At 45.9% G+C, this 144179-nt stretch overlaps 1 protein-coding gene across 3 annotated transcripts; it reads left to right on the top strand.

Moving 5' to 3' along the window:
• Positions 1-85215: 85215 nt before the first annotated feature.
• LOC147717663 (E3 ubiquitin-protein ligase TRIM39-like) lies at positions 85216-143636 on the top strand. Of its 3 annotated transcripts, none has more exons than XM_086924452.1 (10): positions 85216-85342; positions 85789-85856; positions 88694-89115; positions 112204-112299; positions 113481-113711; positions 121563-121585; positions 122339-122445; positions 130629-130649; positions 130736-130762; positions 140754-143636. In XM_086924452.1, exons 2-10 carry the CDS (start codon positions 85796-85798, stop codon positions 141284-141286), a joined length of 1521 nt encoding a protein of 506 aa, XP_086780578.1. In that variant the 5' UTR covers positions 85216-85342; positions 85789-85795; the 3' UTR covers positions 141287-143636. The 3 variants fall into 3 exon arrangements, with proteins under 3 accessions (XP_086780578.1, XP_086780576.1, XP_086780577.1); XM_086924450.1 differs by having other exon boundaries at positions 85254-85342; positions 85733-85856; XM_086924451.1 differs by lacking the exon at positions 85216-85342 and adding an exon at positions 85357-85480 and having other exon boundaries at positions 85733-85856.
• The last annotated feature ends 543 nt before the right edge of the window (positions 143637-144179 follow it).

The raw sequence follows: 144179 nt of genomic DNA, 5'->3' as shown, positions 1-144179 counted from the left end.
AGGCACTCAATTTCGGGGCCAGCACTTATTTTTAGCTTCAGACATTTACCAAGAGCAAAAGAGAGAAAATCCACAAAGCTGAAAGATGGAGGAAGAGAAAGATGGAAAAACTGTCTCATGCTGTGTAAGTATGTAAATATATATATTTATATGCTCAACCCAATTTGCTTCTCCCTTTCTTAAAATGTAATCTTGAGTGAATTTGCAACTTGTATATATGTAACTCTAACCACCAATATCTGTAGTAGACTTATGTACTTACTACCATTCTTATGTGAGTTTAGAGTTTATCCGCTTGTATCTTTTATGTAATTCATGTACTCTGAAGTCCTTATGTAATGTAACTGGTTCTACTGTAAAGTGCACTGACACCTTTGGGTAAAGTTTGCGCTATATAAAAATGCATAAAGAAAGAAAGAAAGAAATAGGTAAAGGTAGAAAGCAGAACTTGCAAGAGTGAGAGAAAGGGGCGGGGAGTTTCTGGTAGTGGATAGAAGAGGCATGGGGTGGATTTAAGACTGCACAGCCTTGGAATACAGCTCCCTGTCATTTACCTACACAGGCCATGGACTTCTTAGCAAAGCTTGGAGCACAGGCACATGTTCGTGAACAAATTCTGCACTGTCATAAGTTGTAAGGTGGAATATATGGAGGACTTTAGACAGTGGGTAGGTGAAACCAGGTTCTTGATCAAGGAAGGGGGAAGCAAGTTCTCTCTACCACTTCAAGTCAAGGATGTGCATATAACTCAGTCAGATTGAGCGATGGCAAGGTGTGGCCCTTCAGCTGGTTCTCAAAGAGTGCAGGGGGCAGGATGGTCTAGTGTGCCTAGAAGGTCTGATGTGAACTCTTGGTGGGAGCGGTGTGGTGAGGTGGAACTCCACAGTGACTCTGACTTGATTTCACTCCCACGTCCAGAGGCCTGGTGTGGACTGCAAGATCCACGTGGTATTTTAGGGGGGTTGGGAGGAGGCGGGATCAGCTTGACGAAATGATTGACATGCAGCAACTTGTAATGCTGCCTAGGGCAGTGGTGCAGGTGACAATATCCAAATGATCAGGCCAGGATGCCTGGTGGCACTATGGCGATGGTGTTGTTGTGTGTTAGTTCTCCTCTGGTGGGTACCCATCCAGTTAGGTGTGTATGTCTAAGGAGGGAGGTGTTATGTGCCTATTTGTTTATCTTTGTGAAACAAACTATTACATGAGGAGTGTTCTGTATTCTTCATTCGTGCTGAAAAATGTTAGTGTTTGAATTTCCCCGAGGTCCTTTCCAGGTGCTGAGGGTGAAGACAGCAGCTGCACCACCTTGTGCCTGTGTTGAATGTCTGTGTTCGGAAATAAACAGAGTAATGACCGACAAGAAACCTCAACACATCTTCATTCACTACAATCACACACTCTTGTACCTGAGATTTCTTCAAAATTGTAGCCTCAGATAGAAAATGATGAAGGCCCCTCTGACATCAGTCCATCCTGCCCTCCACCTCCCGGGGTCCCTTGGTCTTGGCCTGCTGCCTCTCCTGGTTCTCCAGTCTGTTCTTAGGGTTCCGCGGTCTCCTAGCGCGGAATGTTTTCTTTTGGAATTTGCCCACATTCAACTGCTGCCTACTGTGGGATTTCAGCCTGGTTGCCAGGACAGCTTTCCACTGCCCCGGTCTCTCTGGAGACCTGGCGTCTTTGTAAGCTGTGGATGGCAATGGCAAGTCCAAGTGGATCTTTGGTTTTCATTTGTTGAGGTACCATCTGGCTATTATTGCCCTGTGCTCTGTTGTAGTGCCTAGGCTGAGAGTCATTATTCTACCAAGGCACTACACTACCCAGAGTAGCTACTACAATCTATTCCTGCTCCTTAGTAAGAATGTATATGTCTGCCTGACTCAGCTGACATGCTAGCCATGGATGCTGGCCCTGTGCACCATCATACCATGTGCTTGCAGAGGCAGTGGCACCACGCATCGCCTCTAGCCTCCTCACCCCTACTCTGAGCCAGCATTGAACAGCCCAGTGCACAGCACATACCCGTGGGGACCTCATGTTCATGGTACTTAGAGTGTGACGATAGCGTACATGTATGAAGGAAGGGCCTCTGCATGCGGACTGGTCTGATCTCTTTGGCATCTCGGTTGAGATCCCCCTGGGATCTTCACAGAATAAATCTCCAGGGATCTCAGCATCTATTTGACCAGCATGCTTCTCACTATGGCTCTACAAAGTCTCAATTAAGTAATACCACACATGTACTCCCACTCTGGGCAGACTCCACTGCCTTTGGGCTTGGACGGTGCTATACAAATCCCAAATACATGCATATATACATACATGCATACATACATACCTACATATAGCGTTGACAAGGTGGAAGTGCTGTGCAATTACTAAAGTTCCACATAACCATGCCAGCCTTACTTCAATCACAAGGTTTGGAAGGGAATCAACTTTGAACCTTTAAAAATCACAAGTGCTAGATTTATTTATAAAAGTTGTACAATGTTTGACCTAAAAGAAAATCACAGACCGTTGACACTTAGAGCTAGTTTTCCACAATCATTTGTAAGTTAAGTTCCACTTACACCTTGATACGGCCTGATTTCTAAGTATAAGGCATTCACAATAAGGTACACCATTTACTCATGCAGTATTACCCCACAATGGTGTAGTATTGCACCTGAGTAAGTGTTCCAGGACACGGATACCTTGGAAAGTTTGGGAACAAGTATGAACTTGAGAGTTTGTGGAATTCACTGACTTCTTTCTGATCTATTCCCATACTGGAAATGGTCAGAGACTTAAACCTGCCATATAGGACTGCTTGAGTTCAAACTTGAATTATAGGCCTGAGTTAAGGGAATGTGGGAGTGGAAATTGGTTCCCCTCACCGGCACCTTTCATGATTAATATGTATAGGCTGCCCTCTGTCTGATGTGTGACTTCTAAACATTTATGTCTTTACTATATTCCTGATCCAGGCCACAGGAGGCCCCTGATTAAGGTCCTAGTGTAGAACAATTCTCTTTTTATTATGCAGCAGGTCAAGGCCATTTTGGCCGCTCTCGAGGTACCAGTGTTGCAGGTTTATCTCTTGAGTGTAATCCTGATCCAGGGCATACTAAGTCACTCCCTGAGGTTCCAAAGCTGCAGGTTTATCTCTTAAGTGTAATCCTGACCAAGGCCATGCCAGGTCACTCTCTGAGGTTCCACGGCTGCAGGTTTATCTCTTAAGTGTAATCCTGACCTCGGCCATGCTAGGTCACTCTCTGAGGTTCCAAAGCTGCAGGTTTATCTCTTAAGTGTAATCCTGACCAAGGCCATGCCAGGTCACTCTCTGAGGCTCCACGGCTGCATATTTATCTCTTAAGTGTAATCCCTACCAAGGCCATGCTAGGTCACTCTCTGAGGTTCCACGGCTGCAGATTTATCTCTTAAGTGTAATCCTGATCTCGGCCATGCTAGGTCACTCTCTGAGGTTCCACGGCTGCAGGTTTATCTCTTATGTATAATCTAACCCTGACAATGATAGGTCACTCTTTGAGGCTCCACGGCTGCATATTTATCTCTTAAGTGTAATCCCTACCAAGGCCATGCTAGGTCACTCTCTGCGGTTCCAAAGCTGCAGGTTTATCTCTTAAATGTAATCCTGACCAAGGCCATGCTAGGTCACTCTCTGAGGTTCCACTGCTGCAGATTTATCTCCTAAGTGTAATCCTGACCAAGGCCATGCTAGGTCACTCTCTGAGGTTCCACGGCTGCAGGTTTATCTCATATGTATAATCTAACCCTGACAATGCTAGGTCACTCTCTGAGGTTCCACGGCTGCAGGTTTATCTCTTAAGTGTAATCCTGACCTCGGCCATGCTAGGTCACTCTCTGAGGTTGCACGGCTGCAGGTTTATCTCTTAAGTGTAATCCTGACCTCGGCCATGCTAGGTCACTCTCTGAGGTTCCACGGCTGCAGGTTTATCTCTTAAGTGTAATCCTGACCTCGGCCATGCTAGGTCACTCTCTGAGGTTCCACGGCTGCAGGTTTATCTCTTAAGTGTAATCCTGACCTCGGCCATGCTAGGTCACTCTCTGAGGTTCCACGGCTGCAGGTTTATCTCTTAAGTGTAATCCTGACCTCGGCCATGCTAGGTCACTCTCTGAGGTTCCACGGCTGCAGGTTTATCTCTTAAGTGTAATCCTGACCTCGGCCATGCTAGGTCTCTCTCTGAGGTTCCACGGCTGCAGGTTTATCTCTTAAGTGTAATCCTGACCTCGGCCATGCTAGGTCACTCTCTGAGGTTCCACGGCTGCAGGTTTATCTCTTAAGTGTAATCCTGACCTCGGCCATGCTAGGTCACTCTCTGAGGTTCCACGGCTGCAGGTTTATCTCTTAAGTGTAATCCTGACCTCGGCCATGCTAGGTCACTCTCTGAGGTTCCACGGCGGCAGGTTTATCTCTTAAGTGTAATCCCTACCAAGGCCATGCTAGGTCACTCTCTGCGGTTCCAAAGCTGCAGGTTTATCTCTTAAATGTAATCCTGACCAAGGCCATGCTAGGTCACTCTCTGAGGTTCCACGGCTGCAGGTTTATCTCTTAAGTGTAATCCTGACCAAGGCCATGCTAGGTCACTCTCTGAGGTTCCACGGCTGCAGGTTTATCTCTTAAGTGTAATCCTGACCTCGGCCATGCTAGGTCACTCTCTGAGGTTCCACGGCTGCAGGTTTATCTCTTAAGTGTAATCCTGACCTCGGCCATGCTAGGTCACTCTCTGAGGTTCCACGGCTGCAGGTTTATCTCTTAAGTGTAATCCTGACCTCGGCCATGCTAGGTCACTCTCTGAGGTTCCACGGCTGCAGGTTTATCTCTTAAGTGTAATCCTGACCTCGGCCATGCTAGGTCACTCTCTGAGGTTCCACGGCTGCAGGTTTATCTCTTAAGTGTAATCCTGACCTCGGCCATGCTAGGTCACTCTCTGAGGTTCCACGGCTGCAGGTTTATCTCTTAAGTGTAATCCTGACCTCGGCCATGCTAGGTCACTCTCTGAGGTTCCACGGCTGCAGGTTTATCTCTTAAGTGTAATCCTGACCTCGGCCATGCTAGGTCTCTCTCTGAGGTTCCACGGCTGCAGGTTTATCTCTTAAGTGTAATCCTGACCTCGGCCATGCTAGGTCACTCTCTGAGGTTCCACGGCTGCAGGTTTATCTCTTAAGTGTAATCCTGACCTCGGCCATGCTAGGTCACTCTCTGAGGTTCCACGGCTGCAGGTTTATCTCTTAAGTGTAATACTAACCCAGGCCATGCTAGGTCACTCCCTGAGGCCCCACAGCTGCAGGTTTATATCGTGAGTGTGATCCTGACCCAGGCCCTCCTCTTTATCTGATGCCTTCCATGGATCTCCCCAACTAGTTCATCTGTCCTCCATTATCTCTTCCACTTCTTCTTGATGAGCCAAGTGAGTCAACAGATGTTCAGTGCAGCGCCAGCTGTTAACTGTGTTGCTTCTGTTGGATAAGTCGTCAAGTCTTCTGTTTCCTCATTTTGTGTAGGTGTAAAGCACGCCGACACCCCTCTGGTACCCCGGCGCTGTGGAAAAACATGAACTTACCTTTGTTATGGAGACAGGTGCCCAAGAGAGAGCAGCGCTTTGCACCGCAATCCGGAGTGGTCTGCAGTTTACTCCTGTCCTTGGAAGGGCCTCGGTGTCCTGCTGCCTGGCACTCTGAGGACGGTGGGCCCCTTGTATCTGCTTACATCTGCTGCCTCTCCTGAAGGTCTGAGCCTCGTCTGGCAGGCACCAGGAGGCTTCACTCCCGCCAAGGTGCATCTTCCGGCCGCAGGCCCCCCCTGCTGAGCTCCTGGGACGCGCCCCACCGCCACGCCCCTGCATTATCGCTTCTGTTGACTGTTGGTGTGCCCAGGCCAGACAGTGACCTCGGAGAGAAGAGGTGATGACAACGTTAGCAGTACCGTGGAAAAAAACATGCAGAAAAGCCACGTCGCCATGTTGAACTTGGCCCTCTCTGCCAAGAAACTAACCACTGAATGGGCATGTGGTATGAGCAGCCCTCTCCACCCGAGGTAGCTGAGGCATATGTTCAACAGGGAAATCAAACAGAGGTAAATTAAAATCCCATCACTCCACACGACCTTCACGTGAACTTTTGTTTTTAATGTTTGATCTCTCTGAAGAGAATACTTAACTCAGAATTCAGCAGAAACAGAGGCCACTCAGCCACGTTGTACCATGGCGATTAAAAAGAAACTGCTACATGTCCAATTCATGAAGCACGACCTCAAATTAAGACAATCCAATGCAACAGCAAAATAACCTTTGGCAAAACCAGTAGATAAGGCTTATTTTAGATTTACGTATTCTGTATTATAATGAGATTATTCTACTGTGCAATGTGTTTGTATGCATGGTTAAACCACGTACATGTACCCACCCACATACAAATATAAATACAGACATACATGCAGTCACCGATCACAGGCTCAAATAGATGGGTATTGAGTAGATGGATGGTTGGGTGAATTAATGGCTATGTGATTGTATACAAGGATGATTAGATGAGAGGATGGACGGATGTGGTGACATATGTGGGTGGATACAGGTGTGGATCTAGCGTTGCAAATTGATTGATGAAGGTAGGTAAATGGATGTGTGCTTGGATGAGAGTGAACTGTGGCTCTTTAGGGAGGAGTTGTTATTCACATTATCATGTGAACCCTGCTAAGGTTTTAATAATATATGAAGCAAAATTAAAATCTATTGAAACATATGTAAGTGAGGTTTTTGTAGAGCACACATACTAAACTGAGGTTCATTAATGTACACTCAAATGAGATGACACGGGAAAAAGGGGCATAATGAAGTAAGGCAGTTGTCCAGAATCACACGATTTTGTCAAGCCAGTAAACCGTTTGATCCCCGGTATCCCGGTTTCACGTTGCACAATTTAGCTACCAGATGAAGAAACCAGGAGTTTGGTGATTGACGAAAGGGGGTGGGCGGCTACACTGGCACAAGTTCATCACCCGCTGAACCCACAGGGCATTCCGCTCACCCATTACTCACAAGGACACACCAGTCACCCCGCTGTCCCATGGGCAGCCCCCTGACCGTGCACTCATTCAGGCACACCTTCCACTCAGCACTCACAACACTAACCATGCATTCACACCACTCACTGTCAACCAGCACTTACATGGGCACCCCCTTCACACAGCACACATTACATTATCCCACACTTGTAACCATGCACATATGTCCACAAATGCAGAAGATCTGCTCTGCCCCTAGTATTAGATGCTATTCAGTTCCAAAGGCAACCACAGGGCGGCGCAGGAGGGAAGAGTGTTCTGAGGCTGCGGGGTGGAATGGGAAGGGAGATTGGGCTGGGGCTGAGGGGGCTGGTATGGGGGTGAGATCAGTCATCGGTTGCGGGGGTAAGCCGGGAGGGAGTGGTGATGTGGTACATTAGGGGAAAGCAGGCGAAAACTACTGGAGGCGAAGCAAGCACCGCAGGCAAAGGGTGAAGCGCAGCATCTGAGGCTGTGGCTGGTGTGAGAGTCGAGTGGGGACTGCAGGCTCAGGTGTGATGAGGGGGGCACAGGCTGTAGATGCATGAGCTGGTAGGAACGCGAGCCTTGTTGGCCCGCATAGCCTGCCATGAAGGAAGGAGGTGGGGGTACCGGTGGCCAGACCTGTCTTTGCAGCTTCTGAAGCCACAGTGTGGACCAGCATCTGAGCCCACTGGCCTGCACAGTGGTAGGACACTGCAGGGGCTGCTGCTGGAGAGAAGAGCGAGCTGAGGCTGTTGGGGCTAGTGTGGGGCAGGGGGTCTGGTTATGGAGGAGTAGGTGTAGCTGGGTATCGTGAACTGAGGCTGTGGGTTTGCGGGGGAGGATTAAGTATTGGTAGGGGGCGTTTTAATGCAGCCACCCGCAGGCAATGACTCCAGCAAACAACACGACCACTGGAGTGCCTGAAAGGGTGGGTGTGCTTCCTGCACGTCATAAGTGCAGATGGGGAAGAAAAACATAAAGAAGCTCAGTCTTTATAGAGCAGCCACTTGAATGAGGGACAAACCCTTATTGACAAGCTCTATTCACCAATACTTCTACCAGTCATACTGCTGCCGGCTCACGGAGCAATACTCTTAGCCAATACTATCGCATCATGATTTAGGGGTCTTCCTCTTGCACGCTGCCAAGTCATTACATTTTAATGGGGCAGACATATCAGGCAAGGTAACAACCCTAAGCAGCTAAATGGTGTGCAACAAACACTTTGGGCCTGATTTACAAAGTTAAACTTAGACCTGAAGTCTAAGTTTAGACCTGAAGCCCAAGGGCCCAATTCACAAAGGTAAACTTAGAATTGGACTTCAGGTCTTTCACTTTAGCAGCGAGACACCCGCAACTGTTCTTTTGCACTGCAGCAGGGTTATTGTACAATACGCAATTCCCATTTGGCACCTCACTTCTGGAGAGGCTGTGCCCATACTATCGGGCTCACCAATTGGTGTTTGCAGTCTCCATTCTCCTGGGTAGACGCACAGCACCAGAGTCTGGCTGGTACTCCATCACCTCCTGCAGGGTTGCCAGGGTCTTTCCCTCTGTCAGTAGGCAGGCTGGCTTCCAGGCACCTAGGGTCAGAGATACAGTGCTTGCAGCCAGGCAGGACACCAGGGTCTGGGAAGTTGGCTGTCAGACAGACCCCAGCTCTGGGTACACAGCAGTCATCACAGTATGCTGCAGAGTACAGTGATGCTCCATATAGTAAAGAAGTCGCATCCTAGAGTAACCACAACAGAGGTACAAAGAGGCGAGAGTTTAGCAACAGTCACACTATACAGTGAACAGGGCCCACCTAGAAGAGGTTTTCCACTCTGAAAAGAGACTTAAGTCTCTTACTTCCCCCCACAATCTTCCAAATAGCAGTGCTACTGGAAGACTAATCAGCAGCTCCTCCCAGCAAAAGGTCTTCAGTGAATGTCTGAAGGTGTCTTGTCTTCTGCGTCAACACTTCACAGTCTGGGTCTCCTCCCTCCAGCTTTAGGAATATCAGGAAAATACTTCCACTGTTTGCGTAAACTAATTAAAAAGTAATTAATCTCACCTCCATATTGTGCACAAGAGCAGGTTAGGGGCTTCCAGAATGGAAGTTAGAGGCCTCCATTACATAGGTGTACATATTGCATGTACCAGAGAAGCAAAACACACCCAACAGATATTTGTAATGTTAGCACAAGGATTAGGATTAGCGCACTGAAGCAGAACTTCCCATGGGTGGGGCCTCCACTCCAGTGATACAGATACAAAGGTCTGGTCACGACTATGAATTCATGAAACATAATATAGCGCACCATTGATCTACATGATAAACCTGTGGCAGGCTGGTAGAAACATGAGGGCATGCTTGACATGTGCCTCCCGGTCACAGGACAGGTCCAGGCCCCAGTCACGTCAAGGGTCAGCATAGGACTCTATACACTAGATTAGCAAAAGGGTACCAGATACTCAGAGTCTAGTATTCAGGATGGGGCAATATGACTGTATACCTCGCAAATCATGTTCAGGCTATATTATGTTTTCCTAAATTAAAATAGCTTCTATTATGATTTTTTCACTCTGTACATGTTTAGTTGAATCCTGTAAATCTGATGTTTTGTGGGCAGTAAACAAGTGCATTTGTGTATAGGCATTGCTTTAAATATACATTATTTCCATGCACACCTACGGTAATAGCCATTCTGCAGCTTGTAAATGGTGAACAATGTGGATGTTTTATTTACTTTTCTTCTGGAGATGGTAGCAAACAAAGCTGGCTGAAGCGATACCTGATGTCTGCCTTGCTTCTGGGAGACCTGCCCTACATCCTGGAGGGTTGATCTGCAGCTTGGTGAGCTGGCAGCAGCCAAGAGCCTATAACACAGGAAAGGACATCTGAACAGGGAGTGCTGCCGAGGGGCCTAAAGGGCACAAGCAACAGCCCCTCTGAAGAGTTCAGAGTACAAAGGGTCAGTCAACTGCAATATCTAAAGTGGTAGTACCTAAGGAGATCTTGGTTCCTTGGCAACACAGTAAAAAGGCCTTCACACTACTAACCCTTGCTGTCTGCAAGACAAACCTGAAATACTTCCACCCACCGGTGTCAGTCTTCCTCCTTGCCTTCTCACTGCTCAGCCGCAATTCTGGCAGCACAGCTCAGTCCACCAGATAACAAAACATGAATGCAACTACAGTTAATCACCTTTAACCTTCCTGAACACAGAAGAATTAAAATTTATCAATGCTGAAAACTCTTGTAGCCAGCAGAATCACCAGCAGACCAATGTCATCTGGAATAGCCCTGTAGCCAACACAGACAAAACTGTAAACAACTCCCTGAAAACAGTAGTGCTTCCAAAGGAACTCTTAATGTCTTACATAAACCCAACATAAAACACAAATGCCTTGAAACAATAGATCCGTCTTACTTATATCCAATAACAGACTGTTTTAGTAAATAAGATAGAAAGTTTGAAAGATTCGCTTTAAGACAAATATCTGCATTGGAGTACCAGCCTGCTTATTACTTGAACTCTTCCTTGCCTTTGATACTGTTCTTCACGCCAAGCTTCTGTGGAGACTTGTCAACTTCAAAGTGCAGGGAATGAAGTGAAGCAGATTGCATCTTTTCTATCAGACAGATCATCTCACTTTATCCCTTCAGGTTGCTCCATTCAATTCACAACTAAAGTGCCTAGCAGTTCTACCTCACCTATGACACTTGCATTGGCTCTCCACCAGACCTAATCTTTCTCCTTCGACCTCAACTGCTACTGTTATTCAGATAATGCACAAATGAGATTAAAGTGTGAAAACCCATCTGACTTTCACTCATACTTAAAAGGGCATTGCCTCAAGAGGTCACATAAAGGATGATCTCAAGCGACAGCAAAATAAACATGTCACAAATCGAAATATTCATATGAGGTAAAAGGATCAAATACCACCCATGAACACCCATGAGCACCCAGGCCCCCACAAACAACTCAATCCTAGTGAGGAATCTAAGTGTAACCATGGACTCCAATATTTCAATCAAAATCCAATTAGGTGTGTCCAATGTGTTTAAACTGCAAAGTTTGCCACTTCTTTCCCTCATATTGGATATAAAGATACCTCTGCCCGCTTTGCTTAAAATACTTGACCTGCATCACTTGTTGGAAGTGTTAGCCCATCTGCCCCCCTCTGTGCCTGGACCACGCCCAGTGCCAGGACCCCTGGCCTCCTCGCCATCCGTGGCTACACAACCCAAGCCTTCATCTTCAACCACTGCTGCTTCTCCTGCTACACAGGACCACCTGCCCACACTGGACCCCACGTTGCTTCTGCTCAGAAGACCAAAAACAACCTGGAACCACTCCAATGCATCCTACTCAATGCCCACTCCCTCAGTGCAAACACACCACGGAAATCTAGGACACCCTCACCACCCTCTCCCCTAACGTGGCCTTCTTCACTCAACGGTGACTTAACCCCTCCTCGAACACCGACTTCGCCACGCCTAACGGCTACAAAATGATACACAGAAACCGATCCAACAGACACGCAGGGGGCATCGCCTTCATCTTCAAAGAAACCATACATGGAGCATCACTAACAACGACTCAATGCCTCTAATGGAACACCTCAAATTCCGACTATAAACCGTTGCTCAGACAATTGTAAGAGGCACGCTCGCTTATAAACCCAGAGTTCTGCAATATCATCCCCAACCTCATTGCCCCCTCAGCCATAAACTCCCACCACTATGTCCTACTCAGTGATCTCAATTTCCACATTGATGACCCTAACAACTCCCACTCTATTACCCTCCTGGAGAACCTGAACGACATTGGTCTAACCCAACTGGTCACTGAACCCTCACACAAAGTCAGGCGCACACTCAATGCCATTTTTATCTCCAGCGACAGAATCTAATTCACCCATGTCACAGAACTCATTTGGACTGACCACACCATCATTCACTTCAAAATCGCCAACGCACAGTACACCATCACCAATCACCACAGCACCACCCACCACAATTGGAACAAGGTAACCGAGACTCAGTGGACACAGGCCCTCAGCACCACACAACCTGAAACTTCAGCAGACCTTGACCAGGCCATTCAGAACTTCCCTATCTGGAACACTAAATACACCAGCAAAAGTCAACAAAACCTCAAAGCAAGCCAGCTGGTTCACCCCAAAGCTCAGAACCACCAAACGCAACTGCTACTGACTCAAGACGCAATGGCACATCACTAAGAGGCAGGGACTGGGCAAGTGGGGGGTGGGGGGGAGATCAAGGCCCAGTATGAAGTCACATTGCTAAAGTTACTGAATGTTCAATGAGGGTGTTCATTAAGTTCTGTATTTTGTCTTTGCATTCTGGTACTTGCAGTTTTGTTCCCCTCTTTATAAATGCAGGATAAACTGCTGAGTGAGCGACATGATATCTTTTCTCTTATACATGATACAGCAGAAGAAGCAACAGTGCGTGCATTTCTCATGCACATACAGAACAAACTGCAAAGTGAGCAATATGATAGCTTCTCTCACATACATGATACAGCACATTTAGCAGCAGTTTAGGCTTGCCTCAGACACGAACCAGGTACAGCTATGACAACAGATGTACAAGTTTCTCTCATACACAGAACAGATATGACTCACAATGCGCCACAGCGCAACCTTTGCTCTGTCTCAGACTGCAATTGAACCCTACACGTGGCTATAGGCCTAACGCACAAGTGGAGTCTAATATAGTGAGTGTGTCCCTTCTCTTTATGTGAATGTGCCCCACTCTGCAGGTTACAGGATCCAATCCTAGTAAATAAAGGATTTAATATGCCTCCTTCAGAGACCTGTGTGCAGCCCTAAGGCCACACTTTTATGGTTGAATCCCAGTGAGATAGCTTACTGCTTTTGTTCCCAAACCTTTTAAAACCACAACCCACTTTTTATGATGACCAACTTTTGTGACCCACATAGCTTTAATCATCATGAGTAGGGGTGTTTTTTAATGTAACTAAACCATTGTGTGGCAGTGGTAGTCAGGGCCGGACTGGGAACCAGAACCGGCCCTGGCAAAGTGCTCGGCCGCCCCCACCCCCTCCGAGAGGAGGAGGAGGTGTGACCGCGCTCTGTGCCAGGGCCGGTTTTCGGCCGTTTTTGTTACAGGGCCGTTTTTGCAGCATAACGGCCCTGTAACAAAAACGGCCCCCAGGGGGCCAAAACCGGCCCCCAACCATGCGGCCCACCGGGGGATTGCCCAGTGCCCGCAACGGCCAGTCCGGGCCTGGTGGTAGTGCACTGTCATTTACAGACAGCACATTTTCCATTGCAACTGAATTCACATAGGCATCCAGTTGTATTGATAAAACAATACTGCACACAAATGATAATGTGTGGAAATCGGTTTTCAGTGAATATTTATCATCTGTGCACCACCAAGTAAATGTCTTGATTTGTTTTGATCCAGTTAAAATCTTTTTTTCCATCATACTTCAGAATTACATAATAAGTGCTTCATGTTTTGCTTTACTAATTGCTGAATACGTACAGTTCAATTTGAGGTATTTGCATTTTTCTGTGTCTTACAAAAATGACATCCTATTTCCTTTCACACATCTATACACCAGCAAGATTGTCACAGAATTCACTTTACTTTTCTTTTTCTGACTGCAAAGCGAGAGGAGTTTGTAAACACCAATCCCCATGTTAAAAAGCAGCAATTTGGCAGAGGGCACAGCCTGACATTTAACCTATATCTTGAAGCACAGTAGATGTGACAAGAAAAACACAGAATTGATTGGATTTTTGCTACCAACAGTTAGGGAACTACTGGCTGAAATGAAATAAGTTGACTTAGAGGTTGATCTGTTTATAACCCTTTTTTCTTTAAACAAATTTTATTGAAGTTTCCAAAAATACAAATACCTTCCTTCTAAGTCAGTAAATATGATATCAAACATGGCGGCATGTGTTACCTAACAGTCAGCATGTATACATAGTGTTGTTACTGAAGGATATCCGTTAAGGTTCAACAACTAACCCTCTCTCAGTCATCGGGGAACAAATGGGGGTGAATGATGACGGCGTCTGCTAGGTGATCCCATGCCTTGCCCGCATCCATCAAACCGTAACCCCTGTGTACCTCCCAATATAGAATGCAAAAAAGAACTATTGATGACAGGATGCAGAACAATGTCATACATTCACCCCAGTACAGATATCTGGGCCTAAATCCATCATTTTTCTGCTCACCATGCCATTCCAGTTTGGACCCAGCCACATGCAAGTCATTCTTGACCCTGCGCCCAATGGGAACAGTCCAGTCAAACTACCAGGCCAGGTCCTCCCTGGACTGGAAACAAGCATCCAAAGAACGGTTTCGGGCTTTCAGGCCTCATCAGACAGGATAGCTTGACTCCAGTGGCATGGAGAGCACGGAACCCACGTCTGGGCATACCAGTCCCACTCAGGATGACAAATGCAAAAAGAACAATTGCTGGACAGAATGCAGAACAATGTCATACATTCACCCCAGTACAGAGATCTGGGCCTAAATCCATCGTTTCTTTGATCACCATGCCGTTCCAGTTTGGACTCAGCCATATGCAAATCAGTCTTGCCCCTGCACCCAATGGGAACAGTCCATCCCGAACTGCCAGGTCAGGTACTCCCTGGACTGGAAACAAGCATCCTAGGACCAGTTTATGACTTTCAGCCCTCAACAGCCAGGATAGATTGACTCCAGTGGCATGGAGAGCACGGTACCCACGTCTGGGCATACCAATCCCACTCGGGGTGACAAATGCAAAAAGAACAGGAAACAGCTTAAGACCTGGTTATTTCAGTAGTAGTATAGGTGAGCACAGCACTTTTAGTCTGCTAGCGCCAAGACACCTGAGGGTATTCGTGCACTGTACAAATTCCATTAGCATTAACAATTGATGGACAGAATGCAGAACAATGTCATTCATTCACCCCAGAAAAAAGAGATCTGGGCCTAAATCTATCTAAGGGGGATGGGTATGCCCAGACATGGGTCTCTTGCTCACTGTCCAAAAAATATAATGTATTACCGTTGTCTGAGCCCATCTAGCTGGACAGTTTTCTGTCTGCTTTTTTATGAATAATCTAAGCATAGTCTCCAGTTTTACCCCAGGAAACTGAGTGATTTTGTTCTCATAATTTTCCTAGTGATGTGATTTTCTGCTACAGAACAGTTGTGGCATTGCAATCTGTAACACACATCTCACTATGACCACCTGCAGAATAACTCTCTTAGGGCCATATGTAGGTAATTTGGAAATAACGATTCCTAAATACCGAATTTTACCAATTCGGTATTAAGAAATCGGTATTTCCGATGTATGTAAGAAATCGGTAATTTTTACAGATTCAGTAAAAATCGGAGAAATTTTACAGAATCCACAATACCGATGGGTATATCCCAATCAATAAATACTGAATCGGTAAATATTACTGAATCGGTAAATACCGAATTGGCAAATAACGATTCGTAAATTTTAAAAAACAGCAATTGAGGAATCAGCCAATCCTGTGCAACCGCCACCCCTCCCAACCAGGAAGTGGCCACACCCATGCAGGTGCACTCAATCAGAACCTTCTGGAGAGGCTGGGAATGCAGAGGAGAGCAACTGAGCCACTGGTTGAACTTTTCCTGCAAAACATACACAATGGCTAGCCAGGACACAGAAGGAAGAGAAAACTGAAATTCAGCAAAAAAGAACTGCAGGTCCTTGTGGAGGAGGTTGTAAAGCAGCATACCACGTTGTTTGGGAATCAGTCCCTGCAAGTGGCTGAATCGGAAAAAATAAAAATCTGGCTGGGAATACAGGCACAGGTTAATGCCATAGGAGTGACCACCCCCAGGACATTGAAGTGCTCAAGAAACGGTGGTATGACATCAGGAGCATCACCAAAAAGAAGATGGCGGATATAAAAAAAAACAAGCCAGCCAGACAGGAGGAGGAAGAACAGGGCACCTGCCCTGGCTGAACTTGAGCAGCTTGTGAAGTCCACAATAGAGCCAGAAAGTGGAATTGGGGATGCACACAGCTCAGCCAGAGCTGCTACCAAACAAGGTAAGAAGCACACACAGCATTGTGCACCCCCCTTCCCTATCCCAAATCCCAAATTAGGCTGTGTGAATCCCACTCCAGTACAGGTTTGTTCTAAGACCAGCAATGCATTATGGGAGATGTAGTCAGTGAAACCCCTATCATTACAGAAATCACACCGAACAACAAGGCATGTGACATACATCAGCGATAAGCAAGCAGAGGACATTGAGATAGTGTGGCAGAAATTAATATTCAATATTGCAATGCAGGGCAACAGGACCACTGAGCTAATGTACAATTTCTGTCCACAGGCAAGACATTGCGCAGGACTGCTCAGGACAAGGAAGAAAGGGCAGCCCGGAAGGACAGAACAGAGAAGGCCAGTACAAGTGCAGGGCACACCACCACCACCGGCATCACCACCACTGCCAGCCTCGCGACCACTGCCAGCCTCACCACCACAACCAGTGTCACCACAACTGCTAGCGTCACCACATCTGCTAGCCTCACCACCACTACCAGCTTCACCACAACTGCTAGCCTCACCAGCAGCAACACCACCTGCAGTGGTAAGACCCAGGAGGCATGCTGTTGCCACACTCCAGGAGATGGAGTCATCCTCAGTAGACACAAGGGGGGAGGGGGGAACATCAACTGTGCCACTAGATGTCAGTAATGCTGGTTTGCAGTACACCTCTGAGAGAGCACACACAGGTGCCAGACGCTGCAGGGCTCGGGAAAGCAGTCCAAGTCTACAGGGTGGGGGTCATGGTGTCTTCGCAGGGCTGGAGGCAAACATGGTGAACATGGTGAAGGTGCAGTGCCTGCAAGGCAAGGCAATTCAGTCGGTACATCGTCAAATGAAGCACCTCAATAACAACAAGGTGAACATTGAGAAGGGCATTAGCTCAATGGCTGAGGGCATGAAGGAGATGGCTGAGGGCATGCATGTCTCACTCAGTGATGCTGCTGTGCAGCAAAATGGATGAGGACAGGGTAACACGGCGCAAGGAGAGGCAGAAAATGGAACACCATACAAGGGCAGTGAACCGCCTAGCAACTGCCGCTTCTCTGCAGGCGCTCCGTGGCCATGCAGGAGGGGCTGGCACACTGCAGCAGTGATGTCTCTACGGGGCTGGTAAAGGTAACCACTGCCCTTGAAGTGCTGCTGACAAGTCAGTCTGCCACTACTGGTCCTGTGGATGTTGGGGACAACGAAGAGACGACCAGTTGGCGCAGCATTACCCCCCTGTAACAGACACAGAGGAGCAGCAGACGGCATGAGACTGGCACTTGATCCACAGCCAGTAAAGACAGTCAGCTGATGGCATCCAGCAGTGTTGTGCGTGGCCGCAGACGCTGATGCAGCCCACACTTTCTGAACTGAATTGGGTGAAGTAACCCATGACTTCCTCTTGTGGATGTCACAAATTGGACTGGCAAGTTTGGCCGTTTGTGTTGAGGCGTAGTGTCCCGATATTAAAACTATGTCATTTACATACGACAACTGGCTGTGTCTCTTTACTTACTTAAAAATAGTTGCGTGTGACCTCTGCCCGTCTTTGTCTCCCATCTGTTGCTGGCGCCACTCCTGCTGCGTTCGGCTCTGGCTGTGCAATTTTATCATCATTGTCCTCAAAATCAGTTAATTCAACTTCTGTACCTTTCTTTGTGGCAAGGTTGTGCAGAATAGCACAAGTTGCAATGATTTTGCATCAGATGATGGGTGTATACTGATGTGTGCCTCCACTTTTGTGGAGGCAACGGAACCTGCTTTTCAACAGTCCAAAGGTGCGCTCCACAACGTTGCGTGTTGATTTGTGTGCCACATTGTGTCGTCTCTCAGTCTGGGTTGATGGGTTTAGGTAAGGAGTGAGGATAAATGACCGCACAGCATATGTGCTATCGCCCAGGTGAGAAAGAGAGTGCCATGGACAACATCAAAAAACCTTACACAAGACCCACACCCAGATAGTGACACATCCGACAGTGATACCAAATAACTAATATCAACCACACATATTTATCCAGAAAGTCGCAAGTCTCGCTCCCCACTGGTAACACAACCGTAGGGAAAATCCAACATTGCACACCAACCTACACACTCAACTGGGTTAGGGCTGACTTCTGGAAACCATCAGTCTAATACCTCTTTGTGCTATCGACCTCAAATATTTCTCTGTCAGAAGTACCTTGTTCTCAACTCACTTAGTTGTTGTATAATTAGCTATATAGACAGGGGAACACTCATAGTTTGGGATTTGTAATGCGCAGTGCTTGAAATTGAAAAATAGAAGTGCATTACTCTTTACCAGAGTACCTGCTTGTTTCTGAGCAGTGCTGGTACTCTCCAATTAAAGTATAAAGTCACTCTTGAGAAGTAGCGGTACTCTCCTTCTCAAAATAAACAAGCATTGGCATAGCCAATAGGTCTCGTCTTTGGGACCTTATAAGTGTTCATCCATGCAACAGCTGATTTTGTTGCACCAAGGATATTGTGCTGTGTAACTAAATACTTATAAGGTCCCAAAAGCGAGACCTATTGGCTGTGCCAATGCTTGTTACTCATTTCATCAATGCACAGAATGTAGAATACTTCTGTAGACTCCCTAGGTTTTATAGGGAACTACATGTCTGCACCACAAAAATGTGTTATATTTGTTTTTTTATTTGACTGATTGTAGACATGCACTTTTGAACCATACTTAACACAGAATACCTCCTCAAATGTTTTTCTTAAGTGGCCGTCCCCAACAGCACTGGGGAAATGAAACTGGTACTGCGTCATACATTTTATCTTTCTGCTAATGAGAAAACGAATTACTTGATTCATTTCAATGGGGGACAAGAGCTTTGTCCCCATTTCTGACTCGTATGACCATAATTTAAGCATAACCAGAGATGTGATTCCTGCAGAATAACTCATAACAGTGGTTCCTACCAACTACAATTTACAAAGAAAATGTCTCCAGTTGTTAGGATACTTTGCACATTTTGTTACCTTGAAGCAATTGTCAGAAATGGCCGATCCGCAAAAACAAAGGATTCAAAACGAGAATGGCACAGAATTTATAAATTTCCATCTAGAATAATATATTGCTTATAAGATGAACAACGTTTTCAGTTGCAAAGGAGTGTGTGTGTGTGTGTGTGTGGTACAAGTTGATCTGCCTCACATCAGGTACAACAATTCAAGGTTACCAACTAAATGGGAGTCAGCTAGGATTCTGGAACGGGCTGAGCAACCCCCACCCAGATAGTGACACATCCGACTAATATCAACCACACATGTTTATCCAGAAAGTCGCAAGTCTCGCGAACGGTGATGGATTAAACCCAGATCTTTTGACTGGGTGTGAGTGTTTGATTGGTTCAGATGCTCCATCCATTACCACCCCCTTTTGTACTGCTTTTGGCCGCCATAAGTGTGGCAGGGTATGCTCAGAAGTGAGTCCCTTGCTCACTTTACCCCTGGATTCAAGCAAGCTGGGCTGAAGACGGCTGGAATGCCAGAAACCGGTCCTCGGAAGCTTGTTTCCGGTCCAGGGAAGGCATGGCTTGGCAGTTCGGGCTGGACTGTTCTCATGAGGCACAGGGTCAGACTGATTTGCATATAGCCATGTCTGAACTGAGGTGGCAGAGTGGGCTAAGAAACGACAATGGATTAAACCCAGATCTTTTGACTGGGTGTGAGTGTTTGATTGGTTCAGATGCTCTGTCCATTACCACCCCCTTTTGTACCGCTTTTGGCCGCCATAAGTGTGGCAGGGTATGCTCAGACGTGAGTGCCTTGCTCACTTTGCCACTGGATTCAAGCAAGCCGGGCTGAAGACGGCTGGAATGCCAGAAACCGGTCCTCGGAAGCTTGTTTCCGGTCCAGGGAAGGCATGGCTTGGCAGTTCGGGCTGGACTGTTCCCATGAGGCACAGGTTCAGACTGATTTGCATATAGCCATGTCTGAACTGGGGTAGCAGAGTGGGCTATAGAACGGTGATGGATTAAACTCAGATCTTTTGACTGGGTGTGAGTGTTTGATTGGTTCAGATGCTCTGTCCATTACCACCCCCTTTTGTACCGCTTTTGGCCGCCATAAGTGTGGCAGGGTATGCTCAGATATGAGTCCCTTACTCACTTTGCCACTGGATTCAAGCAAGCCGGGGTGAAGACGGCTGGAATGCCAGAACCCGATCCTCAGAAGCTTGTTTCCAGTCCAGGGAAGGCATGGCTTGGCAGTTCGGGCTGGACTGTTCCCATGAGGCACAGGGTCAGACTGATTTGCATATAGCCATGTCTAAACTGGGGTGGCAGAGTGGGCTAAAGAACGGCGATGGTTGAATCCCAGAACTTTTGACTGGGTGTGACTGTTTGATTGGTTCAGATGCTCCGTCCATTACCATCCCCTTTTGTACCGCTTTTGGCCGACATAAGTGTGGCAGGGTATGCTCAGACGTGAGTCCCTTGCTCACTTTGCCACTGGATTCAAGCAAGCCGGGCTGAAGACGGCTGGAATGCCAGAAACCGGTCCTCGGAAGCTTGTTTCTGGTCCAGGGAAGGCATGGCTTGGCAGTTCGGGCTGGACTGTTTCCATGAGGCACAGGGTCAGACTGATTTGCATATAGCCATGTCTGAACTGGCGTGGCAGAGTGGGCTAAAGAACGGTGATGGATTAAACCCAGATCTTTTGATTGGGTGTGAGCGTTTGATTGGTTCAGATGCTCCGTCCATTACCACCCCCTTTTGTACCGCTTTTGGCCGCCATAAGTGTGGCAGGGTATGCTCTGACGTGAGTCCCTTGCTCACTTTGCCACTGGATTCAAGCAAGCCGGGATGAAAACGGCTGGAATGCCGGAAACCGGTCCTCGGAAGCTTGTTTCCGGTCCAGGGAAGGCATGGCTTGGCAGTTCGGGCTGGACTGTTCCCAAGAGGCACAGGGTCAGACTGATTTGCATATATCCATGTCTGAACTGGGGTGGCAGAGTGGGCTAAAGAACGCTGATGGATTAAACCCAGATCTTTTGACTGGGTGTGAGTGTTTGAATTGTTCAGATGCTCCGTCCATTACCACCCCCTTTTGTACCGCTTTTGGCTGCCATAAGTGTGGCAGGGTATGCTCAGACGTGTTTCCATTGCTCACTTTGCCACTGGATTCAAGCAAGTCGGGCTGAAGACGGCTGGAATGCCAGAAACCGGTCCTTGAAAGCTTGTTTCCGGTCCAGGGAAGGCATGGCTTGGCAGTTCGGGCTGGACTGTTCCCATGAGGCACAGGGTCAGACTGATTTGCATATAGCCATGTCTGAAATGGGGTGGCAGAGGGGGCTAAAGAACGGTGATGGATTAAACCCAGATCTTTTGACTGGGTGTGAGAGTTTGATTGGTTCAGATGCTCCGTCCATTACCACCTCCTTTTGTACCGCTTTTGGTCGCCATAAGTGTGGCAGGGTATGCTCAGACGTGAGTCCCTTGCTCACTTTGCCACTGGATTCAAGCAATTTGGGCTGAAGACGGCTGGAATGCCAGAAACCGGTCCTCGGAAGCTTGTTTCCGGTCCAGGGAAGGCATGGCTTGGCAGTTCGGGCTGGACTGTTCCCATGAGGCACAGGGTCAGACTGATTTGCATATAGCCATGTCTGAACTGGGGTGGCAGAGTGGGCTAAAGAACGGTGATGGATTAAACACAGATCTTTTGACTGTGTGTGAGTGTTTGATTGGTTCAGATGCTCCGTCCATTACCACCCCCTTTTTTGTACCGCTTTTGGCCGCCATAAGTGTGGCAGGGAATGCTCAGACGTGAGTCCCTTGCTCACTTTGCCACTGGATTCAAGCAAGTCGGGCTGAAGACGGCTGGAATGCCAGAAACCGGTCCTCGGAAGCTTGTTTCCGGTCCAGGGAAGGCATGGCTTGGTAGTTCGGGCTGGACTGTTCCCATGAGGCACAGGGTCAGACTGATTTGCATATAGCCATGTCTGAACTGGGGTGGCAGAGGGGGCTAAAGAACGGTGATGGATTAAACCCAGATCTTTTGACTGGGTGTGAGTGTTTGATTGGTTCAGATGCTCCGTCCATTACCACCCCCTTTTGTACCGCGTGTGGCCGCTATAAGTGTGGCAGGGTATGCTCAGACGCGAGTCCCTTGCTCACTTTGCCACTGGATTCCAGCAAGTCGGTCTGAAGACGGCTTGAATGTCAGAAACCGGTCGTCGGAAGCTTGTTTCCGGTCCAGGGAAGGCATGGCTTGGCAGTTCGGGCTGGACTGTTCCCATGAGGCACAGGGTCAGACTGATTTGCATATAGCCATGTCTGAACTGGGGTGGCAGAGGGGGCTAAAGAACGGTGATGGATTAAACCCAGATCTTTTGACTGGGTGTGAGTGTTTGATTGGTTCAGATGCTCCGTCCATTACCACCCCCTTTTGTACCGCTTTTGGCCGCCATAAGTGTGGCAGGGTATGCTCAGACGTGAGTCCCTTGCTCACTTTGCCACTGGATTCAAGCAAGTCAGGCTGAAGACGGCTGGAATGCCAGAAACCGGTCCTCGGAAGCTTGTTTCCGGTCCAGGGAAGGCATGGCTTGGCAGTTCGGGCTGGACTATTCCCATGAGGCACAGGGTCAGGCTGATTTGCATATAGCCATGTCTGAACTGGGGTGGCAGAGTGGGCTAAAGAACGGTGATGGATTAAACCCAGATCTTTTGACTGGGTGTGAGTGTTTGATTGGTTCAGATGCTCCGTCCATTACCACCCCCTTTTGTACCGCTTTTGGCCGCCATAAGTGTGGCAGGGTATGCTCAGACGTGAGTCCCTTGCTCACTTTGCCACTGGATTCAAGCAAGTCGGGCTGAAGGCGGCTGGAATGCCAGAAACCGGTCCTCGGAAGCTTGTTTCCGGTCCAGGGAAGGCATGGCTTGGCAGTTCGGGCTGGATTGTTCCCATGAGGCACAGGGTCAGACTGATTATATATATAGCCATGTCTGAACTGGGGTGGCAGAGTGGGCTAAAGAACGATAATGGATTAAACCCATATCTTTTGACTGGGTGTGAGTGTTTGATTGGTTCAGATGCTCCGTCCATTACCACCCCCTTTTGTACCGCTTTTGGCCGCCATAAGTGTGGCAGGGTATGCTCAGACGTGAGTCCCTTGCTCACTTTGCCACTGGATTCAAGCAAGTCGGGCTGAAGACGGCTGGAATGCCAGAAACCGGTCCTCGGAAGCTTGTTTCTGGTCCAGGGAAGGCATGGCTTGGCAGTTCGGGCTGCACTGTTCCCATAAGGCACAGGGTCAGACTGATTTGCATATAGCCATGTCTGAACTGGGGTGGCAGAGTGGGCTAAAGAACGGTGATGGATTAAACCCAGATCTTTTGACTGGGTGTGAGTGTTTGATTGGTTCAGATGCTCCGTCCATTACCACCCCCTTTTGTTGAGCTAGACTATTGCCATGTGACAAGCACCTGTAAGAATGTCATTAAAAGGACAAGGCAATCCTTCAAGAAAATGTCACGTCAATGCTCTGGAGTAAAGAAGCGGCACACAATTTAAGGGATAAGCATTTTAGAGGACCCTGCACCATTTATCGCCAAGAAGCTACGTAAGACAGCTGAAATGCCTCAAATCCCTTCCAACCATCTCAAATGCCCCTCCACCCCACACTTAAAATTACACGGGTGACTTGTAGTAATAGGGCAGACTGTACATTGTTTTATTTCACTCGTAATTGTAGCATCGCTTGAAAACACTGTTTGCGTTTTTCCGCATTTAAAAGCAGATTTTCAACTTTCCCACATTAAAAACGAACGCTTTGTCAAATAATGGCCGCGGGGCAGACGCTCTCCTAATCTGCACAATGATTAACACTCTTCCCAATCATGGGACCGGCCCCCAGTCTGGCACGAGGTCTGCAGGATTTGCAATCGAAGCTCAGTCAGCACGGAGGGGCATAGGTCACGCAAACAGCTGAGTAACGTTCAAAGCACCTCCAGAACGTAATGCCTGTAACCGCGTCAAGACTGGAAAGGAGCTCTGCCTTCTGCCATTCCGAGGCTCAGATCGTGTTTAGTTCATGGTTCAGCACTGCCCACGACCACTCAGGCACAAACAAACCCGGCTCGCAAAGGACGGGCGCATCTGGATCGTGAGAGGTCCCGGGAACAGGCTACATTATTTAAAATACATTTGAAAAAGTTGGTTTATTCTGTAGTGGTTTTTATTTAGCCCAGATTTTCTTTCATATCTATCATCTATGTCACTCGGGGTGCATGTAACAAGAGACTCGGTGCCGATGAGCAGTCATGAAGTTCCCCCGGGGCACAAGCAGGCATCCACTTCTGTCAGGGCAGCTGATCGCGGGAAAAAGACACTAGTGGATGCTTGCTTGTGCCCCGGGGGAACTGACAGCCCAACCGCAGTGGAGAACAAACGCACACCTCAGCAGTAGGGGAGGGGACATGCGCAATGTCCTTGCGGGAGCATGCGACCATATGGTGTCACCAGATGGCGCTGCGCGCTCCTGCAAGGAAATCTCCAGACATGCACACGTTTGCATTGCAAGCAATGCAACGCGTGCACTTCTTTGCTGAAAAATCGGTGCCAATGGCATTAGGTCTCTCCTAAGCAGCGCTTGCGCTCTGCGTAGGCGAGACCTAAAAAGTGCAGGTACTCAGTACCAGACAGTACCGGCTCATTTAAAGCACTGGTAATGTAACCATAAAGTGTAGTATCCATGTCTGCGCAGGTAGGTGGAGTATTTTCCTGAAAAGGGTGGAGCAAAATTTGGTTTCACCCAAGGGCATTTGGTGGCCCTGCTGAAAGATAATAATTGTGGAGGGCAGACTTCTGTAAAATTATCATTCAATACTTGCCTAGGTGGTCGGCAGGATTCGAAACACAGTCACCTTACACATCCATAGAATGTGTGCGTCTGTGTGTTAATGACTGAATGAGAGGGAAAGTACTTATGAGTAACAAATGTTAACCCCTTCGAGGCTATTGACGAGCTGGGCTCGTCATCGCGCTTACCTGTCCTGCGCGGATGACAAGGCCAGCTCGTCACGTAACGCGGTAATTTCGAATCTGCCGCGCACAGCGGGAAAAGCCGCCGCAGCGATGCGGTTAAAAAGGAGGGACATAAAAAGAAGTGGCAGCGTATTAGGAAGAAGAGGGCGTAGGACAAGGATTTAGGAAGAAAATTGGAATTTTAGAGAAAGACCAGGTGTATATGAGACCAGGTGTATATGTGTGTGTGAGGGAATCATGTTAGTGATAGGTAGGTGTGGGAGAAACCAGCCTGCGGTGCATGGAAAGGAGCCTTGCCCTAACACTGTCTTCTGTGAGATAGGAAAATCCATTTTGCTGCTCTTATACTGTACCTATTCTGTGAGGAAGTGAAGCTTGAAATATTGTTGTTCTGTGAGGGATGGAGCCTTGTACAGCTGCTGCGAGCTACATGTGTTCTTTAAAAAAGCTTACACTACTACTGCCATGGTGTGACCCTGTGCTTGTCCTGAAATAAGGGACTTATGATTTGGATAGTAAAGTAAATTCCACCACAACCCTTGGGGCTTAATTTGCATCATCATCTTCTTCAGCCTTTGCTCCATAACAAGAGAGAAGAAAACAAAAAGAGAAACGGAAGAAGAAGACGGAAAAACAGGGACGAAAAGAACATTAAATGTGACAGATGGGCAGGAAATGCCTGAGGTGAAATGAAGTGGCCGGACTGGGAGTACCAGGCGTTTTCCCGGGAGGCTGTAAGAGTGGAGGCCGGTTTTGTTACTGGGGTATAGTTTTGTTACTCTGAGCCGTTTTTGTAGCAGTGTTCCATAATCAGCCCCCATAACAATAACAGCAGGTCACCATTCACTCCCAGCCTCTCATGAGTATTTTCACCTTGGGAAACCTGCGTTGTCAGTGCTGGCTTTACAGCGGCCATCAGAGTCCGAGTCAGACGTCAGAGCGAACTAGGCGCCGTTGTCCCTCTTTCCTTTCTACATCATCTGTAGCCATGGAAATAAAAGACAAACAGTGATGCTCATGTGCACTCACGAGGTCGGGGATAACCAGGGCTCACGTCAGAAACAAGCAATTGCAATGCAATAGGTCTCGCATTAGGAAAGTTTGAGCTATTGGTATTGTAAATTACACATTTTTTATTTATGTGTTGGTTTTGAAAATAGCGAAATTATTTACAATGCCAATAGTTTTAACTTTTGCAAATGGGACACCTATAGCATTTGTAATGCAATATGTATTGTATTTACGTGACTTAGATGTATTAATATTACAAATAACAATGGCTTTTCATTTTTTTAAATAATTAATACTTAAAAGTTATTGTAATTTATTATGGCAATAGCTTAAACTTTTGTAAAGATTACGTTCAGTGTATTTTATTGTGACGGAAATCCAAGAACAGAAGTGAAATATTAACATCTTTTTGTGACATTTGTAATAATGCTTGAAACATTGAGAGGACATATTTGAACCAGTTGTTGTTGAATGGTTGCACAGATTGGTGCTGTAGTGGCACTGAGTGATGTTGGGGTGGCGACGAGTGATGCTGTGGCGTTCAGTGATGCTGTGGTAGCGCATAGTGATGTTGTGGTGCCCCTGAGTGGTGATGCTGTGGTGGGGCTGAGTGATGCTGTGGTGATGCGATAGATTGACAGAGTGAGTGCGATAGAGTGCGATAGATAGTTAGAGGGAGGGCGATAGATAGATAAAATGAGTGCGATAGATAGATAAAGTGAGGACGATAGAGTGAGGGTGATAGATAGATAGAGTGAGGGCGATAGATAGATAGACGGATAGATAGATAGATAGAGTGAGGGCGATAGATAGAAAGATAGATAGATAGAGTGAGGGTGATCGATAGATAGATAGCTAGAGTGAGTGCGATAGATAGATAGAGTAAGGGCGATAGATAGACAGATAGATAGAGAGAGGGCGGTAGATAGATAGAGTGAGGGTGATAGATAGATAGAGGGCGATAGATAGATTGAGTATGGGCGATATACAGATAGAAAGATAGAGTGAGGGAGATAGAGTGAGGGCGATAGATAGATAGAGTGAGGGCGATAGATAGATAGAGTGAGGGCGATATAGTGAGGGCGAAAGATAGATAGAGTGAGGGCGATAGATAGAGTGAAGGCGATAGATAGAGTGAGGGTGATAGATAGAGTGAAAGAGTGAGGGCGATAGATAGGTAGATAGATAGATAGATAGATAGATAGATAGATAGATAGATAGATAGATAGATAGATAGATAGATAGATAGATAGATAGATAGATAGATAGATAGATAGATAGATAGATAGTGACAGTAAACATCCCGTATTCGAGGAATTTACTGTGTGCAATTTTAATTTTGATTCAACGTTTCAATGCATCTCCTCGAGCACCTGTGTTATGCTACTAATATAAATGAATTTGCAGATGTTAATCACTGTAACTAAACAAAAGGAGGCGGACATGTGGCCTCTGGCTTCAAAGGCACAAAACCTGAGTTCAAATCTTAGTTCCTGCACATAGGCAAAGCGTCTTATCTGACAGTTTTGTGCTTTCTGAGCGGGCGGGCACAGTGAGTGCTGAGAAGCCGGACTACCAGTGTGCTCATTGTTTTGACTGCCTCCTTACAGTTTTTTTTCTATCCAGCAATGAAGTGAAGGCACCTCAGCAAGTTAACTACACCACATATTTCTGCTTGCAACAAGAAGTATCTGGGGTCTGATTCCAGTCGGGGCGAGTTAGACGTTTATCCTTTTTTGACCAACAAAGTCAGTTTGAAATGGACAGTAAAATAAATAAAACACACTGCACGCCTTCTGCTGTGGGCTCAGAGACGAGAATGGACAGGGGAGGAAGGCCCGGCAGAAGAGCTGTTATGTCGGATGCTTGTGGATGTCTGACGCTTGTGGATGTCTGATGCCACATGTTTGTGGATGTCTGACGCTTGTGGATGTCTGATGCTTGTGGATGGCTGACGCTTGTGGATGGCTGATGCTTGTGGATGACTGACGCTTGTGGATGCCTGAAGCTTGTGAATGCCTGATGCTTGTGCATGCCAGACCCTTTTTGGATGCCTGACGCTTGTGGATGTCTGATGCCTGATGTTTGTGGATGTCTGATGCTTGTGGATGTCTGACGCTTGTGGATGCCTGACGCTTGTGGATGCCTGACCCTTGTGGATGTCTGATGCCTGATGCTTGTGGATGTCTGATGTTTGTGGATGTCTGATGTTTGTGGATGTCTGATGCTTGTGGATGTCTGATTTTTGTGGATGTCTGATGCTTGTGGATGTCTGTCGCTTGTGGATGTCTGATGCTTGTTGATGTCTGATGTTTGTGGATGTCTACTGTTTGTGGATGTCTGATGCTTGTGGATGTCTGATGCTTGTGGATGTCTGATGTTTGTGGATGTCTGATGCTTGTGGATGTCTGTTGCTTGTGGATGTCTGTTACTTGTTGTCTGTTGCTTGTGGATGTGTGACACTTGTGGATGTCTGACGCTTGTGGATGTCTGATGTTTGTGAATGCTTGACGCTTGTGCATGCCTGACGCTTGTGGATGCCAGACGTTTGTGGATGTCTGACGATTGTGGATGTCTGACGCTTGTGGATGCCTGATGCTTGTGGATGTCTGATGCCTGATGCTTGTGGATGTCTGATGTTTGTGGATGTCTGATGCTTGTGGATGTCTGTTGCTTGTGGATGTCTGTTGCTTGTGGATTTCTGTTGCTTGTTGATGCCTGATGCTTGTGGATGCTTGTGTATGTCTGATGCTTGTGGATGTCTGACGCTTGTGGATGTCTGATGTTTGTGAATGCCTGAAGCTTGTGCATGCCTGATGCTTGTGCATGCCTTACGCTTGTGCATACCTGACGCTTGTGGATGCCTGACGCTTGTGGATTCCTAATGCTTGTGAATGCCTGACGCTGTGGATGCCTGATGCCTTTGGATGTCTGATGCTTGTGGATGGCTGACGCTTGTGGATGTCTGATGCCTGATGTTTGTGATGCCTGATGTTTGTGGATGTCTGACGCTTGTGGATGCCTGACGCTTGTGGATGCCTGATGCTTGTGGATGCCTGACGCTTGTGGATGGCTGACGCTTGTGGATGGCTGACGCTTGTGGATGCCTGAAGCTTGTGAATGCCTGATGCTTGTGCATGCCAGACCCTTTTTGGATGCCTGACGCTTGTAGATGTCTGATGGGTGATGCTTGTGGATGCCTAGTCCTTGGACACTACTATGCTGTGTTCCAGTAGCCCATGTTTAGTGAACTCTGTCATTATGCCACCTTTTACACTTCCTTTAGCTGAAAATAATGCAAAATCTTTGAAAGCTCGAAATTCATCAAGTTGTAAAGGTTTCCTGCAAACAAATTAAATTGCAAAAGCTAAGAAGTGAGACATCCACCACCTTTGTCTCTGCTTCCCAGCAATGTTCCACAAGAGCAATTTCTACCACAGTAGTTTTAGGTCTGTAAACCGCAGTACAAGTACAAGTGCTGATCCTGAAACCTTACTCTTAGGGTAGTCTTTTCATTGTTCAGTTTGTCAATAAAATACAGTGCAGATAATGTTTCTGCCAAATATGGCGCAATTGGTTTTACAGTCATCTTAGGCTACTGCCGAGCACAGGCTAGGGGGTACAGGAGAGTAAAATGAATTGCCAAAACTTGGGACGTCAGTTAATTTAATGATCCAGAAAAATACAATGAACTTGTTAAAGCTGCAGAATATCTTAAGTGTTCAGCAAAAAATGCCTCATCCCAGGCCCAATCAGAAAGGCAGACACTGCTAACAAGAACTGGCAAAGACAATAGGTCTGCCGGTTTTAATTTACGCATATGTTTCAGTTATGTGATACGTCTAGATACAACAGATAGCTCAAAGGAGCATTCAAATACAGCGCAAGTGGCACGTTTGATGCACAAGATTTTAGTTAACAGGTTTAAAGCTATGCTCCAAATTACATAGCAGCAGCCTGTGGTGTGAGAGACAAATGTTGGGGTGAGAAGGAGGGAGGGGGGAGAGAGTGCACTGCAGAGGAAGAGGCTGAAGGTGGGAGGGCGGGGGAGATAGCGAAAGGGTGAGATCATCAGGATGTGGAGACTGAAAGTACCCCGAGGTCAAAGTAACACCCCACCTCCTGCAGTCAGCTTCAACCCCTCCATGATTCAAATCCTCACTCTCATACATGTAATGAGAAAAGTGAAGATTGAAGTCCCGTCAATATAATTTCGGCCTTCTTATTCATTTGAGGATTTCTTTGGAGAAATCCACTTCTCAGTTTTTATCGAAAGCCTAAGATCAGGCAACCCACGGATCATATATATTTTTTGGTTTGTTTTTATTTAGGTTTTGCTGTCAACAAATAACAGCAAACCAACAGTAATGACTGTACAAAATGCGGTCAGATTTTAGGAAGGCGGGGAGGAGTTGAACAAGCCACTCGGTGAGATTTGAACCATAGACATGATTCGTGCCGCACTTACGACACCTCTCTATGCAACAGATGTTGGGGAATTGGCACAGTAATAATCGACCTAGGAGACAGGGCTCCGTGTCAGGGAGGGTGGCCGCAGATCACATGCAATCAGGTCAGGGGACCAGGCGGCAGTAGTTGGGGCTAGCCGGCAAGCTTCTGTGTGCTCAAGACTGTCATCATGGAAGACCATATAGTCTTGGGCCTGGAACAGACAGGCATTAGTTCCCAATATGCATTCAGCTGCTCCTGACAGTATGCTGCAGCATCCTATAAGCCACCCATCCCTTCCCCCAGTGAATCAACACTAGGCTTACAATGCCCATAGGGCTGAAAGGGATCCAGCCCCCCACCCCCTGTCGTGTGTCTCAGTGCAGGCTGCTGCGCTGGAGCTGCTGTGAGCTCGGCTGGGCAGCGTCTGGAGTCTTATGTCCGTAACACCCGAGTTTTTCACTGGTCTTTAAAGACCATTTGCATATTAACATACCTTTGTAAACTAGTTAGTAAGCTGTTTGTTTCTGGTTACAGTACCGCCTGTAGAGGCCACATGGCCGATACAATACATTGTGTACCTGCATCACCCCTCGTGACTGGGCTTGGTCCGAGGGTATAAATAAACGGGCCCCAGGTCGCACGTGACCTTCGATCGAGAAGTACACCAGGGCCTGTGTGTGTGTACCTGCCGCGCACTGGCTGGGCCTTGCAACATACCTGATACCAGCGCGCCACACTGCTGGTGAAGGGTGAACGGTGTTGTGTTCCAGCTTATGCACGCCTGTGATGTAACAGGCGTGCAGCGTAAGTCCCAGGTGACCGTTCTGAATAAAGAGGGGCTCCGCACGTACGTACGCCAGTTGGCGACAGTGAGCAGAGCCAGAACCATCATTGAGTGTCCGAGTTGGTTATTTCAAGGTGGCCACGTGTTAGGCCTAGGCCCTCCCAGGTGCCCCATGAGAGTAGGCCCCCATCTCATGCCCCTTGTGTCACCTGCCCCTCGAGAACACAACAACTGGCGACAAGGGTGGTCATGCCCTCACCGTGTGTGTTTGGTGTGCGGACAGTGGATCGGGCGGCTGCGAGCCTTCAGCCCTGGCTCGTGGTGCTCGTGCCCCGAAGCCCCACACTCGGTGCACAGCAGAGCAAAGAATCCGGCCTCCCGCCGGTGCACAAGGTGAGCCGCTGTGAGCCCCTGCGCCCCGCTCGTGCACCTGTCGGCCTACGGCCCTCCCCCTCTTTTTTTTTTTTTTGTAAAATGCCTTCCCCCTCTTACCGCGTGTGCCGCTGCAGCTGCCCAGGGACGGCCTCCAGCCCTGCCGGTGACCCTGCCGTCCACCCGACCATCCCAGCGCCTCGATCTGTGGTCCCGTGCAGCGCCGCACACGAGCAGGCTGCCGGTGCGTGAAGCGCGCTGCCGGGGAGAAGCAGCGCCTCTGTGCGACAAGGCCCCAACCACGCCCCTCGCTAATGCGCAGCCCGGGCAAGGCCTGCCAAACCTCACGCATTGCGCGTGCGTTGCACCACGCGCTGGAAGACAAACCCAGAATCAGCAAGGGAGGTGCAGGCACGTATAAGCGCTCAAGCCAAGGCGAAAAGGGGAACCACAGGCCTGTGAGTACGTGTGGATAGAAGAAGGAAAGGCCTGCCTCAAGGACTGCACACATAAGCAGTGACAGCTGACACTGACCAGCACCAAACAAGCATTGGCCACAGCCTCACTCGTCACACCGGAAGTAGCGATCAGGGGAGCCTGCAAAGCATCACCTGCCCCAACACCAGAGTCATGGCGACGATACCCCCCATTGAGCCCTTCGTGGTGGAAGGCTCGCCGTCGTTGCTAGCCCCTAAATGGAAGGACTGGGTAGACTGATTGTTGATCTTCTTCGTGGCTCCCAAAGTTCATAAAGAACAAAAGAGAGCCATGGTGCTCCACTTAGGAGGCAAGGACGTCCACAATATTGCCAAAACTCTAGTTGAGGCCACGCCAAAGACTCATCACTCACTCATAAACGCCCTGAATGCCTACTTTGAGCCAATGGCTAATCAGGACTACGAGAGGTTTATATTCAGGCAAGCCAGGCAACTGCCTGAGAAGTCGCTGGACACGTATCACGCCAGGCTGAAACACTTAGCATCGACGTGTGGGTTTGCGACGCTACCGAGGAGATACGGGGAGAAATAATCGAGGGCTGTGCCTCCGCCAAGTTAAGGGAACGAATCCTGGAGGAGTCTGGAAAGCCCTTAGCCGATATCCTGACTCTGGGTCGCACTGAAGAACTGTCCAAGGCCCGAGCAGCCCACATGGAGGCAGCCCTCCAGGCGCCGGTAAAAGCCGAACCGGTCAACAAGATTCAGGTAAAATCACAGACGAAGTGGAACAAGAAGGCCCCTGGGAACACCGCGGGAGCAACAGGGAAGTCCTGTGGATACTGTGGAGGCCCACCACATCAAGCATCGGAATGCCCAGCCCGAGGAAAGCGGTGCTCGGGGTGTGGTCGATTCAATCATTTTGAAAAAGTCTGTCGATCGAAAAAATTCCGCAAGCCACGGCAGGTGGTGAACGCCTTACCAGAGGGTGACCCAAGCCAGAGCGACATGGATGACGATGAAGAAGAGGAGAGGACGGTGCACAAAGTGCACATGATCGGCACGGCTACTCGATGCACTAGGAAGCTGCCTCAGTGTAGCATCAGAGTAGCGGAGCAGGAGCTCATGGCGGTAGTCGACACAGGTGCGACCATCAACCTTATGAGTGCCGCCCTCCATCAGACAATGGATCCGCCGCCAACCCTGAGTCCGTCTCCCATCACCGTCTTCGCATACGGCCAGGACACTCCTCTCAAGATCAGAGGAAAGTTCAAGACAGTGATCACCCATGGAGACAGGACTGTCACCGCCAACGTCTTTGTGTCGGAGGATGGGCAGGGTATGCTACTTGGATGCAGGGCCGCGGAAGATCTTGGAGTCGTCACGTTTGCATTCGGAGTTCACCAAGAATCGGTACGGCCGCTCATAGCCGACTTTTCAGACATCTTCAAGGGCATTGGGAGATTCACAGGCCGCAAAATACACCTCCACATCGACCATGCTGTCCAGCCGGTAGCTCTGAGGCATCGCCGCATCGCCTTCCACCTCAGACCCCTCGTGGAAGAAGAGCTCAAAAAGCTAGAGGCGACAGGCATAATAGAAAAGGTGACGGGCCCCACGCCGTGGGTGTCGCCCATAGTAGTCACACGGAAGCCGAAACAACCGGGAGCGGTCCGGATTTGTGTAGACATGCGTCTCCCTAACGCCGCCATCAAAAGGGAGCGCCACATCACGCCCACAATTGATGATCTGATAGGAGAGATGGCAGGAGGGTGCTGGTTTTCAAAGCTAGACCTGCGGTCCGGATACCACCAACTGGTGCTCGATGATGAGTCACGGAATATAACAACATTCTCGACCCACGTGGGACTCCGGAGGTACACCCGACTCAGTTTCGGCGTGTCCAGCGCAGCTGAGGTCTTCCAGAATGTGATCCAAGAACTGATTACTGACATTCTCACAAAAACAGGAGCCTAGGGGGAAACAGAGACAGGCCGCCCCCCACTCAAATATCTCTCATACAACAATGGCCTGCTCCTGAACAGCTCGACGGCTAAACAAAGGGGAAGAATTTGCTCTTGTGGTAGAGAGAATATCTAACTTCTATCCACAATATTACACATCGTTGTAATTTTCAATCTGGCAATGTTGCCAAGATGTGTGTATGTATATCAGTGTCACCACCACGCTACATATATATCCTCCCTTCCATACGTGAAAAAAGGGGGGGGGAGGTTGACAGTGCCTCACGGAAGCAACACCAAGGAGAGGATTGTATCAGACTGGTACTCGCCTGATTCCTCACTTCTCATCATCGGCTACTGTCAACCTTAAAGAAAATGGGAGAAAACAAACATAATGAAAGTGCATATAGGTCAAACAACCGTGAGGTGTTGTGAGTGCTGAAGACCCAGTGTGATATTTCCGTGCCCAATTAAGTGAAAAAACAAAATACCACTATAAAAAGAGTAAGTCTAACTGGCAACTCATGACTTTATTCTGTGCTGTTAGCTCACTCTGATTAAAAGTCAACCGACATGTTTCATCAGTGATTTCTTCAGGGTTTGTTGGTGGGTCAGCGTTTAGCATGCACCTTTCAAAGTCTTCCCTTATTGTACCTGTAGTGGGTGGTGGGACACAACAGACAGACACACACAAATGTTAAAAAATCTCAGCAAGTAGCACCGAGCCCGGTGCTCACTGGCACATGACAAATTTCTGCTATATAGATTTACCAGGTGGCCTTCTGTGATGAGCCTACCCGGCCCCCGTGGAAGACTGCGTCACGAGTATAGTTCCCTGTCTATGTACTGGGACGCTTTGAACCGCCAAACGGTCGGTATCTGTGGCAAAAGATGAAGGCGAGAAGATTTAGTTGTAGTGCACCTCGCTTAACTTATGCCTATTTGATCACGGGCGGACGTGATTCAATCCGGTCCCTCTTTCAATATAATTACAGCCCCTACTCCCTTTATCCTTTGTCAGCCTGGTTAAAAAACTCCTTACCACGTAGGTGTGCTGGTGTGGTCTCGGCTCACCCCTCGTGTGCTGTGGCGGTGCCGGCCGGCTGTTTACAAAGCCCATTTCCGGATCACGTGGACCAGCGTGACGTGCTACGTCACGTTCAACAGCGGGCGCCATCTTTGAACGGGCAAGTGTCGCGACGAGTGCTCTATTACCGCTACTGTCGTGTACACTTTGCTGGTTATGCCTAATTGGATAATTTAACGGAAACCAGCCCTAGGGACTCGTGTAACGCAATAATTTTTCATTGTTTAAAGGAACAGTAGTAAAAACGTAGTGATGTTGTTCACCTTGCAGCGTGGCACACCGCCACATTAATACAGTGGTTGCCATCTTAGAGTGGGACTCGCATATCCAAACGGTCCCTATCATTATAAAAAAATGTAGTGGGATATGACACAGAGCTGTTATGGGGATCCCACATCAAGGGATTTTATGATTACTTGACATGCAGGTGCATGCTCCTATTATCACCATGCCACAGTATTTATTATGCAGTGAGGGTTGGTTTGACAGCAGGTGGTGTGAAAACTCCTACATAGGGTCCCCTATGGGTGATACACCTTACACTATTTATACTAGATGGGGGGCCACTAGTCTCAGTGTTATGCTGTGTGTTCATATAGGGTCGCACTCTAGGTCATTGAGACATTGTTCCACTCAATAATATCATTGATGCCTTGGTCAGCTGTTAGCTCTTCATAGATCCATCGTGCCTCTTTCTTTACTAGTCTACTGTTCATGTTGTGTGTGTCACCTTGCACTCTCACTAACACAGTCCAGCGGAGGTCTCTCGGTTTGTGTTTCAAGCTGTTAAAATGTTGTACCAGTTTGGTTGAGAGTTTTGCTGTCTTTAGGGTACTGAGATGTTCTTGAATTCTCACCTTGATTTTTCTGGTGGTAAGCCCTATGTAGTGCAATCCACATGGACAGGTTAGTCTGTATATCACATTACACGTGTTACAGTTACTGAAGCTGTTTAAATGCCATGTGCTTCCGTTCGTCCTGGTGATGGAGTTTGTTTTCACAGTCAGAGGGCAGATGGTACATTCTCCGCACGGATAGTGGCCAGATGGAAGATTAGAGTGGGGCAGCCTAACTTGTGGTCTTGTGTGGACCAGCCGGTCCTTTAAACTGGAAGATCGCTTGAAGGCGAACCTGGGTGGTGGCATTCGCATAGAGTTGGTGCTAAGGATATGCCAATGTTTTCTCATTATTTGGCGGATTTTGGTGGAGTGGGGTCCAAAAGTGGTGATAACTGGAATACAGTCTTCAGTCGTTCTCGGTTGTCGCTCGAGTAGAGCTTCTCTTGGTGTATTTAGTGCTCGTTTCTTGGCCTGTGTTATCGTTTTGCGCGGATATGCTCTGGCGATCAGTTTTTCAGCCAGTTCTTCAGATTGTTCCATGTAACTGTTGGTAGTTGTGCAGTTTCTCCGGTACCTCATGAATTGTCCCACAGGAAGGTTGTCTTGCAAAGCCCTGGGATTACTGACATACCTGGCGTAATCAATGTCAGTGACGATATCATGAAACACGCTCGCACCATACCCGAGCACAACCAGCGGCTGGCACAGGTGTTCCGAAAGTTGAGGGAAGCTGGTCTCACCCTACACAGGGAAAAATGTGAATTCTTGAAGCAGAAGCTACAATTTTTCGGGTACACATTCTCCGCCAAGGGGGTTAACCCCGATCCCGAGAAAGTAAAGGACGTCAAAGAAGCTGCTCCTCCCACCACCGTCACAGAAGTCCGCAGCTTTCTAGGGATGGTTAATTATTGCGGGAGATTCATCCGATATCTTGCTAATCTAACACTCCTGTTGAGAGAGCTCACGAAGGACACCACGCCCTGGAAATGGGGGCCGGAAGAAGAAAAGGCGTTTAATGACATCAAGGCAGCCGTCTCAGATACCACCACCCTGGCATTCTTTGACCCCCGGAAGCTAACTCCCGTGGCAGAGGACGCTGGTCTGGCCGGACTAGGTGCTGTACTGATGCAAAAACAGCGGGATGAGGAAGACTGGGCCCCGGTTGCATTCGCCAGCCGATCACTCACAGACACTGAACAACATTACTCCCAGATTGAAAAAGAGGCAATAGCAATACAATGGGGGTGCCGGCACTTCCATCTATATCGGTACGGAAAGCCATTCACCGTAGCCACGGATCACAAACCACTGGTCGCCCTTTTCTCGGGGACCTCGACGAAACCCCCACCTCGCATTGAAAAGTGGATGCTACAGCTCCAGGACTACAACTGCCGGGTGGAGTACCAACCAGGGTCAAGAAATCCGACGGACTACCTCTCACGGCATCCGAGGGCAGCCACTCAGGCGGAAATGGAGGATGCCGCTGATACGGAAGCCTATGTCAGGTGCGTCACCGCCCGATCCTGTCCACGGCCATTATCAATGAGCAACATCGCGGAGGCTACCCAGAGGGATGACTGCCTGCAACGGGTGTGGAAAGCCCTTCAAAGTGGAAACTGGTACCGGTCCAAGGAAGAGTGGAAAATACTCACACCGGAAGCGCAACGCATTATGGAGAGCCTTCACCATGTGAGAGGAGAACTGAATGAGGATGACACAGGATGCCTGTTGCGGGGTCACCGGCTGGTGCTACCCTCCGCCCTGACGAATCAGGTTGTGCAACTGGCCCATGTCGGCCACCAAGGGATGGTCAAAACTAAGGCAAGGTTGAGGACCAAGGTATGGTTTCCACTCATGGATGACCTAGTTGAAAATACCGTGAGATCGTGCGCAGCCTGCCAGGTCAAAGGAGATGTCCCGCGAGAGGCACCTGTCATAGTCGAGCCTCGACCCCAACGGCCATGGGAACGTGTCAGCATGGACTTTGACAGCCTCCCAGATGGGCGACACACCATGGTTGTGATCGACGACCACTCGAAGTACCCAGAAGTGGAGATAATATCTACCCCCAGTGCCACCGAAGTAATACCCAAACTGGAGAAAATCCTAGCGCCCCATGGAGTGATACGAGAGTTGAGAACTGACAATGGCCCTCCCTTTCAAGGTTAGGACCTAGCCAGCTATCTGAGTGCCCTAGGAATCCGGCATCGCCGTGTGACTCCTCGCTGGCCGCAAGCCAATGGCGAAGCTGAGCGCTTCATGCGGACTCTCAACAAGGTGATCCCGATTGCGCACGACAAAGGACAGTCGCTGGAGATGGCGATATTTACATTCCTGCGGAGCTACCGACAGACACCCCACACCACCACGGGGGTGGCTCCGGCACATGTCCTAATGGGACGGGTAGTGGCAGATTCCATTCCCCATCACCCTCAGTGGACACCAGCATCAGCCTATGAAAGTAAAATCGCGGCGAAGCGACAGAAGTCATATGCCCAAACAAGTCTGAGGAGGAGAGATGTTATAACCCGGATCAACCAAGGAGATCTCGTGCTGCTAAAGAGCAGAGTGGCCAGCTGGAAGTTCAGACTGACATATGAAAAGAGACCATGGCGTGTCGTCAGTGTGAAGGGCACTCGCATCATTGCCTCCAGGGGTTGAGAAGTAGTGACCCGGAATGTGTCCCATTTCAAATAGTTTCACCCCGAGACTGAGACAGAGGTTCTTCCGGAGTCTCCCGAAGCTCGGGCGGCAGCGAGTCCAGCAGCCTTGGACTCCACTGAATCTCGAAATGGCTGTCCGAGAGACACCCCTCCTGAAATGACAAGTGAAAGCCCAGATGACGCAGAGAGCTCCAGCAGGGAACGAGGGGAGCCCGGTTTTGATTCTGCCAGCCCATGTCCAACACCCCCCGCCAGGGGTGATGTCACCCTGACTCATGGGACATCTAACTACAGGCTGAGAAGTAATCCAGAACCTTCGTGCCGTCTTCGTGACCATCTCATGTGAGACTGTTCCACTGCATGCTTATTGAGTGTTTTGATCGTGAACAAAAACTTTGCAGTCTGATCTGAGAAACGTTTAATTCACTGACTGCCCTGAAGTGCCTTTTGTGGTCCTATGTTCTTTTTGTTTTTTTTATGTTTTAGGAGGAATGTTGTGTTCCAGCTTGTTCCAGCTTATGCACGCCTGTGATGTAACAGGCGTGCAGCATAAGTCCCACGTGACCGTTCTGAATAAAGAGGGGCTCCGCACGTACGTCCGCCAGTTGGCGACAGTGCGCAGAGCCAGAACCATTATTGAGTGTCCGAGTTGGTTATTTCAAGGTGGCCACGTGTTAGGCCTAGGCCCTCCCAGGTGCCCCATGAGAGTAGGCCCCCATCTCATGCCCCTTGTGTCACCTGCCCCTCAAGAACACAATAAACGGCCCTTCATGTCTCCCTGCACCGCTGAAAAGCTGCACCGGCAGGCTGCGTGTGGCCGGATCTGCCGCCCCGAGACTCTGCGGCCCCCATGATCTCCTGCTCTGCCTGCCGCATACTCGCTTCCAGGCAGCAGTGCGCACGGTGGCACCGCGGAAAAACAGCAGGCCAGAACACCCCAGCCTGGGTGGGAGACAGGTACCGGCAGAAAAGAAGAGCTCGACGGCAAGGCCCTATCAACCCAAGACCCAACACATGCAGCTCCCTTACCAGGCCAACCGGAAGCCCAGCAACGACCTGGGATCTCGCCCTGCAGGCCGCATTTGCACAACCAGTGGTGCTGTGACAGCTGAACAAAAGAAAGGAAGAAGACAAGTGCAAATTGCCTACAACCTGTAAAAGTGCCCACAGTCAGCTGGCAGCAACGGGCGCCAAGTGCCAGTACCATCCATCACAGCCATCACAAGACGGGTTACCGGTTAGAGGTGAGCCCCAACGGCCAGCAAGTCAGTCTCAAGGCCCAAGAGGGTTGCGCCACAAAGTCCCAGAGGGGCACACTCCGGACACAAGACAAGTGGGGGTTCATCTTCACCGGGGATAGAGTCACTGCATCACCCCACGTTTTGCGCACATCAGTGCATTCACCACAGGAAAAGATCACTCTTGGCGCATCATGGTAGACCCAGCCACTGCAGCCACTGGCACAAGCGCCAACAGCACCACACTCACAAGCATCAGTCACACCAGTACTAACCATGGACGGAAAATCCGTTACGCTCGCGGATTTTGCGGATTTTTGGGAAATTCGCAATCCGCGAGATTTGCGAATTTCCTGCAAAATCCGCAAATTCGCACGCAGCGGATTTTTTTTGCGGCGCGCGGAGTTGGTGATACAATTTTTGCGGCGCCCGGCGTTTATCATCGTTTGCCGAGTTGTTTTTCTCGATATTTTGCGAGTGCTGCGCCATTTTGGATCTTGCTGTGTGATCCCGCGGGAATTTGGCGAGCGCGATTACGTCATCGCGGTTTGCCAACTTGCACAGCGAGAGTTTGTCAACGCGAGTACGGCGAGATCACGTCTCGCGGTACTTCGCAATTGCGAGATTTGAGATGCGGCGAGCAGCAACAATCTCGCACAAGCTAAAATATAAAATTTGCAATTCTGCACAAGAAATCCACCAGCAAGCAGCATAAACCTTCTTGAAATGATGATTTTTATCTTAATAACTCCTTAGGTTGACATTTGCCTGCACTTTTTTAGCGAGGAGTCCATTTTGGGGAGGGGGGGGAGGGGGTGGGAGGAAGGAAGTGCCCCACAGTCTTCAACTTCCTGTTCCTGTCCAGCAGGCTACTCCCAGTGCTTTGTCAATCTCCTGGTCACTTTTCATTTGGATCTGGAGCTGGAAGGATTACTTTTTGTGGATGCTGCTGGATATTTGGATTTGAGGCCTTTTTGACTTTCTTTGGATCACTGTTGGATTAGAAATTTTACAAGTAAGTTTGTTTGGGGCATTACAGTTGCTGCAACTAAAATTTTGGAATTTTCGATTTTTGGGCTGTTTTGGGGCCTTTTGCCCAGGGGTACTCAGTGGTGGGTGGACTGAGTCTTTCTGTGTCTTGAACTTAAACATCATGGAGGGCATGGATGGATTGGGATTGTGCTGATTTTTCAGTGATTTTCGTTTTTTGGGGCTGTACTTGTGGCCTTTTCACCAGGGGTAGTGAGTCTTGCATGGGCCTAGTCTTTCTGTGGGTTGTCTTGAATTTAAACCTCATGGAGGGCATGGATGGATTGGGATTGTGCTGATTTTTCAGTGATTTTCGTTTTTTGGGGCTGTACTTGTGGCCTTTTCACCAGGGGTATTTGAGTCTAGCATGGGCCTAGTCTTTCTGTGGGTTGTCTTGAATTTAAACATCATGGAGGGCATGGATGGATTGGGATTGTGCTGATTTTTCAGTGATTTTCGTTTTTTGGGGCTGTACTTGTGGCCTTTTCACCAGGGGTATTTGAGTCTAGCATGGGCCTAGTCTTTCTGTGGGGTGTCTTGAACTTAAACATCATGGAGGGCATGGATGGAATGGGATTGTGCTGATTTTGCTGTGTTTTTCGATTTTTGGGGGTGTTCATGGGGAGGGACAGGCCATGTGGCTGGGGGCCATTTTGAGTGCTGCTACAGGCACTGGCCATGTGCTGGGAGGCAAGTGGCCATTTTGAATGCAGGCATTGTTGTTAGGCCTGCAACCATTTTGCCTACTTTTCAACCTTTATGCCCAGGGGTAGTGAGTCTTGCATGGGCCTAGTCTTTCTGTGGGTTGTCTTGAAGTTAAACATCATGGAGGGCATGGATGGATTGGGATTGTGCTGATTTTTCAGTGATTTTCGTTTTTTGGGGCTGTACTTGTGGCCTTTTCACCAGGGGTATTTGAGTCTAGCATGGGCCTAGTCTTTCTGTGGGTTGTCTTGAATTTAAACATCATGGAGGGCATGGATGGATAGGGATTGTGCTGATTTTTCAGTGATTTTCGTTTTTTGGGGCTGTACTTGTGGCCTTTTCACCAGGGGTATTTGAGTCTAGCATGGGCCTAGTCTTTCTGTGGGTTGTCTTGAATTTAAACATCATGGAGGGCATGGATGGATTGGGGTTGTGCTGATTGTACAGTGATTTTCGTTTTTTTGGGCTGTACTTGTGGCCTTCTCACCAGGGGTATTTGAGTCTAGCATGGGCCTAGTCTTTCTGTGGGCTGTCTTGAAGTTAAACATCATGGAGGGCATGGATGGAATGGGATTGTGCTGATTTTGCAGTGTTTTTCGATTTTTGGGGGTGTTCATGGGGAGGGACAGGCCATGTGACTGGGGGCCATTTTGAGTGCTGCTACAGGCACTGGCCATGTGCTGGGAGGCAAGTGGCCATTTTGAATGCAGGCATTGTTGTTAGGCCTGCAACCATTTTGCCTACTTTTCAACCTTTATGCCCAGGGGTAGTGAGTCTTGCATGTGCCTAGTCTTTCTGTGGGTTGTCTTGAATTTAAACATCATGGAGGGCATGGATGGATTGGGATTGTGCTGATTTTTCAGTGATTTTCGTTTTTTGGGGCTGTACTTGTGGCCTTTTCACCAGGGGTATTTGAGTCTAGCATGGGCCTAGTCTTTCTGTGGGTTGTCTTGAATTTAAACATCATGGAGGGCATGGATGGATTGGGATTGTGCTGATTTTTCAGTGATTTTCGTTTTTTTGGGCTGTACTTGTGGCCTTCTCACCAGGGGTATTTGAGTCTAGCATGGGCCTAGTCTTTCTGTGGGCTGTCTTGAAGTTAAACATCATGGAGGGCATGGATGGAATGGGATTGTGCTGATTTTGCAGTGTTTTTCGATTTTTGGGGGTGTTCATGGGGAGGGACAGGCCATGTGGCTGGGGGCCATTTTGAGTGCTGCCACAGGCCCTGGCCATGTGCTGGGAGGCAAGTGGCCATTTTGAATGCAGGCATTGCTGTTAGGCCTGCAACCATTTTGCCTACTTTTCAACCTTTATGCCCAGGGGTAGTGAGTCTTGCATGGGCCTAGTCTTTCTGTGGGTTGTCTTGAATTTAAACATCATGGAGGGCATGTATGGATTGGGATTGTGCTGATTTTTCAGTGATTTAGGTTTTTTGGGGCTGTACTTGTGGCCTTTTCACCAGGGGTATTTGAGTTTAGCATGGGCCTAGTCTTTCTGTGGGTTGTCTTGAATTTAAACATCATGGAGGGCATGGATGGATTGGGATTGTGCTGATTTTTCAGTGATTTTCGTTTTTTGGGGCTGTACTTGTGGCCTTTTCACCAGGGGTATTTGAGTCTAGCATGGGCCTAGTCTTTCTGTGGGGTGTCTTGAACTTAAACATCATGGAGGGCATGGATGGAATGGGATTGTGCTGATTTTGCAGTGTTTTTCGATTTTTGGGGGTGTTCATGGGGAGGGACAGGCCATGTGGCTGGGGGCCATTTTGAGTGCTGCTACAGGCACTGGCCATGTGCTGGGAGGCAAGTGGCCATTTTGAATGCAGGCTTTGTTGTTAGGCCTGCAACCATTTTGCCTACTTTTCAACCTTTATGCCCAGGGGTAGTGAGTCTTGCATGGGCCTAGTCTTTCTGTGGGTTGTCTTGAATTTAAACCTCATGGAGGGCATGGATGGATTGGGATTGTGCTGATTTTTCAGTGATTTTCGTTTTTTGGGGCTGTACTTGTGGCCTTTTCAGCAGGGGTATTTGAGTCTAGCGTGGGCCTAGTCTTTCTGTGGGGTGTCTTGAACTTAAACATCATGGAGGGCATGGATGGAATGGGATTGTGCTAATTTTTCTGGGTTTTTTTCGATTTTTTTGTGGTGTATAACTGAACTGATGTTCCTCTGTCTTCCATTGTTTTTAGGTGCACAAGACTCAAGAGAACCACCAGTGCCAGGAAGAAGTCCTGCAGCGGTGTGTGTGTGCAGCATAACGTCACGCGACGTCACGTCTGGCCTCAGACAACTCTACAATTCGTGCAACTGCGGCCTGCTGTCTGACCTGCTCTGAAGAAGATGGCCCCAAAAAAAGTTCTCCGTAGCTCCTCTAGCAAGAAAGTTGCTAGTAAGGAGCAGAAGAAGCAAGTTACCAAGGAGGCTGGTGTGCCAACCTCCACGTTTTTTGGGAGCAAAAAAAAAGTACGCCTGCAGCAGCAGCAGGATCTGCTGGGGACCAAGCTGGGAGCAGCACCCCTGCTCCATTGGGTTCAGTGCCTCCACCACCATGCCAACTTAAGTCAAAGCCCTTGAGTGCTTCAGAGGCAGTCAGTGTACTTCTCCAATCACCATCGACCAGTGATGTTGGCTCATCGCAAGAAAGTAGCAGCAATGTCCCTGAATCAACACAGGTTGTTGTAACTCATCTGACAAGTGTTTAACAACCACAGCTGCAACAACAACACCATGTGCAAGTACAAGCCCAAGTACATGTGGAAGGAGAGGCAGCAAAAGGAGATGCGCAAGCAGAGGTGCATGGAGGGTCACAAGTGCCCACAATAGTTGTTCCTCCCGAAGTAGGGGCACATCAGGAAATCGACAATGAAGCCGAGGTATCATTGGAAGCCACTCCTCCTGATGATCATTCATTGTCTTCCACATCCCTAACAAGGAAAAGATCAAGGGGGGTGTCTACATCTTCTTCAAGCCCACCTCCTTCTGATGATACGGATCAAGCTTGGGAACCACCACTGCGGTCTGAGAGTGAGGCACACCATGATCTGACAAAGGTACCTAAGCATAAAAGGAAGGTCGTCGAAAAACTCATAGCTGTGGAGTGTGATGAGGCTCAACAAGAAGTGACAGATACTGCTGGTGATGAAGCCTCACACGATGACGACGAGCCAGTCATCACAAAGGTCACTGCAGCCCCAGCGGGCATGCAGCAAAGAGACATTTTGACCCTATCCCGAGAAGCTGCTGAGCGTGATGATGATGTCGACGAGGAGGCAATGGAAATGGAAACACAACAATCATTAGATTTGGAGTTAACTAGTACACCAACACCTACCGCTTCCATATTTCTTCCTCGCAAGAAGGGACCTACATCCACCTCGACCTCAATTCGTGGTGGTGAAAGTGCAAAACGTACTGAAGTTCGGCAATCCACATCCTCCACTTCATCTGGCATTAGCAGCAGGACCACCACCACCAGTATCGCCGCCTCCTCCGGCCCCCAAAGACATTTCAAGTCTGCAGTTTGGGACTTCTTTAGTGTTTGCCCAAAAAATGAAACCGTAGCCATTTGTAGCATGTGTAAGGTTCGAGTTAGTCGTGGTAAGTTGGGTTCCAACTATGGTACCGGAGGCCAGAGAGGTCATCTTGAAAGAAAGCACGCTGTCAAATGGTTTGCGCACCTACAGGCGATCAAGGAAGCCCGAATTGCACGTAATGCTGTTTCATCTGATGATGACGAGGAGGAAGAAGACGTGTCAAACCCTTCACTTACACCCAGTACCCCTGTCAGCAGCACACCCCATGTGAGCCACACTAAGAGTGTGGGAGAGAGTGATACACCATTGCGAAAAAGTTAATCAGCGAGCGTAACTGGGTCGAAGATATCATCATCATCCCGTAAATCTTTGGTCCAGGGCAACATTAAAAAGATGTTGTTTACAGAAGCGCAATATGAACGCAACCACCCACTGACGCGTCTGTATAACACTAAGCTGGCTAAAATGCTAGCTCTGGACCTTCTCCCTTTTTCTTTTGTAGAAGGGGTTGGTTTTCTAGAATTAGTGGCAGCGCTCTGCCCTAAATGGAAGGTTCCTAGCCGGTTCTATTTTGCCCGAGTTGCGGTTCCAGCACTACATGAAGATGTTCTGAAGGTGATTGGGGCAGCTTTGCAGAAGAGTGCTGTTCACACTATACATATGACAACAGACATGTGGACCAGTGGCGCAGGCGCTGATTACATGTGCATCACTGCACACTGGGTCTCTTTTTCAGGGGCTAAAGCAAAGCTAAACACAGGTGTTGACACGGACATTGTTTTTAAAGCTGCTCGGAAACATGCAACACTAGCCATGTTTGGTTTGGAGAAACGTCACACAGCAGAAATCATTTTGGATGTCTTTAACACAAAGGTCCTTAACTGGCTGTCCCCACTAAAACGCCAGGTTGGTTATGTTTCCACGGACAATGGCGCCAATATAGTTAAGGCCATGAGGGAGGGTAACTATTTCAGAGTGCCGTGTTTGGCGCACTGTATAAACCTGGTTGTCCAGAAATTCTTGGGTAATAAAGGCAGTGCAGCGTACAGAGTATTGGACACCTGCCGAAAAATGTGCAACCATTTCAGCCATTCTTTTAAGGCCCGGAAGCAGCTGAGGAGCCTGCTATATCACCGTAAAATGCCAGTGAAAGCACTCATCCAGGAGGTGGTAACACGTTGGAACTCAACCTTCTACATGCTTGAGCGTCTGTATGAGCAGTATACGGTACTCGATCAATATTTCCTTACAGAGGGTACAGAGGACCTGAGGATGGGTGCGGCGCAATGGAACATAGTTCAAAGCCTGACACGCATGCTTCGTCCTTTTGAGTTCTTCACGCGTGCAGTCAGCAAGGAGGACTGTAGTTTGGGAAAAGCTATCCCATTGTTGTACATGCTGGAGGACCAACTGAAGGAGGTGTGTTCTGTGTTTGAAAAAGCTGTAAAAAAACAAGACTCTTTTCTTCTGGCTGAGAATTTACTAGAGCTCCTACAAGGTGATGAACGTCTTAAAAAGATCCACTCAGAAGAGCATTACATTTGTGCTACTATTCTGGATCCACGCTACAAAAAGGCGCTGGCAGGCCAAGCATTCTTTCCTTTTGATGATGAACATGTTCCAAAGTACAAACGTTGGCTAGCCTTGTCAGCCAAGAGGTTTGAAAGAGAACGGCTGAAAATTGAAGGAAATGGCAGTACATCAGCAGGCCATCCCCAGTCAAAACAATCCACTTCTGCACCTGTGGCTGTGGCACAAGTGACCTCTCAGCCGTTAAAGACACCGGCAACCGGATCATCTGCACCAGACACAACAGAAACATTGGAGGCTGAAGAGGATTGGCTAGCTCTGCGTGGGTTTGGTTCTCAAAAGGTCAGAGGCACAGCAAGAGCTAAGCAAAGTGGAGGAACCTTGGATGAGGACCTTGAGTCGATGGTGAAGGACTATCTGAATGACTCAACAGAGGTCTATGTTAATTCTGACCCATTGGCGTATTGGCATGGGAAAAAAGAATTGTGGCCACAGCTCACCAACCTGGCTTTAAACTACTTGTCTTGCCCACTCGCAAGTGTGTCTTCTGAACGGGTTTTCAGTGCTGCTGGTGGCATTGTAACTCCCAAACGGAGCCGCCTCTCGCCCAAAAATGTGGAGAGGTTAACAATGATCAAGATGAATCAGCACCTCATACCACCAGATTTCAGAGTACGAGAAAGCGCGCCGGATGAAGACGAGGTGGCCAGCAACATAGATGAGGGAATTTCTACTCTGTCAGGTGACACTGAGCTCACCCTGCCTGAATTCGCAGAGTATGATGACGAAGCCTTATTCTCATTCCTGGACCGTGATACCAAGCCCTGAAAATGAGACAACGAATCAATAACTTTCTTTTTCGTCCTTATTCACTTTTATTCCTGTGTGTCTGTCTTTCTTTGTTGTGCACAGTTAATATATTTCAAACTTTAATCAGATAATCACAAAAACAAGCCCATCAGCAGAACTGTCTTCACTGGTTTGCTAATTGATTTGAAGTTGCCGCAGTCTGCATTCCTCAGGTTCACAAGTTCAGAAGAACATGCTCCTCTATCCTCCTCCTTCAGACTCCTATTTCCATCAAACCAGAGGGCTGGTTTACGCCCAATGAAGAAAGACTCAGCACTTGTGGGGGTGTTGTTCTACCTCTTTGCAGGTGAGTTGACGGCTCTGGGACCATTGTTGGGAAGCTCTAATACCGGATAAAAGTGGTTTGGACCAAATCCGAGGCGCAAATTTTTTAGTGTTTTTGCTGACTTGCTTGCCTTTGAGGTGCTCTTAGGGGGTGTTCCGTCTGTTTGTGGGTGAGTTTCGGGGTCTGGGAGCACTGCTGGGACACTCTTATCTTCTTGATTGCATTTGCTTTTCAGGAAATCCGTGGTGGCAACCCCGACTTATGGCCTAGCTACGCAGCGCGTTTGGACCGAAGGCCGAGAAATATTGCAAGTATGAGATTTTGCTTTTGGCCTGTTTGGGGGTGTTATGCTTCTTGGCGGGTGGGTTGGCGGGTCTTGGGGCATTCATGGGAAGGTCTAATACCGGGTAGAAGTGGTTGGGACAATATCCAGGCCGATTTTTTTTGTTGCTATTTCTGACATTTTGCTCAATGTAGCGTTTTCGATTTCCTGGCGCAAAAAGCCATCCAACACTGCTGAATCACACCTCAGTGGCCTCAGGCCAGTGGCAAGGTGGAGCAGTTCATGAGGACGCTCAACAGAGCCTTCTGAATCAGGGTGGACCAACACCAAGACCCCGAGGCATGCCTGCATCAATTCCTGCTTGCATACCGGCAAATGCCCCACTTGACAACCGAGTGCTCCTCAGCCTCGCTCCAGCTCAAGTGATCACCACAGGACCTGATGCCCAAGGACCCCGAGTGGGTGGCGCCATGCCTGGATGTTGAAAGAGCCCAGCAGAAACGGAAGACGACCAATGAGAAGGCGACCGCAAGCCGAGGAGCCAAAGCTCTGACATTGCGCGTAGGGTTCAAGGTAGTCCTCAGAGATCATCACCCGGGCTGGAAATTTCGCACACCCTATGAAACCGAGGTGTGGACTGTAACCCAAGTAGACGGCACCATGATCATGGCACAACGAAGAGACACACAGTGATGAGGAACATGTCCAGGTTCAAGGAAACTCCTGATACCCCAACCGTCGATCACTCGTCTCAGGAAGAGGGCGACGAACCAGTGAGAACACCAGTGGGAATCTCCGCAGATGTAAACCCAGGTCCCGCGCCATCTACAGCACCGGCTGGACCGAGTACAGGAGGAAGCAGCCCGACAATCACGCGCTGCCCGAGGCGTCATGGAGGTATCCCGAGAACACCACAGGTGACTCAAGAGTTGGTCCCTCCCGAGTCAATGGTACTTGCTCCGACCCAATCCAGCGCCGAGTCAAAGACTGAAAGACTTTGTGTGCTGAATGAGCTTTGCACCCGCCGGTTCCTGGTTAATAACTTTGAAACCTTGCTATTCCCTGCGTGATTTACTTTTGCTCTTCTGTTCCTGTCCTCTCCTTCTTTCATTTTTCCCTTTCCCCGATAATGTTATCCATCTAAAAGAAAGGAAGGCTGTAGAGGCCACTCGGCCAGTACAATACATTGTGACCCTGCATCACCCCTTGTGACCGGGCTCGGTCCGAGGGTATAAATAACCGGGCCCTAGGTCCCACGTGATCTTTGGCCAAGAAGTACACCAGGGCCTGTGTGTGTATACCTGCTGCGCACTGGCTAGGCCCTGCGACATACCTGATACCAGCACTCCACACCCCCTTGTTCCCCACTCTGCCTATTCCTTACATTTAGATTTTACTTTTTACTGCCTTAGTGTGAAAATGCATTTCATGAAAAGAAATATAAAGTAGGGTTACCAAAAGGAAAATTTCCGCCATTTGTTGTTTAAAGAGCCTGCAAAGGCCTTGTCTTGACACTAAATAGGGTTATAAATAAAATAATATGTATTCATTTGTAATGTGACTTTTCAATCTGTGTTCCCTTTAATTATCAGTCATGGATCATGCAGGCAGCCCTAGAACACAATAAGAAATGCTTTCTGTATATTTGCTGGTCCAAGTATGAACAGATAAGTGCTGAAAATAGGCTTAAAGAGACTGCTTATTTTTGTACCATCTGGGACATCAATATAATGAGTTGGCAGCCCTAATCACAAGACTGACAGTTTGTTGGAGGATGAGCACAATATTTATTTCCTAAACCCTTGATTCGTGGACCCTGAATAATGCCATAATAGCAATAGTTTAACTTATATCTGAAACCCTATGCCAGCCCTCAATAACATGCTGAGTTACTTCAAATGTCTGGGAATGCACCCTGCATTCAGACAACTCCCTCCTCATTCTCGCCCTTCATTTTCACACTCACCCTGCACTCACAGCAATCACAATGTACTCACAATGCTCAGTTCAGTTCCGTTCAGTTCATCTTTATTTCGATGGTTAAAAACCATCATAAAAATACACATTACAAATCCACATTCAACACTTTACATTGTTATTCTGAACTTTACAATATTAAAAACAAATTTAAAATATTATTATTAACATTAATTAAAAGGGAGAGAGCAATTAATTCATTTCATCCTACATAACCCCTGGTATTTCTCAATTTGACAACAATTTAAAAAAAAACTCATGATAGAACACAGAGTATGCATGTCAGTTGCTCTTTGCAAGAATAATAAAGCAGTTTTAGCATGGTAGATTTTTGACTCCTTTAAAATATCCACAAGAAATCTTCGGCGCGGGATTCTATAAAAAGGACATAATAGTACAAAATGAAGGGTGTCCTGCGGAGACCTATTGTCACAGCCGCAGGCACCCTTCTGCTCAATTGTTAAAGTAAAACCAGACGGATAAGCTAAAATGTTAGGTAACAAATTGAGCCTAAAACGACACATTAAAAACCTCTCTTGTTGACTATGCATTAAAAAAAGATCTGGTTCCATACCTATTTCATTACTCACAAGAGAGTGCGCTACTACAGATGATTTATTAGAGTCAAGTTGATTCCTGCTATAATCATATTTGTCCAATAACTGCTTTTGGATGCGATATTTGCAAGAGCTATCAATCTTTGATGGGTCAGTAAAATAACATTTGGTGGTCAATAGACTCTAGGGTTTCTTTGAAGTATTTAAGCCATGGGATTTGCAACCATCTATCTCTCTGGAGACAATCTTCAATAATCTGTCTAGTTAGTTCAGCGTTTGGATTTAGCCAGATTCGAATCCAGGTCAGAATTGGTCTTACTTTAATCAGGTCAGATATATACGGGGTGCCAAGCTCCTTGTGTGTAATTGCTGCCGGGATGCTCTGTGGTAGCTTTAGCAGTTTCTTTAGGAATTATTTTTCCTCTGCTTGTATCTGGTGTGCATCCCTAAAGCCCCACACCTCTGCCCCGTACGTGGCTTTAGAAGTGCTGACCGCTCTATACAGTGTCATTACTTGTTCCGGGGACCAACGACCCAGCCTTCGCGCTAAGTTTAAAATGGCACCATTCGCTGAGACAAGTTTCCTGCACCTTTCCTCCATCAATGGGGCAAACCTGATGTTTTCATCAAACAAGAGACCCAAATATGAAAAAGTGTTCACAGTGTCCAAAACGTGGGTTCCAATTTTGAACACAAATCTCTTGAGAGTTTTTTTTCCTGCCACCATGATAAAGGACTTAGTCAGATTTACAGAAAGATCTAGATTCTCCATGAACCTTGCAAAGCCACTAATTAGCTGCTGCAGACTCACTGCTGTTCGTGCGAGTAGGACTGCGTCGTCCGTGTACAAAAGTACCGGTATGTGACGTGATCCTACTCTTGGGCAATCAGTCCCCAATGTCAGCAGAGCACTCTCCAGGTCATTTATGTGAAGGGAAAATAGGAATGGAGCCAGGATACACCCCTGCCTCACCCCGCTAGTGCACGGGAAGGGATCAGTACTCACCCCTCCCGAGCTATAGCAGACCTTGGCAGTGGTGTTCCAGTGGAGTTCCTTAAGTATGTTTATCAGGTCTGGATCAATTCCCAATCTATACATAAGTGCCCAGAGTTTAGTTCTATTTACATTATCAAATGCAGATGCAAGGTCTATAAACCCCATATACATAGTTCCTTTATCTGATTTGGTATATTTAGCAGCTAGTAAGTATAAGTTGAGACATTGGTCACTAGTTGACTTGCCTGTTCTAAACCCATACTGGGTATCCACCAAGGTGTTGTGTACTTCAGTCCACTCTGTAAGGCGGTTTAGAATTACCCTACCTAGTAGTTTAGCTGAGACATCAATCAGCGAGATTGGTCTGTAGCACTGTGGATTTTCCCTACAGCCTTTCTTATATATAGGAACGATCAGTGCAGTTGACCAAGATCGCGGAAGACCAGATTTAATTGCTGCATTAAGTACTCTGGTCATAATCGGTGCCCATAAGTCGGTGTTGCTTAAAAAGAGGTCTGGGGGGTGCCGTACGGGCCTGGCGCCTTATTACGCGCCAGCCCTAGCACTGCCTTTAAGACTTCCGGCAAGGAGAATTTCAGCTCAATTGCTCTGGAACCCTCCCACACTTCATCCCCGTTTTCTACCTCCTGTTGATTATACAGACTTTTGAAATGGTTAATCCATTGTTCGGGGAGTATATTGGTGCTAATTACAGGGGAGCTAGAGTCTTGGTAGCAGGGTCTGTTTATAATTCTCCAGAATTGAGCATAGTCCCTGTTTTCTCCTGCTTCTCTAAGGTCTGCCCAAACTTCCTTTTGGAGTGCACTCTTTCTTTGCTTAACCTGTATTTTGTAATTACGTCTACAGATGGCGATTTCATTCTTTTCTCTCGGGGACTTCTTTAGGCTCTGTTTTAATTCTCTTAGTGCCCGTGAGCAATTCGAATCAAACCATCTTGGAGTTGTTAGTTCGTAAGTAGGCCGCTTGGTTTTTAATAATCCTTCAACTATCCTACTTAAGGATTCAAATGCCAGGACCACTTCTCTACCCTCTGTTGCAAGGTCTAAACAGATCTCTATATGTTCTTTCCCTCTTTCCACTAGGGTACTATAGAATTCTTGTGGATTAATCATTGCCCATCTTATGCGCCTCCCTTGATCTGTTGGTCGGATTACAGTATCCCCCCCAGATGTTTTACTGGTAGATCGTTATAATCTATTTCAAGAGTTAGGGGGTTGTGGTCGCTAAAGGGGCTCCACTCCGTTCTTACCTTTATAATCTGCTCTTTAGCAAAGGCAGAGATTACTATAAAGTCTATTATAGAAGCACAACCTCTTCCTTTAAATGTGGGTATGAGGGTGTCCCCTGCTTTCACTGGCAACAGGTCCATTGTATGGGTAAGGGCAAAGCTATCTAGTAGCTTTCTAAGCAATGTGCCTTCTCTGTTATGTTCGAAGTGTGGTCCACTTTCTACAGAACAGGAAGACCAATCAGGGGAAATAGGGAGTAGCTTTGGGCACAGATGACAATTAAAGTCCCCCATCAGCAGGACAATTGGTTCGGGCCCCCCCTGCCTTAGGTCTGTTTCCTCATTTAACCTACTCTCTAACTCTAGTAATATGGGGAAGTTTCCATCAGTTGGGCCCGGGTTGTAAAAATTTTAAATTAGAAATCTCTGTCCTTGTCCCTGGAATATCACTGCTTGTATGGTATCTGACACCCAGAATGGTTGTGACCAAGTGCCTTTTAGGTCTAAATCGACATATATCACTAACCCTCATTTCGCCCTCCCAGATGCCACTTCTTGGGCTGGCCTGAAGAAACATTTATAGCCCTCCAGTTGCCAGGCGTCAGGGTCTAGCGCCCTTGTTTCTTGCAAGGCTATAATATGAAAGCCCCTTATGTACTCTCTCCACTCTTTATTGTCCAATTTACCCCCAGGCCTGCCACATTCCAAGACAGAAAGGCTAATCCTGCCCTATTTGCTTTCCTTCCCTCTGTGCTGTGTTCATTTATTCAACAGTCTCCTGTTTTGTAGGTCTCTGGGACATTATCGTTCTCTTCCCTCTGTGTTGGGGGATCTTCTATCCTAATTTTTAGCCCGTTCCTACTATTAACAATTCCATCCTCTGTTGCAGGACATGCTAGTTCCCCTGTTGCAGTAGGAATTGCAAGCTCATTGTCTGTAGGGGGTAGTCAATCATTTTCATCGAGCGACTGCAAAGGGGCAAATCTATTTCTCCACTGGGGATAATCTCGGGGGGTAGAAACTGGTCGAGGTAGTTTGTGGCGCTAACCCTTTGGGTATGTTGTGGCCTACCAGGATTCCACATTAAATGGTCAGCATTTACTGTTCCATCTCCTTGGGTAAAAATACCCAAGGGGGAGCGCACAGATTGTACTGGTATGATTTCTGTTAGAATTCCTCAGTATATAATCCACCAGTCTAGCATCTCTGAAATTTGCCACAATGCAGTCCCCCCTTATATCCTTTTTCCTACCTCCAAGCCAGTTGACTCTTCTTACATGCACTATCTCCCCCCTTTCCCCATTATTCAATGGTCTATGTATATCCAACCACTTTGAGATTTTAGCATGTAATTGAGAATGCGATTCTTTGTCTGATGCCCTGAGTTCCGGTACCCCTGCAAATACTATTACATAGGGACTGGCTTCTGGTGGTAAATTTATGTGTGGGGGGGGGCTAGCTGGGCTGTAGAAAGGATCAAAATCCATGGAGGGTGAGCTATGAGGGCCATTTCTTAAATGATGGTCTTCCTGGCCCCTTTGTATTAGCGGTTGCAGGGGGGCTTTATCAATGTTTTTGGAACTCGTCTTTTGGTTTGATCCCCCTCTCTGATCTTGAGAAACTTTCGGGGTGTCATGTATCTGGGCAATCGTGTGTTGGATATTGCTGACACAATTGTTGTTTGTCATTGTATTATTATTAGAATTATTAGTGGCCACACTTGTGGGTTGGTTAGGACCTGAAGGGGGTTTCTTAGTTGTCAGGTCTATTATCTTACCTTGTTTTGTCAGTTCACTCGCTATTTTGTCCACCCTACTTATGATAGGTTTCAACTGGGCAATAATAAAAGTTTCCAAATGTTTCTTGAATTCTCCTATAACATCCTCAATCCATCCTGGTGGATTTGTGTTTGTGTGCACATTGTCATCTACCAGGATGACCTCTTGCCTGTTTTTAGATCGGCCATCTCCTATAAATGACTTATTTTTTCTCTGTTGTCCCTTAATCCTCCTCCGCCGTTTTGGTTTGCTATGAGGGATCGGGTCACTGTGCCCTGAGGTTTCTGCGCCAGGGAGAGGTAAGGGTTGAGCACAGGGAACACCCTCTAAAGGGTTACTTGGTGACACTAAATTACCAGTCATATTGGGGCTGTCAGCTAGTGTGTGATCCCTAGATTGCGTTGGAGTAGCTACTATAGGATTGGGTGAGGCGGATAGGCTCCTTTCCATTCGTTCTATCTCCCCAGATACCTTCCTCAACATCAAATCAATAGCGGTGTTTTTTTTTACTTTATTGGGGGCTAGAATGTTTGTTTCGGCCAGGGTTTGTTTAGGAGTTTCAACTAGGTGTACTTTGCTCATAGCCAATCGTGTTTTTGGGTGATTAGACATAGTGAATGTCATTTTAGATTAGCTCTTATCCTTCCCAAAGAGCAGTCCAAGCTTCCTTGTAATGGGTGGCTAAATATATCTAATACTATATTTACTATATTTGTCTTTATTCCCGACCCCCCCTCTTCTTAGTAGAACAGCTGAATATCCCAAGTTCAATTGTCCTATCAAGCCTAGTTCAACAGTACCTGTCACAAACATCCGTGTCAAGGGGGGTGGCCCGTCCCCGGATGGCCACAGACGGCCCGCCCTCTGTCCGGGCTCAGCCCGGCGCTGACCCGCTCGCATCCCACGAGGCGGGAGGAGCTTCGTTCTATTTGTGCACCTCCGGGCGCGGCAGGTAACGTCAATGGGCGGGCCTGGAGGGATTGTGGGGGCTGTAGTCCCCCCGCTCGGCGGCCGCGGTTTGTAGGCTTCGGCGGGGGGGACCAGATGCCCTGATGCAGCTCTCCCCTGCAAGCTCCCGAGGTGGTCAGCAAATACCCCTCAAGCAGGACGGCAAGGCAGTTTGATTGCTCTCTGGCTCGGCGTTTTCCGTGAGCCTCTCCCACTCCTTAGCGGTGCTTCGTTCTATTTGTGTGCCTCCGGGCGCGGCAGGTAGCGTCAATGGGTGGTGCCTGGAGGGATTGTGGGGGCTGTAGTCCCCCCGCTCGGCGGCCACGGTTTGTAGGCAGCGGCGGGGGGGACCAGATGCCCTGATGCAGCTCTCCCCTGCGAGCTCCCGACGTGGTCAGCAAATACCCCTCAAGCAGGACGGCAAGGCAGTTTGATTGCTCTCTGGCTCGGCGTTTTCCGTGAGCCTCTCCCACTCCTTAGCGGTGCTTCGTTCTATTTGTGCGCCTCCGGGTGCGGCAGGTAGCGTCAATGGGCGGGGCCTGGAGGGATTGTGGGGGCTGTAGTCCCCCCGCTCGGCGGCCGCGGTTTGTAGGCGGCGTGGGGGGGACCAGATGCCCTGATGCAGCTCTCCCCTGCGAGCTCCCGACGTGGTCAGCAAATACCCCTCAAGCAGGACGGCAAGGCAGTTTGATTGCTTTCTGGCTCGGCGTTTTCCGTGAGCCTCTCACACTGCTCAACATGCACTCACACCACCCGCTCACCCTGCACTCACAGCGATCACACTGCACTTATGCCACTCGCCATGAACGTTCTCCCTCCACTTACCTTGTGGTCACATGAGCACACTGCTCACTCTGCAATCACAATGCTTTTGCACTGTTCACCCTGTACCTCACCCTGCAGTAAAATGGGCACACTACTCACCCTGCTCATGCAACACTTTACTCCCTCTCCCCCTCACTGCTCACTCAGCAATCTCACTCAAACAAGCCCATCACTAACCATACATTCATTCATCCCACTCTGCACTTACATCCGCACCCAAATTCATATGGTCACCTCACTAACCCTGCAGTCATTCCTCTCACCCTACTCGCACTATTGCATCACTCACCGTGCACTCACATGGGAACTCCTGACACCCACACAGCGCAGAGGGCTAATTTGCTGCAACAAAGAACATGTACCATGCAGATCACAGAACTAAGTGTGAGTTAACTACGGGTAGCCCTATAAAAAATGAAATGTTGGTCATAAAGGGGCTATAGAAATCGAGGTGCATTGTTGGCGAGTGGTAGTGAAGGAATTCATGGATTAGGAAGTTGGAGCAGGGCGCCAAAAAAGACTGTTGCATCGTACGGCCAGTGTTAGGGCCAGCCCTGGCTGGGAGTTTCAGCCCCCCCCCCGAGGTTGGGTCTAGTTGTACCCCTGATCAACACCCTATGCATAGCCAGCAATAACAAGAGTGCACACAGCTTGCGCATCATCAGCGGGACCTTCTTCACATAACCAAGGTGTCTTTGAATCTCGGAGATTGCACAGGGATATACCCCGTGATCTTTGTGATAATGTCAAAATCCCTTTCCCAAAATAGTCTCAACCCTGGGCAATTCCATGCCAGATGCTGCACCGCGAGCAGGACAGTGCATGCAGCCTGTGTCAGTCACCAGACCCATCCTGTGCATCCTCTCAGACGTGTTATATAGTCTATGCGTGTACTTGAGGGGGACCGAGGTCAACCTGTAATTCAGGAAAGGGCTCTAGACAGGGTGCAGCATTCTGCCATTGTTCATCGCTAATGTGGAGAGCGAGGTCAGCACACCATATTTGACGAACTGTGAGAGTTTGGACCGTCACAGTCTCCGGCATTCCTGTGTATAGTTGCGTGACTAGTCCACACGGGGACGGGTTCATAAGGGTTGCTCCAAGCACCTTAAACCTCAATGGGGCTTGGAGGGTTTGTCCTAAGATAGATGCAGACAACAGAGGCGTCGCCTTAATGCGAGATTGCGAGTGTGACAACAGGCTATCCTCTCCCACCAGAGAAACCATGAAGCAATGCTAAAACCTTTCTACTATAATCAGTGATGAAAACCTAACTAAGGGGCAAATGTATTTTTTCAATATTTATTTTGCATGCAAATAGTGTGCACAGATTTAAGAAACAATTGGAGTGGAACCAGGGAACTGGATTCCCTAGGTCCTGAAGAAAAGCCTAATTAGGGTTTTGGCTTGAAACATGTTAACCTATAAGAAATCAGTATCTTAACTTAGCTCCCGGTTTTATAGTATTTATTTTTTGACCACTTCCATCTGTATTTATCCATATTTATTTGTTGCTAATTGTAACTGGTTTTATCCATATTTATTTAGTGTTTTGTGTAAAAATGAATCTGAAATGGGTATATTTCTACATTTATTTGACTGATAAATATGCACCCATGCCTAAACGAGTGACAGGTTTCTGGGAAATAAACTCAATCAGTTCGGGCTGGACTGTTCCTATTGGGAGCAGGTTTTAGACTGATTTGCATATGGCTGGGTTCAAACTGGAATGGCATTGGGAGCAAACAAATGATGAATTTAGGCCCAGATCTCTGTACTGGGGTGAATCTATGACATTATTCTGCATTCTGTCCATCAATTGTTGTTTTTGCATTTTTCAACCCGAGTGGGAAGGGTATACCCAGACATGGGTCCAGTGTTCTCCATGCCACTAGAGTCAAGCTATCCTGGCTGATGAGGATGCTTATTTCCAGTCCAGGGAGGGACCTGGCCTGGCAGTTTGGGCTGGACTGTTCCTATTGGGCGCAGGGTCAAGACTGATTAGCATATGGCTGGGTTCCAACTGGAATGGCATGGGGAGAAAACAACAATGGATTTAGGCCTGTACTGGGGTGAATGTATGACATTGTTCTGCATTCTGTCCATCAATTGTTACTTTTGCATTTGTCACCCCAAGTGTGACGGGTATGCGCAGATGTGGGTCCCGTGCTCTCCATGCCACTGGAGTCAAGCTATCCAGGCTGATGCGGGGTGAAACCCTGATACCAGTCCTAGGATGCTTGTTTCCAGTCCAGGGAGGACCTGGCCTGTCAGTTTGGACTGGACTGTTCTTATTGGGCACAGGGTCAAGACTGCTTTGCATATGGCTGGGTTCAAACTTGAATGGCATGGGGAGCAAAAAACAATGAATTTTAAGGCCAGATCTCTGTACTGGGGTGAACGTATAACATTGTTCTGCAGTCTGTCTATCAATTGTTTTTGCATTTGTCACCCCGAGTGGGACGGTTATGCCCAGACGGGCTCCAGTGCTCTCCATGCCACTGGAGTCTAGCTATCCTGGCTGATGATGGGTGAAACCCCGAAACCGGTCCTAGTATGCCTGTTTCCAGTCCAGGGAGGACCTGGCCTGGCAGTTCGGGCTGGACTGTTCCTATTGGACACAGGGTCAAGACTGATTTGCATATTGCTGGGTTCAAACTGGAATGGCATGGGAGCAAAAAAACGATAGATTTAGTCCAAGATCTCGGTACTGGGGGGAATGTATGACATTGTTCTGCATTCTGTCCGTCAATTGTTTTTTTTGCATTTGTCACCCTGAGTGGGACGAGTATGCCCAGATGTGGGTCCCGTGCTCTCCATGCTACTGGAGTCAAGCTATCCTGGCTGATGAGGGCTGAAACCACGAAACCGGTCCTAGGATGCTTGTTTCCTATCCAGGGAGGGCCTGGCCAGGCAGTTTGGCAGAACTGTTCCTATTGGATGCCGGGTCAAGACTGATTTGCATATGGCTGGGTTTAAACTAGAATGGCATGAAGAGCAAAAATACGATTGATTTAGGCTCAGATCTCAGTAAAGGGGGGAATGTATGACATTGTTCTGCATTCGTCCATCAATTGTTGTTTTTGCATTTTTCAACCCGAGTGGGAAGGGTATACCCAGACATGGGTCCAGTGTTCTCCATGCCACTAGAGTCAAGCTATCCTGGCTGATGAGGATGCTTATTTCCAGTCCAGGGAGGGACCTGGCCTGGCAGTTTGGGCTGGACTGTTCCTATTGGGCGCAGGGTCAAGACTGATTAGCATATGGCTGGGTTCCAACTGGAATGGCATGGGGAGAAAACAACAATGGATGTAGGCCTGTACTGGGGTGAATGTATGACATTGTTCTGCATTCTGTCCATCAATTGTTACTTTTGCATTTGCCACCCCAAGTGTGATTGGTATGCGCAGATGTGGGTCCCGTGCCCTCCATGCCACTGGAGTCAAGCTATCCAGGCTGATGCGGGGTGAAACCCTGATACCAGTCCTAGGATGCTTGTTTCCAGTCCAGGGAGGATCTGGCCTGTCAGTTTGGACTGGACTGTTGTTATTGGGCACAGGGTCAAGACTGCTTTGCATATGGCTGGGTTCAAACTTGAATGGCATGTGGAGCAAAAAACAATGAATTTTAAGGCCAGATCTCTGTACTGGGGTGAACGTATAACATTGTTCTGCAGTCTGTCTATCAATTGTTTTTGCATTTGCCACCCCGAGTGGGACGGTTATGCCCAGACGGGCTCCAGTGCCCTCCATGCCACTGGAGTCTAGCTATCCTGGCTGATGATGGGTGAAACCCCGAAACCGGTCCTAGTATGCCTGTTTCCAGTCCAGGGAGGACCTGGCCTGGCAGTTCGGGCTGGACTGTTCCTATTGGACACAGGGTCAAGACTGATTTGCATATTGCTGGGTTCAAACTGGAATGGCATGGGGAGCAAAAAAACGATAGATTTAGTCCAAGATCTCGGTACTGGGGGGAATGTATGACATTGTTCTGCATTCTTATCCGTCAATTGTTTTTTTTGCATTTGTCACCCTGAGTGGGACGGGTATGCCCAGATGTGGGTCCCGTGCTCTCCATGCCACTGGAGTCAAGCTATCCTGGCTGATGAGGGCTGAAACCACGAAACCGGTCCTAGGATGCTTGTTTCCTATCCAGGGAGGACCTGGCCAGGCAGTTTGGCAGAACTGTTCCTATTGGATGCAGGGTGAAGACTGATTTGCATATGGCTGGGTTTAAACTAGAATGGCATGAAGAGCAAAAATACGATTGATTTAGGCCCAGATCTCAGTAAAGGGGGGAATGTATGACATTTTTCTGCATTCTGTCCATCAATTGTTCTTTTTGCATTTGTTCCCCCGAGTAGAACGGGTATGCCCAGACATGGGTCCAGTATTCTCCAGGCCACTAGAGTCAAGCTATCCTGGCTGATGAGGGGCAAAACCCTAAAACCAGTCCTAGGATGCTTGTTTTCTATCCAGGGAGGACCTGGCCTGGCAGTTCAAGCTGGACTGTTCCTATTGGGCACAGGGTCAAGACTGATTTGCATATGGCTGGGTTCAAACTGGAATGGCATGGGGAGCAGCAAAACAATGAATTTAGGCCCAGATAATTGTACTGGGGTGAAAGTATGACATTGTTCTGAGTTCTGTCCATCTGGGGCTGCAGATTAGCGCCCAACTCTCCCTCCTTGCTGAAATCATGCTCAAGAGGTGCAGCGTACCTCTAAGATCCCAGGCACCGCAAGTCTGGTCTTGTTGTCCCCATTTGTAGTGGATAAATGCAAGTTTATCCTTTCCAGCTGGCAGAGCCTAGCTAGGTGGCTGCCATCTTGTGAATGGGGTCTGTAGCGCCCAACCCACATGTAGCCTCCTCCCCTGCCCAGTAACATGCAAATGACCACACCACACCAGAGCTCCGTAGTCCACATCTTTGTTCTTCAGAGTGCAACCGTTAACTAACTGTACGCACTGCATCATGAACTTTATTAACCACACCCAGACACACCCAAACAATTACATCAATTTCCTGCAGAGTCCATCAGCAACAAGATGGATCCCACTATTTATATTTACAAGACACTGTATCTCCCCCTCTGTTAAATAAAAAGTACAAATATTATACATATACATCCTAATTCCTCAATGAGTTGTTGAGGTCTTTGGACCAGTCTTCCAGACCTTGTTGTGTGAGATTGATGCAGCGGAGGAGCGGGACCTGACTCAGGCACCAGGGATGCAGAGGTAGATGCAACAGATGGGTTCCTCTGACATTCAGGAGGGCAGATCTCACTTCTGACATCTGGAGCCAATGAACATAGAGGTAGGGGCTTCCAGCGTGACAAAACTCTTGTAAAGAACTTTCCGGGACTTTGAGCGGTCACCATGTGTCTTTTCCTCGTCACACCCCTCAGGGGTTCATACTTATATGGAACATCAGACTTGCATTTATGTTTTTGCTTGACCCGGACCTGGTATCCAGCCTTGAAAACCATGTCCAAAGCACATTAGTATTTATCAGCCTAGGTCTTCATTCTCGACTTGTGGAAGAAATCCATTGTACGGATCTCGTCTGCATCTGTCGACCTATGAGTGGACCATTGTGGCATATTGGGTGCCGTGGCGCTCCCAAAAATCAAGGTGGCAGGGCTTTCACCTGCCGTGGAATGGGGAGTTGATCTGTAGGCACAAAGGGCTTCCTTCTAGTGCAGCGCCATGAACTACTCTATTTAAGGTGTCCATGAAGCGTTCGACAACACTGTTGGCCTGTGACCAGAGAGGGGTACTTTTTTGAGGTTTTGCAATTCATGTTAGTGAGAAACTCTTTAAACTCTCGGCTGTTGAACAGCTGGGAATTTTCAGACTAGAAAATGAAGGGGACACCATATGCTACAAATATGTCATTTAATGTCCCAATGACTTTGCCATTTGTGTTTCACGACAGGTCTTCCACAAGGGGAAATCATGAGTACTCATCAACAACTACAATTCGATTATGTCCATTGTTAAGGGGCACAATGAAATCAACTGCAATCCTCTCTTACACCTGCCTCAGAAGATCAGACTTAACTAATTGATGCTGCGTTGTTTTGGGAGACAAGCAGCTACAAAAATGACATGACTTTAATTATCTTTCAACTCTATTGTCAGTATGAGGAAAACACACTAGTTCTCAAAAAGATCTCTTGGTGGAAACAACCCCATGATGACCCTCATGGGCTTGTTCAATGACTTATTGTCATTGACTCTCTAGAATGACAATTCTAAAACCTCTTAATATAATGCCTTCTTGGGAAACAGAGAGTTCCTTGCTCACATTTTTGAACTTTTGCTATTTAAAATCACCCATAGGTAGTTGAGTGTGTTTCTTCCAGGGTCGCTGGGCAGTAATGTCTTTGAGAACACACAGATCTCGATCTGTATTTGTAGCAGCAAGAATTTGCTCCACCAGAAGAGCTGCCAGTATGCTAGACTTGACTGTAAAGTTAACATAGGCATCAACCACTTTAGAGTTTGTACTGTGGTATTGTACTAGCACTCGTGATTTTGATCTTTCTTTGACCTATGCACATTAGTGTAATAATACTCTTGTAATTGCAACCCCGATCTCTCATTGCTAAGGGGCATCTTGGTCTTCGGATTCCTAAAAACGGTGAGTAAAGCCTTGTGGTCAGTGACACGGGTGAAGTGCTTTCTGTATAAAAACATATGGAAGTGTTCACAAACCCACACTATAGCTAGAATTTCTTTCTCAGGTTGGGAATAAGCATGTTCGGTCTGCAACAGACTTCGGTTTTGCATAAGCCATAATGGACCTTTAAGAGTGGTCATGTTCAATGTACCGGCATGGATCGCATCCAACCTCACTGGGATAACATCTACTACAATCTTAGTTTGCAGTTTTAGATCAAAATAGGCCATTTCAGTAGCGTTCTAAATTGCATGTTTGATTATCTGAATGACATTCAGGTGACCACTTGAACACAGCATTCTTTTTTGGCAAGTCTCTCAGTGGGGGCGCTGACTGTGGAAAATCATGAATGTACCTAGAACAGTTACTGGCCATGCCAAAGAAGGATTGCAGCATTATCACATCTTGCAGTAGTGGACGAAAAGGCTTGTATTTTACAAAGTGTGCAAGTGGCACACTTGTGTAAGGGCTTTGTCATGTTTCTTTCTAGTGCCCCAAATACCAGTATATCATCGCTATAATTAGGAGCATGTGTGACAGGCTGTATTATGGGGCGAATGACATCTTGAAAAAGTTTGGCAGCTGACAACACCCCAAAACGTAGTCTTTTATATCTGAAGAAATCAATATGGGTCAAAAAGGTGATAATATACCTTCAGTTTTATTCAGATTGAGTTGATGATACCCCTTGCTCAGATGAAAATGAAAAAAGACTTTGGCACCATTCAGCTGTGTAATCATATCTACAATGTGCAGTCCTGAAAGTTGTTCTCTCTCAATTGCCTTGTTAGCTTAGCGCATGTTAACACAGATGCTCATGGCACCTCCACTGTCCTTTTTGGGCAATAACCCTAAGGGTGAAACCCATGGTGTTGGACCAGTAGAAAGTTCAATGATATCATGCTTTAAAAGCATTTCCAGTTCTTCCTCAACAGCTTCGCGCACGTGAAAAGCAATCTGACTATGTCATGGAGCAATAGAACAAATGTCTTCACTGATATGAAGTTGCACTTTCACGGTCTTAAGGTTTCCTAGTCCATGAAACAATGACTGGAATTGAATAACTATGTCTGTATATGCATTTATGGTGTAGTTGATGGAAATCAGACCACTGCCTGCAGCAGTACTGCCACTGAGTACCTTTAAGAACATGAATTATTGCTTGTCCTTAAGTCCTTAAGTGTACTTGTGTTGCATGGTGGCTACAGATGATCCTTGACTTTGCAATGGCAAGGAGGCAGCTCACGTGTATACCTTTGTCTTCGAAGGTGTGAGATGAGGGACTGGTGACAGATTATTATACTTCTGTGCCGGCAAGATGTATATTGATGCACCATAGTGGATGATAAAAGGTATGAAGCAAGCCTTCACCTATAATGTGATCTTGGGGCAATGTCCAAAGGAACGTGGTTGTTTCATGTTGCATTCCTGCTTGGACATGTACTCTTGTCTGCATTAAGCCAAGCCCACGTGCTCACGTCGTTTACCAGTCGGCATCATCATGGCACTGCCATCTTATTCACTGTTGCTTGACAAAGAGATTGAGGAACCTTTGGAAGATGAATTCGATGATGGTCGACCTTGTTTAGTTTCCACTTGTCTCAATTGGTGTCACAGCTTGGGCTTGTGGGCGTGACTAGAGGGTTTCTGGAACTTTCTGCTGTCCATTTTTCTTCTCAAGGTGACACAGTCAGTTTCTCTTTGCAAACCCTTACAAAATGGTTTTCATTTCTGTAGCCTTTGCATGTTTGTCTAATGGCGGGACACTTACCTTCGTGCAGAAAGGAGAATCCACATCAGAAACACAATTTCTTTTTCCTTGGAGACATCAATTTATTGCCCTCAACCTTGTGTCTCTGCTTTCTTTTCATGTTCAAAGCTGATTCACTCTGGGCTACTCCAGCTTCCATATCAGCAGCTTGTCGATCTACACATTCTTCTGCTCTTGCAGCCATGAGCACTCTCTCCTGACTGAGCATCTCGTGCAGCATCCGTCACGTGAAAGAGTCAAAAAGGCAACCATCAATGACTCTGAGACAGATGATTTCTTCATCATTGAAACCATTGAACTCGCAGTGCTTGGTGAGGACATCAAGGCTTTCAGCAAAGTCATCCATCATTTCTCTAGCTTTCTGTCTGGCTTGGTTGAAGATGTACCTTTCATTGTTGAGGTACGGCATTGGATTCCTAATGCCACCTTAATCTGCCTGTAATATGTTTCATCAGTTTGTAGTTTTTTTTAATGCTTCTTTCGCACTGTCACCTGCAGGGTTCTTTAAATATGTGATGATATTTTTGTCATCTGTTTCTCTAGAGTGGTGATGAAATCGTCAAATTTTTTGATCCAGGCAGTCCATCAGGCACCAATATTCTGCTTTCTGGCTGTATCGAATGGAAGTGGAGGTTTCAGGAAAGCGGCGATGTCATAGCCAGTTGTGTACCTCACTGACGTTGAGAGTAAGGTCCTCTCCGGCGCAGTCAGCTGTGCGCTTGACTGGCACAATCTACAGTACTTGTAAGCCCCAGCCACAGGCTTGTATCAGTGTTGTTTTGGCCTCTCTGATGACATTTGGCCTCTTTTTAATCATAGGTAGTGAGTAACTGTTTAGTCTCCTGTGCCTGGCCGTCATCATTCTTGACCTTCTGCATTGCACCTGCTTATCACTGCCTTTAGTGTTTTTCGCTTCCTGATTGATTAGGCTTTTGCCTTGCTTTTGCACCTCCCTATCGCTGCCTTCTGTGCTTCTCTGTACATGTTGTTGCTGCCAACAGTGCTATCGTACTATATGTATGCTGGGTCTTTGTTATGTTGGGGTGCAGTACCTCTTCTTTCGGCCTTACCAGCAGGTTCTAGGCCGGCTGTGACAGAACTTTCCACAGGGCCTTCGCCTTCTTCAAAAGCCTTGCACTGGCTACAGCGTTTACTTTCACTCCACATATGTCAACTGTCGACTGCTTCACTTCGACGGAGGCGCGCATGACACGCACTAGCAGTTGGCTAGATCTCAGCAAACTCTCAGAGAGAGCACTCTTATTACTTGAGATTGCAGATCCCCTAACTCAACGTCAGTTATAGCATCCTCCCCAGCTTGGTAGCATGCAAATAACCATGCCACACACAGAGCTCTGTAGTGCAAGTCTTTATTCTTCAGAGCACAGCCTTTAACTAACTATGCGCCCTGCATCATCAACTTCACTAACCGCACCAAGACACGCAAACAATGATGTCATCCTCCAACGGAGTCCATCAGGGACCAGAAGGGTCCTGCTATTCATATTTACAAGACACCACACCACAGATCATACTTGTGTGCTCCTTATAGGCAAAAATGTAACATGTGAGGTACAAGTGAAGTTCATTATCTTTCCAGCGCCTTCATTTACAGAGTGCTGCTTAATTTGAATAGGAAATTAGATTGCCCCTTGTGGGAGAATGATATAACAAATGCTTAGTGCAGAAATCTTTTCTCAAACTGCTGATGATTCTTTGTTCTGCCAGAGACAGATACCACGTTTCAACAGAGGACGTGCTCTCAGCGTGAATCAGCTTTTAGATGTTTTGCAGCTGCGATGCCAGTTGTCATAAAACGTATATGCTGAACCACTTGAGCCCACCAAACATCTGTTATTTTCAAAATAAGTTATCGGGTCAAGTTAAGGCAGGGAGTCTGCACATTCTGTTGGAGAACGTCTGCGACAGAGAATAATGCACTCCTGCAGCAGCTTTCCAGACCTCACAGTACAGCAGATTCCGCTCTTCTTTGAAAAAAAATGATATATACATTATGTTTTAGGCTGCTGTAAAGGACCCCAGTGTTGAAAATCCTGGCAAATGCTTTTATTAGCCATTGAACAATCAGTAAAAGGGAAGAAAAGTTTAAAAGGCCCAAGACTAATATTTGGGGATCTATGTCTCTACGGTTCTCCTCAGTCCGCTATGAGCGGAACCTGTATGCTCCGCTCCGCCGACTCAAGCAGGATGTGAGAAGGTGGCGTGAATTGCCCCTAACCCCATTGGGTCGAGCGGCGCTCTTCAAAATGATGTATCTCCCCCGCTTTCTCTACGCCCTGCAGAATTTTTTCGACCCTGTCCCTGCTCGCTACTTTCGCGAGGTCGAGAGTCTGCAGCGACAACTAATTTGGGACGGTCGCGCCCGTATTGCATTGTCCAAGCTCACCCTCTCCTGGTACGATGGGGGTATTGCTTTGCCGGATATTAGACGCTATTACTGGGCCTCACATCTGAGCGCTATCAATCATGCGACATACTCTTCGGACCCTGCTCCCGCCTTTGCTCTGGATAAAATGTTATTGCCCGGTGGCAACTTTAATAGGGCTTTGTATTCAAAATCACCCATCCGTCTCCTTACAGGTCCTACGAAGTGTGCGGTGCGGGCCTGGAGGGATGCTACTGTGGCCACGGGCTGGGGCGGTAAGCTGACGCGTATGACGCCGCTGTATGACTCGGATCGGCTGGGCAACCTGTGGAAGACGAAAGAGTTTGATAAGTGGGACATGATTGGGATTAGTAAGGTGGAGGATCTGTGGACACGGGGCGCGGTGAAATCCTTCTCTCTTTTGAAACTGGAATACCGACTCGATGACAGGGAGCACTTTCGGTATATGCAGATCCGACATGCCTTGTCCTCCGTCTTTCCCCCTGGTACTGATATTCCGCAGTCCTCCCCCTTGGAGGACCGTGTCTTGGACGGACATCTCCCCGATAGCACGATCTCCTTGATATATAAAAAGCTCATTAACAATAGGGCTGACCAACTGGAGAAACTTCGTGCTTCTTGGACGGCTGAGGGCTCGAACTCGACGACGAGGACTGGCAGTCCGCTGTGTCCTCCCCTAAGGAGGTGGCTATTCCGGCTCGGCTTCGTTTTGTCCAGCTGAAGATCCTCCACCGTGTGTATGTGACTGGAACGCGTCTGGTACGAATGGGTTTAGTTTCGGATGGACGATGCAGGCGTGGGTGCGGTATGGATGGTACCTTCCTTCATGTTTTGTGGGAATGCCCGATGGTTTCGGCCTTTTGGTCTAGAGTACATGATGTTATGGGTCGTGTCACCGGAATCCCCCTCCTTCCCGAAGCACGACGTTGCCTGCTCAATGTGTGGGAGACTTCGGATTGCAATGCTGCCCAGACGCTCTGGGTCACCTTGGGCAATATGGTCGCGAAGAGAGATATAGCTCAGCTCTGGGGCTCCCCTAGACCACCATCGCTAAGTGCCTGAAAGGAGAACATGGACTGGTGCATGTTTCGAGAAAAAACGGTATATGAGGCACGTGGGCGTCCCAGGAAGTGGTCCAGGGTCTGGGCTCAGTGGAATTCGTACCGCGGAGATATTTGCTTCCCCCCACTTGACTATGAGGCTCCTCTCCCCTCTTCCCCATGATTGACGTTCCGTTTCTTGTTTTCCGGTTTCTCTTTGTTTTGTTTTTTTCTCCTTCATGCTCGCCCCCCCTCACCAGCTGTGTTCCTCTAATTGTCTGTTATAGCCCCCCTTACCCCCCCCTTCTACGACCCTTGCCAGTATGATACCATGTGTTTGTGTGTTGTTGTTCTTCTCGACAAAATCATAAAATTAAACCTTTCTTATCCTATTAGGTATGGTGCTATGTTCCACATGACAATGTATGCTCAAGAGATTGCTTTAACGGCGTACTGTCTTCTAATCTCTTCCTATGTCCCTCCGTATGTGTCATAGCGGCCGGCCCCGCTGGGTTGTAGGCAGACGCTGTGTATTGTGCTTTTATAAATAAAGGTTTAAAAAAAAAAAGCCCAAGACTGATCCATAAAATAAAATCTCAGTCTGTCACACAGCAAACCTTGAGGAGGGCAGAACATTAGCCAAAAACAGCCTGGAGCAGAGGTGGCTCCATTCATTTGTCAAAATTAAACAGATTTTAGAGACTTGAGGCTTCAGAATCCATAGAAGTGACATTTATGGGGCTGGAGAAAAAGTTTAGGATTTTGACTAGAACAAGGAAACAAATGTTCCTAGTCCCAATACTTTTTAAAACTACATTACCTTCTTGGATAGACTAATGTGGAGACACAGGGCCATATGTATGAACACATTTTCCCATAGACACAGAATGGGTAAAACCCTTTGATACATCTGGCCCACAGTGCCTAAGAGTGAGACAGATTGCTTGTCTCAAGAAGTCTGGCCATGATCCAAAACCTTGCTAGAAAGCAGTCAACTGCCGTATAAGTCGAGTGTTTATTTCTGCTGTTTGAGTTTGTGAAATCATTACAAAATAAAATCAGTTCACATACATTACACCCAGTTTTATTTCAAAGTAAGATTTAGTGGGAAATATGTTTTTCTTATCTAATGTTAAGCATTGTCCACTTTTTCGTAACAATGTAAAAGGCATATGTCCTTTGAGCTAAAACACTGTACTAAGTACTGCCCTGGAAAAAGCAGAGCACAATTTATAGGTTGAGCCTTAGCGCAGCGCGCATGCACTGCTCTAAGGAGAGGTCATCTTGGAGCTGATCAGCACTTTTCACAAGCTCGTGCTTGTGGCTGTTTTTCCTGCAATATTTCGATTGGTGTTTGCGTATGTCTTCCTTGAAAGACAGCACGCAATTGGGTAAAGGCGGGTGCATGTCCCGCTATTTCCAGCAAATGTAACCCCCTACGGCCTAGGGCTTGCGGCATCTGTTTCCAATTATTGTACTTGGAAACAGATGGCCTGCTACTCGCTCTTGTGCGCACCACTCATTCTGTTTCTACTTTTCCTCGGCCCAGTGGCCATGGCATGCGCTGCTACTCTCTGTGCGTGCTGCGGTCGCACGCTTCCTGCTTGGGCTGTTTCCCTGTGTGAGCGGACTTTGGCACCCCGGTAGTCTGTTAAAGCTCCTGCAAGTGCTACCTGGACAGGTTGGAGTCTAACCTAGACCCAGAGGCATTTCATTTATGGTGCAGGAGAGACCGGGGGGGGGAATAGTTGGCCTCCCCAGAGTTTCTTTGCGTGACTTTAAAGTTTGCATATTTGGCTGGTGTAAAATTCCTCCCAGGACACGTGTGATCACAGAGTCTTCTTTGTGGTGTGCTCGGCGGGTCGGTGCTTGGAGCGTGGCCGTTGTCCTTGGTGCGCAATGCAGTTTAGGGGTCCCTTAACCTACCCACGTCTGTCTCTCCTCTGCTGCCAGCGAGTGCACGGCTCACCTGGCTGGCAGCAGAGGCAGCGCTCTCACCCCTCCAGCCTATCATGGGTTAATCCTGCCTGGGAGTGGGAGGGTCGTGTTCGGCACTGCCCCCTGCTCCTCTTGCAGTGTACAGTGTGGCACAGCGGGCTCGGGGCTGCTGAGTGAGAGGTCCCATCAGTGCCCGGCGAGCAGCCCCAGACTTCAGCAGCCCACACGGGCATAGCAGAGGAAAGATTAAGGTGTTCACGTGCAACATGACCCTCTGCCCCCTCCCAAAGTCCCCCGGGAGCTCCCGACCTAGGAAGCCACTGGCCCGGAGACGGCCAAGGTAGGCATCAGCCACTTAGAAATCAACGTGTATAACTTTGTGTGTGGTCAGTACTCCGTGTGGTGGAAGATGCTTCAAGGCGCTTATTTGTGTAAAAACCCTGGCAAAGCCAATAGCTCTGGCTAAACACTTATAAGGTCCCAAAGCTGAGACCTATTGGCTATGCCAATGCTTGTTTTAAGGGCCACGAGTGACTAGCTCATACAACCCTTTTTTATGTGCATTCTAGGGCATGTTGTTCTGGTTATCCCAATTCATACCTGTCAAAATTTGATAACAGAAAAGTGGGAGATTTTGTGACAATAATAGGGAAAATTCATTTTCCCACTCACTTGCATTGATTGAGGTGAAGGCAATGTTAGGGGGTAAGACGCAGCTGAAAAAGTGAAATTTGTTTTAACTTTAAAATCAGTACTATCCTACCTTAATCATGTGTTTTGGCATGTATGCAGTCATAAAATTAGGACTGCAAGTTCTAGGATGCAAAGAAAAAACCTGGACTGGATTAGCTGCTCATGTGCTACCCAAGAGCTCTGAAAAGGCCAATGTTCGCAGATGTTCGTTGTACAGATTCACCCTTCCAATAAAATAAACATCTTCCCCATACCTCTTCAGGGTCACCAGCCCCTCAACCCTAGACTGATAACTTGAATGGGATGAGAGGTATTCAAGTGCCAAGGGGTGGTTAATTTCACAACATTCTGGTCAAGATGGCTGGCTCACATATTCAAACACTGAATCACAGTTCTTGTTCTATTTGGCAAGACCTTTCCTTAACTCCTCCCTGTTGGACGTGTGGCTCTTCATAACGAAGGAGAACCCTTGATAAGGAACAGATATTTTAGGAAGGGAATCAGGGCTCAACTGTGATTTTAAAGGAACCATACTTGTGTTGTTTTATTTTTCATTTTCTTGGGGGGAGATCCTCTCCAAGCTTCCTTGCAGGGGTCTGACTCGCTCACTTACAAATGTGTAGGTATTGGTCCGTCTTATTTTTTGTGTTCTTTGGTCTGTCATTCATTGCTGTTCTCTGCAAGGATATCTGCAGGTGAATGAATGAATGAATGAATGATTATTTGTAATGCGCAGACTTAACCCAAGGGAATCAAGGCGCAGACTAAAACAAAAAGTATGACTGAACAATTACGGATACAAAAAACAGAAGCAGATTTTTGAGATTCAGTGACAGGCCTGAGAGAAGAGCCAAGTCTTCAGGAGCTTCCGAAACGTATTCAAGGAAGGTTGGTTCGACAGCTCAGGGGGAGGGTTGTTCCACAATTTCGGCGCCAGAGTGGAAAAGGCTCTTCCTCCCCATTTCGATTTTTTATGTTATGTTATGTTAAAAAGTTTATACCGCGCACGTACACCGTTACGGTTTCTTGGCGCTCATAACAGACATAACGAGCCAGGGCAAAGGTTATTATTCTGAGACTGCTTTGAAGAGGAATGTTTTTAAGGTTTTCCTGAATGACTCATAAGAGGGGCAGTGGCGAAAAGAAGGAGGGAGGGAATTCCAGAAGGAGGGGCCTAAAAAAGAAAAACGCATTCCGCCGTGTTTTTTGCGGCGGTTAGATGGGATGCAGAGAAGGTTATCAGCAGAAGATCTGAGATTACGGGTAGGAAGGTATCTCTTTAGCTTGGAGGAGATGAATTCAGGGGCGCGGTTATGGAGAGATTTGAATATGGTGCATCCAAGTTTGAAGGAGCACCGTTTGGCCACTGGGAGCCAATGGAGGCTCCTTAAAAGGGGAGAAACATGCTGGTGTTTAGGTTGGTGGAACACCAAGCGAGCGGCCTTGTTCTGAATTAGCTGGAGTTTTTGAAGCTGATAGGCAGGTATCCCCACATACAAGATGTTAGCAAAGTCAATCCTGGAGATGACCAAAGCCAGTATGACTAGTATGAGTGCCTCTCTGGTAAGAAATCGGCAGATCTTACGGATCCTACGCAGTTGAAAAAAGCAGGATGATGTAACAGCCGAGATCTGGGATTTCATAGATAGGTCCTCAGAGATGACCACTCCAAGGCTTTTCACAGAGCTGACCGGGCAAGGGGGAGTGCCAAGAGAAGGGGGCCAGTAATTGTCATCCCATGGATTGGTAGGACCACCCACCAGAACAAGTTCCGTCTTGGACGGGTTCAGCTTGAGCTGGCTGTGAGCCATCCAGTCAGAGATGAACAACATTGTTGTTTGAAAATTAGAACGGGAGGATGGTGAAGTGTCCAAAGGGAAGACCAACTGCAGGTCATCTGCATAATTATATATAGTGGCAGGGGAGTGACGAAGGGCGACCATAAGTGGTTGCATATATAAATTAAAAAGGAGCAGGGAAAGAGCTGAACCCTGGGGGACACCACAAGTGAGGGGGGAGAAAGGAGCAGAGAAGGTAGAAAGGTGGACTGCCTGGGAGCGGCCTTGCAGGAAGGATCGAACCCAGTCAAGGGCAAAGCCCTGGATGCCGGCGTTCTTGACACGGTCGATCAGGATAGTATGATCGACCGTGTCAAAAATCTGGGAACCGACAGCAGATTTTTTGAGGATGATCGAAGGGTTCTCCTGGGGGAGTAGGGTCTGACCAGAGCCTTTATGCCTTCGGAGCCAGAGCCGAACACGGCTCTGTGCGCCAGACATATAATTTTGAAGGAGATCCTGGGGATCCAATGGAGGTCCTTTCTGGCCTGAGTAGCAGATGATAGCTTTGGAAGGTTTAAGACCATCCTAGCAGCAGAGTTCTGGACCATTTGAAGACGATGGAGGGCTTTCTTGTTTATGCCTCCATATAGCGCATTGCAGTAATCAAGCCTGGAAGATACCAGGGCAACGGTAGACTGCTTACGGGCTTCCAGTGACATATAGGGGGCGATCTTTTTGAGCATGCAGATGGTGTTGCAGCAGGTGGATACAGTTCTGTTAACCTGAAGCTTAAAGGAGAGGGTCGAGTCAAAAAGAACACCAAGGTTCTTGGCCGAGTTGGTAGGTTGGGGACAGTCCCCTAAAGAAGAAGGCCACCAGTCCTTGGACCAGATGTCAGGGTTTCCTCCAAAGACTAGGACCTCCGTCTTCTCACCGTTGAGCTTCAGGTAATTGCGAACCATCCACTTGGAGACCTCTTCCATACAAGTTCGAAATTTGAAAGCGGCCTCACAGGTCGGTGAGGTAGAGGAGATGATAATTTGGGTATCATCTGCATAAGCCAGTATTTGATACTCAAAAGATCTTATTACTTCGGCAAGTGGGGTTACGTAGATGTTGAATAACAGGGGACTCAGGGCCGAGCCCTGAGGAACCCCACATTGCACTTCTTTGGAGGAGGACAGAAACCTACCAAACTGAACCCTTTGCTGTCTCTGCGAAAGAAAGGAAGACAGAAGACTTAGAGCGCTTCCCCTCACCGCTATCCCCTTCAGCCGGTCAACCAGGATTGAATGGGATAGGGTATCAAAAGCTGCTGTAAGATCCAGGAGCACCAGCATAGTTGTCCGGCCTCTGTCCACCTCAGTGCGGATGTTATTAGCAGCTACCGTGAGGGCGGACTCAGTGCTGTGAGCAGCACGGAAACCATGCTGGGAGATGTCAAGGATATCCGTTTTTTCAAGGTAGGAAGTCAGATGCAAGTTGAGGTGGGTCTCAAGCATCTTTGCCGGGGCTGGGAGCAGAGATATTGGTCGGAATTGGTCGGAAGTTTTTTAGGGCTTCCGGATTGAACGAGGGTTTCTTTAGGAGGGGCTTTACGACTGCCGCCTTCCAGGGAGTTGGGAACGAACCCTCGTCAATGGCCATATTCATAACTTGCAGAAGGGGAGGGAGGACAGAATCTCTGCAGGCCTTCAAGATTTTAAGGGGTCAAGAGGGGAGCAAGATTTAGTAGCATCCAGAAGGTGGTTAATTTCCTCAAGGGATATATGGGGAAAACTGGAAAAATGTATGACTGGGTACCCTGTTGCACTGTACAGTCATTATTTGCAATGCTTTAAAAGTTAATATATTTCAATACACAATGAAAAAAGTTTTTTAGAATGCATAATTTCCCCCAAAATGTTCTTGGGTGAGAACACCCCCCCCCCCAATCCCACTTACGGTGGTTAGTCTTGATCGCTGCACTTGCTCACTATTCACCAGTGAGTCAGAAATAAATTACAAGAGCCGTTTTGTGTTCCTAGTCCTGCTCTGGCGCAGTCTTGGTATTTAGCACTACCATCTTGTGCAGCATCAATCATTATATCAATCAGGGAATTTGTAGAGCGCACTACTCAACCGTAAGGGTCTCAAGGCTCTGGGGTGGGCGTTGGGGGGGGGCAGGGGGTGTGGGGAAAGAGCCACTACTGCTCGAAGAGCTGTTTCCTGAAGGAGAGATGGTCCTGGGTAAGTCGTAGGTGGGTGGGGAGGGAGTTCCATGTCTTGGCCGCCAGGTAGGAGAAGGATCTTCCTCCGGCGGTGGTTCTGCGGATGTGTGGGACGGTGGCGAGGGCGAGGCTGGCGGAGCGGAGCTGGCAGGTGGGTATGTAGAACATGAGGCGGTTGTTGAGGTATTTGGGTCCCATGTCGTGGAGAGCCTTGTGTGCGTGGGTGAGGAGTCTGAACTTGTTCCTCTTGCTGACGGGGAGCCAGTGCAGGTCTCTCAGCTGGGGCGAGATGTGGCTGTGGCGGGGGGTGTCCAGGATAAGTCGTGCAGAGGCGTTCTGTATGCGCTGGAGTCTTTTCTGTAGTTTGGCTGTGGTTCCAGCGTAGAGGGTGTTTCCGTAGTCCAGTCGGCTGGTGACGAAGGCCTGGGTGACCGTCTTCCTGGTGTCGGTGGGGATCCACCGGAAGATCTTTCGGAGCATGCGCAGGGTGTTGAAGCAGGATGACGAGACAGCGTTGACTTGCTTGGTCATCGTGAGGGAGGAGTCCAGGATGAAGCCCAGGTTGCGTGCATGGTCCGTTGGCTCAGGCGGTGCTCAGGGCAGGGGGCCACCAGGAGTCGTCCCAAGCGGAGGGGGATGTTCCCAGGATGAGGACTTCAGTCTTATCTGAGTTCAGTTTCAGCCGGCTGAGCTTCATCCATTCCGCGAAGTCTTTCATTCCTTCCTGGAGGCTGGCTCTGGCGGTGGCGGGGTCGTTGGTGAGGGAAAGGATCAGCTGGGTGTCGTCTGCGTAGGAGATGATGTTAAGTTTGTGTTGGCGTGCGATGGCTGCGAGGGGCTCATGTAGACGTTGAAGAGGGTGGGGCTGAGCGAGGATCCTTGCGGGACGCCACAGATGACCTCGGTGACCGGAACAGGGGGGAGTCGGACTCTCTGGGTTCTACCGGCGAGGAACGAGATGATCCACTCCAAGGCCTTTCCTTGTATTCCGATGTTGCTGAGGCGATGTATCAGGGTGCGGTGGCATACGGTGTCGAAGGCTGCTGAGAGGTCTAGGAGGATGAGGGCAGCTGTTTCCCCGTTGTCGAGCAGGGACCTGATGTCGTCGGTAGCTGTGATGAGGGCGGTCTCAGTGCTGTGGTTTGCTCGGAAACCGGACGGCGAATGGTCGAGGGATCCGTTTGTCTCGAGGAAGGCAGAGAGTTGTTTGTTGACGGTCTTCTCGATGACTTTGGCCGGAAAAGGGAGGAGCGAGATGGGGCGGAAGTTCTTGAGGTCCGTGGGGTCTGCAGTGGGTTTCTTCAGGAGGGCGCTGAGCTCGGCATGTTTCCAGCTCTCCGGGAAGGTGGCGGATGCGAAGGAGCTTAACGACTGAGCATTGAAGGTCCAAGGATTCCAGGACTATATCTGTTTTCACAGAGGTTTTTGTGGAGGAAACATACTCAAAAACTCTGGACCTTTTAGAGTTTTAGAAAAGAACAGTTTTTTAAAAGGTAGAGTATGTTTTCCAGGTTTTTGTGCGTGCTATTTTTAAGGTTAAATCCTGTAATCGTTGATTCAAATTTTCAGTCAACAAATGAGGTCGATCCAAGGTTTAGAAAGAGTATAACATTTTTATTGGTGCAAAATTGAACGAAGACAGCCGACACGTGTTTCGCCTTCTTTGGCAAATTGCGCCAGGGCTTTCTCAAGGCTAAATTCAGTTTCTCAGTAATAATCAAATGGATTCTCAAAAATACATCATGATCGATATATACAAAGGCAAATTCCTTTAAAAAAATGTATTTGGAGTTGAATCTCCCGCCAGGTCTACACGTTGTCACGATGATGCGAAGGAGCTGTTGATGATGTCCCGGAGTTGGGGTGCTATGATGGAGTCAGCTTTGTTGAAGATATGGTGTGGGCAGGGATTGGTTGGGGAGCCGGAGTGGATGGTGTTCATCGTGCGGGTGGTGTCTTCGGTGCTGACTGAGGTCCAGGTGCAGACGGTGGTGGTGGGGGGCGCTGGGTCGGTGGTTGGGTGCATGGTCTGTGTGCCGAAGCTATTGTGTATGTCGGCGATCTTGCTGTGAAAGATCGAGGCGAATGAGTCGCAGAGGTCTTGCGAGGGTGAGATGTCGTTGTTGCAGGCGCTGGGGCTGGAGAGCACTTTAACGATGCTGAAGAGTTCCTTGCTGTTGTGGGAGTTGTTGTCCAGTCGTTCTTTGAATGTGGTTCTTTTGGTGGTGCGGATCAGCTGGTGGTGTTTGCGGGTGGCGTTGTTGAGAGCTGTCATGTTTTCTGTTGGTTGGTCGTGGCACCAGGCTTTCTCGAGGGTGCGGCAGGTTTTCTTGGAGTTTTTGAGGTCGTTGGTGAACCAAGAGGCTTTCTTGCTGCCGTGTCTGTTGGGGGAGTTCTTCAGTGGTGCGAGGTTGTCGGCGCAGTTGGTGAGCCACTGTGTGAGGTTGCGGGCTGCTTCGTTGGGGTCCGTCGTGTTGGTGGGAGGCTTCTGGCTGAGGGAGGTGGTGAGCTGGTCGGCGGTGATCTTGCTCAAGATTCTGCGGGGGACATGTTGCGGGTGGTGGTGGGTCGTGGTTCTTCTGAAGTTGAAGTGGATGCAGCTGTGATCTGTCCAGTGTAGTCCGGTGGAGTGGCTGAAGGAGATGTGCTTGCTGGAGTAGAAGATGGGATCAAGCGTGTGGCCGGCGTAATGGGTGGGGGTGTTCACCAGTTGCTTGAGTCCGAAGTTGGTGAGGTTGTCCAGCAGGGCGGTGGTGTTGCTGTCATTGTTGTTCTCCAAGTGGAAGTTGAGGTCTCCTAGGAGGATGTAGTCTGAGGAGGTTGGGGCGTGAGGGCTGACAAAATCTGCGATGGCTTTGCTGAATTGTGTGCGTGGTCCTGGGGGTCTGTAGATGAGGGTGCCTCTGAGGGTGGTCTTGGGGTCGGTGTGTATCTGGGAGTGAAGGTGCTCAGCGGCTGTGAGGGTGTCGGTGGAGTTGGTCGTGATTCGGATGGTGTTTCTGTGGACGATGGCGATGCCTCCTCCGGTTTGGTTGATGCGGTCCCTCCAGGTGATCTTGTAGCCATCCGGGATGGCTATGGCGATGTCAGGGGTTGAGGAGGCGTTCATCCAGGTTTCTGTGAGGAAGGCGACGTCTGGTGATGTTGTGTCGAGGAGGTTCCTGAGTTCGACGGCGTGCCTGTGGATGGAGCGGGTGTTGAGCAGGATGCACTTGAGGTGATCGTTGCTTGTGCCTGGCTTGGCGGGTGTGGTGCAGGTCCGGCGGCAAGTCTATCTACAGGCTTGGCAGGTGAAGGGTCCGTGGGTGCGCTTCGGGGTGGCTTGGTGGCAGGCGGGGTTCCGGCCGGCGTTGAGTGCGTGGAGGGTGGCGGCGTCGTAAGTCCGTTGGGTGGGCTGGCATCGTTGAGGGCCAGGGGTCCTGGCGCTGGGCGTGGTCCAGGCGCAGACGGGCTTGCCTTTGGCGCGCTTTCAGCGCACAATCGGCGCGCCCGCTGCGAGTGACCGCTCCGCGTTCGAGTGGTCCCCGCCATAAATGGCGAAGTGGGGAGGGAGGAGCAGCTGGGAGGCGGGAGCGGGCGGCGAATGGGAAGGGGGAACAGGGTACAGAATAAAAAAAGGGGCGGGCTGCAGGGGGAGCAGCGGCGGGGAGCGGGGGAGCACAAGGCTGGAAACCCGGTCCCGGAGAGCGGCGAAGGGGAGAAATTAACAACAACAAGAGGTGGCACAATAATAGAGCACTGGGCAAAACAAGCAGGCGAGTACAAAAACTGGGCACAGAAAGTACATCACAGGGCACAAATCACAAGGCACCAAATACGGAGCAGCAGAAAATACATAAAGAGCGAGGAAGGGCGAACTCGCGGCAGCAGCGGTGAGGCACTGGGCGCACTAGCGGGGGGCCGTGCGGTGCGTGGAGCGACCAGCCCTGAAATCAGGGTCAGAGGTCACAGCTCACCACCGCGCGGTCCCTGCCATAAATGGCCAAGTGGGGAGGGAGGAGCAGCTGGAAGGCGGGAGCGGGGCAGCGAATGGGAAGGGGAACAGGGAATGGCATGCATGCATGAATGCATCTCCATCCATCCACCCAACACCACGAATAAAATGCCAGCTCACAGAGAAATTTAAAGACAATGGCACAGTTGGTTATGGCCTAGTACCCCAGCGTTTCAGAGGGCCCACTGATAGTCACGGTTCTGTTCTCAACAAAATCCTCCAGATTACATTGAATGATCTTTAAACATAGATTTTTTTAAATAGCATTTTCCTTTAATTAATTTTTTTATACTGGTGATGTGTGGGAGTCTATTACAATTTGCAGAGAAATGTTTTTTTTTCAACACCATGTAACATCCATAAAAAAGTTTATTTTAGATCATAACAGAACCTCACATATGAAAAAAAGGGTATTATTGAGCCAGTGGAAAGTGCTGAATGGTTGGCTCCATTGGTTATTGCGCGCAAGCCTGATAATCGTCTTCGTTTGTGCATTGACTTAAGAGACCTGAATAAAAACATTGTTGTAGATAAGTTTCCCCTCCCAAAAATTGATGAATTACTCGCTCAAACTAAGGGTGTGAAGTGGTTCTCGACCTTGGATCTGATGTCCGCTTACTACCAGGTGGAATTACATGAGAGTAGCAGAAGTTTGACGGCCTTTATCACACCTTTTGGGTGTTACAGATTTGTAAGGATGCCATTCGGTCTCGCTTCTGCTGCTGCTATGTTCCAACGGTTATGCACAGGTTATTTAAAGGGATTGATGGTATTACCTATTTTCAGGATGACATATTAATAATGGGACATGACCTGAAAGAGCATGATGATAGAAAGAAATTAGTTCTGGAAAAAATTGTTGGAAAAAGGGTTGACTGCTGAATTTAAAAAATGTAAATCCAGAATGAATTCTGTAACTTATTTGGGACATCAAGTTAGTAACAAAGGTATTTCTCCCCAAAAAGTTTTGATGGAGGCTATTGAGAAAGCACTGTCTCCTACTTCAAAGGATGATGTGAGATCCTTTTTAGGGTTATCCGAGTTTTACTCTAAGTTCATTAAGAATTTTGCCTTAAAACTTTTAATTTGAGATAACTCTTGAAAGTCAAGAATTAATTTAAGTGGAGTGTAGAATTGGAACAAGATTTTCAAAATATAAAGACTGATCTTACCAACGCTTTTCCTCTACAAGCTTTTGACAATTTTGCTCCTAGCATTATAACAACTGACACAAGTGACAAAGGGTTAGGGGCTGTTCTCTCACAAATTAATGAATTAGGTAGAGAAGTCACTATAGCCTTTGCTTCACGCTCATTATCTCCATCGGAGGTCAAATATTCAGTCATTGAAAAGGAAATGCTAGCCACGGTGTGCACTATGACAAAATTCAGGCAATTTGTTTGGGGAACCAAATTTCTTCTACGCACTGATCATAAGCCCTTATTAAAAGTCTTGACTTCTGAGGGGATTATTAAAGCTACTCCACTTATAGCGAAAATTAATTTAAAATTACCTGATTTCAATTATGAAGTTGAATATCTACCTGGGAAGAGCAATCAGGTAGCTGATTATTTAAGTAGATCTCCCATTCGACAGGATTTTGGGTATTGTGAGGAGGAAGGTAATTTCAGTGTGGCTGTAGTCCCAGATGGAACTGAAGCCATATCTAAAATAGAGTGGAACAATGGATTATGTCAGGATGAGGTTTTATACAAAGCAAAAAGTTTTGTTACAAAGGGATGGCCCAACAAAAATTATTTAAGTGGGGACTTAAAAGCTATGTGGGAGATACAAGATGAACTGTCCATCGATGATGATGGTTATATATGTAGATGCGAGAGAGTTGTTGTTCCACTGGTTTTAAGGAATAAGATTTTGGAAATTAATCACGAGGGTCATTTGGGTATTTCAAAATTAAAATCGAGAATCAAGTTACTTTATTGGTGGCCTGTTATAGACAGGGATACAGAAAATTTTGTTAAGAATTGTTCCATTTGCTCTGACTCAGATACATCTCTGAAGGCTTTAAGACCTACCTTGGTTTCAGATCACTTCCTGATAATCCATGGGACATTTGTGTATTGACTGGTTGGGTCCCATTGAGGATAATGAAGGTATCATTAAGCATATTTTTGTTGTCATGGATGTTTTCTCGAAGTGGTCTGAGGTAGATGTTACGGAGAATTTTTTTTTATTTTTTTATTTTTGGAAACCTTTATTGTGCATCATAAGCGTACAGGTACGGGCCCACAACCTATCAGGCCTGCCTCGAAATCAAGTGGTAGCACAATAGGCAAAATCAAAACAGCTCAGCAGTCCCAGAGACGAGAAGCAGCAATTATCCGAAACATCGCACACTGGAAAAGGGGGGACCACTGAGTACAGGATAAATGAGGTTAATTTTTAAAAGTTTTAGGTAAGAAGGATCAGACGCATTCACTCCACCGAAAACACATGGCGGGCAATGATCCCAGCAGGTTAGCAACAAACTAAGCGATAATCAGAGGATCATCAGAAAAACACTTGAGGATAAGAAAAAGCATTACAATACATACTGGTCAGTACCCGCCCCATGATCGTGGAACACCTTGACTAATGTTAGTGGAGAGACTAACAACAGAAACAATGAGCAGCGCTATACCTAGCCACCAAACTGACCCAAAGGAAAAAGGAAAAAGTAAGAAGAATCAAGAAAAAGGAGAGAACTAAAACGAAACAGAAAACCCACCCCCAAACCCCCCACCCCGCACGCATGCAGAGGCTACGGCCTACCACCCCCCCTAGCAGTGTGCCTGTCGCCCAAAAACCGAGTCCCGAAATATAGACTCAGAGAAGGGAAAAAGGAAAGGAAAAAAGAAGATGTGAAAAACAGTGGAGGAGGAAGACCATCAACAAATATAATTCCGGCCGCCCACCCCCAGACCCCGCAACCGATATGGCACCAACGGTGAATTCAAACAATGTCCCGCTTATCCCACCTAGTCCCAGCAATATAAGCAGCAGCGATCCAAGAAGCGCCCTTAACCTTGCCCCCTGTGATCAAGTTGGTCAATGGAGTCCAGCAGCCCAGCCGGCGCCACGGATGATAGAAGCGCCCAGGATGGCCAACACAGAATGGGGGGTCGTCCACAAAAGTCTACGAAAACCACCGCTGCTTGCCCGAGAATGATACAAACAGGATCAAAGCAAAGCAACAATCCATCGGAGGCAGCAGGCCAGAGCGAGAACACCAGCTCCAGGAAGGGATGAAGAGTCACGCCACCAGAACACAAAGGAGATGGCAAACATGGCGTCCGAGGACGATGCACCAACCATTGCATGAAACCACGAACACCAGACCTCTTCCGAGCCACTGCGGTCAGCACTTCAGCAGAATCAGAAGCGTGATCAGCCAACGCCTCCATATGCACCTGGGAAGGTAGTTCACTGTGGTCTGGTGTAGAGTGTGGCGCAGTGTGCAGCACTTGGGGGCAACCACGGCCAACAGGAGAAATAACGTCGAGCCGACTTCCCAGATCTCGGGCATTGCCATGAAAAGCATGATATAGAGCCTCCAGAGCGCTCAAAACATCACAGATCCCCAGCGGTGTCTCAGGAAGAGAGGATGCAGCAGTGTCCTTCACCCAAGGCTCACGGACGTGTAGCAGTTCTGGAAACAGGTCGCCATTTTCACTCATCGACCACAAACCACTCCGCCGATGATCCGCTAAGCACCGCTGGGACAAAGACATGGGGGTAACTGATTGCATTGCAGTACCCGCTGATACGATTTCAGCGAACAGCCGGACCCCGGATCGCGATCTGAGGACTCCACTTTCAGGCGCTGAATGCGCGATGCAGAAAATGGCGTCCGTTGCATGAGATGAGCAACAAAGAAACTGTTCAGGCCACTTCCAAGCCGGGTAGGGATACAATGTATTTACCGCAGGCACAATGTATCCTGGCATGTAGAATCGCTGAGCGAAATGAAGCGCTGCAGCGAGAAGCACAGCGCAACAGTCTCTCACCGGCCGATCGACTCCGCCTCCTCAGCGTTGGCCGCTGTTGTTGTGGCCGCGTCCGGCCGTTCCCCACAAACAAGGACTCGGTTCCGATGCCGCGAAGGGCCGGGGAAGAAGCAAGGACGCTTCACCGCCGATAGCACTCGGGATGCCCCGGGAAACACACCATTGTGATCAGGATCGTATCCCCAGTTCACTCGCTGGGTTGAAATGCAGGATAAAGTACAGGATGATGAAGGAAAGCGCGAAGGTCGGCTGAGCCGAGAGTCTAGGCGGCCATGGCGGCTGCAGGCTGGGCTCCTCCTCTGTTACGGAGAATTTTGATGCTAAGAACGTTACACATTTTCTTCAAAGTTTGTTTATCAGGGAAGGGATTCCAAAGGAAATCCTGAGTGACAATGGTCCTCAATTTACTTCGGTAAAATATGTAAATTTTCTGGAAAGAAACGGTATTAGCAAAAAGTACACTCCCATATATAATCCTGCTGGTAATGGTTGTGTTGAGAGATTTAACAGGGTCGTAATGGGTAGCATTCAGGCTGCGGTGAATGCCGGTAAGTATTGGGAAAAGGAGCTCTTAGCCACATTATGGGCATATAGAATTACACCTACTGGAACTGGATATAGCCCTTTTAGAATTTTAAGAGCAGGGAGCCTTTTTGCAAAGATAACGTGGCATGGAGCTTTAAGAAAATCCATAGCAAATGGTCTCCAGCCCTTGTGAGAGCAAGTATGAGGAAAATGCATGATTCTGGGAAAACTCAGTTTGACAAAATGCACAGTGCCAATGACTTCACTTTAAAAACAGGAGATATAGTTAAGGTAAGATTGCCTAATAAAGTTAAAAAGGGGTTGACTTGAGTAAATATTCGTCCCCTTTACAGGTTGTGACTCCGTATTTTAAGTCTGCCAAACTCAGTGATGGTAACATTTGGCATTACAACAGGATGTGTGTATATAAGAACAAGAATTTGAATGTAAAAGAGGTAGTTACCTCATCGTCTTATTCTTGGATGTGGGATGATGTTATGGACTCTGGTTCTATTGGTACAGCAAATGTATCCCCTATTGAGATGGTGGCGCACTCTTCTACTTTTACCTCATGTAACTTATCGTCTGCTTTTGTAATTTGTTCACTTGTAATTTTCTGTTCCTATTGTGAAGCGCTCTGACGCCTTCGGGTAAAGTCCGCGCTATATAAAAACGCATAAATACATACATAAATAAATAAATAAAAACTGGGGCAACTATTTTACAAGAAAGTGTACAAATTGTTCCCAGTACTACCCGTGCTGGAAGAGTTACAAAAGTTCCTGCCAGATACAGGAGTTATGTTATGTAAATTGTTGTAGTGTAAGAAGGGATTGGGGTGTGTTATGTATTTAGTTCTTTCAATTTCATTGTATTAATTCTTCTAGTATGATATTTCTATTTCTTTTGTTTAGCTGACCTATATAATTTTTATTTCCTTTATTTATCAGTAGTTGTCATATAAAGAAGGGAGATGTGGCATACCTGCATCATTGTCTCCTTAGTTACTATAGGAGTTCTATGTTACATCATGTGGTAAGTGTTCCATGATGCATCACTGATGTTATGTATTCTAGAATAGTGTACAGTCAGTTAGCTGTTGGACATGGTTGCATGATTACCTGTTCCTTGTACCTGCTTGGAATAAATATATATCTTATATTTGAATATCATCTGGAATAGTCTTTATTACAATGAGGTAGCAAACGGTGCAATACAAGAGGAGAAAGTGACGTGTGCAGGTTACAAGAGAAAACAAAGTACAAGTAGAGGTATAATACAGCAATATATGTCTGTGAAGTGTCGGCGATCTGGACAGAGAGGGCATTAAAATGCCCAAATAGGATCATAAATTAAAATCTGGTCTGAACAGGGGCCCCTGAAATACGTTTGGCCCAGGGACCCCAAAATCCTTAAAATATCACTGTCTGCCCAAGTCTACCCTAGAACGCGGCACCGTCATAAAAGCCTTACACCTGCTCTCCGTCCAGCTGCGAGAACTGCTTACACTACAGAGTCACGAGTCGGCTTGTTAGCCAATCAGCACTTCGGAGTTCATTGCAGTGCGTTTGGATTGGCTAAAGTTGTCTTAACGCTCCAATTAAAGATCACTTTGCACAGCAGGAGTACCGCCCCCGCCTATCAGAATACCAGAATATGTACAGATGCTGGATTGGCTGTCGTGCGACCCGGAAGAAATTAGAGACAGATGTCGCCAATTCAAAGAATCAATGGACTGGAAGTCGATATGGATTAAGTTGAAACGACAGACGGTGCTTGTAAGTATCGAAGAGATTGCCACCTTAATGATCGTGTTGGGTGTCTTTAATGCTGAAGCGTGCCACAGGGGAACTGGCTTCGGGTCTGTTCGTCTCTAACTGTCCGAGTCGATGTGGCGGCTGAGATTTTGGACACTGGTACTGTGAATTATATAATTGCAATTGTGTTTTATTTTGTTAATCTGTGGCGAGTTGGTTCCCAGGGTCAGCGTTGCGAGCGCAGGTGCTGGTCTCTTCATTATTTATACAGGGATGTTTGGGGGAGGGTCGCCCAAGGCGATGCTCTGTTGTGTCGCATAGATTAAAACATTTTTGTTCCATTGTAGAGTGGGCTATTATGCTTTATCAGTACTGTCTTTGGTATGCTCACCAGGCACGCCTTTATTTCAGCTCTGTACACTTGATACGGAATTTCTGTACCATATTGATGTTTCCGTACCACGCAGATCAACAATGGTCGGAACAAAGCGACGGGCTCGGGCCCCCCCTGGCAAATGCCCTACAGACAAATACGGTAAGGCCGGTTTATTTTTGGATTCTGTTTGTAAAGCACCAACCTAGATGCACTTATTATCAGGGGCGTAGCTGAGGGGGCGGGGGTCTAGTTGGGGTGTTATACTCCCTCCTAAATTTATTTTCACATGAATAGTGGGTGCTTTCAGTCGGGGATGGTGAGGTGGCTGTTATTTCACCTGCGATTTTTGCATGCAGACACTGACAACACAAACACGCTTTCTCTCTCTCTCTCTCTCTCATTTGTTTTGAAAGCCCCACATAATGTTGATTATTAAACAAAATATTGTTCTCTCATTTAGTAGTACTAGCAATCGGCGTACCTCTTTCACTGCCTCTTAAGCCCCTCTCGTGCGCCCTACTAGTCTTATATTGTCTTTTAACAATATATGTTCCATGGTTGTAAGTAAATCTGAAGCTCACTCACCTCCCATCTTACTTGGGAAGCTACGCCTCGGCATATTTCGTGAAATAATGGTCGCTGGGATGATGCACCTCCACTCCTCAATGCATGCAAGTAAATATGTACGCAGCTGTTTTGAATGCCGGAGCCAAGGGGTATTGGCATGGGTAAGATTCTCGTATCCGCATTTGATGTCGGTGGTTGATGTGGTATGTAGTGGCAAATTTTACCAAATTACGCATGGTGACGTCTTTATGACAGTATTGCTAGTTCACCTGTAATATAGGCAGTGATTTGCCTCAGGTTGCCCCAAATGATCCACCCAGACACCCTCTTTGATCCTGAGTCCTTATTGTTTAAGGACACCGGTGGTTATTATGACGGTGCATCGGGCATCTGCCGTGTATTTGTTTCCCTTACACATATAACTGATAGTTAAACATGTACTCTGAAATATACCTTGTAGATATTTAAAATATTTGCAGCATTTCTGAAGGAAAGAATATTTAATCACTGGCCACAGAGCTTTCCGCACTGTCTTTGCAGACTCTGAGAGCCATATTCTTGCATCAAAGTCTGTGACATAAACCTGATGACTGACCAGCTGCTCTGGTATCACGTCCTTGGGCTGAATGCAGGCCCTCGGTGGAGCATTTGTTTGTGTTTGAGCGAGCATGTGCATCTGACTCGTTTCTATAGGTATTACACCCTAAGGTGATATGTGATTTACTGCTGCAATATTTCAGGTGTGTTTTAGGCTTGTTCCATATCTGGTGTTTCCATCACAGTAAGTGCTTGGGGTAGACCGAGGGCAGCTGTGTTATGTTGATCTGGTAAGGGGTCACTCTGAAACTGTAACGTGCTTTATTGTGAATTTGGGTAGCGCATGAAACAATTGCTCTGCAGTGTACTAGACTCATAAAAGTGGCACCTTTTTATAAATTGATCCAATGATAAGATAAAGTATAGGAACAGCTTTTGGAGAATAGAAAAATCCTGGGGTCGTGGTTCCCAGTAGTTCCTTCCCACTTCAACCTCCAAATTTAAGAAATGGTTCTCATTAGTCTCCAAAGTTCAGTTGTTGTGTATTGAAGGAACTGGTGTGGCATTGATTCCACCAGAGGCAGAGAAGGAAGGTGAGTATTCTTATTACATCTGTTGACTTGCATACTACACAACAGTCGGAGGCGGCTGCAGTTACAACTGGGTTGTCCTTAAACAGAGCTGATTGGGAGTTTATTTTTTTAATGTTTTTGATGATGCAGTATCAGCAATTAATTTTCATGATGGTAACTGTTTTGTATTGGCTGAGCATAGTAAAATAATGCACAGGAAGTAGTAATTGAATGTTTGGAAGTCAAGGGATCTAAGGTTCTCGGGGAATATAAGATTTAGAAATGTTTAAACGGCAGAATCAAGGAACTCCTTGCTTGTTAATGTCTTGAATCTCAAACCACTTTCGTTTTGTAGCCTTTCTCCCAGAACACACCTATAGTACTTCATTTGAAGCTAAAGCAATCTCGGGCCTTTTCCAGAGATTTGTACCCATTGCTGTACAAACAAAGATGACAGCGTAGACTGTTGTTTTCTATGGACACTGTCAAGTGCGGGGGTAAATTTGGACAGACAGTTCTGTATCTTCAAAACACACAAGGTAGGGGAGGGCCTGAGGGGATCGTGTTTATAGACTGCTTTGGTACCTTGTCCCCCAACTTAGTATTAGACAACACGAGAGATACCAGAAGTCTACTTACAGGAACCTGAAAAGTGTTCACTTGTGTCAAAGGAAACTAATAAGTGATACCAACTCCTGAATGTTAGAGAGTCGGAGTGTCTTCTCCCAAATTGTAGGGAGGAATTACCTCATCTCACCTGGCACTAGCTCACAGTGAAGGAGGCCACGCACTCTCCGTCGTTACCTCGCTCTATCCGGAGCGAGGTAACGACGGAGAGTGCGTGGCCTCCTTCACTGTGAGCTAGTGCCAGGTGAGGTGAGGTAATTCCTCCCTACAATTTGGGAGAAGACACTCCGACTCTCTAACATTGAGGAGTTGGTATCACTTATTAGTTTCCTTTGACACAAGTGAACACTTTTCAGGTTCCTGTAAGTAGACTTCTGGTATCTCTCGTGTTGTCTAGTTCTGTATCTTCGCCTGGCTCCATTTTATTTGTTGCTTCAGAATTATTGGGAATTGCCTTTAAGCCTTTTCTCGGAGTTCAGCAACTTTCTCTGTTATCACAGCTCTGAACCATTTACAAGTATTAAACCGACTGCGAACTGAGGCACCCCAAAAATACCTTTGGGTCAGGCAAATGGCATTAGCGTACAGCAGAGAAATGGGGTAGTTGGAAGAAGGTTGGGAAAATCATACACTGACTGCACCATGGTTTTTGTGGCTCTGTTTTCTCTCATTTGTCCTTGTTTTTCTTCTTAGCTCGAAGTGAGGCTGAAGTGAGACAACTGCAGAGTCTGAGAGAAGAAGCAACCTGTTCCATATGTCTGGAATATTTCAAGAACCCAGTGCTGGTAGAGTGTGGACACAACTTCTGCCTCTCCTGTATTACTTGTTGTTGGAAGGACCTGACTACAAACTTCCCATGTCCTCAGTGCAGAGAGATCTCTCCAGTGAACATACTTCGCCCTAACAGACAGCTAGCCAATGTGGTGGAAATAGCCAAAAAGCTTCCTCTAAACTTGATGAAGGTTCAGGAGGGAAATATATGTGAAGAACATGATGAGAAGCTGAAGCTGTTCTGCATACAAGATAGGGAAGCCATATGTGTTATTTGTCGAGAGTCTCGGCAGCACCGGCTCCATGCTGTGGTTCCTATAGCAGAAGCAGCTCAGGAGTACAAGGTATGTGATCAACAATTCGTATTTTGTACTGAAGGTTCCATAGCAGAAGTGAATTAAGAGTATGAGCTGTTTATGGAACTGGCCTATGCCCATAGGTCTCAAGCTGTTGGTCTCTGAGATTAGTCAAGAGTGCCTAGTTTGTGACCAATATGGAATGGAATTACATTTTATTTGATTTGTCTTTAATGGCTATCTCTCACATTTTCACACATTTGGCCTCTTGAACAGAATGGTGAGTCATAAAAGTTGTATTTATTTATCTACCAGTAGTGCAGAGAGTACGTCCAAGAGTATATGGTATGTAGATGTGATGTGTAAGCATCCTACCTCCCATGCGGAGCGCAGTAGGCATTGAACGTTGGGAAGATATATTGGGCATGTTTAGGACCCTTTATAAAGGTGTAATTAAAAAATCTCAATGTTGCCATTGTCAAAATCCTTATAATTTCTAAATAGGAAAGAGTTACTGCTTGAGGGGAATCCTTTTACCCTTGCTGCCGCTGCTCTATATTGCCGTGAGCTTTTCACCAACTCTATTTGTTCTGCACAGACCCATGACTCAGTGCACGGACCCGCCCGCCTGTCTCCAGCGGCCCGCCAGCTCTGAATCCAGCTAGAGCAGGGCTGCCGAGAGAACGGCGAGGGGCGAACTACAACACCCAGAAGCCCTAGCTGGGGTCCGTGTCACCAGCGAGCGCCAGGCGGCGCATAAAAAGCGCATCAGACCCGTCTCGCGGGACGCCGAGCGTAGCCCGGGCAAAGGGAGGTCCCGTTTAAGCCCGTTCAAGACCGGGTAAGACTGGACTGGGCCATGTTATGTGCATTTATTATCTGATTTGTATTCCTTATTATCACTGTGTAATCCGATCCAGCTAATCGTCTTGAACACTGCAAAAAACGACAAACCCTCACTGTGTGAGTTTATCCTTCTCTACTTCGTCCGCTTTGAAATGTCTTCCACAAGAGGTTCAAGAAGTAAAACTGCGCCGAATCTAGTTCAAATAACTGGCCCTATAGACTTATTTATTACCAGAACTAATGAGGTGATTAATCAAAGCATATCTCTGCTGGAGCGGAGGGTATCACAAGAGTTGGAAATAGCAAGGAGGTCCTCTTTACGGCCTCTAGCTTCCGCCCAAACTCCAACACAGTCAGGGCCAACTACCTCCCTTGCAAGTCAAAATGAAAGGGTGGCAGATTTTTTCTGTTCCTGTCACGGTTGATTTATCTGCCACGCCGCTGTCACTTGATTCACTCATATCCGATGACTTAGAAAAAAAACACCAGACCTATCACAATGTCAAAACCACGTCATATCATCGGAAACAAAGGATAAAGGGAAGAGGGAAGGCGCCATAGCTAAACAGAAAAAGAACATAAAGAAGACAAAAGGAAACCAATCCAACCAACACATTCAGCAAATTCTCAGGCCCTGGATGCAAATCACTTTGCACAGCATTTACAAAATGACACCAACACCCCCCTGATAAATATCCAGGAACTTCCGGACAGTTTGCGAATAGCTGGGAGTACCTGTGACACATGCGCTTCTAATGTCCATCTATTAAACAGTATGGGGGAGCTATTTAAACGCTACCTGCAACCAGTTGAAAAAAAGCTTAATGCAGATTGAAAAACAGTTAGCGAAATTGAATACATTGCCTTTTAACCAGAAAACCTTGGCTCCTGCGCTCTTAGGGGTGGCCCAATCCAAATTCCTCCTAAACCAGTCCAAACTGCTCCTAAAATCCCAGCTACAGAACCTATAAAATCTACAGTCTCAGAAACAGGGCAAAAAAATGTACAAGTTATTGCGGCGTCTACTCCTGGCCCAGCCAAGGAAAGTTCCAATACTACCAAGACACCTCCAAGTCTACACCAGGCATAACTAAGGCCCCGGCGGGGACAGTAAAGCAAAACCTTACGTCAGATCTCTCTACTAAAATGCCGGCTACACAATCCAAGGGAGAGGAGAATAAGAAGGGAGCTAGGCCTAGGCGCCCTGTTCATTTCTCCCCCCCCCCCCCGAGGCGACGCCCTACACAGTTATACTTACGGGGGTACCTGAGCTGATGGATAATGCGGATGAGCCTCCGTGGTCCCTTCGGAATAAGGTCCTTCAGTGGTTGGCTACTAATAGACCTCTCCAATCTCCCTATACCAGCAGAATTACATCAGTGCGAAGAGTAGTCTGGATTGGGGATTCTAGGAAAACCATACAGAGCGACTGCATCATAGTCCGTTGTGGCGATTCCGCCACGGTTGATTATATTTGCTCTTGGCCTGACTTGGAAAAAAAGGGGTGGGGGGTTGACACTTATTGTCTCTCCTTCTATCCTCCTACGAATTCATACAACAACGCAGATTTCCAATACTGGGATGAGGGTTTGGATTGAACTTGGAATCAAGTAGGCCACTGGAAGGGAAATAGACACAGATCAAGAGACTGGGAACCAAGGCCCTGGCTACCAAGGAGAAACCAGTATAATTTGGATGGATGGAGGGGTATCTCCATGAGAAACAGGTATGATTGCCTGGATATGGTTGATTGACCATCAGGGTATTCATTAAGGATGAACAAGGAGCGTTGTACCTTGACCACTACCTCATCTTTAGGTAATAAACCTGAGCGATGTAATTTTAAAACAGCCCTGCAAAAGCCCAATCTTGACAATCGTAAACTCTGATCCCGTCAGCATATCACCCTCTGAACCATTGGATACTGTATTACAGGAAGAAATAAATATAGGTGCGACAGACATAACAGGACATAATGGAAATAGTAGTGTGAGCCCACAATACTGAGAAATAGTATCGTCACCAACACTGAGGAAAGCTAATCTGGGTTTAACTTCATGGAACGTCGCGGGTCTCCACAAGAAATTGAACGATCAGCTATTTCTATCCTTTGCAAGGAAATATGACATCGTCTGTCTTCAAGAGTGCTGGGATCAGGAGCAATCGCCCATAGAGGGCTATTCTACCATTTTTTTACTGTCCATACAATAAAGACTACAATTTTAATATTTTCTTGGACTCGTCTTTACACCGACCACTCACTTTGCCCATTCCATTTTTGGTACCATGCTAAACCACCTCATGCACGAATGGGACCTACGATTTGCGAATGAACTCTGAGAGCCCGCGGTTGAATTTCAGACAACTTTTCATGGGCATGGGTCTGGGACCATCATTGATTTTATGTTAATATCAAACAATAGACCGGAATATGTTCAGGGCTTTGATACTGAAAACCTAGCAATTAGTGATCATTTCCCAATCAGTGTCAGTCTGCATAAACCCTGGCAGGATGGTCATGCCCTAAGCCTTCCTGATAAATTATATGGTCACTCTATCTCACTTTCCAAAAGAAATGGTTACGCTTTGAAATGGGCGAAAGTTGACCCCAGTAACTTTCTAAAAGAAGTATCAGGGCTCGACAAATCATATAAAATGCTCTAGACCTGCTGGTCTAGTAAACTACAAAATCTCCTCGACCTAACGTAAATGAACTTGACCTCAAACTCTGAAAACTGAGCAAATGTGACAAGTTAGCAAGATTTAAAAGCATTTTTATTGCTCGTTTACTTCGTGAGCAATAAAGATGCCTTTAAATCTTGCTTTCTTGTCACATTTCCTCTGCTTTCAGAGGCAGAGGTCAAGTGTCAAGTTTGTATTCCTACTCGCCAGAAAGGGCGAGTAGGACCTAAAAATAGCTCGTCCTTAATCAATCTCACTCGCAAATGCGAGCGGTCGAGTGAATTTCTCGAGCCCTGCAGTAATTAGAAAAGATCAGGAGCACTTTATGATATGTTTGGAACAAGATCCTCCCCCTGAGAAGGTTAAATTAGCATATAGTAAGATAGCGGTTACCATAAAGGATAAACTGATTAGAAAACATAAAGAGAGGGAAACAACCAAACTGAACCCTTGGTTCAACTCCGCTTGCACGAAAGCTCATACCTCTTTATTTCAGGTGATAAAGACACTTCCGAGGGATGTTAAACTAGTTAGGGAAGCGAGGACAGTGTACAAACAGGCCCTATCTAATAGGAAAAACGAACTCAAACAGCAGGCCTGGGAAGCACTGATTAGAGCTAGTGCCCTTCGCGATAACATTTCCTTCTGGAGAGAAGTTAATGCCCCATTCTTTGTTGAAAGCAGGATCGACTCTCTCAATCGTGATACCCGAGGACGATTGGGTCAATTATTTCACAGGTCTATATAAAAAAAGATGAGTTATTGGAGAATACTTACCGTGAAATTCCTGCAAATAATAAAAATAATCCTAGTGACCCTTACCCAGAGGCAACTCACCATCTAGACAAATTTCCCTTGAACATAATTTTCACGTCTGCAGAAGTCGAGCAGGCAATTTGTGAAAGCGCAAATTCAAAAGCCCCGGGCCCAGATGGTATTCCTGTTGATATATTTAAAGACGGGCTGGACCTCTGGGCTCCGCTTCTCACAAATGTTCTGAATGCCTATAGCCAAATAGGTTTTCCTGTCACGTGGCAAGAAGCAATTGTAATCCCAATATTAAAAAAAGGTGATAGGCCTGTAGCATTTGGGATCCTGTCTATCTCCCTGCTTGACTCTCTGATGAAAGTGGCAGGGAGAGTTTTATTGGTTAGATTACAAGCCTGGGCCGATGAAGAGAGGGTTCTTTCAAAATTTCAGTATGGTTTCAGGAGAGGTTTGGGCACAGTCGAGCAGGGACTGAATTTGGCCCTAATAATTAGCAAATACACGATGGCAAAAAAAGGCAATCTGTTTATGACATTTGTCAATTTAAGTTTGGCGTTCGATTGCCTAGATCACAAACTGTTATGGTCAACTCTAATGAAGTTAGGTTTAGATCCCCCTATTCTGAATTTTATAAAGGAATTATATAGAGGTGCTGGAGCAAGGGTTCGTTATGGCAGAAATTGTGAATGCACCAGGAAATTCCCCATAGTTAAGGGGGTTAGGCTAGGATGCATCCTTGCACCCTTTCTTTTTAATCTTTATATCAACGAAGTGGCAGACTTTTTAACTAATTTAGAAGTCGATTACCCTAAAATAAATGGCACGTCGGTTCCAATTCTGTTATATGCCGACGATGCCGCAATAATATCGCGAACCCAGATTGGCCTTCAAAAGGCCTTAACTGGTTTTTCAACTTTTATGGCGTCTAGAGGATTGAAGATTAACGTAGGTAAAACTTTTACCATGTGCTGTACCTCTAAAAAAAAAACCGAAGATAGACTGCAGGACCTTCGTTAATCAGTCTAAGATAAGCTTAACTAAAACTTTTACATATTTAGGAATCACATTTAACAGAGGAACCTGGACCACAGTGATAACTACACGTAACTTGGCCTTCTCCCGTACTATTGGAGCGATAAAACAATTCGCCAAACGCCTGGGAGGGAAACCGATTGACACTTTGATTAAAATCTATGCAGCCAAGTGCGTATCGACGGCAACATATGGCGCTGGCATTTGGGGGGATGGCTGATTGTTCACAAATTCAAACAACAGAAAATGCTTTCCTTAGACACTTGTTAGCTGTTCCAAGATCTGTTTCCACCACCATCTGTCATACAGAATTGCGATTCTCCTATTAACATGACCAGAGAATCTGGATTTCATTAAAGACACGGAGGCTGACATTATGCATTTATCCTTTAATAGCAACTCACACAGCCGCACTACATCACAAAGGATAAAGTTCTAGAGTCATAACAAAGGATGTAACTAGGAGATGATCTGCCTCTTTTAAAAGAATCGCAGCAGGAAGAACTTCAAAAGGAACTGAGAGATCCGGTAACGGGAAACAACTTCATGAGATGAAACATCAAGGAAGGAACTTCAGCAAGACCAAGGCCAGCCGGTTAAACGGAGTTGCCTGAAAGAAAGAAAAGAGTAAGAACCAAGAGCCTGAAGAGTAAATTCATCACATGGTTATAGCAAAGATTAAAACCAATTGAAGCAATTCATAAAGTCATGCATAAATACAATACATCAAAGATGTAGATGTAAAGAGTTAAACCCTCAAGTTGTGAAAGGGAGGAGGGAGGGATAATGTCAGCCTCCGTGTCTTTAATGAAATCCAGATTCTCTGGTCATGTTAATAGGAGAATCGCAATTTCATTACAAGACCGGAGGCTACATTATGCATGTTCGTAGCCCCGAAGGACCACCTCAGACATATGCTCGATAGGCTTACAGTAATGACGAGCAAAGGTATTAGCATTTGACCAGTCAGCAGCTTTCAGAATATCATCCAACTTACCACCAGACCAGAAGGACTTACTGGCCATAGCTCCTCTGACAGAATGAGCTTGGAACTTAGAGAGGTCAACACCAGCGAGCTTCATGGTAGACTTAACCCATCTAGCAATGGAGGTGGAAGAAACAGGTTTGAAAGGTTTCACAAAGGAAACTAAGAGTTGATTTGCGCCATTGGGGCGCAGGAGAGACATCCTAGCGTCATATTCTTTCATGCAAGCAACCACACAAAGTTTAGGTAAGGTGTCAAAACGAGGATAGAAGATAAAATCTGACATCGTTTTGGTTCTTCTAAGTAATTCGAACTTGACACCAAACATATCATAACATCTATTAGAAATGTCTAAACTTCAGATGTCAGAAACCCTCCTACAGGAAATTAAGCACAAGAGTGTAGCAAGCTTAAAGGAGAGGAACTTTCTATTAAGGGAAGAATTATCTGGCCAGGAACAAAAAAGGTCTAAAATGCACTTGACATCCCAAAGGGTCTGGTATTTAGGCCTAGGGGGTCTCCTAAGTCTTATACTCTTGAGGACCCTACAAATGATAGGATTTTTACCTACCGATTTACCGTTGATAGGAGCGTGACCAGCGGAGATTGCGGATCTGAAGCAGTTAATAGAGCGATAGGAAAGGCCTCTGTCAAATTGTTCGACCAGAAAATTAACGATATTCACGACAGGAGTCTCCACGGGATCCAGACTCCTTTCCAGGCACCAATGAAACCGTTTCTTCCAAATGTTGTTGTATCTAAGGTGTGTCCCAGGTGCCCAAGATTCTCCGAGGAGAGAGAGAGCTGTTGACGAAAGTCCAGACAGCTCGTTAGATTGCCTGACACTTTCCAGGCAAGAAGGTTCAAATTCCCCTGGAGAATAAGACGGTGATCTTCCCCGTCTGCGTTTGAGACCAGGCCTGGAGAGGCTGGGATCAGAAAGGGAATGTCGCATGCTAGTTCCAGGGCTGTCGGGAACCAGGCTTGGGACGGCCAAAAGGGAGTTATCAGGATCAGGGAGCATTGCTCCGATCTGACCTTCTGAAGGACTCTCTGAATCATGGCGAAAGGAGGAAAGGCATAACCCAGGAAGTGGGACCAGGGTTGGAGAAACGCGTTCACAGCAAGAGCGCCCGGGTCTGGCATCCAACTGAAGTAGTTGGGAAGTTGGAAGGTGAGCCTGCTGGCGAATAGATCCACGTCTATGGGACCCCAAAAGTGGGAGAGGGAATTGAAGACGTTCACGTCGAGTTTCCAGTCCGAGAAGTCTATAAGGAATCTCGAATTCCAGTCTGCTGAAATGTTCGATTTCCCGGGGAGATATTCCGCCCTGAGGGAGATTTTGTGTTCCAGACAGAACATCCAAAGTCTCCTGGCAAGGTTGGAGAGATCCGCAGATCTCGTCCCTCCAAGGCGATTGATATAGGCCACAGCAGAGACGTTGTCCATCTTCAGAACAACGGACCTCCCTTGGATGGAGTGTTTGAAGCTCATAAGAGCGTATAAGCCAGCCGTCAGCTCCAGAAAATTTATGTGTCGGGAGGATTCCGATAGGGTCCAAACCCCACCGGTGTCCTGGTCTCCAAAACGAGCACCCCAGCCATGAAGACTGGCGTCTGATTCTAGGACAAAATCCGGGGATGAGCCAAAGATAGCTTTGCCGTTCCAGGCATCTAAGTTCTCTAGCCACCAAAAAAGTTCTGTTCTCGCATCCGGATCTAGAGAGACAAGGTCCCCATACCACAGACCTGAATTGAGGGCTTTCCTTTTTATTCTCTGAAGTGCGCGGTAGTTCAGAGGGCCGGGAAAAATGGCCTGGATGGACGAGGAAAGGAGCCCAAGTAGTCTGGCTAGTTCGCGGAGAGTTAAAGACTCTTGTTTCAGGACAGATCTGATCTCTTTCCGGATCTTGGCAATCTTCTTGGTCGGAAGAAGGAGGAGACATTTCGTGGTGTCTAGAGTGAAGCCGAGGAATTCTATAGTTCTGCAGGGAGAGAGTATGGATTTGTCTCTGTTGATGATGAACCCAAGGCTCTCTATCAGGTTCATGGAGGTTTCTAGGTCTCTTAGGAGGTCTGAACGGGATTGGGACATGATAAGGATATCGTCCAAGTAAATGATGAGGCGGATACCCCTCTCTCTTAGAATTGTAACGACGCACTTCATGATCTTGGTAAAGCACCAAGGGGCAGAAGAGAGGCCGAAGGGAAGAGCTTGGAACTGGTAGAGATGTTCCTTCCAAGCAAATTGAAGGAAGGGTTGATGTTCCTTGTACATGGGAATCGTGAAGTAAGCGTCCTTCAGGTCTAACTTGGCCATCCAGTCCCCTTCCAGAAGGAGATCCCTGAGGAGGTGGATACCCTCCATTTTGAAATGGCGATAAACTAGGAATTTGTTGACTTCTCGAAGGTTTATTACGGGTCTCCAACCCTTGTCCTTTTTTTGAACGAGAAACAGAGTGCTTATGAACCTTGCATTGGACCAGGGAACCTCCACTATTGCGTCTTTTTTGAGCATGGAAGCGATTTCTTCCTCCACGATCTTTTCTTGATCTTCTGAGAGGAGAAAGGGGCGGGGTAAGTGTGACTGGACGGGAATCTGTAAGAAATCTATCTTGAAACCCATGACGGTCTCTAAAACCCATGGGTCTTGGGTAATTGAATCCCAAACATGATAAAACTGTTTTAGCCTGCCCCCTACTATGGGAGGGGTAGAAGAAGGAGTAGTACTTACTTGTAGAGTTGGAGGTGTTGGGAGTACCTCGACCTCTCGAGCCGCGGTTTCTCGGGCCTCTTCCTCTCTGGGGAAAGAAGGGTTGTCTAGGGGGGTAGAAGCCCCTGCCTGTTCCTCTGAAGGATGAATAGGGTCGTTGGTTGCCTCGGCCGGAAGAGCGACCCCTTCTACCGGCATGGCCAAAAAGGTGGTTGTTGAACACTCGCCTCAGGTTACTTTGGGCTCTGTCGCGTGCATATCACAGATCTGATAAAGGTCACGCCAGTCATGCTGTGGCATAAGATCTGGACCACAGAGGAGTTGACCTTCAGCAGGGATGTGATCCAAGACTGCATGAAACAATCAGCGGCTAAGAAGATCATTTGGCTGCAGTATATTAAAAATTTTATGAATTCCATTGGGCATCCTGAATTCTTTACAACTCAGAGTACATGTACCTCAATCTCGAAAAAACACTTAAAAGACTCCTGTCTCGGACTGTTGGAAGAGAGAAGGTGGTACCTGGATTGTAATAAGTCAACAATTGTCTCTCATCGCCGCATCTTACATGGCCCAGGATTACATCCGTATTTGGCTCCGGAAATTCCTAGCTATACAAGAATGCTTCTACCTAGGATGAGAACAGACTGCTTTTTTAGCATGGTAACATTCCCTACTCCAAATGACTGGTCGGCGCTACTGACAAAATGCCCATGTGATGACATTTCGACTCAGTCAAATATTCATTGCATTCTTGTCTGTAAATATTATGAGTGGGGGAGAAAGAGATTTTTGTTACCACTCTTAAGACTGTGGGGTCTACGTCAATGCAGACCTGATCTAATTAGACTGTATATACTACCAGATGAACTTACTGTGAATACAGCTGCCAATTATTTGAAATATGTGGTTAGAACAAGAGCCTCCATTAATTAATGCTATAATGGAAATCTATATATATGTAGTTAATAGCATACTTAAATATCTGAGTTCCTCCGATTGCCTTCTTATAAGGGATTTATAAATATTTTAAACTTGTTTTTTTACTGCTGTAATATAGATAGATTTTATTGTTTTATGGTATGAATTTTTTAATTGTGCTTTTATGGTTTTTTTTTTAATACCGAATAAAGCTATCTTGACTTGACTACTGCTTGAGGTACATTTCTGTGTTTTTAATATATTATTGTGTGTGCTTGTTAATATATGCAGAGATCAATATTAGAGTTGGATGTCAAGAGAAGGTTAAATAAAGCTATCCAGGAACAATAAAAATGACAAATCAGTTAAGCCTATGTCTTTAACTCTATACCAAGGGGTTTTAGTTTAAGCGCGGACATTGTGACTCCCAGCAACAAAGGAGGTAAAAGCTTACTTAGCTCAATTGCTAAAAGTTCAAGAACAAATATCTCTGCCATATCTCAGTCTGAAAAGAACAAGTGTTCAAACCGAAAGCAGTAGTCCGCAGTATTATGCTGGGGCCAAGAATATAGAAATAAGATCAAATAGTCTTCCAAGATAGGATTACATTAGAGTTGAGCAGTCCAAGTCCTTAGAGAACCAAGAAACTTAATTTGAGTTTGTAACTGTTGATAGAATACGATATAGATCACTCAGGTTAACGAGTCCATGGGCGGCCAATTCATCAAGCAAACTAAAATAAAGTCTATGAAAGTGATGAATGATCAAATACAAATTCTTAATGGGAAAATAATACTTTTTGCTGTACCTTCTGGCAAAGCCTATAAAAAAACTAGACCAGTTGAATATTCAAAATGTCCCTGATGTAGTCTTATGTACAACGAGAGCATTGAACAATTATGATATCCCTTACACACCAGAAATGTCAGTTAAAACCGATTCGAACAAAATTCCTAAAATTAAAAACCATAAAATCATAGCTGTACAAAGATCTTGAGAAACGGAAATAGGACAACTTTGAAGACATTGCAAACTGTTTTGTCATATTTTCTCACTCGTATAACCGTGAAGACAACCTATTTTAAATCGAGACACTCTTTTTACATCTCTCTGCAACAGTACCTGCATTCTCAGTGACTTTGAAGCAGTTGAAAAGTCCAAATGTATCTAACAAAAATCGTGAAGAACAGATCAGAATAATAGGTTCTTCACCAGTTACTGTAATTTTAATCATGACCCAGCAAAACTAATTTCTTCAATGGGGCATCAAACATGCATACAGACCGAAAGCAAATATCCTACCCATTACTCTGAAGTACTTATAAATATCGAGATGTAAACCCAAATGGGCATTGAAAAAAACCCTCAATCCTTAGAAGTACCTCACACTCCCCAGAGACAGAAGGAACATTTAATTCACACACCAACAATACAGAGAAAGTACATGCAATTTGACGCTTCAACCAAAAGATGAGAAGACACAAACCTCTAACAATTGGGCTTGGCTCCCGGGCCTGCTCTCTATGAAGATCATAAAAGAATAACAAGATAGGAATAATATAATTAATACAAAAGCAGGTTATCTCGTTTCTATGGTGTCATTGAAAAGTGCTGGTATTTGTTAATTATTAACTAAGTTGGGAATTCATGCAATATTATTTGTTTATACAGGAAACTTGGACAAAGGAAGAACGCCTGCTGAATAACTTTACTACTATAGTAAAAACCAGTGGCAGGCTTTCTTGGGGTTGGCAGCGTTTACCACTAAAAGGCTATATTGCTCTTGGACAATAATCCCAATTGATTATAACTATGTTCTAGTCACTGATCTCAAATTAAAAGGTGTTCCTAACCTACAAATTATTCTTTAATTCTGTGTAATATCTGAATAACACTTGAGGCCTTGTGAAAACAATCAACACAAGCCGCTTTATTTGATCGCATTCAGAACTAACAATCGGCAAATGCCGATGTAGAGTTTATTTTGGCTGGAGATTTAAATTAACTTGTAGACCCGATTTGATTGAAACATGATCCACTTAAAGAAGTTAACTTTTTTTGGGAAAATTGCAAGCATGGCAAGAAAACCCACCCCAGCATACAAGTTACCCTAAATTGCCATTTTCAGCTGGCATCCACATCAGACCTAGTCATACTGTGAGGAAAATACTACATTTCTTTGGTTACACACTGGTAACCCTTTTTTTTCTTCTACAGTAAACCAACTCCTTTCCCATAATTCCACACAATGAGTAATCCTTGCCCCCAAGTTACTAAGTTTAAAAGCGGAATTAAAGGCAACAGTTTCATGAAGACCATTGCCTCTGAAGAGAAGAAGATAATAAATATCAGAGTAAGAAGAGAAAAATGAAGTGTAACCAACACTCGGAAGGGAAGTACCAATACATGAGACATATACATTTCCAAGAATTATTAAACCACATGTGCATTCTCATTCATGACAATCCTCGCTACACACTGGACAAATTGCTTACATCACTAGTTGACTTTTAATATAACCAAAAGAAAAAAACGATATCAATTAAACGGTGCTCTCACAAGAAGATTATCAATTACTCTCGGTTTTCAGATTACCTGGGATAAATGAAAAAATAGCGTTATCAACTTTAAAAAGCGACATGCCCAGTTGGAAACACCATCATTAAAATTGAAAAATCTAAGATGAGGATGCATGGAAAAATGCTGGAAAGAAAGAAATTTTTGAGGCACAAAGATGGCATGGCATCAATACACGTGTCCTCCGCAATACGACCCTGGACATAAGAGAATACGATCATAACAGCAATGAATTCTTCAAGAAGTGATAGTGCTTCAGGGCCTAATGGCATACCACTTTCAGCTTTAAAAAAAGATGTGAAGACATGGAAGATGCTATTGATGCAGATGTACAAGATATCTCTAACAATGGAAAAATTCCCGATGCATACAAAACCATTTTGACCCTGTTTGTCTTTAGAGTGGGAACTCTGGGATGTCTTCTTGGAACGAGCCTATGCCTCTACACACATAGTTCTGATATATGTTGACAATACTCTTGCATAATTGATCAGTCCAACCACTCAAACCAAAACTACCTGTTATGGTATCATGGTAACATCTTAACTGGGATACATCTGAACTATTCCTATTTGGTGGTCTATGTAGTGTGCAATTGCATGCTCACCAGGTAACTGGAATAAGATGACAGGCAAAGTCTTTGAAATATATGGGCATTAAGGTTCACACAAAGCGGAAGTTCAGTATTCCTTGAATATGGGTTAAGTAAAAGATGGATTCTGGACCACTTCACTCTGTGATGGGTAGATTTTCTCTAGCTAAGATGGAGTTTCTGCCCATGCTGTCGGTCTGTCTGTACTGCCCAGCTCTATGTCCCCTATACCAATGCACCTGTTTAAAAAACTGGATTAGCTCTTGGCCTTTAAGGCTGGGCCAGCAAACACAGAAGGGTAAAGCTTGCAACACTGAAATTGTCTTTGAATAATGGATACTTAGGTTTACCACACATGTAACAATACTAAATGGCATCTCACACACAGCATGCACTATGTGGTTAGGTGATACTTATCAGGCCTCATAAAATTATAAAGTTGTCTCCAGATCTGCAGGTCTAGTGAGTTGAAATATCTATTCAACCTAACTGTAATACGCTTGACCCATAAACTGGGCTCAAAATGGTGTGATCCGAGGCAAATATTTAATTTCACAGTCTCCTTTTTTCTTATTATCACATATTGGGGCACCTTCAGATATCCGAGTTCAGCATGTCTGCTGAACAAAAAAAATATTTTGTTTGGTTTAATAGACCAAACGTTTGCTCCTTTTTATTAAAAGAATCTAGCCCACATGTAGGGTACATATGACCCCTAATTTGCCTCTTAGTTCACTAATAAGTGTAATCGGGGCAGGACAGGACATTTTTCTCAGTTCATGTTTAAAATGTCTTGTAATAAAATATTAATTAAGCATGACGTAGTAGTGCACCAACATTTACAGACAGCACATTTTCCATTGAAATAGCATACACTTTCCCATTGATATATATTTTTAAGGCTAATACTACATAGCATTCAAACAATGTGTGGAAATCAGCTTTCAGCAAATATCTATCATTTGCACATCACCAAGTAAAGTGTTCTGATCTGATTTGATCCTATCAAAATCCTTGTGTACATAGATCTTCTAAATTACCCAATTTTCTTTTTCCGTGGCTGCCATTTCTTTAAGTATTTGTACACTTCATTTACAAGTCATTTAAGTATGATGTTAGAAAGAAATGGTAGCCTATAGTCCTTTGTTTCACACTGCCTTCCTTTTTGCAAAACAGTTCAGGTTTCAAAATCCTCTAACTTTGCAGTCAAAGAACAGTGAACACCAATCGCCAAGATAAAATAAGCAGCAATTTGCATTAAGACATAAGCTGAACTTTGACCTCTGCATAGCAAAGGTAACAGGATAAAATCATGATTTGAGGACATCTTCGTTACTCATTCGCTTTCTGAATGAACCTGCTCCCTGCTCCTTGCCAGCTCAAGCTCTCAGCAGAAGGGACCAGTAGACCCTAAAAGTAGCTCGCCCTGAATTTTCTCGAGGCCTGCTTGTGTTATGTGGATTTGTAAAGGGCACTTTGCCAGCTCAAGCTCTCTCACCAGAAACTACAAGTAGACCCTAAAAGTAGCTTGCCCCAAACTTTTTCGAAGTCTGCTTATGTTATGTGTATTTGTAAAGTACATTATCACCGTGAGGGTATCACAATGCTGAGGTAGGTTCCTAGATCTGCCATTAGTAGGTTGGGTAATTGGAAAGCAGGTTCCCGGGCTTCTTGTGGAATTCAAGAAGAGGCAGAGGCTGTCATATGTGGAGTGAGGTGATGCCACACTGCTTTAGGAGCGAAGTAAGAGCATGCTGGTCCTCCAATCTAGTTTTGTGTATGCGTGGGATGTTTGTGAGAAGGAGTCTTGGGAAGTGGATGTGGTTGGTGGAAGGAGGTGCAACTGCTAGGTACGCGGAGCTTAAGTTGTGTTGTGAATTGTATGTGAGGAGTTTGAAATGAGTGGGTTTGTGTATCGGGAGCCAGTTGGCGTGACGTGTGGGCGGTTGAGGAGTCGTCTGGCTGCCAAGTTCTGGATGATTTGTAGTCTTCTAGTGAGTTAGTTCGTTCTCCCGGCATGAATGGTGTTCCCGCAGTCCAACTTGCACGTGGCATGGGCATGAGTGACAATTTTCTAGTGTTGCCTGGAAGTCATCTGAAGAGCTTACTCTTCATCTTCAGGGTTTAGAAGCAGGATGCCGTGACTGTGTGACTTGTGCGGTCATGTCCAGTTTGCTGTCAGCGTTTATTCTAAAGTTTCTAGTGTGAGTGCTTGGTGTGGGTCAGAATCCGTCCGGCCACCATTTGGAATCCCATTGTGAGGTGTCTTGCCAAAGAGCACTACTGGTGTGAGCGCACACTCATCGATGTGCCTGCTGTCACTGCATCCGGGAAAAACTTGGACCGCCTGTGCCAGGGCACAAAACAGAGCCCGATAGAGACCTGTTTCAAGGCCGTCTCTAAAGAACTGCTGGTGCTCAGCACCGGTGAGACCCAGCCCACTTAAAGCCCTGCATACAACTATCTGTTGTATGCTAATGCTGTTCCTCTGCATGCATTACTGCTGATGTGTTCGAGTTGAGAAACACAAACTTAAAGAAAATCTTCAGGCAAAACTCTCCTATAAATTGTTTCTGGCTGCCGAAACTACTTGTTGAAAAGTCCAAAAGCTTCACCCAAGATTCCTTCCAACTCGTCTTAAGAAAAATCAAGGAAGAAAAAAAATCATCTATACCACTCTTAACCTTTAGGGCAGCAGTCTTCGCCTGAATAATTTCCCACCATAACTGAGGAAGTGGTCTTCTAGTGGGCATACCCAAAATGACCCCTCTCAAAGCCGTCTGGGATGCATCACCACCCCAATCCTAAAGGAACTCCACTGATGACGAGTAGAGGCATGCATTAATTTATGGCATATCTAATCCACTAGCTACAATCCAGGTTTATCGACCTACTTGAAGTACTAGCTGAAGAACCACAGGAGCTGACTGAGATCAAATCCTGCAGTGAAGTTTCTTATCCAAGACTTAACACAGTCTTCCATCTTTGAAGAAAATAAGAAAAAAGAAAGACTTGGCAAACATGAGAGTGGGAGAAAATGTGAAAAACCGAACAGCTAAAATATATGTAAGGTAAAACGATAGGAAACCAATATACTTCTTCAAAACGTAGTACTTAAACCTGATTGGCATGCAAGAAATCCTCTATATTTTGAAAGTGAGTGCCCACCAACCTCTGTAATACAGATTCTTAGTTGCTTCTTCTTCGACATTATACACAGGAAAGAGCACCTCCTAGTTGCTGGTAGCCAAACCTACAAGTTACACATCCATATGTTTCAAGTTCCATGCCCAGTAACCCAAGATTCGATAGCAAAATTGATGAGATGGGTATCTTTCAGAACTTTATACCTAAGTAAGTTTTAACTGCTACTGCTGTTCTGACTGAATGACAAATAATCCCACATTCACTGGCCCAAAAATTCCTAAAAATGTAATAGTAGTGCCTAATTGTGCTTGTAGTGAATCATAACTGTTGAGCAGTGTAATTTGACACTCATTGAATAGTTGGAGAGTCATGTTAAGTGTACATTGTAAGTATCAGCAGTTTAAGGATTTTTTTCTGTTGTTGCATTGCTTAGGATACGATATCAGGGTAAGAGTTTGTGTAGTGGAGCTAATAGATCAATGGCTCTGTTTTGTATAAGCAGTTTAAAGAGATAATAGTGGGGCCACAGTAGAAATACAGTGGGATTTTTACAATTCTTACCTGTTAAGATCTCCCCTGTACTGTCCAGTTACGAGTAAGACCCCAGGAATGGGGAAGCATCATGTGAGACTTTTTGTATTTTTTAAAATATAAATATATATATATATCATTTTTTTAAACTACACTGAATTCCCTATTCAGTGCAGTTTTACCACACACCTTTACCACCTGCTTTAAACCGGTATGTAAATGCATGTTTGTGCCTGTGGATGGGGTTAGGGAAGGAGGAATGAAAAAGCAAGGGACCGACCACCTGTTAGAAAAAAAACACTGGATGAGGCTTGTCTGTTTCTGCCGCTAACTCGTAACTGCTAAATTTTGGAGACGCCGCGACTTGATGGAGGTGTGTTGACTTTTAGACAGTACATTTCAGGTATGTTTGCTGGAGCTGGGAGGCGCCGTGGCTTAATGGAGGAGTGCTGACTCTGGAGACCTTTCTGGCAGTTATTAAATTTGTTGATTATTTACACGGGATTTGGTTCGATTACCCAGACGGATTACATAGCAGGACGTTTACTTGAAGAAAAAAAAACTCTCAAAAAATTCCACCTTTTATCTTTTCTTTCCAACTGGCTATACTATGGCACCTAAGGTGGCTTGCGGCGGGAAAACAAGACCTGCTGGTGAAGAGGCAGTGGGTACACGGGCTGCACTTGCCGCAAGATCTAAGGAGGTATCGGGCAGTGAAGATACTGGGAGTGCTGTACAGAGCAAAGACGTAGGTATAGGCGCCCCCAGGATACCACAAATGTTTCAGCCTGTAGTAGGAAAAAGAATCAGCTCTTCTGTTTCTAATCCTAGTGTTGATGCTCCTGAAGTAGGAAGCGAGGAAAGAACTCCAAAAGACATTATGGAGCAGCATCATTCACTGCAAGCATCTATGGATGTATCTTCATTGCTTTCTGATACACCCCAAACTTCGGCTCAGACTGAGGTAGGAGGTATAAATATGGGTCAATTGGAGGAAGGCGACAGGACAGCTAGCGAAGATGAAGTCCATGATCCATTAAGCAGCAAGGATGGTGAGTTCTATTCACTGTCGGAGCTTTCAGAAGGGTCAGATCTAGAAGGCGATTTTCTGCTACCAGAAGATGGACAGTGCGACAATACCCCTATCGCTCTGGATGAAAGTCAACATAAAAAGTCTCCTTTGGGGGCTCTTCTGGCAAGGCCTCTACTATTTGGAAAAAAGACAGGCCAGGCAGTGTGGGATCGGAAACTACAGATTGGGATCTCCCTGATGGAATACAATCACTTGATAGACTGGACTTATCAGCCCAAGCTAGCGGGAGCACAGCAGTGGAGACGTCTGATCAAGTGTCGCTGGAGGAAATCTATCGATCTATTACCGATCATAGGCTGGAGGCTCGAGCTGAGCATTTAAAAACGCACACTGCATGTAGAAAACTGCAAAACACTATCCGACGCCTAGCTAAAACATGTAATGATTTTACAGATAGGATGGTGGAGGCTGAAGCTCGGATATCGTCATTAGAAGACCAGATGGTGACACAAAGGGCTGATGTTGCAGAAATAAAAGCTCACAGAAACGACGTTCGTGATAAGATTGTGGACCTAGAAAATCGCCTTCGTCGTAATAATTTACTTATTCTTGGAGTTCCAGAGGGCCTTGAGGGCTCAGACATACGTAAATTTATTGCGGAGCTGTTTGAGGAAGCACTTCCTGAAGTAAAAGAATGGAACTGGAGCCGCGAGATTCAGCGGGCCCATAGGTTTCCATTTCGGCAACGGCCGGTAAGAAGTGGGCAAGCAGGCCCCCAGCAACCACGGGCTATATTGATCTCTTTTAATAACTTTTTGGCAAGGCAGGTGCTGTATGATCTGGCCAGACCAGACAGGAAGAGAACTGGAAAAGGCATACTTTTCTTTGTTGTTTTTTTTTGGTTTTTTTGTTCGCCCAGATTATTGTCATTCCACAGTTGAAATGCGATGGAAGTTGCGGCAGTTAATTGCTCCTTTTCAAGCTAGGGGCTTGCACGTTTTTTTGTTGCAGCCAGCAACTTTTAAAAACTGTGCACAAGGGACGTACTTGTTTTATTACATCCGAGGCTGCTACAAAAGAATCTCCATACCTTGGATTGATGGACTGGTAAACTTATCCGGACGTTGCTAATTTCATAAGAGCTATTCAAATCATTTAAAAGGCAGATTTTTTTTTTTAATCCCGATTTTCTTTTGTCAGTTACAAATCTGCGGTAGGGAAATGGAGTATTTGATATTCTTTTTCATCTTGTCTTTTTATTTTTTTTTATTTTATTGCTGTTGGGCCGAGTATTTAGAGAGCCACTCACAGAGCATCACAAGGGCGACCAGCCCTATTGCCTTAGTTAAGGGGGGGATTAACTTTGTGGGGGGTGGAGGGGTTTGGTGTGGGGGTGATTTTTGGGGCACTGTTTGGTTTCTGGGTAAGGTAGGGGTTTGGGTAAGGGGAGAAAAAGGGAAAGGGGGAATGTCAGTTCATAGCATCAGTCTTAAACCTCATTGGTACAAAAGGGAGTGGTGATGGACGGAGCACCTGAATCAAACACTCACACCCAGTCAAAAGATCTGGGTTTAATCCATCACCGTTCTTTAGCCCACTCTGCCACCCCAGTTAAGACATGGCTATATGCAAATAAGTCTGACCCTGTGCCTCATGGGAACAGTCTAGCCCGAACTGCCAAGCCATGCCTTCCCTGGACCGGAAACAAGCTTCCGAGGTCATCATTGGCTAGATTTATTTTTCTGTTTATATATTAACGACCTGCAATATAGAAGTTGTTAGAAGTCTTCGTATTTGCTCCTTTAATGTTTGTGGGCTGAATACATTTTGAAAGGAAAACGCGTGATTAATGAGCTGCGCTTAATTAATCCGGATGTGCTCTGTCTACAGGAAACCCATATACCATGGTCTAATAATAGGTTGTTATCTGAGTAGGGATTTACTTCATCTGCATCTAGGCAATCCACAATTAATAGAGGGGTGACTATTATGGGTAGCCGTTTAGTAACGGGTACGGGCCGGGCGCGGGCTGATAATCTTGGGCGGTGGGCAATTACGGAATGTATTATAGGGGCCACCAAGATGACTATATGTACATTGTATGGGTCGAACCTAGATGAGGCAGAAATTTTGAAGTTTTTGAATGTAGAACTAGCTCAGTGGGCTACCCCTCTGGTAATACTTGGGGACTTCAATATACATGGAGATCCTCAAACATGGGATGGTCATTTTAAGGATTATAAGTGGCGTAAACCTAAGGTATTTAGGGCCTTGCATCAGTTGATACTCCGACATGGTCTAGTCGATGGGTGGTAGACGTTAAATCCTGGGAATTCTGGGTATACTTTCTTTTCTTCTCCACACTCTAAGTTTGCTAGGCTAGATTATATATATTTTTTTACCCCGGTTCTTAACTGTTGGTGCAAGGATGCAAATAATGCCTCGTATTACTTCCGATCATAATCTGGTGGTTCTGGACTTGACTTGCCTTAATACTGTGCGGGAAGTGTGAACATTTACATTCAGCAAAAAGCTTATCAGTGACGAATATATGTCATATCAAGCTATGGGCCAAGCAGTTTTTAGAAGATAATAGAGGTACTGCTACTCAATCAATGGTCTGGGATTTCTTCAAAGCAGGGCTTAGGGGCGATACTTGTAGTTATGGTTGGATTAAACAAAAGAAACAGAAAGCCTTGATTGAGGGCCTTCTTGAGGAACTTAGATTGGCAGAGTGTGAACTTGTCTCTGTAATTCGCTCTAATTTAGATTGCCAAGCCGCACAAACTAAGGTTGCTTGCTGTAAAGCCAAGATTAATGGGGTCTGGAATCAGGATATTGCTACTCAGTTTAAAATACATAAGGCTCAAAGATACGAGTACGGGGAAGCAACGGGCATATTCTTAGCACAAAGAATGCGGGGTAGACAGGCGTCTCAACGTATTGAAATTTTAGAGAATGATAGAGGGGATATGGTTGAAACTATGGATGGTATTATGGCGGTTTTTCGTACATACTATACAGACCTATATACTCAAGATCTCATTGCTCAGGATCAAATTGCACAATATCTCCGGGATTTGGATTTTTCCAAGCTGGGGCCCTCTGAGAGTGAAGCATTGGAAGCCCCAATTTCTATGCAAGAACTGCAGACAGCATTAGAAGAGTTAGTATTGGGGAAAGCAGCTGGTCCCGATAGACTCCCTTTGGAGGTTTATCGGTTGCTATTTTCTATTATAAAGGAGGATATGCTTAATACTTTCATAGCTGCTCAATGCGGAAACCCGCCGGACTCCTGGGACGATGCAAATATAGTGGTCTTTAAAAAGAAAGATAAGCCCTCTCGATACCCGGTGTCATATAGGCCTATATCATTAATAAATGCTGATGCAAAAATATATTCTAAAATCTTGGCAACTAGGCTTGTGCAAGTTCATCCGCCGCTTGTATCTTGGCATCAACATGGGTTCCTTCCAGGCAGAAGCCCGGTTAACCATTTGCATAGGGTTATATCGTTAATTGATTATGCAACCGCACTTCAAAAGGATATTGGAATTATTATTTTAGATGCTGAAAAAGCATTTGATCGAGTAACATGTTTTTTTTATGGTCTATAATGTACAAGATGGGGTTTGGACCTAAATTCCTGCAGCAATTACAAGCTATGTATCTGCGCCCTCGGGCTAAGATCTGTACCATGGGGCATGAATCATCCTTTGTTAATATTACTAGAGGCACACGGCAGGGATGCCCATGCTCCCCTTTGTTGTTTGTCATATATATTGAGCCACTGCAGCTACTGGAGTCTACCAACTCTATAAAATCAATGATAGTGGGTGGGCACGAGGTTAGAGTCTTGGCTTACGCTGATGATATTGCAGTGGTGACAGCGGACCCTGTACAAGCACTAAGAGAGATCGTATGCTTGACTCGAGAGTTTGGTTTGGCTGCAGGATACAAATTGAACATTTCAAAGACTCAGGTTCTTTGCACTGCGGGGTTGTGTCCAGACGAGCCGCGAGTAACACCAGAGGCTAAATACCTGGGGATTAAAATTAGGATGTTAATTCAGAAGAAAATTGATGTTAACTGGGCTGATATACTAAGGTCAGTCAAAAGACAGTTAGAAAAAGTAGAATGTTTGCATTGAACAATGGTTGGGGGCCGTAATGTGTTAAAAATGTGTATACTCCCTAAGGTGCTTTATTACTTTAGGACGGTACCTCTCGAGTTGACACGGGTGCAACTATCGCAGCTTCAAGCTATTACAGATAGGTTTATTTGGGGATGGAAGAAAGCCAGCCGTGCTTCAAGATATATGATGTTACCACAGGCACGTGGCGAGTGGGGGGTTCCGAATCAGTATTTGGCAATAGGGGGAGAAACAAGGCAGTTTGAAATGCCTAATACCTACCAGATGTTAATAGGAAACCAGGCATGCGAAGTTTTGCTTCAAATTTCACAAGCCAAGTTATTATAAACGCAGAAGATTTAAAGTTTTGATGGCAGCTTACAAGGGATGGAAATGGTTGTGTAAGATTCTGTCTATAAAACGGATTAATTTTTTTACCCCCCTTAACTCTATGGAAATATTTCCGCTTGTATTTTGGGATGAGAAAATGAAAGCTTGGAGATACAAGGGGTTTCACCGTTTAGGGGACATTTTTAAAGATGGAGGTTTCTTTTATGGACTTAATGGGGAAATATACAATATCTAAGAATAATTTCTTTAAATATTTACAGCTACGTGATTTCTTATATAAACACTGCAGACCACAGACAATAATAAGCAATGAATTTCTTGAAGCTGTGTTTAAAGGGGCAAAGATTGGGACTCTGTATGAAATACTACTTTTAACGCAAAGTGACGATATTGCAGCTCAAGATTTGAAATGGCAGAATCGATTGGGCAACTCTGGCTTATTCTTGCAAGATTCGATCAATATGGCGGGTGAAGTGTTTGACTGCAAACTTGCGCACCCAACACTATAAAACTGTGTTTAATTTATATCATACGCCAGTCAGTGATTAAGTGGGGAAATACTTATGATGGAAAATGCTTTAGGTGTCAAACTGAGGAAGCCGATATTGTTCATGTGTTTTTTGATTGTAAAGTGCTCAGACCATTTTTGAACTCAACAATGATTAAAAAAATCAATGCATACAATCCAATTACAAGTTCAAAAATTATTTTTGTTTAAATTTTTATATGGGCCCATAGTGAGTTTTGTATGAGGCAAATTTGCATCTGCCGAATTTTTTTTCTTAACTACTTTGATAGCATTCTGTTTTTTCCCCTCACATTTTCAGGACAAACTTCAGACTGGCTTGATCACTCTAAGACGAGAGGCTCAGACTCTTTTGGGAATGAAGACCAAACAGGAGCATGAGACAAAGGATCTTGAGGTATTTGCTCTCTCCATGTCCATTAACCCTCAAACGCTGACTTACATTTGCATGTGGAAACGCACCTTTCATTTCTTTACTGATGGTGTTGGGGTGAGTTAACATCTAAGTTGTCTTTTGTACTCTTGTCATCCTCTCTTCAATCTGTGCACCTTCAGAAACCCCTGATATAGTTATCTTAAAGCAAATATCTGCTCTTTTGTAGTGTTTTCTAAAGTGGATTTTTAAATCATGGACTCCTCGCTGATTTTCATGAACACTTGATGGCCTCACCTATTTAGTTGATCATGGAAAGTTTTAAAAGAAGAAACCCTTTTGACACATAAACCCAGTTACTGTCATGTAGAGGATGTAGCCTCCATGGACAATTGCTTCTTTCTTAAAAAAAAAAAAAAGAGCGACATAAAATGTAGAAGGCAGATCGCGATTAAGGCCTTGAATAATGACTGCTAGATTTTCTAAGTTTGTTATAGGTGTGGACTCAATCCAGAACACTTGGTGTTTGCAATTTGCTTTTTGTCCTTTCTTGCCATTACAAAATATTATGCTTTTACAAATTGTGTATTTGTGTGTGCCTTCATGGCAGCTCACACTTTTCATTAGTGCAGTTTGCCAAATAATGTCCATGAGTGCATTTAGAAATTGGGAAGGAATGTGCTTCAGTCATGGGGCACATTCCAGAGCATCCTCGGAGTCTCACTCTTGGTGGTTCTCATTAAAAAAAGCATTTATGCGATAAGTATGTGGTTACATGGCAGTTAACGTTTCCTTTCTTTTTATTTGGTCTTTCCCACGTGAGGAAGGGGGCATTCTGTGTTTATGAAAGTCTAATGTCTAGGAACTCCAGACAAGAGAAAGTCAATGGATAGATTTGTCTACAGATGCTACGCCTTATTGTAACTGCGAGGCTCAGCTTGTGGGCCTGTACTCTCTTTAAGGCTGTACTGCTCATCTGTCTTTCATTCCTCCAGTTAAAAAATAAATAAATAAAGTTTCATAGGCTACATTAGTAACATGCATTGTATAATTGTCAAATATGTTACTAAATAAGACGCTGACTGCTTCTTATAACCAATTTTAGGACCTCTTGTATAATGTTCACCAGTTCTGAATGCCATCACTCTAGGATTACAAAAAAGTAACTTTAAATTTTCTTTCTTTTAATATATGCTCTGTTCCAGGTAACATTTGAGTCCCAACGCAAAGTAATTTTGTGTGCTTTTGAAGAAATGCACAGCTTTCTTGAGGAAGAAAATGGTCTCCTCCTTACAAGTCTGGAAGAGGAAAGAGAAAAGTTTCTAAAGATCATTGAACAAAATATCACTCATTTAGAAGAGCAGTATTCCTCACTCAGGAAACTAATTGAAGAGATGGAGGTGAAGTGCCAGCAGCAGGATGTGGAGTTGCTGAAGGTAAGCGGGACATCTGGAAACTAATGAAACCATCTTTCTTCAGTAATGTAATTGCAGATTTGAGCGACCAAGGCTCCATAACAGGATCTTGAGTTGATGAGAATTTAGTTTGAATTCTCTGGAACTGAAGTAGTAGCCTTCCAACCTCCGAAAACTAATGTCAGAGCTGGGAAAGTGTTAAGTGTAAGAGACAGACATATTTCTAGTAGGGCATGAGAAATGAATGCATTTGAGGAAGATTCTGACCTAGTTGGTGACTCATTGCTAAGAGTTTAAATACTGTTAACCAGGGTCTGCATACCCCTGGAGCCACGCTAGTGACCAGGATCCATTAACCCTAAAGGAAAACCAGCAATTTTTTATTTAATATTGACATCGAAAAAGGGCAGTGCTTTTGGGGTCCTGAGTCAAAAGGCCAGGGGCGATTCTTCCGCTGCCCTGTTGTGGCTCCTTGCATCCTGTAATGGTAGCCACAAGTTTTTTTTTCTCTATGGGAGCCTGCCACTTGGACCCAACTTTGGTTTTTGGACCCGAACTGAATGACAGGAAGAATAAATCTCCCTATGCAATCAGATGAAAGCCAATCCATGTGCACATACAAAATAAAATGGGTGTCGGCAGCAGCTGCATCATCATGCTTTCTCTTTCCCTTTCCTCCCAGTATTGACAAATGTAGGTCCACAATGTGAGACGTAATTACCTGGCCAATGCTTGTTTAAAGGTTTTGGTCCCTGGATGCTCTGCGAACTAGTGGTCCCGATATTTGTCTTGCTTAAAAGGGTGCGTCAGTTTGAGGCCTAGCAGCCGCAGCAGTATTATAAAGCTAATTTCTCACTGAACTGATATACACCAACCCAAGAAGAGGCACTTCCTCGATTAAAGTACCACCTTCATGTCAAGTTGGGTGTAATTATGTAAATTTCTTTCTGTATTGAGGAACAACGAATCCTATGGGAAATGTCACCTTTTTTCACTGCTGCAAGCACCCCTCCACCTTCCCCTTTATAGCTCTGCATTTAGCGTGACTCAAACCTGAATCCGCCAAAGGTTTTTTTGTTTTTTGGGGTAAATTTAGCAGTTTGATTCATTGAATGATGTATCCTTTTAATAGCAAAACATAAAAGCCTTTTGAATGGAAAATCGGATATCACCAGAACTACATAGGTGCTTTCTCTGCTTCCAAGTTGTATATGCACAAGTACAAAAAAAAAGGCAGCTGAATGTTGCTTGTGGTGTAGGAGAGTGCTCCATTAAGGAGTTATAGTTAATGTAGTGTGGCGAGTGAGGTGAGAAGACTGTGTACTGAAGTTCGAAAGTGATAGTAATTAAAAGATGGTGCGTAAGTATAAATGTGAGTGAGAAGTATGACTTACAGTAATATGAAAGTGGTGCGTAAATGATAAGTCTGTTATCCATTTGTTATAGTTGTGCGGTGTAAGATCTGTTTAGCGGAAATACATTACAAATAAGTGCGTAAGTGACGCATAAATGATAGAATTAAGAGAGAGCTATAATTGTACAATTTCTAATATTTGTGGAGCTTAATTTGGGTTTGTATACCAAACATAAGGAACGTCTCCCTATCTAGAACTATCGCCTAACCTTAGTTTTTTTGTGAATTTCAGTTTAGTAGATTAGTGTTAAGTGAAGTGTGGTATAGTATTGTGGTGCACAGCGTTGTAAAGTGTGCTCTGGTACAGTATATTGTGGTATAGTGAAGTGGAATGAGGTATACTACAGTACTGTATGGTGGAATGCCATACTGCAAAGTGGCAGAGTAGAGTCTCATACAGTGGAGTGGCTTAGAGGAAATTCTGATAGACTGACTGGCGTTTATTAGAGTGGCATAGAATGTAGTGGTGTACAGTGCACTGGTATGCAGTGGGATAGCATAAAGGGGAGTGTGGTAAAGTTAATTGATGCCCTGTAAATATTGTACAGTGTATTTGCATATACTGTAATGGCGTGGAGTTAGACCTTGGAGTGTTGTATAGTTTAGATGCCTATATTGGAATATATAACGTACAGTGGAGTGGCGTAAAGTGAAATAGCCTACACTTGAGTAGGTTGTACTGGGGTGCTTGAGAGTGGAGTGGGGTAAAGTTTCATGGTGCGCAGTGGTCTTACGTAAAGTGGAGTCTGGTACAGTGTAGTGCTGTAAAGTCAAATTGCGTATTATGGAGTGGCATATATTGGAGTGGCATATAGTGCAGTGGTGCGGAGCGGTATACTTTAGACTACTGTGGGGTAGAGTGTAGTACAGTACAACTTCATATAGTGGAGTAGCATAAACTACAGTGAGATTGAGTGACGTACCATCTAATTTAGTAGTTTAATGACATAAAGTTGAGATTAGTGGTGTTAACTGTTTAGATGTGGAGTGCTATGTAGTAGAATAGCATACAGTGCCGTCCAACTTAATCGGGTTAATTATACAAGTGTACAGTGAAATGTGGTTTAGTAGAGTGGTGCAGAATGTACTCTTGTAAAGTGAAACAGCATACAGTTGATTGTGGTACAGAGCAGTGGCATATCATATATTTCTGTACAATACAGAGGCATAGAGATTAGTAGTGGAGACTGGAATAGCGTACACTCCAGTAGTGTATCATCAAGTGGGCCATACTGGAATAGCATGTAGTGGATTAGCATACATTAGAGTAGGGTATAGTGGAATAGCGCTGAGTTGCTATCACAGTTTAGGGGCATCTAGTAAAGTGGCAGACACGAAAGTATTCGAATGCAGTGGTCAACAATATAATAGCATAGAGTATAGTGGTGTACATTGCAGTGGTGTGCAGTCTTGTTGAGTTGAGTGGAGTAACGTAATTCGCATAGAATGTAGTGGTGTATACTGTAGTGTTGTAAAGTGGACTAGCGTACTGCAAATTCCGTGCAGTGATGTAAAGTAACATACAGTTGAGTGGCGTAAAGTGGGGTGTGTAAATTATAGGAAATATAGCATTAACGCCTTAACCGCTGCAATTTTTCCGCCGCAGTGTGGATGGCTGACGGGAGCACGGAACGGGTTAAAAGGCAAAGATATAAAAAAAAAAGTAAACCAAAATATATATATACTATAATATGTAAATATTGCGTGGGTCCCAAAAGGTGGTTAAATTCAATGCATGTTGCTTAATTTATTTCATTGCGAAATGTCATTTGGATTTGGTGAAAACTTGCTGTATTAGATATTGCTGCCACTCTGTGAAAAATAAACCTATATATTACCTACTGGCAGTCTCCAGTAGGTAGTTATAGTTAGGACCTAGTTTCCATAGGATAAATCGTTTTTTGTTTTCCCAATATCTTTTGCGCCGGTTGACGAATCTTCGTGCAATTTTCAAAACTAGTGGCCCGATCCGGTCAGCTCCTGTCTTGAAAGTTTCGGGGTGATTCGACAAGCGGGGGCCGAGGAAAAAAGGTGTGTCGCATAACGCGTTTTCCTCATGTTAATTTCTATAGGAAACTTTAGACAAAGCTATGGCCCGAACTGATTAACGGAATCACACCAAATTTAGCACAAAGGTAGCCCTTGGTTCAGAAATAGACCTTTTTGTTAAATGGTGTAAATCCGTTCAGTAGTTCCTGAGAAATTAGAATAAGAAAAAGTTTTGATATCTGGGGATGCGGTGGGTTCGCGAACCCTCCAGAGCACGAGCTTCACTGTGAATGGCTGCCAACACTCTAAACCAGGAAGTGTTGACGGCCATCTTGTGTCTCGGTAGAACCGAGACACAAGAAAATAGTAAAACACCTCCGCGGGGCTTTATTGAAAATGGGCGGGGGGGACTTGCTTGCCCCCTAAGCCCCGGCGCTGCCACCTCTCCGTGCTCTAGCCCCCCCCAACACTGCCCCGGTTACTGCCACCTCCCCGGGCTTTAAATAGTTCCATTTACTGACCTATACAGTTATACACACACCACATCACTTATTCAAACCGAAACAAACGCATACTTACTCTCTTATACAATCACTAATACAAGTACACACTCATCCATGCAGCCACTCTCACAATCCCTGACTCTCACATAGTCATTTATATACACCAACTCTCACATAGACTGCCTTTTACGTATGTAGTCACTTGGACATGTACCATTGATACATCCATTCACTCACAAACATACCCATACACACACTCTTCGACCCATACAGCTATTTCCACATGCACTCTTGAATCCATACACCCAGTGAATCAACCACTCAAACATCTATGCACAGTCACACACCTCAGAAAACCCACACACCCCACACATCGATAACCCATATAGACACTCCTGTAGCTACTGACCAACCCATGCAGCAGCTTATACAGCAACAGACTGATACAGACATTTACACAGTTTAGTCAATAACCCATCCATTCAGTAAGACACATGTAATCACTCACTTAAACAGTCCGTCACGCACCTACTAAATCTTCCATCCAGACACTTCTACACCCACTGATTCTTCAATATATATATTTATACTTTATAGGAACACACACTGGATGATGTGATGTCATTTGAGATATATATATATATATATATATATATATATATATATATATATCAAAGGAGGGGTGAGGACGGACCAAGTGTTGATCCTAAGGCTCAGATTACCACTCCAAGAAATAGGAATGGGAGGTCCAGCCAGAGTCAGAGCCCCAAAGAACAATGACTAACAAAAACGGACTCGGCAATTCCTCAGGAAGAAGAAGGGTACGGTCAATAAAGGGGAAAGGGGGTAGTGCTCTGTGGAGGGCTACCCTGGGTATCCAATTTGTTGGAATTAATGGCCTCACACACTCTTGCGAGTGTCATGCTTCATCATTGGCGGTTGCTCCTCGTAGGGCAGGCGGTGCAATGCCCTACGGGCTCACCTCATAGAGGGTCTCTTTGTCGGAGATCTTTTTTCCAACTGCCTATGGGTGAAGTGCAAGTGAGGGGCCAGGGAGAGAATGGATAGTGTAGGGTGGTGATTTAAAATATAGCACGAGGTACCGGAGATCAATTTATTCTGGTGGTTCCCATGCTATATGTTAAAAACAGTGGGTAGCCTATGATCGCTAGAAATTAGGATTCCGTATCACGATCTAGGACTACAGTTCGTATAGTGAGGTCGACATGTTTCTCGCTTATGCAATTATACTGCGATTCTTCAGAACCTAATAGTATACATCTATCGCAAAGGAATGACCTAATAAAGTGTCAACCAATAATACATTTAACTTCCTGTTGTACTACCTGCGTTGGACTGCTCTTGCCTAGAGGAGACAAAAGAGAGAATTACCAAAATACAGAGACAACAAGTGCCCTTTTTGACCGTGAACACGCTGTGGTTTATGTGGAACAAGTGACTCTGTGGCAGTGACATATTGTGCACAGTGACCAGCTAGTGTTAACTATAATCACAATACCACATACCACAACATTCAAGAGTAAAATTGACAAAAACAGAAGTTTTAACTAAAAACAGCAGCAGTGACTTCATGGTTACCGATTCACAATCCTACAATGGGGTATTCTATTACTCACCTAAAGGTCAAGGAGTACGGGTGTCAACAGTACCCGGTAGGTGTGACTTCAAGGGGGAGAACCAAAAGGAGTTTAATGGCTATAAGGGAGGCAAGTACAAGTAGATTCGCATTGTCAGTGATCCTTGAATGCCTATAAATTTCAAGAAAATAGTCTGGTTCTCTGGGTGCCATACAAAGCAGGGCGAGTACGCATGCATCATACTCATCATGTTGAACCAAATCATTTGTTTCACATTACTAGATGGTCACATTATTATTGCCAAAACATGGATGTCCATTCATCCGTTAGTACGGTTAGAAGTATTGTGCAACCTATATGTTAACCTGTGTAGTGACAGCTAAGGAGCAGCCAGGATCAGCATGCGGAGTACAATATAATACACTACACAGGGGGAGTTTTAATTAATTCCTTAAGCTCTCAGTGCCTAGTTGATAGTCGGGTATTAAAGCTCAATAACGGCATGTAAACCGACAAACAGTGAGTTCTTGTGCTCACTTCGATAGCTCGCGGTGACTGTGCCTGACCCCCATATTATGTCTGGTATGCTCCGTTCACTTAACACACCCCAAGCGCTTTCAAAGTGACAAAGCAGCCCTGACTAAGGCTCGCTTGTATCTTAGTCAGAGGCACCGCGTAGACGGTTCCCGACCCCCATTGTGATCGGGTCAGCTCAATTAACGCAATTAATGTCATTTGAGATGTCATCAGTGATGTCACTGACCATGTTATGAATAATGTAATATGTGACAGCATCAGCAGTGCATTGCGGGGGCGCGAGTTATAGTTAACTGAACGAACTATAACCGGGGAATTTCTACGGTTTGTAAGAGTGAAATGTCCAACTAACTAGAACATCCCTGTAACCTATGTTTTTTTCCAGCAAATGAATATATATTGTGATCAAGGGCACTGGATGCCCGAAACGCGTCAAGGAATGAAGTGAGAAATAAAGTGACCTTGCCATTGGATTGTCCTGTGGTCTGTCTTTCTTCAGTTGCTGGGAAATGAGATATATATATATATATATATATATATATATATATATATATATATATATATATATAATCCTCTCCCAGCACTACCTATATATCCTCTCCCAGCACTTCCTTTTGGCGAACTGAAGAAAGACAGACCACCAGGACAAATCCAATGGACATGTTTCTTTATTTCTCATTCCATGACGCGTTTCATATATATATATATATATATATATATATATATATATATATATATATATATATACACACACACACACTGACACCTCTACACACTGGAAAAAAAGTTAGTGACATTCTAGATGAGCTAGAGGGAAGTTCACCCGTATGAGGCGGAGTCCTGTAATGACAGCCACAACATTAACTTTCTGAGTTGCAGCCAGCCCGAACACTTGGTAGCACAGTACCAAAATGGCATAAAGTAGAAAAAACTCCCTTGGCTAAGAAGACCCTATCTTTTTCTTTAATTTTTTAAGTACTAACCGTCCAAATACACCAAACTTTTACTGAGCATTTACTCCTTCATGCCTTCTTTAAATGCTAATTTCTCAAAATGGCTGAACAGGTTTACACCTAGTCACAAAAAGCGCACTTCCTTAGTAAAGTTGTAGTTTGATGTAATCCTGTTCAGCTGTTTTTTTTCTGAATCTGAAAACAAAGTTTCCTTTGGGAAGCTGAGGGTTGTTTGTGAAACCGCACCAAAGGTATTCAAGAAACAAAAAACACTCTTCCTGTGGAAATTCTGACCTAACTATAACTACACAGTGACGACCACCCCTGTGTAAGATAGATAGGTGTAAATGGATGTACATTGCCATTAATGGGGTTCTGGTGACCGCATAAACCACAAGGTCAAGCGGTTTGTATGTTTTCACCAGATCCCAGAGTTGGCAATGTGTGACCGTTTTGCATGTTATCTATTATGTATTTTTCACAGCGATACAGGGCAGATGTCTACTGCAGGAATCTAATCGTAGAGCTAGCGGGCAGGCGTCTACTGTGGGAAAAACAGTCAGAGAGCTGTTAGACGACAGGTGGCTACAGCACGAACCCAGCAGGATGTGCAGTTTCTGATAGTTTGGCCATATTCTTACAAGTAGAAGAGCAGCATTCCTCCGCAACTCAGAGCTAGAGAGATGCCCAAAGCATGAACCTGATCACCAGGTTGAGCTGTTGAAAGTAGTAGATGACTAGCAAGCAGCACAGCTAGATTAGCAGCTTCAACCTTCTCGATCAGAGGCATAGATATTTGGCATGCCACCTGGATGTGTTGGAGTTTTGTCTGTGTATAATAAGCCTTGATCTTTGTGTTTTTTTTCTTCTTTTTTTAGGATGTGGAGAGCCTTTTGAACAGGTTTGGTGCTTTTCTATTAACCACTCTACCTGTTGTATTCTTTCCATGGGATGTCTCTCCTTTCTTCAGTTTGTCACAGTGAAAATGTTGTTTCATGTTTCCTCCTTGGCATTGTTTTATGAACATTGTTTTATAGCAATCCTTACTGTCCTTCCACTTCCATCTTCTAGTAAATAGATTGTTTCATCATATTCATTGTGGACCCCCCCTCATCTTATAGTTGAGGGCTCTTGTTCATTCTGTACTCCTAGGAGCTCTCTCATTCAATGTAAAGTTGAAGTTTGTTGTCCATACAGAAGAAGAGCTTTGATTCCCAATATATTTTACGGTTAATACTTCTCTTGATCTTCAATTCTACAAGGCCACAAGCAGCACCCTCATTTAATTCACAGTAGATGCTTTCTGTCCACCAGATCGTTAGGAAGTCGATGATGCATCCTTTTAATATTACTGGTGCATCCCTGTTCTGCCTTGCCTTCTGAGGGTTGTCCTGTATTTGACAGCAGAAAGCTTATTTTATGTCATTATCCTATGATGGCCCATGTATGATTTGCATTAAACGTGCCCAAGCAAGTCCAGAGATATTGACTATATATGAGGATGTCCTCATTTATGTGATTCCCCTAGCAGTTTGTAGTCTTGTTTACAGCTCTCGCTTATTTACATTTATAATGAGGCAGCAAGTTGGTCAATATCTGTTTGTGAAACCTTTGTTTATTTTTCAATAATTCAGTAAAAAAAAATTTTTGTTAGGTGTGACAGCATGAAGGTTCAAGAGCCGGAATCTGATTTACAAGAGAGGGAGAAAAACCTGCAGAGTTTTTCTGCAGACCTGAGGAAGTTGATACTGGAATTCGGAGGTACATAATTAGTTTTACTATTAGAAACCTCAAGTGCGAGATGACTGGATCATGTTGAATTAATGATAATCTACAAGTATGTAATTTTATAATCCATTTTCCTTTATTTGGCTACTCAGCAGAAATCACGGACGCAGCCAGCGTTGATCCCATCATAGCACCACTTTTATTCATATACCCTCAACTATGGTGCACCTCAATCGCACTGCTGTACATTATGGCTAAAGTAAAATTGACAAAGCCAATAAATCTCACATAGGCGAGACCTATTATTTTTTGCCAATGCTTGTTTTAAAAATCTTAACTTTTACATTTTGAACAGTATCGGCATTACAATTTTGTAAAGATATTGTCAGAGATCATTCATTAGTATAACACATCCTCTTTTGGTGAATATAATTCCAGCACCTTGGACAAAAACAATCCACTTTTATGTGTGAGAGTACTTCCCATGGTCCCAGAGTCTTCTTATTTTCTCCGAAGAGCCTATTGCCTTTTAAGTGGCTTCCTTCGCCTAGGCACAGTATCTATACCTTTGCCCATTTGCAGTAAATGGATCCCTCCGCCTTGCTACCTCCTCCAATGGCATGCCGGGCCTTTTTTTGGCTATCAAGAAGTAAATTGCCCGCAGTAGTTAGGCCTATCTGATGCATTTGTGACCTACCATAATGCTTAGCAATGCCACCTTGGTGTCTATGGATGGTGATTGAGTTCCAAAACGAAATCACCCTCCTCCGCCTGTCTGATGCACATGTTCCCAGTAGTGAAAAATAATTGGGCAACTCCATATTGTGTGTAGGAATGTACCATGGGTCTGAACACACCGTAAGCAGTTCGTGGTCAGAGCGCATTCCGCTCCACCGCCCAAGCAAAGCAGTGTGGAGGTGGACAAAGAAGCTATTTAAATAGTATTGAGAGTTGGCCAGCACACTGGAGCCAATTTTTTGCCTCCGCCCATACCTTATCCTCCAGCCCTTCAAACTGCTGCTCATGTTTTTGCATCCTCTTTCTCAGGGTGTCAGGCGAGTTAATTACTAACGATTTCTATACTGTGGACATGCCCTATTTACAGATTTTCTTAATAATCTAATTAGGCTCCACAGTGTTAAAGTTTGAAAGGGTTGTTAACTTATCTTGTAGGGTTCTAAAGTGCGATGCAACTGCAAAGATTACATTTTCTTTTGTACAGCAAATTCCTCTGAGACCTATATATTCTCCTGGCTTGATCTGGTCTTTGCCCCCACCCCGCCTTCAACAAAGGACTCAACCCCATCAGCAAAGTCCTCCCCTGCTTCCTCCATACGTCAATCGGCACAGCCTCATTCCTGGAAGCACGCAGCTGTCCACGCCTATTGAAGAAGCCCTCCGGAGACCAGGCCATGCTTGCAAACTATAGATTTTCCTCCTAGCATACCCAGCCAAGATCTGTCAACAGACTCTTCACTCATCACCACCAACTCCTCAACACCACGCAGTCTGGATTCAGACCCAACTATAGCACAGTGACTGTTCTCACCCCAGCAACAGATGTCATCCAGATGATCCTAGGCAGAGGAGAAACTGCGGCTCTCTTCCTACTCGACTTCTCAGTGGCGTTTGATGCAGTCTCTAACCAGATCCTGATTAAACTACTGCACAGGGCCTGATTTAAGGGACCTGGCCGCTAAAGGATTTGCATATTCCTAACTGGAAGAACTTAATCAACCGGTCGCCTTACTCCTTTTAAGTCTGATAATTCATAGTCCAAGTACCTCAAGGCTCCTCGCTCAACCCCACTATTTCAACCTCTACATGAGCCCCACTGGCCAATATCACCTGCTCCCAGGGAGCCAACATAATCTCCTACGCTGACCATTCCCAATGTATACTGTGTGTCTGACATATCCCCAACACAAGAAACAAATTCCATGCCTACATAAGTGTGGACACCTGAATGAAGTCGAATTATCTGAAGCTGATCATCGACATGACCAGTGATGGTTTTTGGAAAAGATGCTTTGTTGTGGGATTCCACCTATTGGCCTACAGTCCTCATACCTGCCTCCATCCTCCAGCCCACAAGCACAAATATTCTGATGGATACATCTGCATGTGGATTCCTTACCTTTTGAATTGCAGGTGCATGGTGTGGACAATAGACTGAGCCTTCATGTGACTTCTGTCTGCCACCAACGCTCAATTCTCACGCACCGAGAATTAAAGTCGGTGGAAGTTGGAGAAGTGTGGCTCAATGATTAGAGCGGCAGACCCTGATGCAGGGATCTAGCCCGGGACCAGGGTTCAATTCCCCGCCTCAGAGGGTCTTGGGCTCAAAATTCCACGGACCTGATAATTCTTGCCTCTGTGCCTATTCCAATCATGGAGTTCCACGCTGCAACTCTGGGCAATAGCTTACTTAATCTCCACAACGGCCCCCACAACGCTAAGGATGCCTGGCCTCCACCTTGGGGGTGCCCAGGAGTGGACGCCTCACAGGGAAAGCCAGGATGGGTTCCACAGCGGTATTCGTACAAGCGCCTTGAGACCCTTGCGGGTGAGTAGTGCGCTATACAAGTATCAATTTACATTTACAAAGTCAAAGCATTAACTTCTAATGTAAAATATGAAAGGAAAGAGAGAACTCATCTGGCGGCAGAATTGCAAAATGTGAAACCAGTAAACCTGGTATCACTCCTGGCTTCCCACTTGACGAAATTGTGCAATCCTAGGCAATTGGTTAATTCACTTTGCCTCAGATTTCTTCATTGTCTCATATTCGAGCCCCTTAAAATATACAAGTTCAGGATGTGTGCTGTACAAAACCTTCTCTTGTGTTTTATTTAATAAACTTTAATGTTGTTCCAATTATATAACAACCAAGGATACACACAAGGTGCACCTGACAAATGACTCACTTCTTGTTATGTTATTATTATTATACTTCTATAGCGCACGGCCACTCCAGGGAGTATCCCGGCACTTTATCGAAGGAAACCCAACCGAAGAAGGGAGAACATAACACTGAGAGGACACGCATATACAGGAAGCAACACCAGATTAAGGGAAAAGCCATGTCTTAAGGGCCTTTCAGAAGGACAGAAGGCTAGAGGCCTGTCTCAAAGAAATTGGGAGGTCATTCCAAGCATGAGAAGCTAAGTAGCGAAAGGACCGTCCTCCTGCTCTAGCGCGCTTGATAATGGGAACACTCATTTTAGATAGGGACGAAGATCTGAGAGATCTGGAGGGGTGATACCAGGACAATCGTTTGGAGATATATTTAGGGCCTATACCATGTAGGGCCTTAAAAGTCGTGGTCAAAGTTTTAAACAAAATCCTTTTAGCAATAGGTAGCCAGTGTAGGGTTGAGAGAAGATCAGTGGCTCTGGCTTTTCTTGGAAGACCAAAGATGGCTCGGGCCGCAGAATTCTGGGCGATTTGTAGACGCATAACCAGATATTTGGGGAGTCCCAGGAACAAAACATTTGCATAATCCAGCCTAGAGCCGACCAGTGCCTGGACAATGATTTTCCTGTGCTGGATGGACACTAAAGGGAGAAATTTACGAAGCATCCAAAGGATGCCGAAACATTTCCCAGTAAGAGATGAAATATGCGGTCCGAAAGATAAATCACTGTCAATAATGACTCCCAAATTTTTGGCCTTCAAGGATGAGCTAGTGGGAGGGAACATATCCTGCGGCCACCAGGGTTTCCAATCAGGCTCAGAGGTACAACCAAAGAAGAGCAACTCCGACTTGTCGGAGTTGCACTTCAGTCCATGACGTCCAAACCACTCAAAAACCGCGCTCAAACAGCCCCTAACCTGGGCATCGTCAAACAGGCCATCCTTGTTGCTTACAAAGAGGAGCTGGGTGTCGTCAGCATAGGTGACAATCCGGGCGCCGAAAGACTCCGCCGTCACCGCCAGGGGGGCCATAAAGATGTTAAAAAGGAGGGGGCTCAAGATGGAACCTTGGGGAACCCCCACTTCTAGCGGTGACATCTCGGCGGAGTAGGGAGGCGCCCAGATTGTCTGTCGGCGGTCGGCTAAGAAGGATTTAAGCCAATTCCACACCGTTCCCCGCAGACCAAAGTCCCAGAGTCTGGAAAGGAGAAGTGCGTGGGGAACGGTGTTGAAAGCCGCCGACAGGTCCAGCATAATCAGTACAACTTTTCTTCCAACATCCAACTCCTCCCTGATGGCGTCAGTGACTTCAAGGAGCGCAGTCTCCGTGCTGAAATTTGCACGGAAACCAGATTGAGTACTATGCAACAGACCATTTTCCTCGATGAAATTGGAAATAGATCTGTGAACAAACCTCTCAGTCACTTTCGCCAGAGCAGGGAGTAGGGAAATGGGTCTGTAATTGGCATGGACTGAAGGGTCGAGTGCTGGTTTTTTAATGAGTGGCAGGATCATGGCGCTCTTCCAAGCCTTAGGAACTACCCCGGAAGAGAGCGACAGATTCAGGATGGGATTAACCAGGTTCACTAATGGCATTATTTTCAGAATGGGGGCTGCCCAGTGCTGCTGTTCACCAGGGGGCTGCAATTAAAGGCCAGGAGGGCTGCATGCACCCCCTGGGCCGTACTTTGATTATCCCTTCACTAGAGCATATCATGAGGTAATCCAGAAGGCTGCAGCCTCCGACAAGGTTTGCAGTCTCACTGGATTCAAGCTAACCTGGATGATGAGGGGTGATGCCCCAAAACCAGCTCCAGGATGCTTGTTTCCGGTCCCAGGAAGCTTGTTTGCCATCCAGTGAGGACCTGGCTTGGCATTTCGGCTGGATTGTTCCCATGAGGCACAGACTCAAGACTGATATGCATATGTCCGCGTCTAAACTGGGCTGGCATGGTGAGCAAAAGAATGATGGATTTCAGAGAACTATTGACTGGGGTTGAATGTTTGATTTGCTTGCATTTTGTCCATTATCTGTGTGTCTTTTGCCTCCCACATTGTTGACGTGCATAACAGCCAGGAGGAGGATGATTTCCAGTTGGAATTCGGTCCAAGTCCGATCACACTGTCCGGTGTCTTCCGTCGCTCAAGGGTATTTTAAAGTCTGCCCCTAACAACTTAAAAGAGCTCCAAAGCTAGAGTAGTCACCCTTAGAGTGGTAAAGAAATGGTAGCCCTCTACCATGCATACATTAAGGGTCAATTTCCCCCAGACTCCCTGCTGGTAAACTTCAACCACAAGTGCGCCTCTGTCCAAGTCAGAGGTGATACTCCTCCAGATAATGTGAGCAAGAAAATAGACTTATCGTGCAAGTGGGTGGCTGTAGGAGTGGCAGCCCATTAGCCAATTCACTGGCACTCCTGTAATGCTACAATAGGAGGAGCTTAAGCATCTTCCTAAGCAGTATAGAAAATGGTTAAAGAAGGTTAGAAGTGAAAGTCTTGAGACCAAGTAATCTCCTATTCCAGCACCCAATGTGCGTTGAATAATGCAAAAATAGGCTCCATGGACAATAACACAAGTGTTACACTTGGGTGCAACACCTGCCTTCGTAGCTCCAGGTTCAACCCCAAGGTACAAATGCATCTCATCAACCTACCTGTTAATGGGAAGGACCTTTTCGGGCCGCAGGCTGAAGAGCTGCTTGAAAAGATCAAGATATGGAGACTGCAAAATATATGGGCGTCCTTCAGTCTTCTCCTTACTACGCCACCAGTTGGTGGAATGGGGATAGTGGCAAAGGTGGCTCCCACTAACACTGCCAAGCAGTGATTTGCCATGCACCCTCAGATCGCATACTACCTCCCAGGGGGAGGTTATGCGATTACCTCTCTCATTGGGTGGAAATGACTTAAGAAGAGTTAGTCCTAACTGTGATCCAAAACTGCTGTTGCCTCGAACTACATAACACCCCATCATACTATCCATAACACACATCTTCAATTAGGAACACATCTTGGTTCTTCAGGAGTAGTGTGGGCCCTACTACAAAACAGCACCGTAGACCTTCTACCCCCGGAACACCCATAGAGCGGAGTGTACTCTCTACTTCCTAATTTCCAAAAAGAATGACTCCTTCAGGCCCATTCTCAATCTAAGACCCCTGAATCTTATCTATCCCGTCAGTACCTTTCTGCACAACAGCACTGCAGGATAAAAGCAAGGACACTTTGTAATGGTGCTCTATCTCACGGCTGCTTGTTTCATCATTCCCATTCACCTCCTCCATCAGAGATACCCTCACTTTGGGGTAAGTTAACAGCACTTGCAGTTCAAAGAACTCCCCTTCACGCTCCCCCCTTGGCACTGTTTTATGAATTATGACCTCCTGCATTGCCATCCTCCCTCACGTGAAGCTGCCATGGTATCCACCATCCACTGCACTATGGATGAATTTTACCTATGCTTCTACACCTCTCCCGCGGTTTCCCTTAGTGACATTTGCCTTAATTTCTTGCCCACAAACTTGTCCTAGTAGCTCCAACCCGGGCCAGACTGCTTTGGTATCCACCCTTTTAGAAAGTTCACTCCCCCACCAGGAGAGGCATCCCCCCAGGCTGGACCTTCTCACACAGAGGCAAGGTTGGGGGATATTCTGTGCAGCTCAACCTTTTGATTTGGCATCCTCAGTTGCTTGATTTTGGATACTTTAACCTTGTTCAAGATTGTATGGCTATCGTGATGGAGGGCTGTTGATCCACAATTTGTGCATACTACACAGCCAAATGGAAGAGGTTTGTTTTATCATTGCATCTAAAAAAATCTGGATTTCATAAAACCCTCTGTCCAGGATTTCAATACCCTCCTCTTACACTTACAAAAGGCAGGCCTTTTTACATATCTGTTCGCTTCCACTTAGCCCCAGTCGTGAACTACATGCAGAACAGGGAACACAGGTCCTTCGTCCTAATTCTTGTGGTCAAAGTCCTCAAAAGGGTCATACTTCCCAAGAGACTCATCGTTCCTATGTGTAATATCAGCTTAGTCCTCACCATACTAATGGGTACATCCTTTGAACCTAAAGCCACACATGCTACAAACAGAAAATGCTACTTTCCCTGCAAGCATGAAGTGGTGTAGATTCACATGCACCCATCCTCCTTCCCGGAACATGTGTTTTTGTTGCAAATCTTACTTTTATTATTTCCCACAGCACATTGCATTTTATATACATCTTAATGTTCGTTAATACTCCATTTGTGCACTCTCACGCGCTGTGCGAAAAAAAAAAAATCTACCCTGGAGATGGTGCCTACACACATTGTTCAGTAAGAGGAGGAAGTGCATTATACCTTGTGACATGAAAGACTTCTGTGAAAAAAAATATGTCTGAGCCCAACATTGAATGGCAAGAGTATGCTAAGCATGTGAATACAGCAGTGCATGTTACAAACTGGTGCTTACCAGGATAAGTAGCATTTTCCTTGCAGGTACATAACTTTGTTTTTTCTTCCAACTACCTAATGTAAAGTTACTCATTTTGTTTTCACTAATTCCAAGGGTGAGGTAGATTTGCTAAGTTTAAAATTTGTGATCAGCAGATAAAACTAGTTGTCTGTAGTGAGAAATTCTCTGCGTTACCTTGCACTCGCATAGAAGAAAGTCAGTGCTTTTGTTTCAATCACTGACTGAACTGTTAAATCAAATAAGCTTTATTGAAAAACACATAGTGTATCATAAAAACTACATAAAATGACATCTCTAAGTTAAAAGCACACCGTTAAAGAAAAACAATTCACTAAAATCAGTGAATAAAAACACAATGGATAGAAACTGGCGTAGTCATCCCCTGTAAACCATAACATTTCTACAACTGCTTCCTATGTCTTGTAACAGCCAATAAATATTGTGAAAATACAACACATGTACAGGCTCGGTAGCGTTTGCAAATGGATTAAAGCTGGGCGACATTGCACAAATCCAAGTTGTTTTAGCAGCGGCTTAAAAAAGCATTTTCTCAACTCTATAAAACAAAAAAACTGAATATGAATAGTACTTTGCGTAAAAACGTTGTCACATGGACACAACTCGAGATCAGAGGCCCAATTATTAATATTTGGAAAGGTCGTTAGATAATGAAAAATATCCAGCCGAAACCTAGTCAGGACAAATCTATGCCGATTTAGTTATTTACATGACTGACTGAACTGTCACTGTGATGGTGGCTGGCCAGTAGAGCAATAAATATTCAGCGGTAGAAAAGTGCAGGTAATCACAGATTTTTATTTTTATTTTTCCCACAGAAAGATTTCCTGCTGAAGTTGGTAAGTTTGTTCAGTAGTACATATAAAGATTTCATTGTGATAATTGAATTTGTGTTCTTAACAAGTCTGTTTTTTTTTTCCGCCAGAGTTGAGATGGGCCCGCAGCTTTACAGGTAACTGAGGATGCTCCTCATTGAATGTCCTCCCCCACTTCTTTTCTCTTATTGGCCTGTGACTTTCCTAGCATCACTTTGCTAGACCCATTGGGCAGTGTGAAGTGTAAAACTGCACTTATGATTAAAGTTGAATTTACCATATTATGCTATTGTGTGTTTACACCCACACAAACTGTCATTCTCATTTGTAAGTTACTCTCTATGATTTTCTTGTGTTTACTACTTTGATAATGTAAGCAACAAACTATGTGATAGGTCTACCTGTGCCTCATGGAACTGTTCTGTTGCATCCTGTTAGATAGGAGAAGGCTCAACTGGGAGAGGATGTAGCCTTACCGATAGAGCAGTCCACCTCGAAGCTGGGGAAAAGGGTTCGAGTCTCGGCAACAACGCTCAACATCCTGTAATTTTGGGCAAATCACTTAATCTCTCCGAGCCTAACAAAAATGAATGTGTCCTTCTGTAACAAAACCGGTGCTCATGTAAAGTGCTCTGATACCCATGGAGAAGTGTGGCTCAATGGTTAGAGCGGCAGACCCTGATGCAGAGGTCTAGCCCGGGACCAAGGTTCAAGTCCCCGCCTCGGCGGGTCTTGGGCTAAAAAAATTCCACAGACCTGATAATTCTCGCCTCGGTGCCTATTCCAATCATGGAGTCCCACTCTGCAACTCTGGGCAATAGCTTGCTTAATCTCCACAACGGCCCCCAAAACGCTAAAGATGCATGGCCTCCACCTTGGGGGTGCCCAGGAGTGGACGCCTCACAGGGAAAGCCAGGATGGGTTCCACAGCGGTATTCGTACAAGCGCCTTGAGACCCTTGCGGGTGAGTAGTGCGCTATACAAGTATCAATTTACATTTACAATTTACAATGTCTCTGGACTAGTTGCGCTATATAAAACTCAAAAAAAAAAAAAAAAATATATATATATATATATATATATATATATATATATATATATATATATATATATATATATATTTCTGCGAATGCCAGGGAGTTGTACAAATAGCTATCCTGCTGAGCGGAACTGTCTGGTAGGTTTGTGGAAAGTGTTGAGGTAGGTCAGTTCGGTGTTGGGCCATGCTTTTTATGTGTGCATGAGGATTTTGAAGAGTGCCCGTTTGTAGACTGGGAGCCATTAGCGGTTTTTGAGATTCGGGCGATGTGGGTGTAGTTTGTGTGAGTTTGGCTGCTAAGTTCTGTATGGGCTGCAGTTTTCTGGTCAATTGTCTATGATGCCTACATGGAGTGTGTTGCAGCTTGCTTGTGTTGAGGGTGTGGGTGACTCTTCAACTGCTGATAGGAAGCCACTTGGAAAATCTTCTTGAGTAGCTGGAGTGTGTAAAAACAGAACTCGGAGACTGTGTTTACTTGGCTAATTGTAGTGAGCTGGTTGTCAGCTACTATTTTGAGGTTCTTTGCATTCTTGACTGAGTTGGGAGTGGGTTAGAGTTTACTCTGTCACCAGGTGGAGTCCCATAGCAAGTCAGCTGGTCACCAGATGGAGTCCCATAACAAGGTTCCGAAGATGACTACGTCCGTCTTGTCTGTGTTGTGCTTGAAGCAGTTGTTTTTCATCCATCTGGCAACTTCAGACATGCATGCATCAAAATTGGTCTGGTTGTTTGGTGTATTGTTGTAGCGGGAAGGATGAGCTGGGTGTCATCTGCGTACAATAGCAAATAGACTCAGTGGGAACAGGTGGGGCTGTGTGCGGTGAACAGTGTGGGACTGAGCAGCAATCTTTGTGGTACTCTGCAGATGGCAGCAGCCGCCAAGGTGGAAGGAGTCGGGCCCACTGACAGGGTGGAAAATGAGCACATCCAGTGGAGCACGAGTCCTTGAATGCTGCCATCATGCAGGCATTGAATGAGGATGGGTTGGGAGATTGTCAACGGTGGCCGATAGATCTAATCCGATGAGGTCCGGGGTGTCTTTGTCCATGATCATTTGGATGTCATCCGTGGCAGTGATGAGTGGTGTCAGTACTGTGGGTGGGTCTGAATGCTGATTGACTGGCGTTGAGGAGGTGGTTGTCATTGAATTGTGTGACTAGACGTTTGTTCATGACTTTTTCCATGACTAGCCACGAAGTGCAACAGAACGAAATGCTAGTAGTTGGCTATTGTCTTACGGGCTGCTGAGGGTTTCTTTAGAAGAGGGAGAACCGTGGTGTCCTAGAAAGTGTCTGTGTTGATTGAGTAGTTCAGCATTGTGATGAGTGCTGTGTGTTGATGGGGCGTCCAGTCCTCTAGTGAAGACAAGGTGCAGGCATGGGTCTGAGGGTGCCCCAGACTGTATGGATTGCATGGTTGCTGTGGACTCTTGGGTGGTAATGGTGAGCCAGGTTGTCAGGATTGTCATCTATGTGTTGGGTGTGACAGGCAGGAGGGTGGAAAGATGAAGGGGTCTGGTTGGCACTTGAAGTTGTTGTGGATGCTGGTGATGTTGCAGCTGAAGAAGAGGGGCAGCTGGGTACAGAGGTCCTGTGAAGGAAAGTCTCTGGTGGATCTTGCTGCTGGACAGGTGAAGTCTTTCACAATGGCGAAGATGTCCTTGGCGCTGTTAGCACTACTTTTGATGCAGTTTGTGACGGCAGAATGTTTGGTAGCTTTGATTTGTTGGAAGTAGCATCTGAGGGACCTGTAGGTGACACCCTGGTAGTGTCTGCATCCGCATTTTAGTTGCTTGCAGTGGCATTTCGTGCGTCTGAGCTTTTCTATGAACCAGCTTGCATGTCCTCTGGTTCAGGTCGGTTTGTGGTTTTGAGTGGGCTGGGGTGTCTGTATAGGAGGTGATCCAGGAATTGAAGTTGGAGATTAATTTGGGGAGGTCATTGAGTTGTTGCTATCAGTGGTGTAGGGGCTCCATGGACCAGGATTCTTCTAAGATCTTTTTCCATTCTTGTGATATTTTGGCGATGGCATTCCTGCGGTGGTCTGGGAAGAGTAGATATAAGTGAACGAGGACGTGGTTGGACCAGGTGATAGGTGTTCTGCGGACAATAACAGCAATCCCAACAAGGGCTGTTCAAGCTACACAACCACAATTTGGGATTGCTGGAATTAGCCTAGTGACTGAGGATGCTGCGTATGTTGCAGTTGATGGTGATGTAGAGTTTGAAAGGTGTGTGTTCTATGTTGCTGTTGGAGCTTGCAGAGGTGTTAGAACACTGGATGCGCTTTTTGAAGATGATAGCAAGCCCACCTCCTGCTCAGTTAGGCCTGTCTTGGCCTTTGATCTTCTATCTGGAGGGGGTAGCCATGGTGATATTGAGACCCAACATGGGAGTCAGTCATGTTTCGAGCAGGACGAGCAAGTCCAGTGAGTGGTAGTGCAGCAGGTCCCAGAATTCTGTGGCACGTTTATTGATGAAGTGGGTGTGGAGGAGTAGTCGGGATAGAGAGTGGTGGGGACCGGGAGTAGGAGTGTCTGATGTGCATGGTTGTTTGTGTAATGTGTGTTTGGTGGGGTAGTTTTAAAGGGGGTGATGGAGAAGTGGCAGGTGCAGCAGGAAAAAAAAATGTGTCGGCTAGCAGGACTCTGCAGTAGCCCTGGTAGGTGTGTCTGGTTCAGGGTAGTAGTGGAGTAGCATCGTGGTAGGATGACTAGGGTCCTGGTGCTGGACACCAGCGACCTGAGGACAGGCGCTGAAGAACTTACCTTTGGGAGGTCTGCTGTATGCATCTGCACTGCAGCCATGTTCCAGTAAGAATGGGAGGGAGGAGCTTAAGAGTGGTGGAAGACCTTTAGCATGCAGCGGGAAGCAGACGCGGAAGAGGAGGTGGAAAAGGCCACCAAGGAAGGAGAAGGGTGCAAAGGGGGCAAAATAGTGGGAGAACGACAAAGCAGTTCGAGGTCAGGGCGGCAGAAACACTATAGAGCAAGATTAGATTCAAGAAGAAAACTAGGTGTAATGGCTGAGCATGAGGCCAAAGAGAACACACAAAATCTGGTAGGAGGAATACTTGCAATGTGTCTAACCACTCGAAATCGCTTGGGCGTAGCATTCTAACCCATCCTCTTTTTCACACCATGCCACTTCAGTTTAGACCCTGCCATATGCAAATCAGTATTCACCCTGCTCCAATAGGAGCAGTCCAGACCGAACTGCAAGGCCAGGTCCTCCCTGAACCAGAACACAAGCATCCCAAAAGTTGTTTCGCCCTAATTGCTGCTCTTCAGTTTTGTGTACTTGATTTCTGTGGCACAGAGTGAGTGCGAAGCCAAAGAGGCCACGGAAGCAAGTAATGAGTGGGAAATTCAGTAAAACGAGGAAAAGAGCGAGTGTGAAGAACCACCAATAAAGAGTATGGAATTCAAAGAAAAACATCAGCTTCAGGGCTTGGCATAAAAATGGAGTGAGAGCTTCTGTAAAACAGTACTTTCCACTGTAATCCTTTAGGTCTCTGAGCAGTGATAAATGCCTGTGTCTGCCTATAGTGGTTGTTTCCAACTGGTCAGTCTAGATTGGGTTTGCAGCTCTACGGCTGGAGAGGGTGCTATCCCAGAACCTAAAACAGGAAGTCTGAAACTGCATTGACATGTAGGTAAATCATCTACCAATTCTGCACAATGAATCAAATTCCAAGCAGCTCTTTGTCTTGCTAGTGACAGTTCAATCACAATCGCCACATTATTTTTTATCCTTCTATTATTGAACTGACCAGATGCTGCTTCTAAAGAATTCCGTACTTTCAGCCTTTTCCCTGGTTTTTACATAAGGTGAGAGTTCTTTCTGCAATTGCTCTAAATCTTAGTAAGAAAAGGGGACAGAGAAAAGACTGTAAGGAGCAGAGATAGCAATTTGTTTGACATATCAGTGGTAAGGTACTTTAACATAATCCAAAGTTCCTTTCACAGAGCTTCTTGACCTCCTAATTATTATTGTTCTTGTGTGGTGACCTTCTGGGCACTACCTCTCCATTTCTATTGGGTACTGTGCTAAAGTATTGAGTGGGGCCTTGTTGTTCTATCATCACATTAACTAGTGACATTGGATAGTTGTCAGATCATATTACTTCATTTACATTCTAGACCACAATACAAAAACTAACACTGCTATTAGGATTTGGTGCCAAAACAATCCATGAACTCCAAACAACAACAAGATGATTTGATAATGCTGCTCTCTGGCAGTATCTTTGTGTCAACAGCCTTGATTTGCCTCTGAAATGCAGTATGGGCTTTGATGAATTGCGATTCTAGAGGGTATTCAAGTCAAGTCAAGTCAGAAATTTATATAGCGCGCTACATACCCATAGGGTCTCAAGGCGCTTGAGGAAGGGGGAAAATTACTTGTCGAATATCCAAGTTTTAAGTTGCTTTCTGAATGCTAGGTGGTTCTGAGTAAGCCGAAGGTGAGTGGGAAGAGAGTTCCAGGTTTTGGCTGCCAGGTAGGAGAAGGATCTACCTCCCATGGTGGCTTTGTTGATGCGGGGAACAGTGGCCAAGGCTTGGTTGGAGGATCGTAGTTGACGGGAGGGGGTGTAGAAGGACAGTCTTGTGTTGAGGCATTCGGGTCCAATTTCGTTAAGTGCTTTGTGTGCGTGGGTTAATAGGCGGAAGGTAATTCTCTTATTTACGGGGAGCCAGTGGAGGTTTTTCAGGTGACCAGAGATGTGTTCTTTACGCGGGATATCAAGTATGAGCCTGGCTGAGGTGTTCTGGATGCGTTTGAGTTTTTTCTGGAGTTTTGCGGTGGAACCGGCGTAAAGGGTGTTTCCGTAGTCCAGGCGACTCGTGACAAGTGCGTGAGTGACCGTTTTTCTAGTTTCGGTGGGGATCCAGCGAAAAGTTTTTTTGAGCATGCGAAGAATGTTGAAGCAGGATGATGAGACAGCGTTGACTTGTCTGGTCATCGAGAGTGAGGAGTCCAGGATGACGCCAAGGTTCCGTGCGTGGTCCGTCGGGGATTGGTGCTTTTCCAAGGGCCTCTGGCCACCAAGAGTCGTCCCAGGCGGAGGGAGAGGTACCTAAGATAAGGACTTCTGTTTTGTCTGAATTCAGTTTCAGACGGCTGTGTTTCATCCACTCGGCTACTTCTTTCATTCCTTCGTGTAAGTTGTTTTTGGCGGTGTTGGGGTTCTTGGTGAGTGAGAGGATCAGTTGGGTGTCGTCAGCGTAGGAGATGATGTTGAGATTGTGTTGGCGAACGATGGCTGCGAGGGGGCTCATGTATACGTTGAAGAGGGTGGGGCTGAGTGACGATCCTTGCGGCACGCCGCAGATGACTTCAGAGGCCTCTGATTTGAATGGAGGGAGCCGGACTCTCTGAGTTCTTCCGGTGAGGAACGAGGTGATCCATTCCAGTGCTTTTCCTTGGATTCCGATGTTGCTGAGGCCCTGTAATAGGGTGTTATGGCAGACTGTGTCGAAGGCTGCGGAGAGGTCAAGGAGGATGAGGGCGACTGTTTCTCCATTGTCCAGTAGGGTTCGAATGTCGTCTGTTGCTGCGATGAGTGCGGTCTCAGTACTGTGTTTGGCTCGGAATCCGGACTGTGAGGGGTCGAGGGATTTGTTGCTTTCGAGAAAGGCGGCAAGCTGGTTGTTGACAGCTTTCTCGATGACTTTGGCCGGGAAAGGAAGGAGCGAGATGGGGCAGTAGTTTTTGAGTTCGGTGGGGCCAGCTGTGGGTTTTTTCAGAAGGGCGCGGAGTTCAGCGTGTTTCCAGCTTTCCGGGAAGGTGGCGGAGTTGAGGGAGCAGTTGATGACGTCTCGGAGGCGTGGTGCAATGATGGAGTCTGCTTTGTTGAAGATGTGGTGAGGGCATGGGTCAGTTGGGGATCCTGAGTGGATGGAGTTCATCAGGCGGATGGTGTCCTCAGTGGAGATTGGGTTCCAGTTGTTAAGAATGTTCAAGGGGGGGGAGAAGGTTCTGCAGATGGTTGGGTGGGTAGGTCTTCGGGTCGGTTGTCGAAGCTGTTGTGGATGTCTGCAATTTTGTTGTGGAAGAAGGAGGCTAGGGAGTCGCAGAGGGCTTGAGAGGGGGTGATGTCGTTGGAGTTTGCTAATGGGTTGGTAAATTCTTTGACGATGTTGAATAACTCCTTGCTATTGTGGGCGTTGTTATCTAGTCGGTCTTTGAAGGCGGCTTTCTTGGCGGACCGGATTAGTTGGTGGTGTATGCGGGTGGCGTTTTTGAAGGCGTCTCTGGTGTTGGAGTTTGGGTCTTTTTTTCCATGCTTTCTCGAGGGAGCGGCAGAGTTTCTTGGATTTCTTAAGATCATCGTTGAACCAGGAGGCCTTCTTGCTGCTTAGTTTGTTTTGATGTTTTTTCAACGGTGCTAGGATGTCGGCGCTTTTGGATAGCCATTGGGTGAAGTTAATGGCTGCTTGTTGGATGAGATTGATGTGACTATTGTTTTACCAGGGCTACTAATTCCAGTCTATTCAACAGGCCTTATAGCCCCCATCTGTTCTTGTCTCTACTTCTCTCTGCTGCTTTCCTCCATCGGAGCAGAGACAATCTGATTTCCTTATTCCAGGAGGATGAGTTCTACCCCTTTGTATAGGATGGGCAATGCTACCTCTAGTAGTCTGGAGTTTGTTATCAGAAGCAGGGTAAGGGGTGCCATATGACTGGATCTTACAGTGGTCCTTCTACCTTAACTGGTTCATGATAGTACATGGAGAACTGCTACTGTATAGGTGCAAAAACAACAGTTGATGGACAGAATGCAGAAGAATGTCATACATTCACTCCAGTATAAAGATCTGGGCCTAAATCCATCGTTTTTTTGCTCACCATGCCTTCCATTTTTAACCTAGCCGTATATCAGTCTTGACCCTGTGCCCCATTTGAAAAGTCCAGCCCGAACTGCCAAGCCAGGTCCTCCCTGGACTGGAAACCAGCATCCTAGGACCGGTTTCGGGCTTTCAGCCCTCATCAGCCAGGATAGCTTGATTCCAGTGGCATGGAGAGTACGGGACTCGCGTCTGAGCATACCCGTTCCACTCTGGGTGAAAAATGCAAAAACAGTGAGCAAAGTAACGATGGATTAAACCCAGATCTGTGACGGGGGGTGACCATTGTGCAACATTCCGTCCATCATCTTGTGTGTTTTGCTGTTCACCCTATGTGGGAAGGGTATGCCCAGACGTGGGTCCCGTGCTCACTAAGTCACTGGAGTCCAGCTATCCTGACTGAAGACGGCTGATAGCCAGAAACCGGTCCTAGGATGCTTGATTCCGGCCCAGGGAAGACATGGCTTAGCAGTTTGGTCTGGACTATTCCCATGAGGCACAGGGTCAAGACTGATTTGCATATGGCCATGCCTGAACTGGGGTGGCTTGGTGAGCAAAATAACGATGGATTAAACCCAGATCTGTGACTGGGGTGAATGTTTTGCCATTGGGCAACATTCAGTCCATCTTGTGTGTTTTGCTACTGTATAGGTGGCAAGAGTAACGTTTTGTACAATAGCATATGGCCCTTTCCATTGTTCTAATCACTTCCTTTCTGGTGTAGGTAGCAGAGGTAATACTTTATCCCTAGTACTGGATTACTTTAACCTGGTGTTTCAGTTGAGAAACCCCACTGGATATGAACAGTTTCTAGGGGTTGACCCACACTTCATGTTGTGCTTTTTAATTTGGGTGAACATATTGTTACCAATCTTCAAACCCTATTTTTCACCTGTAAGTAGCATCACGTACCTCTATGATGCTGTGGATGCCCACTTTAGATAAAAAAAATGCCTAAGGTTGACAACACCAGTTTAATCATGTCACTCGGTCACAATATCTCAAAACAATAGGACGAGTTACAATCCTTTCTGTCTGCAATTGTAAACCTTTTTCATGGCTAAAAAAACCTAATCAGGTAATCAATATTTCATCAGTAAAGGACGTCTCTTTTTACACCTGTTCGAACTACCTTCTGAAGTAAACCTACTCATCCCCAGCAGGATGAGGAGGAGGCCCCTCTTGTCCCTGAATTTCCTACCACCATGATGCCCTTTTGAATTTATTCATTTCTATCTATGCTCTATTCTTTGGTTGACTGAGTAGGCTGTAGCTAATTATCAATAGTTCCTTCAGACGAGAAAAATCCTCGGCCTTTTCCCCTGTCCTATAGCTTTCTTTTCTAAACCTTATCCAAACGGCTTGCTGTTTTAATATAGCTTTAATATCTAGCATGTGGTGTGTACCTGGAGTATCTGCTGCCTGATAGCTGCCCACCTAGCAGGGGCTTACAAGTAGCCTATTTGTTGTCTCCGCCTTTCAGGGGCCAAGCAGAATTTATGATAAATCCCTGGATATCTTTGAAGGACAAATGACAGTACGTTTGGGTGAACCTTGGCATTAACATCAGTAAAGATTGTGGCTTGGACACGTTGGTTCTGTGACCTACCAGCAGCTCTATCATTGAGGGCTGTTTTTAGGGCCTCATTTTCATGTTATTCAATGCAGTAATCTCCACACATAGGTTTCTGAAGATTGACACCTGCTGTGTTCTGAGATTTTTATTTTTTATCTGTATGTCGGCAGCATAATATAGATAGTCATTATTGGCTATTGTTTCATTTGTGGTACGTACTGTGCACCTGATGTTTGACAGTTTAGAAAGGATCAAAATGCAGATAGTAGATATTTGTGTTTTTAATATAAAAGTAAGTATAATTGTATATTTGGCCAAAAAATCCAGTGGTAGTGGCAACGATCTGTGATATATTGTCATTCAGTTTAAGGATTGATAGTTCCTTTATAAAACACATTGGATTGTATGTACGTGCTCTCTTTCCAGGCTGGCTATAGCAGAGGGAGAATGAAGAAATATGTAGCATGCTTTACATGCACACATCACTAGACTTTGGACTTTAAAGTACAGTCTTTTTTCAGTGTATATAGTTAAAAAGTTTCAATCTAATGAATTTAGTTTTACGCTGATTGTGAAGTTATTCTGATTGCCTAGAAGTACCATGATTGTTTTGAAAGGAATGACATAGCCATGCTCTAATTTAATTAATTTTTTTCTCTTTAGTGGACGTGATTTTAGACCCTGAAACTGCTCATCCCATTCTTATTCTGTCTGAAGATCTGAAAAATGTGAAGAGTGGGGCACGGAACAAGAAACTTCCCAATAGCCCTAGAAGATTTCTGTATTATCCTTTTGTCCTTGGACGCGAAGGCTTCAGCTCAGGCAGGCATTATTGGGAAGTGGAAGTTGGGGAAAAGACACGTTGGATTGTTGGAGTTTGCAACGATAATGTGAACAGGACAACAAAGTGTTCCCTCACACCCAAGGATGGATATTGGGCAATATTCTTGGTGCATGGCAAGTCTTACGGTGCTCTGACCACCCCTCCATCGCGCATCACCCCAAAAGTGAGCCCCCGAGTTGTTGGAGTGTACCTGGATTACGAGGCAGGGAGACTTGCATTTTATGATGTGGATGCACGATCTCGGCTCTTTGCTTTTCCTCTGTGCTCTTTTACTGGTACCCTGCACCCCATTCTCTGCCCAGATCACAGTGATGGTGGAAAAAATACTGGAGCACTACGGATCCATCAGTAACTGGGAAGGGTATCCAGGTTTTATATGATCGGTATACAGTGTGAAATAAGAGCAGGTCACCTGCTGGCCAAATAACATGCTTTATTTAAGGTACAAGCCACCATTCAGCATTTAATGCTGGGTCTAGTATTCTAGCTGCTAAGAGATATGTGCCCGCCTGGTTTGACAACCCCGAGGTCGCCACTAAAGGAGGTGTTTGTTTACTGCATAAACTGTGACTATTATAGGTCCTGGTGGATTTTCATTTCTGAGTCTGTCGCATTCCTACAGTTCTCCATAATTTGTGAGAGCCCTAATTTTATTACTTAAATTATTCAAAATCTGTATTTTGAATTTAAAAAAAAATACAAGCAGTTACCTGAGTGGGACAATGCATGCCTGTTTAACAGATTGCTTATACTTGCGGAACCTCTGCATGTTTAAACTGAAACTTGCACTCATCTATATCACACTGTTTCTTTGAAAGTGCTTTCCGACTTTCAAAGTTCTTTATTCATTGAAGGCTCGATAATATGACCTCTGCAACTGTGTATTATCTGTAAATAGTTTTCTCGATGCACATAAGGTCAGGGACTCACAGGAAATGTTTACTTGTGCTTAAGATATAATTGACGTTGACAAAATACTGCACACCGAGTAATTATTCAATGGACCTAGAAACCAACAGCACAACCTTTAGATTAAATATTTTGCAATGCAATTTGATACATACACTACAAAGGTTAAAATAATTTAGATGACCTAAAATGTCCTTAATTTCCTAATCCTGCACTTCAAATTGGACGGCCTGTCAGTCCTGTTAAGTCCACCCATTGAAATCTGTCTACTGCTAAGTGCACAAGATTAGAATCCAACAAATGTATAGGTTGTTAAAAAACCATTGTATGCATAATGCAATATATATGCAACATATGCCTTGTGCAATTATATGCATTGGAATGCAGGAAGGAAGGGAGTTGAGAACTGAAAAGGTCACCTGATTGCTGATATACTGCCCACATGATAAAAAAGTTCCTGGTGGGTCTTAAATGTTAACCTCCTGAAGCCTGCGCATAAACATATCCAAAAATGACCTCACATCTAGAATACTTCCAGAAGATGAATCTCCTGAATGTGACATAAAACCGGACTTATCAGTGCGGGTTACATCAGCTTGAAGGAGTAAGAATTGATGAGTTGTGAGCTGTAAATACTCCTGAGCCCTATATGGTAGTCCATTAGAGCAAGCTGTCCTTATGAACTAATCATCTTTCCTTCCAAAGGTCTTGTGGACTTTCTTACCCACTATGAGATCCAAAGCAGAAAGTTTGCCTCTTAACTTGTAAGAAAGTCCTAAAATATTATTTAGATACGAGTAATGATCAAAGTAAGTAAAAAGAACTGTTTAAAAAATATAGGAGTCTTCCTGAGCTGATTTGGTACAGCATCTTTAAAACTGACAGTATCTTGTGTTAACACTTTAATTAAAAGCAGACAGTCCCCTCACAAGGCCTGTTTTTGAAGTGGTAGATCAGAAAGCTGCTAACTTCTCAAAATATGTTGCAATTAGTGAGATTTGCAGAGTGGCCACTTGAGTATCACTCATCCCACATTTTGGGAAGTTCTTGACAAGAGTGCAGTAATTACGAGCAGGGTACATTGGGCACTTGATGAGTGATCCATGAATCTGCCTGTTGGCAGGCCCCTAATATATATTTTCTCATCTTACTACTTGAACAAATATAGTTGTTGCTCGCACCAGTTCCCAGGTGGGTGGACGATGCTGATAACCGCAGGCACAATTCAGAAAATATTTTCTAAAAAGAGAGATGTCATGTTCCAGAATTTTGACTCCTCCTTTCAAACATTGTTTTCTGGATGTTGCAACCTATTAGTGCATGCTCGAGCAGGCTTCTCTCAGTTCCCTCCTGCTTTCTCTGTAAAGAGCTGTGAAGTACGACACTGCTGTTTTTCGACAGTGGAGCTGTTACTGCTCCGCTGCTTTTCCACTTATATCGTTTGACAAACAGGATATTGGGTAGCCCCTCTGACATCATTCCTGTGGACCACCGCGCACGCTGTAGCAGCCCCAGATACGGAAAATGCTCAAATACCCCGGACCTAGTCAGAAACCATTCCCTAGCATGTAAGAAACCCTGCCTTTCGGTGTTTCAAAGACACACTGTGGCATCCTGGTCCTGTGTGTCTGTGCCTCATGACATAGCTGCGCTGATGTCATGAGACACTGGATTCTCAGATGGAATGTTATCCTTTGACCACTAAGCAGTTGCTATCTTACTTTATTGCTGGCTGGATGTTCACCTGTGGATGGGATCTTTTCTTGGAATAAACCTCTACTTTTTACCTACAAGTTGTGGATCCTTATTTTACATTTGGCGACGAGGATGGGATCAGTAACCACACACTTGTTGAGTTCTCTTAAATCAACACAGAGACGGAGAGAGTTGTCCGATTTCTTGGCTGCGACAATCGGGGCGACCCACTCCGTTCCCTCTACTGTCTCTATAATGCCTCCCTTGACCAGCTTATCAAGTTCATCTTTAACTTGTTCTCTGACCGCTACAGGTACATTACGCACTTTGCAGCAGACAGGTACAGCATCCTTCTTCAAGATGATACGATGACAATAGTCATTAAGGCATCCTAAATTTTCCGAAAAAACTTTAGGGAATTTGGATTTCAGTTCACTAGTGAAATCATGAGAAACTAATGAAACAATTTGAGGTGTGCAGGGAAAGGGTTCTTTTAGGAGAATAGGGGGTGTCGAATTCGGATCAAGCATAACACCCAAATCCTTGAGAGCAAACCAGCTTATTATGCTATCTCCTTTTTGAGAAACATAAATTTTTGCTTTGGCCAACCTATTCTTATAATTAATCATACCTTCAAAAAC

The sequence above is a fragment of the Lissotriton vulgaris genome, chromosome 5 (assembly GCF_964263255.1).
Source record: "Lissotriton vulgaris chromosome 5, aLisVul1.2, whole genome shotgun sequence".
Lineage (NCBI taxonomy): Eukaryota > Metazoa > Chordata > Amphibia > Caudata > Salamandridae > Lissotriton > Lissotriton vulgaris.
The sequence above is the reverse complement of the archived record's forward strand: the minus strand, read 5'-3'. Positions and strand labels throughout refer to the sequence as shown.

Coding starts and splice junctions, on each gene's coding strand:
- LOC147717663 (XM_086924450.1), top strand. CDS start 85,295: ATGGACTGGAAGTCGATATGGATTAAGTTGAAACGACAGACGGTGCTT. Junction 85,343..85,732: donor TGAAACGACAGACGGTGCTT/GTAAGTATCGAA, acceptor CCTTTATTTCAG/CTCTGTACACTTGATACGGA. Junction 113,712..121,562: donor AGGATGTGGAGTTGCTGAAG/GTAAGCGGGACA, acceptor TTCTTTTTTTAG/GATGTGGAGAGCCTTTTGAA.